Raw genomic sequence first — 128268 nt, 5'->3', positions numbered from 1 at the left:
TCAAGAGAGTATAGGTGCATGGGGAAGTATAATCCAGAGACTATCTTCTATAGAATCCTTGACTCTTCAGTGCGGTTAAACAGAACATGCATCCTGCCAATACCTGTGTCATCTATGGCAACAGTAAGAAAGAATCAGTTTAGTTACGTGCTGAATCTATCACTAATTTGCTCTGTTGCCTGAGAAAAAGAACCATCATGTCTTCAGTTATAAAAAAGCACCCAAGACTGTGCCATGGTCAGTTTTAAAACATCATCTTACCAGCTTCCAAGTGAAAAAAATAGTAGTTTGGTTATTAAAAAAAAAGGTGAAAACAAATAATTTCAGTGTTTTAATGTTGAATGTCCACATCAAGACAACCAGACCTGGCTTTTCAAATGCCACAGACTTAATTTCCTACTGACCTGAGTGGTTTTCTGCTTGACACAAACCTCAGGCATAATGTTAAAAGGGAACTGTAGATAAGCAACCATCGCACATCCAAATCTCAAAGTTTCAAATTTGTCTCACTCCCCTTTTCCTGACTTCTATTAGTCTGTACATTGCTTATTTCATTTTTGGTTAGGTAAAAATGCAAAAGGGGAAATGAAAGGGGGAGCAGATATTTAACATATTCTATTCGTTTTACATAAAGGAACACATTATGCCTCAATCTTGCTTTGCAGCCCTCAGTTTGCTATAAACAGTTTCCCTATCAGAACTGCATTTCCGATCTGTCGTTACCAGTGAGAACTGAATGTCTCCATACCAAGTGAAAAAAAACACAGAGATTTCTAACTCAGATGTGTGATTTTACATCATAAACGTTTAATCACATATATCAAAACTCCTTGGTATGAGAAACACATGACCTGGAGAGACATCACCATGACCACAACTATAACATAATATACTCCTGAATCAGCACCTTAGCTGTCTGCCTTTGACATACCACTCTTCCTACAGATTCACAGTACTCAATTCCAATTTGATTTCATTATCATTTCCAGAAACACTTCACAGGAGAATGCAGAAATAGAAGACAACAAAATGGAGACCTACTTAAAACCAGCTTATCATGCGAATGATGGCCTTATAAAATGGTATGGTATCAATGGTATTTATTCCATGGATTTGTCTTCAGGTAAAAAGGTGAATCTCCCATACTGAATGTTTTGGCTAATCTAGTTTATTTTGCTTACACTTTCATGGTATAAACAGAAGTTGTTGAAGATAAATAGGAGTTTTGTGCAAATTTTGACCAAAGGAGCACTAATAACCTATCTTAGCAAAGTCCTTAGTCTCCTCACTTCTGTTTCGTATCTTTCCGGCACCTGTAACCTTATGACCACATTCTTCCTCCATCTAGGTGAAACTCCTGCCAAATGAATCTCTTGTTCCCAAACTGACATTCCAGTTATTGTTCACTCAGCTGCTTAGAGTTTTTTTCTTGTTATCCATATCAAATTTCTTCTTAATCTATCCAATCTACTATTTATTAAGTTAAGCTCTTATTGCAAATCAGGCAAACCAAACACTGGGCTGCATTAGGAGAAAGATGGCCAGCAAACTTATGAAAGCTGTTATCCCCTCTTTGCTCAGCGCACTGACAAGGCTGCCCTGCAATACTGCATCCAGTCCTGCACCTCCCAGTTGGAAAGGGTTGCAAAGAAATGGGAAAAGGTCCTGTAGAGAAGCATGATGGACAGAAGCTCTGGGCAGGTGCCCTGTAGGGACAGGTGGAGGAAGCTGGACTGCTTAAATTTGTTGAGAGGAGACTAAGGGACATGTACAACTAGTTAAAGATTGTGGTACTAAAAACATGGGGCTAAATGCTTCCTGCTAGTTGGAGGTTTTGAAGACCTGGCTAGACATAGCCACAGCTGACTCAGAGTCAGCAGTAGTCCCGGCTTTGAGCAGGAAGTTGCTCTAGATGACCTCCAGTATATTGATTTATTAACTGTGATCTGATTAAGCTATGACAGCCTCAGATGCCAGCCTCAGCCACCACTCAGAAAGTTAATTTTCAGTTCCTAGGGAGCAGATTATGCTGTGAGGCACAAGGACCACCTATTCAGCTTTAGTGATAGACTAAAAGTCAAAAAAGAAGAGCAGAGAGAATTAAGGTAGAAAAATATTAGTGGATTTACCAATCACCTCAGCACTTCCTTTCATGTTTGTTGCAGACAGAAATTTATCTCTCTTTTTTTTTAGTTCTTTGTTCCAGTTCTTTTAAGTTTTGGTTTGTGACTCATTTGTCTTTGCCAACAAGCTGCCTACCTCAGCTCCTGCTGATGAAGACATTGGGGTGGTTAAATATTTGTAGTGATTTAAGCTCTGTTTCATTTTGAGATCAGGCAAGCAAACACATTGTAGTATAAGTTATAGACAAGAGAAAAAACATCTTTTTTAACAGCATGTGTGGCTGGATTTACTGGGAAAGGTAGCTCTGTCTCCTTTAGCACAGGCTGATACAATATATACTCTAGATTTTTTGTTGGAAATCAAGTATTACACTTCAATCCTTTCCCCTATTTTCTTCAGCTTTTAGTTGGATTTCAGCCCTGACATACAGCCTTAACCTTTGTCTCACTGAAGTCAGAGGGAATTCGGTCAGTAGCCAGAAACTGGGGACAAAAGAGGAGAATAAAAGAAACCAGATCAACACTGAGAGAGAGTTAAAACATGTTCAACACATTCTGTAGGTTAATGTACATAGTAAAACACAAAGCGACTGTCTTTGCACTTTCCTAACAGGACTGTGTTGGAGAATGCTGTGTAAGAATAAATTGTTTCCAGTAAGTAAGGGTCATTTTCAAGCCCCATGACTAGGTGCTCAGAGAATGCATTATTTGTTGAGAGATTAGCAGTGGTCTGGTCTACCATCTAACATAGAAATGCTAAAAGAGAGATACTCAACACCTTCCAAAGATAAGAAAATATGAGTAAATTTTCTAAAAGACACATGAGAAATGTGATACACCAGCATCAATCAGAAGTGTCTTTTCCACTAACATTTTTAGAGAGTAGTATTTTAAGTGTGTCTTAACCATTTTCAAAGTGCCCTCAGGCCAGAAATGAGGTTTTCTCAAAGCATCTAGAAACCTAACTCTTCCTGTGTTTTTGAAGAAAATATGCCAAGTGTACTTCCAGATAAAGATCATATTCTGGTCATTTTCAGCTTGAATTTACCTTAAGTATTAGGTCTCTAGAACACTGAGACACTACTGGAAGATACACTTCCAAGATCAAAGCCAACTGAAATAATGAAGAGACAGAATCAAATTACAAAACCACATTTTCCTCTTCTTTCATATGTGTTGTCTACCTGTTCCTGCTCTGAATACTTTGACAATTATATTGGCATTTCATGTTGTTTTTCTGTGTGAGTTGGGATTGCACTTTTCTGCTACAGTGCTTTTTCCTATTTGGCCTAAATGTGAGCCTTTGCCTGGGATCCATTTTATAGAATGAGCTCAATTCTATAGACAGCTGGTGGATTATTGTCACTTCATCATGCTACTGGAGCTAATCAGGAAATGGTTATTGGTCTGGATTTACAGGCTTGCAAAGAGTTTTATATAAGAAGAAGGTTAGCATTGTAAAAGTTATTTCCAGCTATATCAAGGGAGTTAATGACTTCTCTGCAGCTGAGTTTTCTCTCTCAAGTATGCTTCCATGGTAACATACACACAGCTACTGAAATGGGGAAGTTAATCTCAGAAATTAAGCTTTCCAGTTGCTAATGTTCTGCACTGAATCTTAGTAGAGATCCTAGTAGCATGTAATAGAAATCATATTTGGCAGTCTGTGTTACTTTTACTTTCTGATCTACTTCCAGTTATCTTCTGCTTACTTTTTAAAAAGATCACTGTACAAGAGAGACTAGTATTAAGAAAAAAATAGATTTCTAATAAGTATAAACTTAAAGGTATATACTCTAAAGGAAATAAGAATAAATCATACTTTATAGGTAACGCACCACGGAATTTTAATAAATATTCCAGGGCAGGGGCAGTAGTTGAATTACTTTAGAAGGACAATATCTTGAAGAGAAAAATCTCTTTGTATCCTCAGTGCTGTGCACAATCAAATATTAAAACATGTTCTGATATCAGCATTTGTGGAAAATTTCAGCCAACACCTTGTTCATCAGAGTCATTCCTTTTTACTGGGATGACATCCACAAGTTCTTTGTTGAATAGCTTTGATAATAAGTGAGCTATAAGATTTTACTATTGAAAACAGAATATTCTGTGAGGACACTCCTTGAGCATCTATCGTGGTTCATGTAGAACATCCAGAAATAACCAGATAGAATAATACTTATTAAAAGCATTGGAAATGTTTTATGTCAGTGAAAAATCTTATCTGTTAGACTATTTACAGATTTTATTTATTTAACAGGTCTTGTAGGTGGAGTCTACGATCAATTGCAATGGCTTTCTAGCTAAGGAACTATACTCCCAGTACTAGTATGAACACTTGTATTATGCAGAATGTGGCTGTGGTTTGCTCAAAAATTTCCTAAATCTGGAGATTCTCAGATTAGCATTAGTGTAGTTAGATCACTTTAGCCATGTAGAATAAAAGGAACACACTGTTAGTGAATATTCACAAAAACCTTATTCTTGAGGAAATTTCCCAACATCTTATAAGAACTCAGCTGCAGAACGAGAATCTACAGAGGGGTATTTTGCAGCATCTTTAACAAAAAAAATCTTTTTCCTTCTTGCCTTACTGTAGATGGATTAAAAAAAAAGGATCAGAAGAACTGCAATTGACAGATTTTTTTCACTGCAACTCCCTTTTTCCTATTCTAATCAAGTGCACAATGAGCCTGTGGTCCTGTTGAAAGTAGGATATGACCATTTCGTTTTAAGAGCTATAAATAGGGGTTAATTGGATTTGAATGGACAACCTTTTTTTTGGTTACTCTTAACTTATAAGTGCCTGATGTTATATAAATATTGTCACTTCTTAATATATAAGTATGAGAGAGAATACTGCTTGTCTGTTTTGATTACAAAAACAACCTTCCAAATGTGAACAGTTGCTATTTTGCCTGAAATGCTCAGCTTTGGGCTGCAGGAATATTTTCCATGAACATCAGTGTGGCATTAACCTCCAAGTCAAGTCATTGCTAAGGTCACATTTGCAAACAGATGAGGCATACACTTAAATGACCACTTCTGTTTGCAGGCAATCTGATTATGAATCAGACCATTGCATGTCTAGCAAGCCAAATGAGCAAATGCTAGAAAATTTCCAGCACATTTTCCCTCCCCAATCAGAGATCCTGACTGAAACACTAAGTTTACTAGTAGATGAAAATTACTACTGTCATGTCCAGCTTTCCATTGGCAGTGACAGTAATCAGCTGTGAATTAAGTTATTGGCATTCATACTGCTATTCATGTCCTTTGTTCTCCACAAATGTCTAAACTTTGGGGAGTTAGGTACTCTGCTCCCACGTTTGCAAAAGTGGAATTGTAGAGCCCTTTGAGAGTCTTCGTTTATGGTAAAATGTTGATATATTCAGCCTGAACTCATCCTTCACCAAGATGTTTGCTAGTGAAGATGCTTTGTAAATAGTCTAAACTGGTGTGATAATCTTCAGTATGGTACAGAAATTTATTAATGGTACATTATTGATACATTTTGATGAGTGAAAATAATACAATAAATCAGACTGAAACTTAAAACTTGTAGTGCCATGTAGGGTCTATTTAGATTTAGATGGTAAAAGGATTGCATAAAAAAGAAAATTTTATTCCTGACCTAGGATATAGGAATAAATAAAGGTTGTTACTCAGCTAACCTGTTTGAAACAGGTGATATTGTAGTTTATTCCTTTCTTTTTAAAATGTAACTGAAAATAAGACAGAAGATTAGTGAAGATTATGAAAGACTCCAGGCTGGTTGGCAGAAGGATCTGTAACTCTAAAAAATCTGTTATACGCAATCCAGTAAAGATGAAATGATGGTACATGGGACACTTTTCCTCGCAGTTTCAGTGAATGGGATCCATCTTTTTATCAGAAAGTGGTCTTCTTTATATTTTCATATTTCAGCATCATCACAAAAAGGCTGTAGAATAACTAGACAGCTGTACACATGATAGTAACTTTTTCTATAAACAGTAGTGACTATATGATGTTCATAGGGGCTGTAGAGTCAACAGCTTTCCTACATGTAGCCATACAAATCACTAGTAAAGGCTGAAGTCCATTATTTAAAGAATCAGTTTCTTTTCATTCCTTCACTTCAGTTCACCATATATTGCTTTCTTGGATAACCTGAGATCAAGTATTACAATTAAAGAGGTAACTAATTTCAACCATATTTAACAGCTCAGAAGAAAAGCAATTTTTTAGGCTCTAGGTACATTATACTGCTAATGGATTTTCATGATCTTAGGTAGAATTATTGAATTTCCCAGTACAATTTAGAATTATAATAACCATATCAGAGAATAACTACCTAAAAATGAACAAAAATGCATTACATACACACTCTTTTCATTTTTACAGCTTTGATTAAGCCTTGTTCCTGCCTCTCCATTTATTTGCCCACTTAAAATTGTATGCTTACGTAAAAAAAGGTTATATCCATTTACTGTAGTTAAATTTGTGTCAGCTATACAAAAGTGCTTAATATAGGAAAGAAAAATAATCCTTTTAAAGTCATTATAAATTCCAGTAAGGAAAAAAAATATATTTAATTTCTCCCCTTTGGCTTTCTTCTTTCCTTCCTCTCAACCTTTCCTCCAGCAACAACACTCCAAAACATATTTCAGGTCCAAGAGAAGATGTTGTAGTTTCCAGAACCATTTGATATAATAAGCAAAAAAGGATGAAATTAAGAAGAGGAGCAGGCAATTTAACACAGATCTGACCAGCAAAGTGTTGTGGCAGAAGGTTGGAGGCTTATCGGTAATAGGAGTTGGAAGTTCTATAATTGTCTCATAGACAGTGTCATTGTGGTAGTGCAGTGGTCCTAATTATGTCTACAGTTTTAAAAGCAAAATGAACACGTCAACAAATGACAAAAATAACATTAGTGCATACTTGTAGTCACTTCACAGAGATTCATTTTGTTCAGCCAGACTGAAGTATTACAAGCATCCATAATGCTATTTGGAAAGTCAAATTTCAATATGTTTCACTCCTTTAAGGAAGAGCTCCAGTAGATCTGCCTCTTCAAGAGTCTCTTTTAGAATTATTTTAAGAGGCTTGGGAAAAAAAAAAAATAAAAAAAAAAGATTTTCTAAATAATAATTACTGGAACATCAGAGACATGATCCATTGTTTTTCTACTTATTTGTTTTGGGAAATGATACTTGACATTCTTCTGAGGACTAAGCTTGAAAAATCAGTCTCTTAAGTGAGCCTCAAAACTTATAGGATGAAAGAAACAAGAAAACACATGAGGAATCAGTTCTCCCATGTTGATTTTTAAATCATAGCCATAAACTCCTGTGTCAGACACCTCTTCCAGATCAAGCAAATCATGTGCTTCCCATGTGGGAAGTTAGAGCAGCAGCCTAGAAATGCTGGAGGCAAGTGTTGTCCCCCATTGCCCAAGCTGTTACGGAAAGAAGTTAGACTAGCATTTTCCCCCTGATTCTAGGCTGCTTCTCTCTGATGTATAAGGACAAAGAAACCTCATTCCCACCCTGAGAAAGTGGGGAAATGAAGCAGCTGACTGCAGCCACCAGAATGTGTTTTCCAGGGTAACAACGAACAACATATTGTTGTTGCAAGTATAACCCAGGTAGGGGAAGAGGAAAGATGGTGAGCCAGGACAGTTTGGCTTGTTGCAGCTAAAGATTAGAAAGATTTACAAGGCTCCCACTGAGAGTGGTAGGCACCAGATAAAAGGAGAGCTCCTTTCTCCTTAAAATCCTTCTCAGTGTGATGCACAGTTCAGCATGTCCTCTCACACCACCCTCACATTGGCCTTTGCTACATGAAGGATGTGGGAGGACATGGGCTGGCAATCTTCAGGCGAGGTGGTGGCACAGTGGGTGCTGGAGCAGGCTGGGTGGTTGGGGAGGCCAGTGAATGGGACATGACCAGGTCTGGGGCTCCAAGGCAGCTCCCAAGCATGAGGTGAGACCCCACTGAGGCTTCTACTGCTGACTTCTTGCTTGGCTTCTGCCCGGCATCCCAGGTCCTGCCATGGTGGGGAGGCAGAGCCTGCTGCTGCCCACAGGGCCCTTCCCTACCCAGGGGAGTCCAACCCACAGTGCAGCCACCTCCGTGCTGCTGCTGGTCCTTTCTGGATGAGTGCCTGCAGGAGTTCCCAGTGCACAACTCAGCTAGGGAAATGTGACGGTATTGTGTAATTTGTAATGCCATACCTTATCTCTGGCTTGAGCTAAAGTATTAAATGACAACTGCTCTGGGGAACTGAGAAAAGGACTAACAACTTTATATTTAACTGAGAATCTAAAGAAAACAGGTGAGAAAAAGGCATTTAAAAAGTGTTGTCCTGACCTGTAGCTAGACCTGTATTTACCAGGCTGTAATAGGCACAAGACAAGGCTGCACATCCAGAGCAGTGCCAGACGGAGAAAACTGGGCCCTGTCCTGCTATGGATGTTCTGCCACCCACAGGGATGCGCTGTGGGTTTGCAGCACTGGTGTGAAGTGGCTACCCCAAAGTAAAACACCAGGTGCTTTGCCTATGGCCTCACATTTCACAGTTAGAGCTGTGGCCAGCGGTGCAACTGTGATCCCTGTGGACATAAACCACAGAGCTTGTATTCCTTTCCAAACAAGGCCTGTTAATTTAAGCTGTTAAAACAAACAAACAAACAAACCTCTATGTAAAAAAAAAAAAAACAAAAAAAAAACAAAGACAAACAACAAACCCACACACAAAAAACCCAAAACCAAACAAAAAACCGCCATCACCAAAAACCACTGAAAATCCACTGAAAATCTTAGAAAACAATACACACACATATAAAATACCCCTCCTTTTTTAAAAGCAGCCTGTATTTCTGTTTGCTGAGATGATTTGAAGATAGCCAGTTTAGGTAATGTGGGCACTTGAGCTGAAAAATTCGTTGACCAACTTGTTGCCCCAAGAACTATGGGAGATTTGGGTAGCCTGCACTGAGCCTCAGTAGCCACTGGGCGAGTGACTTGTGTGAAGGCTGTGGCAACTCCATTGATGTCTTTGGTGCAGGAAGAACAGGCAAAGGACAAGAGTCTCATGGCAATTGTATAGTTTTGTGGATTTATTTGTAGCTTCTATATGATACTTCAGAAGAATTTATCAATTCAGCTGCTGATGGATTCATTTTAATCTTGCCTCCCGCTTTTTTGACCTATGTGATGAGTAAATCATCCACCGGCCTGAGTGACAATTGACAGCTTGGAACAATTGAACATGAAATAATTAACTCTTGTGAACTGTCCTATGTTGCCATGTGAACAGGTACACAGGTTCAAACTATAATGCAGGCAAAAGGATCTAGCTGATAGAATTAAGCTCCAGCAAATGTTGGTCTCAATGAGAGTTCACAACCACCACCAGTTTGTCAACAGCAGCCAGATTAATTGTGTCTGACAGAAGGAAAAGAAGTAGGTGGAATCACTCGTGTTACAGTGTGATGAAAATGCACAGTAACAAAGCTTATAACATCTATGGTTAGTAAAGGCAGCTTCTGCTCCTAGACCATCATGTTTATTAAGAGATCTTTACAATGCACCCAAGACATAACACACTTTTATCAGATACGGAGAGGTGAACTAACTACAGGCTGGGTCTCCAGTTCTTTATTTAGACTAATTAGTAACCTGTATATACTGAGCTTCACTTGGACATCTATTCAAGGTAGATATGTGGCACTAAGTTGGAGAATCAATATAATTTTTTATCTTTGATTACCCAGATTTTAAAGGTATGCCCATCTTACTGTACATAATTTCTTTCCACCACAACAGAGCCTTTCTGGTTTTCTTTCCCAGACACAGCTGCACTTCCAGAACTGCTCTGTGATTATCCAGTTCAATCCTTATTAATCCTGAGAGAAGCTCTGTGTTTGCCTGATATGCCAAAACCCAGTTCACAGACTTGAAACTTTCCCAAACATATTCCTTGTCCATTCTGGGAGTGATGGGATACTTAGTATCACACCTCAGTGTGTTTAAACCATAGCTAGGCAATTCTTTTGAAACTCATTAGATAATTAGCTAGCCCAAATTTTGTAAATGGTTGAAGAAAATTCTCACAGCTTAGTGTTCAGAGCAGTGTTAGAAGTTTGGGTGTAAATTCTTTTCCTCTTCCTTGTGCTACCTGTCATGGTGCTTCAAAAGGAAGAACATACAGGAAAGAATAAAAATGAAAATTCTGTTTCCCAGAGATTGTATACAAAGCTTTCCTTTAACAGTGTGAAGTCTTTTAAAATGGAAATAAACCCAACCACCTAGCATTCCTAGCTGTGTCAGGCAGTTATGGCCTGCATTTATTTACATGTACATAAGTTGTAGCTCTACAAAATGGAAACAGAAAATAGGCTAAGATTAAACATTCAGATCAACAGTTGTCAGACCTTGTCAAATGCTGAGGTTTACATGGGGCAAGCTAGAGTAAATTTACTGATTTTGAATTTATAAAGGAACCCAAACATTATAACTGTGTAATACAATTATGTGATTTAGAGTGCTTAAGGATTATGATTTAGAGACTTCAAGAGATTTCAGTTCAAATCAGCTAAAGCTGTCAAACAACTGTGTCTCCTACAGAATGTTTTTCTGATCCACATGTCTGTGCCTTTGGAGCACAAGCAGACAGACAGCTAGAAGCTGATAAGGAACACTATAAATCTCTCATTTATTAATTTCTGTGGGTTTATGGTACAGATTATCTGGATTAATCTGAGAGATGTACATCTAGTGGAAGAACTCAGAGAAAGCATTTATGCAGTGGGTGTTGACACATAGCAGAGTCCTGAAAGTCATTGGCTCTCCTGTTACCATGTGAGTGAGTGCCTCTATCCTTGAGAAATAATATTTAATGAAAACCATGAATCTTCAATATACTTTAATCTAGTTTGCACTATACGTCATTGCTCACCTTCTTTTGCCAACTCTTATCCTCTGCGTTATTGCCACCACTTGCGCATTTAGCTGAAGTGGTATTAATATTAAACTAGTCCGTTCATCATTTTCCCTGTTATCATATTCTTCAGCACTCAAAATATTTCTTCATTAGAATTAACACTAACAGTTCCTTTAATTGATGTTAGGTATGCTAGGTCACTAATCTAACAGTCTTTGCATTGTCTTCACAGTATCGGTTAGCTCCATGTATTAATACAAACCCTTTTTGAGCTGAAGATGTGGGGGTTCACAGTTACACGTCACTAACTGTGTAGCATTTGCTGATTTGTTAAGATCATTATGCATTCGTCTTTTGTCAGTGAAGAAATTTTGGAAAAACCTTTAAAAATCTACCTATCACACACATATAAAAGCAAACATGTACCAAACAAACAAACACAAACACAAACAAACAAATGAAACAAACAAACAAAGCACAAAACACAAACAAAAAACCCACAAACAAACAAAAAAACCCCAACATGATAACTTGATTTTAATTCTACTAAAAACAATAAAATAGGTTCTTACGGCAGTACGGAAAGTGTATTCAAATGCTTCAGTGCACAGATTGGGCTGAATTTGAACCTATTGTGTTAATTTGCAGTTAAGAAATATGGTAGTCTATAGCTGAGAGAGGTCTTAACAGTGAAGATAAATCTTAACAGAAGCTATTTCTTGTGGTAAACCAACAGATCTGTATTCAGCTTCAATGGGCTTCTGTCTTCCTGTTACAGAGGTGTATTAAGCACTGCTTAAGAGCTTGTTACCTTTCAGCAAAGTGCTCTGAACTGTCAAGAGAGACCTGCAAAGATATCTAGATTTACAGACCAGAGCTGCCAAAAATCTCCTGGCTGCTAGGATTTGCAGAGGCACAACGCTTAACTATGAAGCACAATCAATTGATTCTTAAGTGGCCATCACTTGCAAAGTAGACAGTCTGTTCATTAGTGGAAATGATGAAGAGTGAGATGTTAACAGAGAGTATTTTACTGCCAGCTTTCTCACAGCTTCAAGGGGAATATGCAGAAGGAAAGTGAGCCTTCAGAGCCTCCTTTCCTCATCATTACAGCTACATCCTTAGAAATGCAAAGAAAGCAGAGGATGCAAAGAAAGCAGCTTTGATGACTTGCAAAAGACTGCCTTTTGTAGCAATTCATGTCTCAGATAGTTTAATGATATCATGGTACTTTTCTTCAGATATCAGTTTGAGAGAAGTCTAATCACTAGGCTCTTATGCTCTTATTTAGCCTTGATTTATCAGAAGTTTGTTATTCTTTCTCATGCAGGAGAAATCCCAGTCTTTTCAGAAGTGCAGAACCAGGAGCACAGGAAGCACTGCTGTCTCCTAGCAGTGGAAGATCAATGTCCTTCTTTCAAAGCTCTACAAAAAAGTGGACTTGATACTACTTGTGAAGAGTGGTCAGAGTATGAAAAGCAGCTGTCTTCTACTTTCAGGCTCTCAGAAGTCACCCCTTGTAGTGCAGAGACAGAACTTGCTTCCCCACTGTAGAACTCCATTGTAATCAGGTTTTGACATTGAACCTTTAGAGGTATGGGATGGGCAGCTACAGTTTAAGAAAAAGACTGGTTACTAAATTTCTTGGTTTTATTAAAAACAAATTTCTCTTTTAGTGAATTTCCCGGTTAGCTAAAGTCTTCTTACTAACTGCACTTTTCTGAAAGCTAGATACATGTTTTGGTAGACATAGCAATGGAATGCAAGGTCTCTGATAAGGATGCATCCCGCGAGAGGGCTAAACAGTGAACTGAAACAGGTGACTGAAACCGACCAAGTATTCCATCCCATTCATGTGCTACTTCATATAAAACTGGGAGATCACGAGGATCTCGTTCCTTTTTCCCTATGGTTGACATTAGGTGAGGACCTTGCAAGTCATCCCTGTGAACTGAGGCCTACAGACAGACTGAATCGAGTTCCAGTTGGCTGCAGAGTCTGGTCCAGGACTTCTGAGTGCTGGTCCTACATCTGCCAGAGCAGTTGCCAGGACTTTCAGGATTGGTTTTGTATATTTTGTATTATTTTCTCTATTTTATTAGTAGCATTAGTAAAACTTTCTTTTTTTTTTTTTTTTTTTTCCAAATCTTCCTCTCTGTCCTCCTTTTGCCTTCCAATTGCCTGTCCTCAGTGGGAAAAGGGAAGAGGGGGGCTAAAAGGGAAAAAGGGGGAGCAAGGTGGCTAATAATACCTCTGCCATGGTTTACTGTCACCCTGCAATCAAATCTTGACACCGAAGATGGTAACAGTAGGACCTAATTTTACGATGTCAATGATTAGTCTTAAAGGATTTATTTTGAAGTTGTTCATGAGAGAGAAGAAAACAGCAAGGTATGGCTTCATTTCTATCACCTCTGCTCAGAAACTGGTGAATACAAAGGACAAGACAATGGACCTTGCCATGTTTAATACGTGACAGAGTGAATTCTCAGCCATACTCTTGTTTTCCAGTCTTGGAGGTGAGTTTCATCTCAGGCAGAAGGATCACTAGGCCTAAGTGTCTGCCAAAGAGATATCAACACAGGATTTTTCTCCATTCCATGAGGCTCTAGAAATTCCTAATGATTTTGGATGTAACGGTGGCAACATGAGACAATCTATAACATTTGTTCAGTCTTTTGACAGACTGCCAGCAGTTCAGGCAGAAAGTTAGAAACAGTTGAGATCTCCTATCTCAGTAAATTTGAGACGCTTGAGGAACTGATTTTTTGGGGCGAGCTTTTGTTCCTTGCTGACCAGAGCCTACCATGTAAATACACTTAGAAAAAGTTGTAAAATTATTATTTAATATGAAGTATTTAATATTAAGTATTGAAAATATTAGGTAACTGAGCTGTTAAGCTCTCAATTGAAACAAATCTTACTTTTTCAAGCCTGATGTACCTCCCGAAAGGAGGTTGTAACGAGGTGGATGTCAGTGTCTTTTCCCAAGTAATAAGTGATAGGACAAGAGGAAATGGCCTCAAGTTGCAGCAAGGGAATTTTAGATGAGATGTTAGGAAAAAGTTCTTCACTGCAAGGGTTATCAAGCATTGGAACAAGCTACCCAAGGAAGTGGTTGAGTCACCATCCCTGGGAGGTATTTAGAAAACATTTAGATGTGGTGCTTAGGGATATGGTTTAGTGGTGAACGTGGCAGTGCTAGTGTAATGGCTGGACCTGAGGATCTTAAGAGTTTTTTCAAACCTAAACAATTCTATGGTTCCTCTTATAGATGATGAATTTTAAAGTCTGTTATGACATTTTGATGATCATAACAATTTCTTCTGGTTACATCTTCTTGTTAACGTGCCATGGGATTTGCAGAATCTACACCACTGCCACAGGACCTGTAGTTCACTTGTTTTCATTAATATTTCAGACTCTCAGAAACCAATGAGGGATACCATTAGTTCTGACTACCATATGACACTGAAAAAGAAGTTCTAATATATCTAAATATTATCTCTGGCAATCTGCATTTTACATACAGGCTGCGACTGCTGCTATGTTCTACAACTGTTCATAGTTTTGGCTTGCATCTGTTCCTTGCTGCAGTTTTCTCTGTTTTTATGCCAAGCAGGATATATTGGAATATATTTACAATTTACTATTTATTTAAGAAATCTTGGAGAGATGGGTATTTTTTTTTCAGTTCAGCAACATATCACAAGCTTCCCTCTGTTCTTGGGACAGACAGCTTGAAATGTGAGAATTTGGTTAGAACTGAACAGTTTCTTCCATTTTCTCTGAATGACACTTTCCAGTATATACCCAGAGGTAGTTGTAAAAATACATTACAAGCAGAAACAAGTGCCTTCAGAATAATTTGTTTTGTCTGAAATCAGACATGCTTTATGCATTGTAATAACACAATTTGCTCTTTGATGTAGATTGTGTGCAACATTGAAATATATATTGCAGTCAACCAATTGTCAAAGCACTGACAAATCACCACATAGCAGAACATTTAATGCAGTTGCTGGGAGCCCATATTTTCCTGCAGAAATAATAAATAGGTTGCAGATTCATCAACTCAGTAAGCCTGAGGTTTTTATTCCTAAGTGCTTTCTTTCAGTAAGAAGTCATGTCATCCATTGCCCAAACGTATTGACCTACAGTTGTTACTTCCCCATTAAAAGGAATCTATGACAATGACCTGTCTCAGTATCTTCACACTTCTGAATGAATAAATTGTACTGATGTAGATTAGAATCTTTTGCTTTAGGTTTTTGACATCTGACTCAGTAAAGACAACAGAACTCTTTGTCAAGGAAAACAGGTGAAAAATTAGGTTCCATTATGCCTGAGTAGATAAATCAATGTATTATTTTCTAAAAATTAGCTCTTGAACCTATGCCACCATCTTCTCACAAAAAATGTACAAGTTGGTACTCATCTGCCTTGGAGGATTATTGTTAATTCTTTTTCTGATGGGTATATGTGGTTCTCCCATGAATCAAGTAACAGAACTGCATGACAATTGGAGTGTGACCTCTACATTTTAAGAGAACACACTGGCTACTAAAGCATTACATCACATAGTAATTTTAATGCAAATGCCTATCTTGTGAGACAGATGCTCTGCAAATCAGGAGTCTTGTTTAATGAAATTAGATAACTGATCTCCTGCATTTAAATGTGTGCTGAAGAACCCGTACTCCAGCCTACCAAAATCACATCCATATTTGCTGTTCAAACAGCTCAGTGTTAGAGAAGATTCATGCAGTCATAGAAAAGGGGCTATGCAGTCTCTTCACTGCACATATTCTCTTGTTTAGAAAGTTTATGACATTGTCAGTCCCAGAGATGTATACACAGCGCTACTGTGGACAGAAACAGCAAATGTATGGATTACCCTTTTAGTCAATGACTTCCTATGACTTTCTCTGGAGGTGGTGTTACTGTAGCAGGATTGCAGTCTACAGCCTTCTCTTTTGAAGATACTTTCTGAAGTAAATGGACTATCCAATCTCCTCCATGTCATCACAGTCTTCCTACAGATCTCACAGAAGCTTGACTGCCTGGTCGATAGAAGCTCTGCGCTGCTCCTTGCACACACTGCTACTCACAGACTTTCTTTGAACACAAAATAATGTTTTACCCCAATGCTCCCTTCTCCAGCTTTCATACTCCCTCTCTCTGTACCTCCAGCTTATTTACATCGAAATCTCCCTCAGCTCCTCAGATCCGTGTTCCCAGCCTCTCTCTCAAGGACTTCTGGGGAGAGAATTTGTACGCTTTAGATCCTTGGACCGTTATTACCCCAGACTTGAAAACAGTCCTTTCCCCAGGTTCCTTCTTCTCTCTCCAGTCCTGTAGTTCCCTATTTTCTCATTGTAGCAGCCAGTATTTTCTCAATAACCACAGTCATTCTGTTACAGGAGCAATAAGGAGTGAGTTAGTATCATCTGCTTGCCCTTGAAGTCTCAAGTTGTTCTTGCAGTAGATTATCCACCCACCTTCTCCACCTGTGTGCAGAAGACTACTTCCCTTCCTTGGTTATGAAAATTTTGGAACTGATGGCAATCCTTGATCTAGAAGATCTCAGTTATAGGATCAGCAATTCCGTAGCAATCCTGGACATATTTGGCATGAGCGTTCTATGCAAGAGACTAACACTGCCACTTCTCCTTAATGTGCAACACGACTAGTGCTTTTCTTTCCCTTAAAATCACATACAGGCATAAAACAAGATATGGAACCTTAAAGATTTAGATGTTTTCTCAACTATTATAAACATACATGTTCACCTACAACATTCATATTTAGACAAAACCATGTATTTTTATGCTCTTAGTGATCAAGTAAATCCTCTGGCAATATTGAGAAATTCTGTTCTGTAATTTCTAGTTATGAAGCATAATTCACAGCACTCTATTTTTAAACTGAGATAAAAAAGAGTTTTTACAACTTTGATAATTCCTCTAGTTACATCAGTGCTCTTCATGCAGAGCCAGAAATATGAAATAACTTTCAGTCACAGGTACCTGTCCTAGGCAAGAGAACTTTTGAGGTGTGCTTGGACATAATTTCCTGATGCATAGAAAGAACTGGAAGTGGCAATAATCAATTCCTTCCAACACTGTTTCACATGCATATTAGCTACTCTTAGGATTAAACCCTGACTGAACATCTGCTAAGTTAAGATAACCAAAAATAAACTTTGCAGATATTTTTATTTTGTGAGAGCGATAGAAGCAAGAACATAATTTAGAATTATATCAGAAATACATTGACATTTTTTTCCCTTGCCCTTTCCAACCTAATAAAACTAGCAGCATCCCAAAGGTATGTTCCCTATTGCAAGAAGATCCTTATTCAGATGGATTCTGTAGATCATACATAACCTTTTCCAAACTGTGGTGTTTGACATGAGCCTTGCCACTCACCATGAACAATAGTCTGTTCTTAATGTCTGGCTTACAGCTTTGTTAGGACTTGCAGCATGGTGTTTTTCAGTCTTTGAAGAATCTCTGGTAAGAGGTGATCAATTTTTCCCTGTTTCACATGTTAGCATTTAGAATGTTCTGTGGTCAACTTTAGATGAGAGCATAACAAATTAAACTAGAGGAGTCCCAAGGCATTATAATGTTAACAGCTGGAGCACTGTAACAAATATTTTTCCCATTTAAAAAGTGCTAGCTCATTAAGTGTGAATGAAAGTTCATTTCAGACCTTCAAATGCAACACGCTACTAAGCAGTCAATTAAGTTTTGAGTCATGTCTTGTGCTCCAATCTGAATGTTAATAGAATTCTATTAATTGAACATTATATCTGAGAGAACAAACAATCCATTTCATATCTAGTAATTGCTTAAATGAGCCCAATTATAGGCCACCTTTAATGCCTTATGTATTACATTCCTAAATTAAGTACATGTACTGTCCACATTACTGACTTTGAGATATAAGTACTGTACAGTAAACAAAACAATTATTATGCTGCAATAGTGAGTAATGGTTAGACAGTGGAAGCTATATTTCCTTTCGCTTTCATATAAGAAATTTTACCTTTTTACCATTTTTATCCATTGTTTACTGTTTTTAATCCTGCATAATATAGTGACTATACATGTGGCTGTTTGTCTTGATTTTTATGTTCTTAAGGACACCATAACATGCACTAAGTCTACATCTTTAAAAAGAGCGCTTGGACAAAAGAAATGTAGGTTGAGCTGCAACTTGAAATACAAAATGCTTTTTATTCTGCCAAATATGCTGCACTGCAAGGAGTAACATTAGAGATGGCAGAAAAAATTTCTACAAATAACAAAAACAAATTCCCAGAATTAAGAGCAAGGAGATCATAATTTGCAAAGAAGCTTTTAAACAGAAAGGTACTGTGGGTGGAGTTTCAGCTCAGATAAACTACTACAAAGCAGGGAGTAGCTCCTTGTTGACATAAATACTTATAAAAGAAGGAATATTAACTTTAATTAACAGATATACTGAAGAGGGAATGTTCGGTGTTGGAAGGAGAAAGCTATTTGCTCCAAGGGAAGGGCAAGCACAGAAATGTTCAGATTCCTGATATATATCCATGTCATGTTATCTTTCAAGAGCAACAGCTACTGCTTAGTTTTTAATCAAAATACTGCTCATCACAGGTATTTCATGGATATGCAGCAAGGAACAGATATATTTTGAAGAAAAACTTCCTAAGCAGAAAGTAGTGGAGAAAGCTCTGTTCACCAAAGATAACCACAGCCAGCTATCATAACCCTCCTGAGAGACAGGAGACAGGCAGATGTGAGTCTGAACATGGATTCTGTTGAATGACTTTCCTCAGGCACAAGGAGACCGAGCCAACTTCAAACTTCTTGTTTTCATCCTCCCTAGTTTCAAACTTGCTGTTCTTAGAAGAGTTTCATTTGTGTGTCACTGATGTCTCGAGCCTGACAGTTTAATAAAAAAAGAAACCCCAGATGAGAAATCCCTGACCTCACTTGAGGTGCAAGGGGCCTTCACAAGGATCCAGACCAGAACAACACTGAGGTTCAAATACTCAAGCTTAGGAGATGCATCTAGCCTCGGAAAAATTCTTCAAATTCTGTTCCTAGATCTGTTCATAGCCTGTCTGTCACTCTCAGGAACCTGCTTTATCTCTCTGGGCCTGACTAACCCTGATGTTTGCTTTTCAGAAGAGCTTCAGATTGACTAATGAAAGCCAAGATACAGATGGCAGCTATGACTGGTTCTGTTCTGTCCTTTCTCTGTCCCCTGTATTTGCTTCCCACTCCTGTGGCCTGAAACCTTCACTACCAAAGCAGGTGTTCTGAGCTGACTGAGCATGTCTGTCTTCTCTACTACAGAGATCTTGCAATAGCATTTGTGAGATAAGAATAAGCAAGGCTTGCACAGAGAGGTGCTGCTCATATATAACAAAGATACTGGACAAAAGAAAACACATTTTCCCTGAAGGAACCTGCTTGCAAAAAACCTCTCTGTGAACATGTGCTTATGCCTGCTTGATCCTGCCATAACTATTTTTGTATTTTGGTTTTAATTCACAGTTCATGCACATTAACTGAGTTCATGTAAATATCATAGAATCATAGAAGAGTTCGGGTTGGAAGGGACCTTAAAAGGTCATCTAGTCCAACCTCGCTGCAATAAGCAGGGACATCTTCAACTAGATCAGGTTGCTTAGAGCCCTGTCCAGCCTGGCCTTGAATGTCTCCAGCAATGAGGCACCTACCACCTTTCTGGTAACATTGGCCAGTGTTTCACCACCCTCACTGTAAAAAATGTATTCTGCCTGACTGACCTGAATCTCCCCTCTTTTAGTTTAAAACCATGGACCCTTGTGCTGTCATAACATGCCCTGTAAAAGGTCTGTCCCCATTATTTTGTCAATTAATGCTGTGGGACTACGGACATCACTAGAATGGAGGTCTTGGCAGCAGACTTGGAAGTTGCTGTGACTTGCAAAGTACTATGTTGTTCTTTTTAAATGAAATTCCTTTATTCTTTCACATTAGGCAATGTGACATAAAATATGACAAGGATCACTTCTGGAAGAAAAACATAGGAGAGACCAAGTACAATAAATTAGCAAGACACAGTTGTTCAGATTTAGGCAGCATTTTAGCATTCTTGTTGAAAATATTTTTCTTGTTATTAGTTATTATTAGTATTTTTTTTTTAATCAGAAGAATGTATTTTCCTTCTGAAGTGTAGAAGTTGGAACTTTGGATATTTTTTCAATTAAACTTTTCATTTTTCAGATGAAATTATTTTTGTTCATACATTTCCTTAATCCTACTTAAAAATATTTCAAAGATTGCACATTGAAGCAAAAGCATTAAAAAAAAAAGTAATTTTGGCCAACACAGTATGAAAAATTTTTACAAACTAGTAAAACTACAGATAAAAATGCTGAAGCCTTGTTATCATCAATAAATTAAAAGGGAGGCTGATTTTTTTTTTAATGACCTAATAAATACTTACCAACTATGAGTTATAAAATTAGACATGAAAATTTAAGAAAAAATACAAAAGGGAGAAACGGAAATTGAGGGAGTATTTTTGGCAGGGTAGGGAACGACATAAGGCTCTGAAGATGGGACAAGATAGCACATTTACATTTGGAACTTTCTTTTAAAAATGCATTTGAGTGAGCAGCCTCTCTTCTGTATTTCAGTCAGTTTTTAAAAGGTTATTGACCTGTGTCAAGTATTTACCAAGGTTTCCTCAGAAACCTGAAAAATCACAAGCAACACCAAAAAAAAAAAACAAATTAGTGGGAAGGCATTTCCAGTTGTCCTGCTTTTCAGCTGTTGGACCTTATTATGAGGAGTTTTTGGTGAAGGGCTTAACCAGCACGATTGTGTAACTAGCTACCCTCTCTTTAATAAGATGTACAGTCGGATGATTTCAGTGTTACTTCCTCTGCATTGTGCACAGGGTAGTGACTTAAAGTAGGATATTTAATACTGTGGCATTAGAGGTGGCTAAAGTAGGATATTTCATACTATGGCATTCAAGGCTTATGGATTTCTTGTGCCTTATGTGTTTTCAAGGCTGAATTTTGGACACTGCTTGCAGACCAAGCGCACCTTTGAGCCCATGTTAACGTCATGAGGTTCAACAAGGCCAAATGCAAGGTCCTGCACCTGGATCAGGACAACCCTCACTATCAGTACAGGCTAGGGGATGAAGGGATTGAGAACAGCCTACTGAGAAGGACTTGGGGGTATTGGTAGATGAAAGATTGCACGTGAGATGGCAATGTGCACTTGCAGCCCAGAGGCCAATTGTATCCTGGGCTGCATCACAAGGAGCATGGTCAGCAGGTCAAGGGAAGTGATTCTACCCTCTCGTCTGCTCTGGTGAGACCCCACCTGGAGTCCTGCATCCAGCTCTGGAGCCCTCAGCCCTGAAAGACATGGACCTGTTGGAGAGGGGCTAGAGGAGGCCACAAAAATGATGTCAGGGCTGGAACACCTCTCCTCTGAGGACAGGATGAGAGAGCTGGGGTTGTTCAGCCTGGAGAAGAGAAGCTTCGGGGCGACCTTATTGCAGTCTTTCAATACTTAAAAGGGGCCTATAAGAAGGATGGGAGCAGACTTTTTAGAAGGTCATATTACAACAGAACAAGGTGTTAATGGTTTTAAACAAAAATAGGGGAGATTCAGGCTAGACACGAGAAATAATTTTTTTTACAATGAGAGTGATGAAACACTGGCACAGGTTGCCTCAAGAGGTGGTGGATGTTTTCCACCCTGGAAACGTTCATGGCCAGGCTGGACAGGGTTCTGAGCAACCTGATCTAGTTGAAGATGTCCCTGCTCATTGCAGGGGGAGTGCACTAGATGACCTTTGAATGTCCCTTCTAACCCAAACTTTTCTATGATTATATGATTGTCTATATGTTTTGTAAACATATTTCTATTTCTCTGGTTTTAGTTACAAGAATTTACAAAATGCCACCTTTAGCAAAAAAAAAAATTATTTTTTTCTTTTTCAGTGTTCATGGTGTGAGGAAATACTGTTATTTATCACATCAGGGTTGTTTTTTGAGAAGAATTAGCCCTGTGTACTGATTGAGGAGGACCAATGATCTCCCAGTTTAATGACTAGCCTAGAGCCAAGGTAGGGAGAGACTCAGAGTAGCAGTGGGCTGTCTGGAACAAGAGGACATTTGAGTTCAAGCAACTGGAATTACACAGATGATAGCAGAAATTCAGTGTTAATGGGAATTGGGTAGCTGGCGACCTGTACTACCCTTAAGTGGAAAAAAAAAAAACCAAACAACAAACAACAAAACAACAAATAAAGCTGAAGCAAAGAGAAGAAAGCCCAAAGGCAGGTTTTGATGCATTGAAATCAGGTATTTGAGTTAGCTTGGTGGATAATGTTCAGACATGAGTGAAATCAAGCAGTGGGGAAGGACCACCTTGTGTGGGACAGAGTGCTCCAGAAGGCTTTCATACACTTTGGAGTCTTATTAAATTAATGTTTTCCAAAATATGTTTATGGCAATAACAAGAATGTCTGGAAGAGATGTTGGGTAGCAAGCAGAGTACAAAGGACAGAAACATTAGAACAGAACATAGTATAGTGCCATTCAGTTATCTCAGCCTCATACTAATAACTCTGCTGTGAGATGTTTATTGACTGACAGACTGTACATAGAACAAACATAAGATTTAATATCACTTAGGACAGGTGAGGCACAGATGTGTTAGACCTGTTTTAGGAGTTCTAGCTCTAAGTTTGCACATAATACACTTCATTTTGTAGTGTAGTGAAAGACAAACACAAATGTAATATTATTTTTCTTTGTTTCACTAAGGGCCTTGAGTAAAATTATATGCTAAATTCTGCTGAAGGTAAACAGTCCTGTAAGAAAGCTCCCTAGAAGACAACGCAGTCCCCTGTGGTAGAAGATGTACAAAATTATTAGGACATTTATGAAAACTTCTAGCAACATGGAACTAGCATTTAGCAAGGGAAGGCTGAAATTATTTGTCTCTCTCCAGTGAGGTGGTTCCTTCCTTGATAGAGTTAAATATCCCTATTTGAAAAGATGTATGCTTAAAGTGAATTGCATCTAAACTGGGGAAAACCAAACCAAACCAAACCCAACCCAACCACAGACAATTAAAAAACCCCAAACCAACCAACAAAACAAACAACAAAATCCACCAAAACAACAACAACAACAAAACTAACCCCCCCCAAAAAAAACCAAACCAAACCAAACCAAAACCAAGAACAAACCACACACACATGCAATACCAACAAAAACCAAACAAAACCCACAAAACAAAACCAGAAAATAATTCAGAGCAGAGGAGCCATTTCTTTCAGGGATACAGTGAGCAGCACCTTTTTCTTGCAGAAGAGAGTTCCCATATCGGAGAGAGAAGGGAGGTGGGAGTCCTTGTAAGGCTACAGGGAGGTGAGCACCATGGAAATGACCCAGCACCTTCACGAGCTGTGATGTGACAGAGAAGCAGGGCAGCTAGGGGCCCACAGACTGAAAGAAACATACGGAATTTATCTCACTTTGTGGGGGTGTTAGGGTACTCCCCTGTGGTCCTTGCATACTTAGCCAGACTGCCTTTCTTCTGAGATGGGTCTATATCTGAAGCTGATGAGACTGAGGGAGGAGGTCCATGCCAAGGCAGGAGCTGAGACTGAGTTTGCTGGATGATTGTCTTCCCATCCGCATCAGGACATGGGAGCCACACCTCCAGTGTGCGTACACATAAGTTTGTCCTGCAAGAGACACTGAAAGCCGGTGGCAGAAAGGTAATGCCCTCTGTTACCACTTCTTCCCCTCATCTTCCCTCCTGAGAGTGAATGGGACATGCAAAGGGTTTGTGGCACTGATGGAGCCATTAGAAGCCACCAGGCAGGCCTAGAGGGACCCTTCTTGGTGCTGCCCACTGGAGGCATAAGGAGGCAGGACCCTTATCCTAGCTCTCCTAGAAATGGGTCTCTTCCTCCAAGACTGGCCTTGTGGGAGAATGATTTTCTTCCTCAACAGCAGCAGCAGAGGAAAAACATCAATGCAGTTGACTCTGACATCCACAGCCCAGCTCTGTCTGTGGCTCAGGATATGGACTCACAGTGCAGCCATCAGGAGAAGGGAAAGGACAGAGCTGTCAGAGAGAGAGCCTGAAATGAGGGGAAGAAATGGTAGCAGAGGGCACGGTAACCTCAGACATCTGACTCACCCAATGTCCATTTTCCCTATAAAAGCTCATTTTGTTCCACAGTAACAAGCAGGGAAAATGCAGTGCAGCTGGAGTGGAGAGCTGGTGATGCACAGGGAAGGCAGGCACTGCTCAGTATGTCTGGTTTAAGACCCTATTTTGTATTGCACACAAATTTATGATAGTTCTACTGTTTGTACCAAAATACTCAGGCTGATGGTCTGTCTTGGAAGCTGAGTCTCAATTAAGATAGAGCTATCTCTGCATACCTCTGCTGCTGAGAAGCAGTGGGGCTGGCAGAGGCATCTGTCATATAGGGCACTCTTATGCTGATATGCCAAAGTCAATTCATTTCTAACGGGCCTTCATGTCCCATCTTCACAGCACTGATCAGAGGTGTTATGGCTTACAATTTTGTTGTCTTGTTCTGCATAACAGATATTGAATTTAGCTCAGAGGAAATTGAGGCAGACACAGGTAGTGGAGGATTTGGACGTGTAGTCAATAAATAAGATATAACCAGTAGAAGCAAGAAACAGAGATATCTGTTTCTGATTTTGTTTGATTACTTTTTGCCAAAGTAGAAAACAACCTTGCACATGTCCTCTTAATTTAGAAATTAATGTCTTTTAATTATATATGACTGGCATTTTCTGGAACCTATTGCACAGTCTGTGTTAGTCATAGATTTCAGATTATATCAACTTGACATTCATGAACAAAAACTCTGCCTGAAATGAAGATTTCTTAAATAACTTGGCTAACACATAGAGAATTCATGACGTTATTTTAGTTCTGCAGAACCACGGTGAATGTGCACGCATGAGTCAGCACAGGCAGGGCACAAGAACAACAACAACACCAATGAATGCAAAGAGTAAATTTATTTTTGTAATCTTGCCAGCCAGGGGGTCCCTGAAGCAGCATCCAGGCAGAGGCACACAAGCTTTCCAACCCTAAGACCACTCTTGTAACTAACAATAGCTAATTCAGTTCTTTCAGTGTAGTTAAATGAGCAGAGCTCTAAAGGTTTGTTCACTCTTGGGGTGATTTTTGACTCCTTCTAGGGCTTTTGGTTTCCCTGGGAAAAGGGTGAATGCCAACTACATATGATGAGCTCCTACATGAACTGGGATTCCTCCATTTATGGGGTTTTAATAGACCTTTTTTCTTCAAGCAGAAATCTGATGGCTGTGTCTAGCCTAGGATGGAGTGGAATGTGGTCATATGCTGTGTTGGTGGGGTTATTTTCTGTTTTGTTTTGTTTTGTTTTAATATGCATTTCTTGTTTGTTTGTTTTTCCCCATTGTTTGAAAACAACAGAAAATTGTATGATTCCGTTTCACTTTGGTGATTCTAGGGGCATGTGTTCACCCATAAAAATAAGATCAAGAAATATGATTTTAAAAATGTGTCCTCTTGAAGATGAAGATGACAATATGGATGAAGTAGGTGCCACTTTTACTCAAGAGATACTATTTGATTCCCTTACTACCGCTGCATACTGAGAAACTTGATTTCATATTGCTTGTCATGGTTCAGTATGAATACTCAGCTACTGTAGCTTAAGCCAGTTCATCTACAGTGTCCTCCTCTTTAGAAAGTCTTCTGCATGCCTTCTGATTTTCTTAAGCATATGTAAGATATTTGTACCAGAACGAAATATCAGAAGTAAATACCCACACTTCCTAGAACATTCTTGCTTTTTGTACCCACACAAAGGAAAATAAAGCACAGGTGTTACTTTCTGCTTCTGAACTTGAACCCTCTGTTCAGTTTAGCTTTAATTCTCTGTCAGAGGAAGCCGAAGCTCTGCTTTTACAGGACTTGTTATAAAGTTTGTGTGTCTGAGAAATAATTGCCCATTTCTGGATGGCTCTGTGGCTTTCTGTGTTAGTAAATCATCCATCTGTATATACATGCAAATACAATCATTGCCTATCTCTGGTTCTTAAGGCTGCACCAAACACTGTATTTTAAAACATAAAGATCATATCCAAGTCAGGCCAGCTATTCTGTGTTTCAAAGCAGTAATGCAAAATGCAGTTTTAAAAGACTTTCCTTCTTACAACTTTTTTTTTTTTTTTTTTTTTTTTTTTTTTTTTTTTAAGACTGTATCACAAACAGGCTCATCTTAAGTGACTCCTGTGTCAGTGTCTCAGAGAAGAGAAATAAAGAAGACATCTTTTACTGCAGTGCTGGAAAATGTCAGTTTCATTCAATTTCTTGACAAAACCAGTGCTGATGGATTTAAGAATAAAAATGGAAATGAACTGTCATTATAAACAGTCATTTAAATTCTAATTGTAAGATTCTAATTGTAAGAGAAACCCCACAACATTCTCAAACTTGCACTTCATTTTAATATGTTGCTGTTGTTCCAGGCTAATTAATCCAAGTCAGTTATCTCATTACAATGAAGAAATAATATAATTGAGTGTTCAAAAGATCATGTGTAACTGGTATGAAAGTCTCAGAGAAAATACTAGGTCTAAGATTAGTGTTTCCAGGAAGACAAACATCTTGACATGCAGACATCTTGAGAACTACTGAATAAAAAAAAAATCAGGGAAGTTTTCAGTGCTGTTCCCATAGTCATCCTGGCAATATCTTGATTGGTCAAGGTCAAGTAATGGCAAAATTCGAAAAAGAAAAATCAGGTGAAAAAGCAGAAATCTGTTTTTGCAGTGATAACTAAATTGGGGGTGGGATATTCCACTCAGTTCATAGAATCACAGAATCACAGAATATCCTCAGTTGGAAGCGACCCACAAGGATCATCGAGTCTGACTCCTGTCCCTGCATATGACAACTCCACAATTCACACCATGTGTCTGAGGGCATTGTCCAGTCTCTTATTGAATATTGATAGGTTTGGAGCTGTGACTGCCTCCCTGGGGAGCCTGTTCCAGTGCTCCACCACCCTCTGGGGGAAGAACCTTTTCCTAATGTCCAACCTAAACCTCACCGGCACATCTTCCTGCCATTCCCTCAAGTTCTGTCATTGGTCACTAAAGGGGCTCTGGAGGTCCCAGAGCCCAACGTGGTTGTTAAAGACAGAGGTGAAGAAGGTATTAAACATTCCTACTTTGTCTACACCCCTATTTGTGAGGTGACTGACCTCATTTCTCACCCTGCTTTTGATGTTAACATATCTAAACAAAACTCCTTTCTTTTTATCCTTCACAGTTCTGGCCAGCTTGAACTCTAACCAAGCTTTGGCTGCACAAATTCCCTCTATACAGTGGCAAACAGGATCTCTGTAGTCTTCTCATGTCACCTCTCCTTGCTTCCAATGTCCATATACTTTCCTCTTCTGCCTAAGTTCTAGAAGATCCCTGCTCAGCCAAGCCAGTCTTCTGCACTACTTAACTTCCAACACTTTGGAACTGTCTGCTCCTGAACCCTAAAGAGATGGCTTTTAAAAAGTGACTAGCATTCAAGGAAAAGTAGATTCCCAGGAGATATTGCTGATCAGCTCCTTCATCAGTCTGGAGTCTGCTCTCCCCATGTCCAGGGTCTAAGCTTTCCTGGCAGTTTTCTTCTTTTAGCCAACAATTTGAAACTCAACTACTTTGTGGTCACTATGACCAAGGCAGCCAGCAATCACCACTTTGCCCACAAGACCCTTTCTGTTTATAAACAAAAAAATCTAAGAGGGTACTTTTCCTAGTTGGCTCCCTTAGTACCTGCACCAAGAAGTTACCTTCAATGTGCTTCAGGAATTTCCTGAATTTTCTGTTTGTGTCCACTGTATGATATTCAATATCACCATAGGGACAAGGGCAGCTGATCTACAGATATTCCTTAATTCCTTGTAGAATAATTCATCAGTATCATTGTCTTGGCTGAGTGGTTGACAGTAGACTCCCACAACAACATCCACTTTATTTGCTTTCTCCTTTGTCCTTACCCAGAGGGTCTCAAACATGCCATCACCAGGTATAAACACCAACCCTCCCTAACATACAGCACCACCCCTCTGCCTTGCTTGCCCTGCCTATCCCTCCTGAAGAGGGATAACCACCCATCACAACACACCAGTCACAGGACTCATCCCACCAGGTTTCACTTACGCCAGTGATGCCATAGCTCTGGGACTGAGTCAAAGATTCTAGCTCCTCTTGTTTATTCCTCATGCTGTGCTCATTAGTGTAGAGGCATTTCAAATGTGCTTGAGTACTCAGCACATTGTAGAGCAAACTGAAGGACCTCACTAGCGTGATGACCATTGCCTAAAGGTGTCTGCAGTCCCCTTTCCAGGTGACTATTCTTTCATCTTTCTTCTTCCAACAGAGATTTGGAATAGCTGTGAGCCCAAGATGGTATCTCAAAGTTCTTTGCAATAAGATCTTTTTCATGTTTTCTTTTGTATTTACTTGATGTTTGGAAGGTCAATTTATGTACTTCAGCACTGATGCCAGGTCCATATATATGCTCGTGACACAGTGATAATTCTGCAGTGACATACCACTGTTTATCTTGAAACTGAAATGTATGTTCTCATTGGAGTACTGTATGTACCAGAACTTCAGCAGCTCTCAGTGAGTGACCATCATGGCTAGAAGTATTTAAATTCAACATAACCCTAGATGCCTGAGTTGTTGGTGAGCAGAAATCTGCAGGCTGCACCCAATGTAATATTGTTGTTAGGACTTGACTGTCACAGGAGATGCAAATCTGTTAAAAACTAACTACTCTCCTTTTCAACAGGTAACCCAGACAAGGGAACAAAACATCCTGCTCTACCACAGTACCAAGAAATGCTGGTTTTATTTAGTTACTTGGTGATGAAAAATTTTGGAATAGTAACGAAAATGAAGTGTGACTTTAAGGCATAGCTGATGTTTTAAGTTCTAATGAAACCCCATAGTGCTATCCTCAAATGCTCACTGCATTAAGATGTGCTGTTATGCTGTGATAATTAATGCAGTTTAGAAGAACTAAGAGTGTTGTGAAGTATTCAGAAGACTATACAAATAATGAGTCCGTGAAAGTCAAAATAAAAATGCTGTGCCTGCAACTACTGTCTTCCACAGAGGCAGCCCCCTCTATTCACAGATGGCTTTAGTGCAGAAGCCTTTGTTTAATTGTGGCACTTCTTTTCCCAGCTCTCAAATTACCTCAGCCGTTTTGCTGTAGTGTTTAGTCTCCCTCATCCTTCAGACCATGGTGAATCAGACTCATACATAAGGCCAGGAAAATGAGAAGTGTGCAGAGGCAGAAATCTGAAGCAGAGGCTGCTGCAAAAATCCATACTAATGGTTGTGGGCCATGACCAAAATGGGCATCACTTTGTTTAAAAGCCTTGAAGTTGGCAAAAATCACAGATGTGGAGTCTGTGAGCAGTGGGGACCACTCTTGGGAGTTCTGGGCATAGCAAAGGAGAGGGAGGCAGACATGGGTGGGCTCACCACAGTGTGTAGTTAGGTTCTCCCCCATGTGCTGGATGCACCTTCGGGCAGCAGCAGCCAGGTCTGGCAGAAAATGCTCCAGGTCCTGTGTGGAGGTCAACCACTGAGAAGAGATATCATGGTGGTTACAGCTTCCTCACAAGGGGAGGAGGAGGGGCAGGTGTTGATCTCTTCACAATGGTGACCAGTGGTAGGACCTGAGGAAGATGTGCCAGGGGAGGTTTAGATTGGACATTAGGAAAAGGTTCTTCCCCCAGAGGGTGGTGGAGCACTGGAACAGGCTCCCCAGGGAGGCAGTCACAGCTCCAAACCTGTCAATATTCAAGAAGAGACTGGACAATGCCCTCAGACACATGGTGTGCACTGCGGGTTTGTCATATGCAGGGACAGGAGTTGGACATGATGATCCTTGTGGGTCCCTTCCAACTCAGGACATTATATGATTCTATGACCTATGGGCACCTCTGCTGACCCTAAGCCACAGTGGGCCCTAAGGACTCACTCTTCCCAACCAGCTTCTGCAGCCAATTTCATGAACTGACACTGCAGCCCAGTGGCCAGGCCCCAAAGCACCCGGATTATGGGCAGTCAAGGGGTCAGGCCCTAGCAGGGTGCAAGGACTTCACCTGGCAATAGCCCTCTCAGGACCCAGGATGCCCTGAGATGACTGTCAGGGCACAGCAATGGTGGCTGCTGCCTCCAGCCTGGGAGTGGAGAGACAAGGGGGGCCTTGGTATGGGCCAGGCTGTGCCATACTGTAGGAACTGGTCCAAAGAACAGTATCTGTCTGAACATCGCCATCAAGAACAGATGGACAATGACTTGGAGAGAGGCCTGAGGAGAAAAATTGTGTTGCACAGGTCTCTCTGACTTGGGGGCTGCTGGTAACAAAAGCTGCTGTGTGGACTTCATCTGCTGCCTCAGCCAAGCTTGCCCCCACCTCTTTAGAGGGATTGTGTTATACAGGTCTATCCAACCAGGGGACAATAGCTGCTGTCCAGAAAATGTCCAGGATTTTTACCTGCTGCTTCAGTCAAACTTGCCCCCCACCTCCTCCCTGTTACAAAGGCCAACAAAGAAGAGCATGCACAGAAGCTCGCAAAAGGTCTTCAGGTCACCCAATGGACCAGAAAGAGACCCCTGAATGTGAGGCCACGCAGATAGGTCCTGGCAAGCAAAGTGAGGACTTTTCAAGCCTGCGCAGTTAAGCCTGGGTTGCAAAACAAAGGCGGAGATTGGCCTCGACCCATGGGAGTGAGGAGGGGCGAAGAAGCATAAAAGATGGTTCCTGACTGGGCTTCGTTGAGATTTCCCCACCAAAGGATCACAGATCACAACAGAGGACCAGCAGGATGGTGTTCGGGACCTGGGACCATAGGGACGCCTTCGGACCCATGGTGGTAACCAATTCCCCCTTTTCTTTTTTTTCCCTTTTTCTCTACTTCCTCTACTGCGTGCCGCTTTACGGGCAAAATAATAAGGTAAGACTGTTTGACTGAATTATAACCCCTTGGCATTTGGTTGCCTTAATTTTGCGCTTCGAGATCAAGGTAAATGAACCATCACAAGTCCATCACCAAATGGACTGTGACACATACCCACAGGGCAGACCTGTGGCACTGCAGCCAGGTGAGCAGGGCTGGGTGGTGACAGCAGCAGATCTCATCAGCAGTCCAGTGATCGCACAGGAACAAGCCAGGTCAGCAAGGGCTGTCAGTGCCCCAGAGCCCCAACACTGGGTGAAGGAGGACATGTATTACAGACTAACAAAAACGCCATTCAACTTCCAGGGATAGCTTTGTATCTGTGAAAGGGTTAAGAGATGTACTTGGCTACTGTTGTGAATGATGGGACAGCGTAATGTTGTCACACCATTTTGCATCAAAGCAAATGGCTTATCCTTCCCCTTTCTGCCAGCACACATCCTACCTGGTGCCTCTCCCAGCTCCAAAGTGTGCCATAACAAGTCCAATCTTCTTCATCCCATTTTGATTGGGCTGATTATTGTCTTTCTGATTGTAAATCCCTTTGAAAATAATGATTGTATTATTGTGTTTTTGTTCAGTAATCAGTTCAACTTAGTAAATATGGTTGGAAGGCTTTCAGTAGTCCTGATCCTATCTTACTGGACAATAAAGCAGATATGTTTACTTAATAGATCTATGAATATGTTATGGTCTTTTTCATATGCCCCTGGAGGGTTCTTCTCAGTAAAATAAACTTATTCCTAGCCGATATTGCAGCAATCTGCAGTGAGTTTAACATCAGAAAAAAAGGATGTTTATACTTTGGCTCAAACTTCAGGCTACGTGTTCTGGTTTTGTTAAGAACAAGACAAGTTTCTCTTTTAGTAAATTTTTCTTTCAGCTAAAGTCTTATTAGTAACTGAACTTTTCTAAAGTAGCATACATGTTTTGGTAGACATAGCAGTGGAATGCAAGGTCGTTGATGCATGTCCTGTAAGTGAGAGGGGCAAGTAGGAGCGAACTGAACAGGTGACTGAAACTGACCAACTAAGTATTCCATCCCATTCACGTGATACTTTGTATAGAAGTGGGGGATGATGAGGATCTTGTCCCTTTTTTCTCTTGGACTATGGCCGACATCAGGAGAGGACCTTGCGAGTCATCCCTGAGAAATGAGGCCTAGCAACAGACTGAATCCAGTTCCAGTTTGCTGCAGAGTCCAGCCCAGGACTTCTGGGTGTCTCCTGCTGTTGCCAGAGCAGTTCTTTGCTGGGATTTTCAAGGTTGGTTTTGTAAATTTTGTATTATTTTCTCTGTTTTTATTAGTAGCATTAGTAAAATATTTTTAACTTTTTCCAATTCTCTCTGTCCTTCTTTGCCTTCCAATCGCCTGTACTTAGTGGGGGGGGGGGGCTAGGGTGGACTGCGGGGCAGAGGGGGTTAACAAAGCATCTGCAGCAGTTTATTGTCGCCCTGCAATCAAACCTTGACACTACAAAACAGCTGAATATGGACAACGAGGTATTTCCCTAAGAAAAGGCAGTAACCTTACTGGCATTGTGGTTGTGAAGGTGCTGCCTGAATGGATTCTAGCATGACAGGTTCACAGAATGACTGGCAGATTGTTATCAGTTTGGAAAGATTTCAGACCCCTGTTTTCTCTGGGTGCTAATCTGTGACTCCGTAACTGCTTTGTCTATCAAGCCAAAAGGTGCTTTGACTGATGTTTTATTTTGAAAGGGGCTTCGGGGAACAGAAAAAGAGGAAGGACAGCAGTGGGGTTTTGTGTTTGTTCTGAAGTGCAGATCAAATGTTGTTGAAATGGTGCAATGAAAACACAGCATGGTGGTGTGCCAGACAGAGGTCAAGCCATCCTTCTTCCCAGTGCAATGGGCCCACACTCTTGTCTAAACAATGTAATTAGGGCTGATTTCATTAACACCATTCCCCACCATCACCCTAACTTTAAAGGAAATGCCCCAAACATCTTGGGTAAACAGGAATTCCCTTGATCTACATGCAGCTCTACCTTCTCAGCCTGTGCTTGGAGGGGCTAAGACTTGTAGCATTTCTATGAGGAGAGATTCTTGAGGAAGAGTATTATTTCTGCAATAACTGCCTCATGGGATAGCAGTCAAGGAACAGGGCTGCAGATCCAGAATTCTGAGCCATGAAATAGATTTGATTCAATGCCATAAATAAAGTCCATACCTCTATGTGTAGCTCTAACTCTAGATCATCTAGATTGGGTGGTGCGGTTAACCCACCACACTCATGAAAGTGAGCTCATTAGAGAACTGAAAGGCATCTTCCCTTTTGCAGTCAGAAACATGGGCCAGACAACCTGCTCAGCAGCACCAACTTCTCCCCTTTGTTCCTTCCTTCCAGCTCTAAGAGCCAGTGGCTGGGCTAGGTCCCTGGGGCTGGGCTGACTTGAGAGCTTGGGCACATCCCAACAATGAGAAAAGCCAGTGCAGGACAGACCTGAGGGAGGCATAGAGAAGTCACCCTGGTTGCAGCCACGGCTCTGAGGGCTTGTGTGGCCTGGACTGGCCCCTGGGTATCTGAGCCCCCAGGAAATGCTCAGGACACTTTCAAGTACCAGGACAGGACAGGATGGGTAACAGTTTCTCCTTGCTACTCCTTCCTCCTCATACTTCTCCCCTGCTCCGTGGGCTAGTGTTCCATTGAAAAATATCCACCTCTCTGGTATGGTCCTCTCCCAGAGGCTGCAGGCAAACACCAGCGGGGTCTTTCCCGGGACCCCAGGGGAATCTCTGCGGGGGCGCCGGGAGCAGCTCCTCCCCTCCTCCTGCTCTCCCCTCGGGGCTGGCAGGGCTGTCTCTCACAGGATTTCCCTCAGCCCTGGCTGCCGGGCAATGTTTTGCCCTTTCTTCCCCAGGCTTTCCCCGAGGCGCCCGCCCGTGGCTGAGGGGCTCAGCTGTGCCCTGCGCTGGGGCCGCTGGAACCAGCTGTGTCCAGCACGGGGCAGCGCCGGCCGCTCCTCACAGGGGGCAACCCGGCAGCCCCCGGGGGCTGCTGCTGCTGCCGGCACTTGGGGACCTGCAGCCGGTGCAAGCTGATGTGCTGCAGCTACCCTGGGACATAGAGGCCGAGTATCAGCCAGGCATAACTGTGCTATCCTACCTACCCTGCACACTTCTCTTTCCAAGGCTAACATAATTCTCTACAGTACACCTGGCACCTTTAAGCCAATGTGTGTGTGTTTTGTTGTTGTTCTTTGGTTTGTTTTCTACAATCTAAGTCCAGCAAAAAATATCTTTTATTTTAAAATAAACAAAAACTTTTACACAAGCAGTACGTGATCGGAGTTTTGGGCTTTTATAAGCAAGGTACCTATGCAATGTATGGCTCTTCATTATTTATGAAGTATTAAGGATCTTGGATCCAAGGGTAGCCACATCTTTGTGACAGAAGGCATAAGCAAGAAGCAAATGGGCCCATGGTCATGGAATTTATTCTACTGGAAGAAATATTTTAAAATAATTATCTATTTACAATCTACAATATAGTCATATCAACAGCAGAAGTAGTAAACTGTGAAAGTGCATGAGGTCTCTGTAGGGCAAATAATAATGTTAACAAATGAACTATTTCAGAAGAAATTACAAGCAAAATTTGTTCACAATAAAAGATTATATTCTAGGTGGGATATAATTTTCTCCATTTCCGTTTCATTCCCAAATAAATCCTGTGTGTTTCACCCACCCCCGGAACTGGCAGTTTTCTCTAGAACAGGATTACTTTATAAATTAAATGGTTCTAAAACAGTTATTTTCCAAATAGCAACAATGAAATTAGCAAAAACCTGGTATAGAAGGTTTTTCTGATGACTTCAGTGAAATTAAATCATTGTTTCTGAAGAAAACATCCGTTCAAGTCCTTACAGGATTCAACAGATAAAAGCATGCACATACACACATACTTCTTAATATTCAACAATAGGTTAAAAATGAAAATACCAAGCCATTATCTAACAAAATGGTTGTGACAGATGTACTCTCCACCCCCCCGGAACACTACCATAAATGACCACAGCTCAGATTCAACTGGGGTATAAATGGAGCCCACTGCAGAACCCCATCGAGTTGGATCTTCCTCAGAATGGCACGTCTGCAGTCAAAGATTCTCCTCCTTAGACTGGCCATCTAAGGAAAATTCCTGGAGGACTGAGACACTTTGCCTTATTGGTAAGTGATCTTCTGGGTACCTTTGGGAGTCCTCACTTTGTATGAGTGAGAAGATGTGCATTTTGAATCATCACTCTGATCCCTTGAGTTCAAACCAGCTGTGTAATAACTGAACTCCTAACCAGTATCCAAACCTGTGCTGTATTAATATAACGTTGCTGGAGTGCTGAATAATTCTGGATAAACCCCATCTCTAGTTAGTTTTTCACTTAACAGTTCTGGTTAGAATAAAGTCTGTTTGGAGCTTATTGACTACAGAAATTGACTTTTAAGGTGACAATGACAATACTCTAAGGCAAAATAAGACAATGCAATGGAGTATAAATAAAAATGATATTCCGTGGATGGGGTAGAAGCCATAAGCTGCTCTAGAGAAATGACAGAGGGATGCCTGCTCATGTCGAGCACAGCAGTTAAGAAAGATGACTATGTAAATGTAATATCTTAATGGCATTATTGAGGTAATTTTTTAAAAGCTACAGTGCAACTCAGGAACCTCTCTGTTACTCACCAAACTCCATCAAAAAATGTTTAACCATATATACATAATTACTATTTTACAGAAACTTAGAGAAATCAGGTGAAAAAAATACATTTTAGGGACAAAAATATTTTCTCTCACAACCAATTTTAAGAAGCAATACAGTAAAAATTATAATCACAGAACTAATCTGAACAAACCCTAACAGTTAACAGTTCAGATGCAGCTGACTTGGAGAAAGACATGCAACTCAAAACTAGCTCTTGGTCAGCTTGGGTTGTAGTGCCACCTGCTGAAATAACAGTATTTTTCCCCTTGCAACCATAGCTAATATGCAATTTAAATTAATCCAGTGCATTAGAGGGCAAGACAAGAAGAAAGGTCACAAAGAAGACGAGGTGCTTGAGTAATCTAAGTGCACATCTAGTGTGCCATACACTGAACCTAGCACACTGAGAACCTTCTCTTGAATGACGTCAACCTGCTCTGAAGGGCAATAGTCATCCAAACTTGATCTGTAACAAGGAATTGAAAAAAGCATGAGTACAGATACCACCACTCTCACCACAGTTTTTTATTCTTGTAATGCTCTGTGTCTAGGCTGAAGCTACTTTCAAACCGTGCTGAGTTGTGCCTACCAGTATTAGTTCAAAGTGCATGACAGTGCTTCTCCTCACAACTTTCAATAGCAACAGTTTGCCTGAAGTTGAACAGAAAGACTGGAGCAAATGGGAACCTGACCTATGCATCCTTCTAATTAGACTCTCAACCTGACTCTGACACAGAACATGCTGCAGTCAAAGTTCAAGCACAAGAACTAATTAAAGGACTGATGGAAAGATAAGATTGAAAAATTCAAATGCTACTAGTAAAACAGGTGAGAAAATTTGAAAAACAAATCTTCATAGTCCCTGGGATATAAACATTACTTACAGGAACATTATTACTAGTATCTCTTTGCAGTTCACTGAAAAAGCAGAGTTGACACTTCTTGGATTTTCTATCTGTCAAGATTTACTTAAATGATTCTGTGTTTTCTCTGCAGCAGTGGATAGTAACCCTGCAGTTACCATGAAGTACAGCTTTCTTTTCTTGTAGGTATTTAGCCCTGCTACTTCTTATTGACAAAAACTATTTCATGTCACTTTCTATTAATGTTGCCTGCCCTTTAAGGGCACACTTAATATTTCTGAAGTGATTAAATTACAATAATTTGTTGACGGATGCACTGTGGCCTTCAAATTAGGTTCTCCCAGGACAGATCCCTGGTTCTCTCAGGTCCCTGGCCTCAAAATCCATCCTGTTGTCCCAAATAGTTTCCCTACAGTCCTGGAAGCACAACTTTTATCCCATACAAAGCTTTACTAGAGCTTTCTAGGATATAAATAATTTTCAGCCTATTAGATGAAAACCACTTCTGTCAGGAGTTGCACTGAAAACAGAAATCTTATCTGTAGTACAATGAACCCTAGAACAAGAGAGTAATGAAGTTGTGATTTCAGCCCATGAAAGCTTGTACAAGCTGGCTTTGCTCTAACTGGCACAAATAACAAAAGCAGTGGAGATGTACGAACTCCAGTGACAGCTGTCAACTGCAACACACACAAGGCCTCATCACAGGCTCTGTGTAACGTGTGCTGAAGCTCATTAAGTCACGTTTCTGCTGCTTTTGAAATCTGCGCTAGCTGCTCCAAAGCCCAGCAAAACCAGCCATCAGTGCAGAACTTTCCCTTACCTGTGTAGATACTGTCACTGCCTTATGATCAACATTTTCAGATGTCAATTTTCACTGTACTGTTAAGATGTGCCAACCAGTGCTATATTGATTGAATCATTTAGCTTCAGTCTGAACATTTTAAAGTATCTACATAGCCTTACCGAGCAACTGTCACCAGTGTGGGCTTAGGCATATCTTTTAGTAGAGTTTTAATGGATTGTATGAGGCCTTCAATCTCCTCTTCACCACTAATATGGTGGGGAAGCTCCATATAATCACAGGTCAGACCAGCTTGATGGACCTGATGTAAATTAAAGAGAGATTTAATTTCTGTTGATGAATTATTGATATAGTTTACCCGTGTAAAACGTCTCTATGATACCTTCTCTAGCCCAGTAGGTAACTTACACCACTTCAGGCAGTAAGAGGGTTTTTTGTTTGTTTGCTTTTTTTCCTCCCAACATGTTCTTTAAACAAAAATAATAAAATTCTGGAGGTTGTATGGATTGTTTTATTATCTCCAGTACATTGTTCCTCTCCTATGAATTCAGAGCATGCTGCAGCCCTTGAAGATGATAGGTCTGATCTTTTACAGAGAGGTACCTTAGGTTCTATAAGGTATATCGACAGATTCTGGTGAAGTGAAACCTTCCTTCACAGGAAGTACCCTGAGACATCACCATCCTGGAACATCAAATTAATGCTGCCTAAATATAAACAAGCAGAGTAGAATTTTAGAATCTTTAAAAAGAAAAGCTAGACTACATAATAAAAGACATATAAAAAAAGGGAAAGTACTGAAATCTCACAAAGTGCTGAATCGAGAAGCAAACCTGAAATGAAGAGTGATCTTTTCCCTCCCTGTTGAAGCAATGTTTTTGAAATATGCCTACTTCCTGTACTTTTCCCTAGCCACCTACCATTTCATAGTCTGGGCTTTCCATCCTGGCTTTCAAACTGTGAACTAGCTGGACAAGTGCCTTCATTCTGAAGCAGAAACAAAGCCAGGCTGTTACATAAATGCTTGGAAACATATTTACCATAAGTGGTTAAAAAACAAACAAACAAACAGAGAGATAAAAGAAGTAGAGGTTATCATGGTCTAGGGCTTGAAAATGAAATTTGCCCCTCTGTGTCATCTTGCACCCGAGAAAAATGGAAATTATCAGTATTATTGTACTGTTTCACTAGGTCTCTCTTAGTAAGCCCCTATACTCATACCTGTCTCTGGTAAGGGTTCTTTGCACTTATTTTAGGGCAGACCTAGAGAGAAATTGTTGTAGCTTAAAGTTGCCTGAACTTGATTGGAAATGCTTGTGATCACTGATATACTGGTCTGGCAGTAGCTGCTGCATTTGATGGCAAAAAAAGAGTGATTCTCCTATCAAGGGAAAGCTCAGACTTTTGCTGTTCCTTTTCAGCTAAAAACAGTTAGTATAAAAGCACAGAGGATGCTGCCAGGATGTTTTGTGGACACTGTCACTCAGCTACAGCCTTTCATTCATTTCCATTTTTCCACAGAAAGCAGAGCCTTTGGGAGCACCAACATCCTTCTCCATGTCCTCTGCAGTTTGTTGCTTTTTTGATAGCTCTGCTTCACAGAGATCACTACATTTTTAGTCACCAAATCTGCCTCCCTCTACAGGCAACAGAATTTGCATGAATCTGTACAAGGATGATCTTGGAAGGCTTACCACAGCACTGAAGACAGCAGACTGCCTTTTGTTTTGTCTGACTCTTTCTCCTCTAGAACTAAAGGAAAAGCAGTAGCCTTGTGTAGATCCTATTCAGCTTCTCTCTTTTTCTGTTAACAAAGTGCTAGACTAATCAGTTCCTAAACTACTGATTGCATTTTACACCATTTAGAAATTTCCTACCCAGGATATGAAGCCCATTTCTGTATGGTCTCTTCATCATCATTGTCACATAAATCTGCAAATGCTGCTTCCAGGTCTTCTAGCTGATGAACACGGTTTTCAACACAATCCAGCAAACCCTCCTTTAAATAAGCACATAAAAAACTATATTAGGAAAATAAAAGAGAGGTAAGAATGTCATGGCTTATTCTATGATTTAAATTCTGAAATGACTGAGGTACTGCAAGTGAGGATTCAGAAACAACTGATTCATTACTACAGAATATATTTTCAAGAGGATCAGAATGAATACCTGCAGAAGCTGTTATACCTTCAGAATAAATCACCTCTCTTTGTTCTGTCTTTCCCACAACAAACGAAAAAAAGTCACATCTACATTCTGGCAGAATATGCCAGGGAAAGCTAAGATACTGTATATGACTAATTATTGGATTTGTTTCCATAGCACAGAAATGCTCATATGAGTACGAGCTTTACATTTTTATAATGAAAGGAGAATTTATTTTTTAAGTTTAAAAAAAAAAGTAAAACAAATGTATTTTCAGAAAAACAAAATGGGCTATTTGATGCTTTGAGGTTGTTTCAGCTCTGTGTGCCTGAAAAAAACATGGAATTAATTTAAAGTGCCATTTACTGCTCTGATCCTGCAAAGGTTTATGCCCTTTCTTAAAAAGTTCAGAACACATAAAGAGGCAATCTTTTTGGAGTGAGGCTATATACATGAATACAGCTGTACATGCAAACATTTGCAGAAAGTTATCTTAAATAACATATCAAATGAAAAGCAATGTTTGGCATATTTGGTATTAAAAATGCTGTGATGTGTGATGGAAAATTGTTAAAAAGCATATTGGAATAGATGGGTAACAATTAAGAATGTAACGATTCCCTCTTAGGACTCTGCTGGCTGTATCACATAACAGATGCTGCTTCTTTTGGCCAGTGGTGTCAGCTTTGGGATAACTTTAAGAGGAGCTGAGGGTATCAACCATTCATGAAGTACAGCTTAATAATCCTGGGGTATGTATAAGATACTTTTCTAAGCAGCACCAGTAACTAACCTTAAAGACACATCCAATCCCCCTCTATACTACTTAAAAAATATAATCAAACAACAAAAAAACCCAAACACCACACTATTATCTGGTAGTATTGTAGAAACATGCATCTAACTGTACTCCAGAAGTAGGAAAACAGATTTTAAGAGAGTAGACATTTAGGATTTTTCTGAAACTTTGAAAAACACCAAGTTCATTATCTTTCTACCTTTGAACCCTTTACCTTTACTGTCTCACTATAAAACTATCCATTGATCTGGTTTTGCCTTGTTCAGTTCTACACCTATCTGTTACTCACTGCCTGCTAAGCATTCCAGTTGTCTCCTAGAAATTTGTTGGCTTTTGTAAACAACTTAGGCCCTGAAATCATATTGGGCACTTACATCACAAACATTTACCCCTTTTACATTTAACTACTTTTTAAATATGTACTTGTTTTTATTGTTGATTAAGAAATATGAACATCAATTTGACAATCTTTCACACAAACCAGTTTCTTTATACACACATATTGATTAGGATTCATTAATTTGTGTTAAATCTCTCTGTACTAGTGTTCAGATGAGATTACAAGAGCAAAGACAAGACCTTGTTTAGAAATCACTTGGTGTAATGACCATCAATATGGCTGTCTCCATGGTTTGGGCTCAGGGCTGAATGACTGTTTTGGCAGTTACAGCGTGATTCTGAAGCACACAATGCATAGAATGAAAAGTACATTACAGTGGTATAATACTGACCTTACCACATCTAAATAAATAGGTAAAATACTAGTTAGGCATTCAACACAGTTCTGATTATCAAGGAAGAGCAACTGGAGCAAGGAAGAGGAGCACTTGGAGGAATAAAAAAAAAAAAAAAGAGAACCACAAAAACCCAGACCAAAACAAACCACAAAGCAAAACCCTGTTAAGCCATAAAAAGAACAAGATTGTAGATGACTTATTATGTTTTAATTTCTTCCTTGTCAATTATCATTTGTTTACAGAAATTAATCTTCACACTTATGCTAAATATTTATGCAATTCATATGTTTAACCAAAATGTTTAATAGGAAAGAATTCCTAAGATGCTGCTGATTAGCATTCAGCATGCTGCACAACCTAATTGGAGATCACTTCATTTAGAACATTTCATAGGTTCCTTCCTTGCTGTAACTCATTTTAATTGGATAAATCAAAAGAATCATTCCCTCATACATCCCACAAGGAAATACCATACCTCTGTTGCATTTCTATGAGGCTTCTTGAAATTGTACAACTCTTGCAATAGTTCATATTCTGTCTTCGAAAAAGGAAAAAAAAAAGAGGCAAAAAATTAGACTCTTCAAATGAGAAACAAAATCTGCAAAGCTTCCCTGCTTCAGAAAAATAATTTGATCCCCGGGATCATTCCTGTGCTCTAGTACTGCAGGCAACTCTATAAATGCAGGTGAGGAAGGGGCTGTGAGGCTTGAGAAAGCAATACTTCATGGCCCCAGCCAAACATTTTGGAATTGCTTAACTTTAAACCTGACTTCAAGAAAAACACCTTTAAAATCTAAGTATTTACAGTCTTTAAAAAGTCTCTGAAATAAAAGGTAGATGTTACTAAATGAAGGTTCCAATGAGATGTTGAGTAAACTGAGATGGCAGATTTAGGCAGGCAAAACCAACAGGAGACTCTGATTGTAAAGGAAGACAGGACAGGTAAAGGCTTCAGGCTGGCTGGCCAAGAATTTCACAAGTGAATTATTACAGGGTCTTGTCAGCTCTACTCCTTGATAATACCCAGGTTTAGTTAACCAAGGATAAACAGATCTCATTACTTACTTAACAGCATTAAACAGGTGAACACTCATGAATTTTTCAGAGCAGAGCGAGAAAGGATGGGAAGACTATTCAATTTTTATAGAAATGCAAAGCATATTTAGGGCAATGTTTTGGATTTTAGACTTTTTTTGGTGGGAAATCAATACTCTCCTGGATTGGTGAACTATATTTGCTTTTTAGCATTTTCTTGGACTTTTATATTTCAAGTGTTAACTTGGGAAAAATTTTCTGATGGAATTATCATAATTTACTATAGAGGGACCACAGTTAAGAAATATTAATTGCAAATGAAATCATTATATCAATAAAGGTACACTGGGTGCTCTGGGCAAGTCCACTTCAAAAAGTGGCTCCTATAATTAGGAACCTATCATAGCACGAAACTCAAAAAAGAATAAGAAACAAAACAAAAAGCTGCTCCCTCCCTCAAACTGACTCATGTCCAACCCCAATCCTTTATTACTTTATTCAGAATGTATTTCAGCCTCTCAGAGGGGTATTGAATTTTATTCTTATATGGCAAGACCCTCACAGTGCTTTCCCTGTGCTGTTTGCTTCTTTTTGTGATTCAGAACAGCTGGCACTGCACATTGTCCAAAGATACTGCGATCATAAATACTGAATGTCAAAAGCTACCAGAGGTCAAGGACCCTATATTCACTTCTTTAGGGTGAACAAGGAAACCGTAGTCTAGCTGAAACTCAAAGATGTCAGATGTTCTCCAGCACAGGGTGAAGTTAAAACAGTGTTAACAAGACAGATGTAAATGCTACAAGCAGTCAGGATATTGCAGAGGAATTTGTAAACCTAAATGCCACACCGAACTTTCAGGGTATATCAATTAGTTCCTAAAATCCTGTACACATCAAGAAAAAGTCCTAACTGCTTTGCACCGTTGAGGATCTATATATTTATGACTCTACACAGGTGAACTACCTTTGCTGTGCAGCCAAGTTATAAATGGAATACAAAGCAGAGTCTCAAACTCAAAGCCATTACATCAGAGACAAGAGCTGCTTGCTCATCCTCACACACAGCACTGCAGACAAAGAAAATGAGAATAACAGCCTCTCATTGGGATAAGTCACTACTCTTTAGATGATCACCACCACCATGCCTTTTCAAAGGGCAGAGTCTCCTGATACCATTGTGGCTTTCCAGCATCATAAAAAATGATACCATCTGTCCTGCCCCCCTGATGAATCTTGCTGTAGGTATTTGCAACATCATCCCCAGAAACCCAAGTGTAGCTTTTATGTCCCAAGCAGCAAGCAGAAGTGAGTCACACAACTCTGAGCTTGGATGGGCACTAAATACCGATTTCATACATAAGGAATTTAGGTTGTTGTATTAGGCTGTAACAGCCTTATTAGGTTGTTGTAACTCTTTGGAGTGTACACTCGCTTAGAACGCTTCTCCTTCACATATTGTCATGGATCATTAATAACGATCAGCTAATTAGCTTAGATGAAAGTTTCTCCATAGATATAAATGCTAGGACTGGCACTCTTTTGTGAATGACAAGAGGCCTCTCCATTGTCATCCTTACCTTTGTGTACATTTCTTTAAATGGATTTTTAACTGAAAAAAAATCTAAGTCGATGTCTAAAACATATGCATCCCCTTTCTGCAGTGCTTGGCAGACATCTTTAACAACTTTCCTCATTGGGCATTCACCATTTCTGAGAGATCTTGAAGCTGAGCACGCTGACAACGATTCTGCCTTGTTTGGGGCACCTGCATTTTGGACTTCCTTCTTCTCCAGACTTGGGGTGCTGCGATCAGGGTCACCAGGAGCCACTGATGAGGAGGCAGAAGTGGTGCTTGCTGTGTCATCTGTATTTAGCTTCAGTCTCTTAGCAGATCCTGCTTCACCATTTTCTTCCTGGCTGTTTGATGCTTCAGTAGGATTGATGAGAATGACATATAAATTTAAAGGCTTCTGGTTTTCTAGCTGATCAGCAGGGACATAAAGACCATCACTTAAAAAGTAATGATCTGTGCCCGTAACCCTACAATTGACAATAACTCACAGTTAATATACACCTTCACAAAGAGCTTAGGAAAAAGCATGTACCCTTAATGAATCCTGAGAAGAATGAACAGATTTTTGATGGGTAATGAAAGCAATAGCATACACAAAATTATTTATTTTCATTTGCAGGTCTTTCAGTTGAAGTTTTATCTACTTTATTCCTGAATCAATCTATTAAAATTCATTCTATATTTTTTATTATAGCCCTAGGAAGTTTTGAATGGTTAAGAAAAAGATTCTACATTATGTACTACTAAGGTTAATTTGTCTTTAAAATGCAATTCAATGGCAACATTCAGAATTTAACAAGATATTGTCAATATTATGGAATGTAAGACTGCAAAGCTATGGATATTTTATCTTGGATTCCATGTTTTTTACGGAAAATTCTGTTAGTTGTGTTTGAGAAGTGCCCTAAAACGCAAGGATACTGATTTAGTAAAAGTAAAATAGTATGAATTAATAGGTAGCATTTAACTTTACCACCACCAGAGATTCCCTGTTCTAAATGGGAGAGGGCAGGTAACTCAAGGACCTCCATATCAATGGTTACAGTGAAAATTTTAATAATATTATTTTCAAGGCATATTTCAGCACATGAAGCCTTAAGCATCATAAATTCAGATTAAAAAATAGGCTTAAGAAGTGTGAATTTCTGCTCACACTTAAGGCCTCATTTGATTACAGGGTGGCATCATCAATCAACCACAAAGAAAAATGATTTCATGAGCAGCAGAAATTTGAAGCTTAGTTCCCTGGTCCCATGGCTGGATTATCCTAAGCATGCTAAGGTGAGAGTCTGGATCACAACTCCATCTTGTTGATGGGGCATTCACAGGGTCTCTTCTCAGAAATTCTCCAGGGTTCAAAACACGCTCATGCTACAGCCTTTCCCTTAGTGGGACACTAAGATATCTATTGCCTAGCCACCTGCTACCAAAAAAACTTTTAGGAAGTTCGTATTTCTTTCCCTTTCTTCCTTCATTATTTTTGTAAGCCTAGAACCTAAAGAACCTTCTTCAAAAGGCAGCTGGAAATGTTGTTTTCAAGGTTGCTGAGGTGACCAGACGATCTGTGGTAGCGATATTCAGCCATCATGAAGTGTTTCTAGATATGTGCTAGTTCTCATGGTTAAACGTTACTGAAAGCACCAGCTTTTGTCTGACTGTTTAGGTTTACTTTAGGACTCATATTCAGAATTGTAGAGCTTTTGTGTTTTATTTTAGGTGGTAAAACAAAGCATTTCTCTGCTGCCTTCTGTTTCCTCCAAAGATTTATTCTGATATGCTGACAAGAGACATGATTTGTAAATGTCCATATAAGCTGTACACAACACACTGAATATGGCAAATGTAAAACTGTCATTGACACCAGAACTCAAATCACAGAATGATTAAGATTGGAAGGAACATCTGGAAGTCTCTCATTAATCATCTAATTGAAGCAGATCTAACTTCAATGCTAGGTAGAGGCTACCAAGGGCCTCATCCAGTTGAGTTTTGACTTTATCAAATGAAGAATTTACTGTCTGTGTACCTGTCTCAGTACTTAACTAGTATATTAACTTTAAAAAACACCACCACCACTACCACATGTGAGAAAACAGAATCATCAAGGTAAGGGAAGAGATTTCTCCTCTTGTTCAGCACCAGCGAGGTCACATTTGATGTGCTCTGCCCAGGGTTGAGTCTCCAGGACAAGAGAGACAACAACAAACTGAAGAAGGGCTGCTAAGGTGATTAAAGGGCCAGAGCATACAATGGGCAAGCTGCGGGAACTGGATTTGTTTTGTCCTGGGAGGACTGAGGAGGATCTAATTGCTGCCTTCTGTTACCTAAATTCTCTGTTAAAGATCACTACTTTCTGAGATTTTGACTTTATTGAAGAGAACTGATTTAAAACTTAGGTTGCTGAAATGAAATGTGAATAGTTAGAATAGTTAGAAAATAATTTAAGGCACAATTTTAACTGGATGCACTCACACAAATAGTCAGTCACATTAGGTCCTATGGAACTCAGAAATACAAATTAAATTTTCATATTTAGCCAGGAACACACACACACACACCAAAAAAAAACAAAAAAAAACCCAAAAACCACAAACCAAAAAACAAACAACAAAAGAAAATAAAAGCATGAAAAAATATAGAGATAGCCTTTCATAAGACAGATGACAATTTACCTGATTGTTGTTGTTGATATGTCTTTCCCAATTAAAAAATGGTGTTTTCCTTCTGAGATCTGCTGCGACCAGGGTGGGTGAAGCCACACTACTTGAGAAATATGACCAGCATAAACAGCAGGCATAATCCAGTTCTCAATACTTAATTCACTGTAATGAATGGAGAAAGGCTGGAGATAATATTATTACTTTCCCTGTAAGTAAAACATGGTCAAGAACACAAAAATCATCTTCCACATCTTGAAAGCCCCCATGCAAATTATCTGAAATTAGTACTCTGTGTAAGGTTCACATCAAAGAAAGAAAAAGGGGGAAATCTTTAATCATAAGATAGACCAAAAATGTCTACAGTAGAATTTTAAAAAGCCTTACATAGTGCAATCAGCTTCACTCTTAGTATGGCACTTTGATTATAAACTACACAGACTTGTTGCCCTTTTATTCTTGATACCTCACACAGAGGAAAGTATAAGGAGCATCATCAACACCATTCTAAATAACTTCAAACTGACCTCAGGAAGTATTCTATTGTAAACTGCTCTAGGTAGCTTTTAAATATAATCTCAGTAATTAAAGTGAGTCAATCAGCACTTACAGAATAGCAACTTTCCTGATTATCAAAGCCCTACTCTTAGATGTATGTTGTAGACCACAAAAATTCTTATTCATTCAACAAAGAAAACAAAATATTGATTACAGGTAGCATGACACAATTGCTTATTGCCCTGGTTTTGTTAAAAACAAGACCGGTTCTCTTTTAGTGATTTTTCTTTCAGCTCAGTTCTTCTAGGTGGCTGTACTTTTCTGAGTTTTAGCCTGCATATTTTTCATACGATGCTGTACTCGGTGCTGATAAAAGACCAACGGAATGCTGAAGAAGCTCATGTTTAGATTTATTACTATGGTAGCTAAGAAAGACTGATAAGTTTTCCCACGTTCCATTGTGAGAGGGGCGTGTTTGAGGAGGGGTGGATAGAACAGGTGACCAGAACGGACCAAATGAGGATCAACAGAAGTATTCCATCCCATAATCTCCATAGCCCCTATAAAAGAGGGTGATCACGAGGGCCACGCTCTCTTTGACCATGGCCGGCATCTAGAGAGGACCCTGACTGTCTGCCTGTGATCTACAGGCCTCAGGCCCTGCATCCCTGCAACCAGGTTCCGGTTTTCTGTGAAGTCCCGCCCATGACTTCCGGGGACCTGAACTGCACCTGCTGGAGCCGTCAGCTCCGCACACCCAGCTCCTGCTGCTGGAGTGACGCCAACTCCACATTGAGCACTTGAGATTGGTTTTGTATATTTTGTATATATTCTCTATTTATTAATAGCATTAGTAAAACCCTTTAAAACTCTGCAACTTGAAGCCTAAGTCTTTCTTCCTTTCTCTTATCTTTTTTATCATCTTTCCGATCTAAAGGAAGGGTGGCAGGAGGTAAAGGGGATAACAGAGAGCGTCTGCCATGGTTTATTGCTGCCTTGCCTTAAACCTTGACACTTACATACCAATTACATAATTTTGTCATTGCTGTAAATTACCATAACACTGAAGCAATTTAAACTTATTTTAAAAGAGGAAAAGACAATAGCAAAGATAACTCTGTGGCTTTTTACCTTCCTAAGCAGTTGGAGGAAAATATCAGTCTTACTGCTCTTAACAGAAAATCTTGTTTGACTTCACATATTCACCACGTCAACACAGGAGCTGTTATTTCAATCTCAAAGTCAATTTTTCAGTATGAAGAAAGAAAGGCTGTTTTAAACCCACAGCTCTTGATACATAAAGCATCCTCTCAGGGAGCTGTCCTGTTACTCAGAGGAACTTATTGGCCTAATAACATGATATACTACTGAATAACTAAATGAAGTAAATTTTAAGTCTTAAATCGCTTGATATGTGATCTTAATATTTGATCACATTCGAAACTCACAAACATAACTTTTTCTCTCCAAAAAATAAAGTTTTCAGCAAAAGTGAAAAGACAGAAGATACAACTTGAGACTGACTTACATCTCTTTTGTTCATATCTTGTATGCAGTCATAGCAACATTCACTCTAAATCAAAGACAGCAGGAAGCAGACTTAAAAGTATTCTGATGCAGTACCCAGGACTTACCTAAAAAGAGCTTCTTTGTCAAATACAGTGTCTGCAGGCATATTCACAGGAATAAGAAGGTCTGGATGGGAATCAAGATGAACAAAGCTGATGTTACTGGCAGGAAGATGCTTTGAACCAATGGCACGATAGATGAAAGGCAGCACCTAAAACAACACAAATAAAAATATTTCCACCACAACCAATGAGTTGAAAAATGCAATGGCTTCAACAGCAAAAACACTAGTCCCACTCTTATTCTTTTAGAATTTGGTTCAGAGGGAGGAGGAGGCAGCAGAAAACAATACAAAGGGGGAACAACTCCAGCAGCAAGACGGCTGATGAACTGTAATCATGGGCCCAAGAGTTTCACACAAGAAGCTGCTGAAGAATAATAGCTTTACTCGCTCTTTCCTTCTTCACAAGAAGCTGCTGAAGAATAATAGCTTTACTCGCTCTTTCCTTCTTCATAGAAAGCCTTGTTTGCATAAGCAATTCTCACTAATCATTCAACTGAATTGCTACTTTTTTTCATTTACAACTGAGCCTCCTCTTCTGCAGAATATTGCCCCTGCATTGCCTTCTCCATGAGAAGCTTCCTCACCATACATGGGTGCTGTGAAGACAAAACCATCTCATTACTTGTGCTTTATAAGTCAACTAATAGAAAGTGAAAACTGACCCCACCATCATTTCACAGAATCACAGAATCGACTGGGTTGGAAAAGACCTCACAGATCATCGAGTCCAACCCTTGGTCCAACTCTAGTCCATTTACTAGATCATGGCACTAAGTGCCATGTCCAATCTCAGTTTAAAAACCTCTAGGGACGGCGAGTCCACCACCTCCCTGGGCAGGCCATTCCAATGCCTGACCACTCTCTCTGTAAAGAATTTCTTTCTAATATCCAGCCTATTTCCCCTGGTAGAGTTTAAGCCCATGCCCCCTTGTCCTGTTGCTAACTGCCTGGGAGAAGAGACCAATCCCCACCTGGCTATAACTTCCCTTCAGGTAGTTATAGAGAGTGATGAGGTCACCTCTAAGCCTCCTCTTCTCTAGACTAAACAACCCCAGCTCCCTCAGCCTCTCCTCATAGGTCTTATGTTCAAGTCCCTTCACCTTTAAACTTTAAACTTTAAACTTTCAAGTCCCTTTAAACTTTAGCTGATCTTTTAACCTATCCCCACTGAAGAAAGGCCTTAATTCCCAATCCCTACATGATTTAGTGTCTTCAATAAAGAGGCTACCTTTATTAACTGCTCGACCTTATCCCCTGCTGAAGGTCTTCACTCAAAAGTGGGAAAACCAGGAGATGAGACAACTCATCAATTTATAGTGTAGCAAACCACTGAAGTACAATAATGTAGGGTGGTGAAATGAGAAAACTGATGGCTGATTCATGATATCTCTTACACTGAACTGCAGTACAGGGAAACCCTCCCACAGTTACAGGACAGTAACTGCCTTAGCTGCCAGAACAAACCCAGCAAGGATTGTGAAGCACATTCCTAATATACAAAGAATGTAAAGGCTGCCAAAAGATTAGGCAATAAAAATTACACATGATCTCTACATTACAACAGAAATTGAGATAATTTTTTGGCACAAAACTGATTAATATGACAAATCCTGTGTACTGCATGGGCATAACCTTAAAACATGACTGACAGCTGAAATTTGGACTGGATTCCATCTGTCTAGTAATAAATTCCTCAGTTTAACCACTACGTATGTACTAACATACATACTACTGTAGCAGCAGACAAAACAAAGTTAAAAATAACAGCGGTTCCCTGATCCATAACTTTTACTTATTTGGAAAAAGGAACAGATTAGGCCTACCTGAAAAACCTACAATCTTTGCAATTAAAGTTTCCTCTCAGGTAAGCGTTACTACAAATTGTGAGACTAGGAGAGGGTGGAAGACATGAGTGACTAGGATCTCTAACCTTGCAAGTTCTCCTACTTTGGATAAAGAATAAAATTTCCTGTATACCAGCTGTTACTATTAATCAAAGTATGATGCATCTAGTGACTCCTTGCCCTAGAGGAACACCAGTGTCAGCAAAGGACTATATAAAGTTTTTCTGAAGTTCTTACACTTTGGGATGAATGGCCATATATGCTTTATGCAACACAGACCAATGCATATATACAGATGTACTGAACACCCTGCACATATATTTAGTATGAACAGACTTGGTTAACTTAATTGAAACCAGAAGTATAGAGAGCAAAACAAAGAGAATTAATAGTCATTATCTTAGTACTCCTATCACAGTGACACCCTTAGTCGTTGGTTACCATGGAAAAACAGCTGTCACAGCACCATATATTTCAGCGAGTCCTGGCAAAAATTATCTGCGTTAAACTGTGTTCTTACAAGCTCAGAACATTATTTTCCTTAATAAATTTTATTACACTAAAACAGAAAACAGAAACAGCAGTTCAACAGCAGCTCCTTTTTCACCCCCTTGTTTAACGGATTAAGTAAAACTGCAAAGTTCCAAATTCAACATTTCTCAAGCGGCAGCCAATCCCCAAGTTAGTATGTGATTATATTTATCAACTTTGTGTCAACATGCCATTTCCTGTGTAGGGTTGAGTTCCCAATACTAGCTAATTCTAAGAGCAGCATAATGTAGGTATGCAGGTAATACTTATTTTTAACTGCAACAACTAAGAGTCAAAGAAAAACAAAAAAAAAAAGACTTAGCAATAATTAAGAAGATACCAAAATCCAATCATGGCATTAATCACTGAAACGGGAAGAAAATTCAGGTCACCTGGACACTGAACTTATGTTTCCGTAGCGCAAGAGAGAGCAGGTTTAATATCCGTGCACGGCTGCGAAGGTGGGGAGCTATTCTCAAGGAAGCGCTCGGAGCGGGGAGACCCGTTACACCGTTACACCACGGGAAGCCGCATCCTGCCGGGTTCCACCATGCCCCCCTCCTTCGCTCCTACCTACATACACACCGCAGGGAGAGAAGGAAGAAAAGCACCTACTCCCCACGTCCCACCGCCCGGCCCGGCCGCTCAGCACTCACGTCCTGGTGGTCCTCCACCACCCACACCGGCAGCGCCGGGTAGGCCCGCAGGCCTCCCCCGCGGGACCGCTCCCCGCCGCCAGCCACCGCGGCCCCGCCGCTCATGCCTGGGCGGCGCCGGGCCCGGTGAGGCCTCACAGCCCAGCCCAGCCTCTCCGCGCCACTGTCTCCCCGCGGGCGGTGCTTCCGCCGGCAGCGCCCTCCCACCGTTTTCCTCTTCCGGACGCGGGGCGCTGCGGGCTGGGCTGGCCGCGGCGGCGGGGCGCCAGGTGGGCACGGCGGGCGCGGCTGCCTGCTGGGGGGCTGCGGGGCGGGCAGGGCATTCCCTTAGGCCGCTCCGCTGGCTGTGCTGCAGTTCCCCGCGTGGCGTGTGGGGTTGGCGGGCGGTGGGGGCCGGTCCCTGGGACGCTCCAGGAGCGGTCGAGGTGGCGCCGGTGCTGGCGGCTTCCTCGGTGCGGGTGGGTGTTGGGGTCGGGGTGGCGGGGCCCGGACGGCCCCTGCCGGCAGCGCCTCCTGCGGCAGCCGCCAGGCCGGCCTGCTGCTGAGGAGGCCGCTCCGTGTGGCGGGAAGGCGGCGAGGCAGACCCTGCCCGGCCCGGGTGTCGGTCTCGTCGCTGGGTTTGTTACCGCTGACCCTTCGGTGGCCGTTGGAAGCCGTTACGAACCGTTGGGAGGCAGTGGTTGGATGCGGCCTGTTGCCTTCAGATGTGTGCGTGCAGGGAGAGAAGAGTTTGTGTGTGATAGCTTCTATCAGTGCAATAAACTTTCTTTTCTAGGTGACAAGAAAAGGAGAATTTGTCCTTTTCGGTGTACTGGACCTTACTTAACTGAAAATGGGACATAACCAAAGTTTTCAGCAAAAGAAGCTGTAAAATAATTCGGGTGTTTAAAATAATTTCATTTTTTGTGTGATGTGTTTTTTTGTGTTTTGTTTTTGTTGTTGTTGTTGTTTGTTTGTTTTGTTTTTTGTTTGTTTTGTTTGGGTTTGTTTGTTTGTTTCAGCTGTGGTTCTGAGCATTCTGAAGCAGTAAAATTAAAGTGGTAGAACCAGAGTAGTTCTCTGGTGTACAGGAAGTCTTACAGCTCTGTTTAAGCTGATAAACAGGACTCGTCTTTGGAATCCCATGACACAAAAAAGAAATGTGCTTTAAGGAAAGGCACTGTGGTACAGTAGACTTTGCTTTAATTTGTTTAAGTTAATAAGAATTTCATTCAGCCTGTTTGAATAGAACGTGTATGTAAATGTCAGCAAAATATAAAACAATTTTCTGTTACAAGCCTGAGCTGTGTAATATCATGACTGGAGAACTAAAGCTAAATTGAGTCAGTATCTGATAGATTAGAATTAATGATGGCAAGAGGTTGCACTGCTGCCAGACAAAAACATAGAATTGTTCTTCCTCCCCCTGGCCCCGTTGGTTCTTTTGAGAACCGTTACGGGGTTGGATGGTGCTGAGCAGGCACAGGCTGACTGAAAGGAACAAGTGGCTTTACCGTCATGGCCACTGCCTCCTATATATGAGGGATCCTCACTTTAGCCTTTGTCCAGTTGCTCTGAAGAGGGGATGAATGCCACCACAAGCAATTCCAGTGGCTTCCATTAAGCCCTGCCTGTGTAAGGAGAGACAAAGGGTCCTCTCAGTTCTTCCTTCTTGATGTCTGTCCTTTCCTCCTTAACTTCTTTTCCTTTTTCCCCTCTGATTCACCACAAGTCGTCTGCTGTCTCTCAGCAATCTACGTCTTTTGCAGCTCTGGCACAAGAATGCAGCTGAAATCAGTGCTCTGAGCAGTCCAGGTTGGCCACGTTGCATAGTATAATAGCAGGTGGGAGAACATTCTGTGTGTGCACTTCAGCATCAGCAAAGCCTCAGTAAAGAGAGGCTTTGTTTTCGTAATCCAGTGATCTTTCTAATGATGTGTGTGTCTCTTTCTTTTTTTTTTTTTTTTCCTCCCCCTTATGGAAAACAGGATTTGAGTTCGGTGACTGCTTAACTGATTTTTTTTTTCCTCTCCCTCCATTCCAACCAAGACACCATGAATGAATTTTTAAATTTCATTTTAATTTTTTTTCTTTTTTTCCAGTTTTTGAAGCTTAATGTTGTAATTAAAGAATGAATTTTAACTTTAATGAAGTGCGGTGGTTTTCATTTACAAACATTAATACATGCTTAGTTTTGAGCAAGGTTTACACCTACTTGAGCAGTGGCCATTGCTGGAAAGGTAACAGGGCCAAGCAGACAGCTAAGGGATGTTTTGGGAAACATTTATTTCAATGAAATTAGAGTAACAGCATGGTCTACATAACTTTTTTTTCTGTAACCAGAAGATCCTCATTCCACAAAAATATACCTACCTAACCTAAAATACTTTGAAATATTTGTTGAATTTGGTCCTTTACTGAATCGGTGTCTCAATTATCTCATTTAAAATTTACGTGATTTGTTGGTCCAGTTGGCTTGCAATTAGGTGTTAGTGAAGTTGTTCTGCCTGAAGTTTAGAATCACGTTCTAGAAAGGAATTCTGGTTATGGGACTTTGAATGACAATTGCAGTTGTTAAAATTAGTGGTTTCTTTGGTGTTGGGTATCTGAAGGCTTTATATCAAAGTGTCTAGTGAGTACTTGGAGAGGCACTTGTATCCCTGGCCAGTCATATAAATCATTTGTTGAAATTAACATTACCCTAAATCAGAGGCTGTGGTCCAGTTTGGGTTCTGGATTAAAGATGGTAGGGTGCTTTTGTCGATTAGAAGCTTAAAGGAATCAAAGTTGCATAAATGACCTGTGCTAGAGGTCTGAGGAGCACAAAGCTCCCAGTGAAAGAGTGCACATCACTGATGGCTTCTATTAAAGGAAGTTGCAGAAAATATAATTTCAGCGCTTAGGGAGTAGTTCCTACAAACTCATTAAGAACTTGCTACAAAAGTTGTGTGACACTGGACTTTTATTTTCCTCATTAAAGGTGAGCCATGTCTTTCCATTCTGGCCGAGGATGTCCCCGTGGTCAAGGGGGACCAGGAACAAGAACTTCAACACAGACCTACCGCCCTCAGAACCTACGGCAGCTTCACCCACAACAGCCCTCTGTACAATACCAGTATGACCAGCAAACTGCCCCTCCAACAACCTATTCAAACCCTCCGACCACTGGTTACATGCCTCCCAGGCCAGACTTTGTGCCCTATCCTCCTCCAGTGCCCCCTTCCACACAAAATCCTATCAGCCAGTGTCCTGTGAGGCCACCATTTCCGAACCACCAGATGAGGCAGAGCTTCCCAGTGCCTCCGTGCTTCCCTCCTGCTCCTCCACCTGTGCCAAATCCGAGCAATGCTCCTGTGCCAGGAACTCCTGCTGGGCAAAGCACCTTTCCCTACATGATGCCACCTCCCACAGTACCGCATCCTCCTCCCCCACCAGTCATACCGCAGCAAGTCAACTACCAGCCCATGTACTCCACAGGGTATTCACAGCAGTCTTTCCCACCGCCCACCTTCAATAGCTATCAGCACAGCTCTGGCTCTTTTCAGAGCAGCGCTGCCAGCAGCGGTGGCGGCAGCAGCCACTTCCGGCACACAGGTCAGTACCAGGGAGAGAAGTCACAAAGTGATCGGCGGTCCCCAGAGAGAAGCAAGCACTATGATGACCACCGACATCGTGAACACAGTCACATCCACGCTGACAGGCATCGGTCCACTAACCATGGGGATCGTCGGGATCGAGGCCGGAGTCCGGATAGGAGAAGGCAGGAAAGCAGTCGGCACCGGACAGATTATGATAGAGGAAGGATATCGCCTCATCACAGAAGTTACGAGCGTAACAGGTAACTTGAGTTATCTTCTGTCTGCAGAAGGAAAGCTGTCATTGTCCCATAGTGTTTGTTTGCATCAATGTTTTTCCTTCACCCTTGTTTTTCCCTCTAGCGTGGAAGGTTGTACTTGGGTCTGATGGAAAGAGCTACTGTTGTGATGCCTTTCAGGAGCACTGTTTATACCTCACCTTTGTGATCTGGCAGACTTGTTTCCCTTGTCCATGGAGACAGTTGAAATCAAAGAAGCTCTTGTTTGAAAACTGAGTGAATGACTGAGTATTATCTACTCTCATGGGTGCTTACCATAGAAACTTGTGCATATGTGGCATGAAAGCAGAGCTGGCACAACTTTGTGTGAAGACTGTTTTCAAAGTTGAACCTTGCAAAAGGTTAAGCCCCAGCTCTTCAAATTTCAAGATTTAGGTACCAGAATCAGGGTTTTGGGTGTTATTTGAATTAGATCTTTCTTTGAATAAGTTCTGTGTTTGTAGAAAAACAGAACCTGGGGGATTTAATAGTATCACAGTATGTTTGGGATTGGAAGGGACCTCAAAAGATCATCTAGTCCAATCCCCCTGCTGGAGCAGTAACACCTAGGTGAGGTCGCACAGGAACATGTCCAGGTGGGTTTTGAATGTCTCCAGAGAAGGAGACTCCACAGCCTCCCTGGGCAGCCTGTTCCAGTGCTCTGTCACCCTCACTGAGAAGAAGTTTTTTCTCAAATTTATGTGGAGCCTCTTGTGTTCCAGCTTGATCCCATTACCCCTTGTCCTATCATTGTTTGCCACCGAGAAGAGCCTCGCTCCATCCTCGTGGCACTCACTCTTTATGTATTTATAAACATTAATAAGGTCACCCCTCAGTCTTCTCTTCTCCAAACTAAAGAGACCCAGCTCCCTCAGCCTTTCTTCATAAGGGAGGTGCTCCACTCCCTTAATCATCTTTGTTGCCCTACGCTGGACCCTCTCCAGCAGTTTCCTGTCCTTCTTGAACTGAGGAACCCAGAACTGGACACAATACTCCAGATGTGGTCTCACCAGGGCGGAGTAGAGGGGAAGGAGGACCTCTCTCGACCTACTAACCACCCCCCTTTCTAATACACCCCAGGATGCCATTGGCCTTCCTGGCCACAAGCACACAGTGCTGGCTCATGGTCATCCTGCTGTCTACCAGGACCCCCAGGTCCCTTTCCCCTACACTGCTCTCTAATATGTAATTTCCCAACGTATACTGGAACCTGGGGTTGTTCCTGCCCAGATGCAGGACTCTACACTTTCCCTTGTTAAATTTCATCAGGTTATTCCCCGCCCAACTCTCCAGCCTGTCCAGGTCCCGCTGGATGGCAGCACAGCCTTCTGGCGTGTCAGCCACACCTCCCAGCTTAGTGTCATCAGCAAACTTGCTGATAGTACACTCTATTCCCTTGTCTAAATCGTTAATGAATATATTGAATAATATTGGCCCCAGTACTGACCCCTGAGGCACTCCACTAGATACTGGCCTCCAACTAGACTCCACACCATTGACTACCACTCTCTGGCTTCTCTCCTTAAGCCAGTTTGCAACCCACCTCACTACTCTATTGTCTAGACCACACCTCCTCAACTTAGCTCTGAGGATGCTGTGGGAGACTGTGTCAAAGGCTTTACTGAAGTCAAGGTAGATCACATCCACTGCTCTGCCATCATCCATCCACCTTGTTACATTCTCATAAAAGGCTACGAGGTTGGTCAAGCATGACTTACCCTTGGTAAAGCCACACTGACTGCCCCTAATAACCCTCTTATCCTTAATATGCCTTGAGATGGCACCAAGGATAAGCTGTTCCATTACTTTCCCAGGGACAGAGGTGAGGCTGACTGGCCTATAATTACCCGAGTCCTCCTTCTTGCCCTTTTTGAAGACTGGAGTGACATTTGCTTTCCTCCAATCCTCAGGCACCTCTCCCGTTTCCCAAGACTTGGCGAAGATGATGGAGAGTGGTCCAGCAATGACTTCAGCCAGCTCCCTCAGCACCCGCGAATGCATCCCATCTAGACCCATGGATTTATGGATGTCCAGACTATTTAATTGCTCCCTAACCCAGTCCTCATCGACTAAAGCAAACTCCTCCATTGACCTGGTTTCATCCAGGGTCTCAGGGGTACAGGGCTCCCCAGGACAGCCTCCCGCAGAGTAGGCAGAGACAAAGAAGGCATTCAGTAATTCTGCCTTCGCTGTATCTTCTGCCACCAGGGCACCCATCCCATTCATCAGTGGGCCTACATTGCCTCTGGTATTAGTTTTATCTGCTATGTATTTGAAAAAGTTCTTTTTGCTGTCCTTGACCCCTCTCGCCAGCTGTAATTCTAAGGAGTCTTGGCTATTCTAGCTGCCTTCCTACATCCTCTAACAGCAGCCTTATATTCTTCCCAAGTGGCCAGCCCCTGCTTCCATGACCTGTGAACTCTCCTCTTCTGCTTGAGCATACCCAACAGATCCCTATTCAACCACGCAGGCCTCCTGGCTCCCTTCCTTGACTTCCTTCGTGTGGGGATGCTCTGATCCTGAGTGTGGAAGAAGCAATCTCTGAATGCAATCCAGCTATCTTGGGCCCCTTTTCCTTCAAGCAGTCTTGCCCATGGGATTTCCCCCAGCACTTGCTTGAAAAGGCCAAAGTTAGCCCTGCTAAAGTCCAGGGTTGCAATTCTACTTGCTATTCTGTTCCTGCCACCCAAGATGCTGAACTCCACCATCTCGTGGTCACTGCAACCCAGGCAGCCCTCAACCTTTACTGCTTTGACCAGACCCTGCTTGTTTGTTAGTCTGATAAGTGCACATATCTAATCCCTGCAGTGAGTTTTTTTTAAAGAAAAGCATGTTGCTCGGCCTTCTTCATCCTGCTCTGTCCTAATCCTTGTGGGAGACTAGCACAGATGTGTGCAGGCTTTATGGGACCTCCCAGAGGATGCTTAGACCTGCCTGTGTGATTCTGTTCAGGGTGAAGGCCTCAGCAAGCCAGTCTGTGATCTCAAAAGAGGACTACAGTGAAAATTAGAATACACCAGTTAAAAGAAATAGGCAAGTTATAGGCTACGTTGACATCTTATGATTCAGATGGATTAGTGTGGGCTGCTTATTTTTTGATGTATAATGAAGTGTGGTCTCACTAGTGCGACGTATAGGGAAACAATCACTTCTCTAGTCCTGCTGGCCACACTATTGCAGATACAAACCAGGATGCTGTTGGCCTTCTTGACCGCCTGGGCACACTGCTGGCTCATACTCAGCTGGCTGTCAGCCAACACCTCCTGATCATTTTCTGACAGGCAGCTTTCCAGACACACTTCCTGGAGCCTTAAGTTGTGTGATCAAGTTCTTTATGTGTATGCGCAAGTTGAGTTTTGTTGATGATATTCGTAGTTTCAGCATGATGCAGAATTTCTGTGTCTATCAAGGTTTTTGTGTGTGCTTGAGCTGGCTGTCAGGGAGGGCTTGTCTGAAACACTTGAATGACTGCTGGGCTTACAAAGCTATTGTGCGTGGAATAGGTTTTCTTTCCCTTCCTTGAGGCATTAAGGATGGTTAAAGATACAATAATCTTACCCTTTCCCATTTGTAGCAGGAGAAGAGCAAGAATGGCAACAATTCCTGTGATGAATGTATAGAATTTACCTCTGTGTCGTATGAATTAACCGTTGTATTGAGATAGATAGCTTTATGACAAAGGCGGAGGAAACAGGTGACTGTCTTTTACAAATTCCTTTAAGGTCAGTGTTAAGAATGCCTGGGTTTTTAGCAGCCAGCACTTGTGTGTTATTTTTGCGTAACATGATCTCAGCCTGCTTCTGTGCTCCTTTCAGGTGTGGAATGTATGAAATACCAGATTTCTCATTTAACTTATGTTTTGAACTCTCCAAGGGAGCGGGAGAGGGAAAGGCATAGGCACCGTGACAGCAGAAGATCACTGTCACCAGACAGATCCTACAAGAAAGATTACAAGAGAGCAGGAAGGTAAGGAAGGTTACATTTGGTCTCTTGTGTATTTGGGGCTCTGCACATCCATACGTGTGAGTTTTTGTGTATGCATATGTGCATACATGCATGTTTTGAAAATCAGAAGAGATGAGTATCTTAAATTTATAATCATCTACTTATACATACAAATGTCAGTTATCTCAAGACCTTGCAGAATTAGAGACAGAATTAGCCTCTAGAGAGAAGGCTTGTGTCCTAAAGACTTCCTCTTACATCTGCTTCCAGTCTGTAAAGTACCAAGATTATTTGAAGTCATTCTATGTTTAGATCTTCTTTTAGGAGCTTTTTTTATATTTGTGCTCCTCTCTTTCTGAATCTTGGACAGTTGAAATCAGTGTAACTTCATTGACTTTGTAGTTTACCCATATTCAGCTTTTGAAAGCATTGCAATATCACAAGTTGTGTGTTCAAAGGAGTGCCAGAGTTAGAGTAACATAAGCAGTGTGACTTCTGTATAATCCTTCTAATAAAACCCTAATTCTTTGTTCATGCACATTGTTTGTGGGACATGTAGTAAAACTTCTTCATATTGTAACTTGTAGTTGTGAGTGATGTGACTTAGTTTTTAGTGATAAGTTTTCAACTTCAGAACAGAATTTAAAGAAAATAATCTAGAATGCAAGGAGGTATTTTATATATATATATATATATATATATATATATATAATCTTAATTCTTGAATGAGATTTAAAGTACAAAAACACTTTCATTTTTAGGTCATTTCTGTAGGAGGTCAGAACAACAAAATGCTGTTTACATTGCAAGTTAAAAGCAGGAGGAGGCAATTGGATTTTGCTTTGATTTATATGACAGAATGATTTACTTCTCTGAAACTGTTTGTTTTTCATTAGAAAACTGTCACTATTAAAATAATAAAGGTAATTGCTTTTGTCTACTTTCTCCCACTAAGCCGTTCTCCAAGCAGAGAGAGAAAGAGACCCCGATGGGAGGAGGACAGAGAAAGGTGGTCTGAGAACCAGAGCTCCAGCAAAGAGAAAAACTATACTGCTATCAAAGACAAGGAATCAGAGGAGAATGCATCTGAAAAAAATGAAGAGGAAGATGAGGAATTACTTAAGCCAGTCTGGGTTCGCTGTACCCATTCTGAAAACTATTATTCCAATGACCCTATGGATCAAGTGGTATGTTTGTGAGAAAACTCTCAACTGTACACAGTCCTTTATGTGATTTCTTGATTAATGTGAACCTTTCAGTAGGATCATGTTTTGCGTCATTTAATCCTTCTCTCCTCCCAACCATCTCAGTCTTTTAACCCTGCTAAGAACTTTATTAGTTGGTATTCTTTTCTATTTTCATCATTCTTCTGTTTTCATTCAGATTAGTATGTGGAAGGGGGGTACCTTTTTGTCTCTAGGAGTGAAGGTTTTGTTTTGTTTTGTTTTTTCCCCATTATAACCATATTTGACAAAGATGTCTCAAGCACCATATATTGCCACAGCCTTGGAGAAATTTTGTACAAAAGGAGCAATTCAGGATTTTTTGTACTCGACAATAACACTTGCTGGTGGAGTAGTATTGGAGGGGAGGTTTCTGGTGTTTTTTTGTTTTGTTTTTTGTTTGTTTGGTTGGTTACTTTTTGTGGGTTTTTTTGTGGTTGGTTGTAGGGTTTTTTTGAGAATGACAGAGAGAGTGAATTCATGGTGATTCAAAGCAGGCAACAATATGAGTTGAGTTTTGTGTTGTTTGTATGTGGCAAAATTCTTTTAAATTTCAAAAATACCGTCACAGGTCTCTTTTTTCCTTCTAAGCCTCCTAAGAATCAATACTGAGCTGTACTAAAGATGCTTAGCCATTGTTCTGCTTTGTTAGGCCAAAGGTTTGATGATAATGCACCAGCAAATGAAGTAATTTCTCTGTTAATTCACCTGGTGAAGCAAGTAATGGTATGCTAAAGCCTTAACAAATACTTCCATGTTTTGTTGAACTACGCTGAGATCTGTCTTCTCCCTCTCTTTTCATTGTGAAACACTGGTGCATGTTGTGTTCATGTTCTATTTTAACACTTTTTTTTCTGTTTTTAATTAACAGGGTGATTCTACTGTGGTAGGAACAAGCAAGCTCCGAGATCTGTATGAAAAGTTTGATGAGGAGTTAGGAAAGCGACAGGCAAAGGCCAAAGCAGCCAGGCCACCATGGGAGCCACCAAAGACCAAGCTGGATGAAGACTTAGGTAGGCAGAAATGTTGACAAAGCTCTGCAATGGAATAATCTGTAGTTCACCTGGTTTTGGAAGTTGTGTGTATTTAATAATGTTGGTAGGTTAATCTGTGTTTCTTAAATCCTTCCTTTCTATTGCATATCCATGTTAGTTTTACTATTGCTTTTGACAGAAATAGAGCTACATTCTTTACCCAGGAAGCCTAAGGGAAAATGGAGAGTATCCAGCACTACTGTATGCTAAAGTCTCTTTCACGGCATGAAAGTGCCGTGAACAGGATCACATAGACCAAAGCATGACATGCAAGAGGCTTTGAGGAGCTCCTGGTCTTATATTTCTAAAAAGGAAGCAAGAGTAATGATGATAAACTGATATGGCTGCTCCTTATGGCACTGACTTCATCTTTCTTCTGGATTGTATTTTGCTTGTGCAACTCTGCTTACTATAATCGTGGGCAGAAGTATCAGTTTTCAAAACACAGTTTGTCTGCCTCGTCATGCATCACCCTTATGGATCTTCTTGCAGTGAAATATGTCTACTAGTCTTATCGGTTATTGGGGAGAGATACAGGTGAATTAGCAGGTCGTAGTTTTGATGGCAATTTGTTTACTCAGAGGTCAGCGGAAGCTATTTTTCCTGCTTTGTGAGAACTGTTAGCTTTTCTTTCTATACTTACAGCATTTTGGTGTTTCATAGTGTGCTTTTTTCAGTCAGTTGCATTAGTTCAATAAATTCTTGGGTATATCCAAGAACATATATATTTAGATATATTTATATATAAATATTTATATATATTTAGATACTCCAGGCTTCCTTTTTAATTGATACTTCATGTTTGCTCATTGAACTGCTTCAGACTGTCATATCTGAGCTTAGTAAGTCTTTAAAAATCATATCAAAAATTCTGAAGTTGAAATACAAGTACATAATGACATGGTCAGATGCATGCTGGTGGTATAAAAAGATAAAATAAAGATGAAAGAAAAAATAAATACAGATTACAATGTTAATTCACTATCGTAAAGGAAACACATTTTTGTTTTTTTAAACAGTGGATTTGCACAGATTCAAAATTCACTCAAGAATCATTAACAAAGTTAACTGTAGGGTTTTTCAGGAGGTACATTTTCATGTGGATGAAGCAAGGATGGAACTCCTACATTCAACATATCTGTGTAAAGCTTCTCTTCCTCAGATCTCTGCAGAAAGGGTTCCTTACTGCTCCAAGCTCAAATATGACAGAGCCAAGAGCAACTTCTCTGTGTTTCTTTTTCCACTCCTTTTGGAGGACTCAAACACTTTGCCTCTGCACTGGCCCCCTGGGCTGCCTTGGTGGCTATGCCAGCTTCTGGACTGTTGTCTTAGTACTTAAATAAATGCTGTCTCTGTTCTGCCTTGTGTTAACATAATTGTGTATTGCAGTAAGATAGCAATGAACTCCAAGAACAATTTTTGATTTTAGGCTGATTTCAGTATATGAAATCCAAAAGTTTGCATTGTTTTTTCAGAATTCTACCTTATTTTTGCAGATCCTACACTCATTTTGCACCTAAAATTAGATTTGTACAGCTGATTAATGTCTATGAGAGAACTTTTAAAACTCAAGTGTTTGTGAATATTTGTAGGGAATACGTGTACATGCTTATTTAGATATTCCTGGATTTTCTTTCTCTCCCTCATTTTCCTTTTAACTAAAGAGAATCTTGTATTCAACAAATGCATATATTTTAAACCATACTTTCACAGTATTTTGAAAGACTGTCAGTGTAGTAATAAGTTTTCTCTGAAGTCAGAAGTTAGAAATGGAAGAAATGTTGTATCTCTTCTTCCAGTAATAAACCTTACTTGCGTCATGGTATATATCTTGGTTATGAAGGCACTTTTTAAATTGGAGCTGAGGTGATCTGTGGAAATGAATGACATCACATGCATTAGAAAGGGAGTCACTTATAAGTATTATGGGAGGTTAGAGATATGTGAGATCAGGCTCTGTGTGTTTTTTTTGTTTTGTTTGTTTGTTTTAATTAAGTCCAGACACTTACTAACATTAGCTTGGCAATACCACAAAGGAGACATTTTAACAAGTTAAGAACATCTGCTGTTCCTTTTTTTTTTTTCTTTACCATTGTATTTGTCTCTGATGCATCAGAGAATTTGTTTCAGTTAATACAAAGGACAGTGTCTTAAAAAGGAGGAAAGCTCACAGAATAGGACTTCCAAAAAACTTATGACTGGATTCACTCAGCTAGTAGTTCTAGGTTTTCTTCTTGTCTGTGACTTCTAGTAGGTGGTAATGGATTTTTTAGAAAGAATTGATTTTGAAAAATTAGTCTAGCAGTACTTGTTCTATAATAATTCTATGCATATATGCTGTTTCAAAACTCTGAAATAGACAGTATTCTGCTACAGACAAGAGCCTTTTTAGGTAAAATGAAGCTAGACATAAGCACTTTGCTCATAACAAGCAGAATTAACTTCTAAACAAGAAGTTCTGTTTAGCTCATACTAGTGACCTTATGTGTATTCTTTTTATTTTCTCTCTCTTTTTTTTGGTTTGTTTTTAACTTTACAGTAATACTTGTGTTGGTATTACCTCTGTAATCTTTATTGTCAAGTAACTGATGCTGTTCTTCTACAACTGGTCAGTCGTGCTCCCGGACAGCCAAACAGCAATCTCCTGCATACAAGCAGATGTGTTGGTTGCAGGCATTTAATATCCATGGCACGTGCAGTCATTTTTAATTAAAAATGCAGTTGCTGTCTCTCTTCTCATTTGTGTGAATGTCATGCACAATTTTAATAAATTTCAGTATGCAACAGTTAGCCATGTCATGTTATATAATGCATTTATCTTGGAGAAGAGTGTGTGGAAGTGGTTTTCAGCTGACTTTATTTCCCCTGTGTGAATCAGAGAGCTCCAGTGACTCGGACTGTGACTCTGAAGATGACAGCAGCTGCTCTAGCAGTTCGGATTCAGAAGTTTTCGATGTCATCGCAGAAATTAAGCGTAAAAAAGCACACCCTGATCGTCTCCATGAAGAACTGTGGTACAATGATCCAGGACAGGTATGGTGAGAGGAAAAAGTGCCTTGTGTCTGAAAGTCATTCTTCCCTGTAGACCTGAAATGCTGCATTGTTGTCAAACACACTGACATCGTTCAGTACACATTTTTACTCCCCTTTTCCCTTTTCTCTCTCATCTTGTTGAAAGCACCTCACTTTTGATTTCAAGAGTGTGGTTCCAGCTTGTGAATCATGGGGATTATTCAGCTGGAAACATGTCTGACAATGTTAATAAAACCTGAATTGCTAACAGTGTACTAGTGCTATCCTCTTAGCCCTGAGATAAAGGTACACAGATCAATTCTGGGATGGAGAAAAGGCAGCATGTTCATTTCCATAACAAATTTTTCACCTAAAAGCTCTCAGCTCATAATGATAAATAATGTTTTAAATATGCAGTTAATGCTCCTAATTTCTTGTCTAATGGTGGTTTTGTAATTGCATGGAGATTATAGTTCTCATTAAATGTAATTGTTGAGCTCATGAAGCATTGTTTTGAATGCATACATTGCACAGAACGCTAGTTTTTATTTGCAAATATGCCGTCTTCATCTTTCTTACTTAAATGTTTTACAGTCTGTTCTAACTCATTGTCAAATGGCACCTCAGTAAATTTATTTTTCTGGCACTTTGTGTGATGCATGAGTTTAGCATGCAACAAATCATAATGCCAAGAGATACTGCAATGCTGATTGCTGCTGTGGTAATTCAAAGGTCTGTTGAATATTCTATTACAGGCTCATGTTTATGCTTCTAGTTAAAAAAAAATGACCGAGCATGGCTAGCTGTTTTTAGTTGTATGGAAAACAAAATTAGCAAACTGTTTAGATACTTAACTGAAAAAATTGTGTAGCTCTTGGGCACACTTCAAAGTAATGTAGCTGTTAAGAATGTTAGCTAAATAAAAAGAAGTGGAATAACTGTGGGAATGATAGATTCAGGAATGTGTGGTTTATGAATTTCTTGCTGAAAAACTTTAATTCCCAAGAACTTTCTTGAGACTGACCCTTCATCTTTCTTAAAGGGGTTGAAATCAGATCATGGTGAGCTTATCAATGCTGTAATACTTCTAAGCAGATTTTATTTGAAAATGCTTGAAGTTTTCCTAAGTATTTATCTGGTATGCTAGAAGGCTTTCTAATTATCACTGCATAAAACAGGAATGATTGCCATGCATGCTGGCACATACAAGTACACTGTCTGACACAGAACTAGGTTTTTAGGATGGACCTTCCCAACTTTCAGTTGGAGCAGTGCACATGTTGTTTTGGATAATCTCCAGCAGTGCTGGCTCTTGCCAGAAAATAAGTTGTAAAAGCTTATGCCACAACAGTGGTCTTTTGCTTACAAGTGTTATCTGCTTGTTTGTGTTGCCCTTTTGATCAGAGAAAGTTAGAAGCCATTGCCTTAATTTATGTAAAATTGTGATCTTTCAATATCATTTCATCATCATTTCATGGTTGCTCTTCTGACTTTTTTTTCCATGAGCTGTGTTGTTAGGGACAAGGTAGGTATGTATCTTACTTGGTTTTCAAGTCTTGGACTTTACAGGTGCTTCACATCTCCCTCGGTTTCAGTCTGCGCATTTAATGTAACAGAGGCAGCTTAAGTGCTGAATAATTCCTAAGAATTCCTAAGTGCTTAGGTAATTCCTAAGAATTAAGGATGAGATTTTCAAAAATAAGTGATGGTTATTTTAATAGCCTCAGTAGGCCCTTATTTTTGGGGAAGTGATGAGCAATTTGTTATTGACTGCATTTTTAACTCTCTTTTTTTGTGGCTGTATAACCCAGTGGGGAAGTATGATTTTACCTATAAGCATGATTCAGTTTCATTGAGCCTGTACTTTCCTCCAGGGTCTCAGAGTGTGGCAAAAAATGTGTGAACAAAAAGCTGTCATGTCACTCTGTTGTTAAGATTGCATGACTAAGTTACCAAAGGAGTCAAGAAGTGTTCTACTTCTTACGTTCCTATGTGCTGTGCCTGTTCGAAGAAATTAGCTGAGCTTAACATTCGGAGAATTAACATCAAATCTAAAAAGTTGCGTCCCTCTGCCATTTTTCTAAGGACTCCATTAACAGCAGTTTGGTGGTTCTTGCTTCCTGAGGTATCTTCACACTATTTGTTGATGATGCTCTGTAGCCCTCCCATGGGTGCTGTGTCCATTTTCAGGCTGCGTATAATGGCACGGGAAGTTCTGCTAGTTTTTGCATTGCATTATAGGGTTGTTGAGTTTTTCCTAAGTCTAAAAATAATGTTTTAGTTCTTGGATTCAAACTCTGAAAAACACCATTAAAGCCTGAGCTTGGGAACTTCATTAGTTTCTCTGGCTTGGTTCTGTGTTTTCTTTTGTTGGGTTTCTGCAATGGGCATGATGTTAGGAGTAGAAAGCTTTAGGGTGTTGCAGTAATTGATAGCCTGCATTGAACTTGGTCATAAAAGTGAAAAGCACTGGCTTTATACCATGTGCAGTGTCTTTTTGTGATATAGCTATTTGATGCACCTATACAGAATAATGCAGTGGATATTTTTTCCCCCTTCTTTTTTCTGATATGTCTGCAGGATGCATTTGAAGTGTTCTCGTTACTTCATTAAAGTAACAAGGAAAATCGTTAAATGGTCTGCTTTGCGTACTTCTTGTGGTAGCCTTATAACATTGCAGAGGGCTTGATCAGGGAAGGGATTTCAGTCAGTGAACTGAGTGAAACTGTTTGAACATGGAGATTTCAGCATGTAAATATTTGCATGTGCATATTTAGGATCTGAATCTCATTTTAGGCAATGTGCTGGTTTTTATGTATAAGAAATTGAAAAGATGTATGTGATAGCATAGTACAATTCTGCTGAGAGCGTTTTTCCATCCTGTGCTTCTGAAACAGTGATGAAGTTCTAATGCTGTTGTGCAGTTTTCTTACATTAGTCTATATTGTTTTCAGTTTTATTGGCTTAAGAACATCCACTTAATCTAAGCATGGCAGGCTTTTAGAAGCTTCAGCACCCCGGGCATTAAAACCAAAATAGTTTTCCAAAACCATTTTCAATAAAAACAGAATCCTATTTTGTTTCTGACAGATGAATGATGGACCTTTGTGCAAGTGTAGTGCTAAAGCCCGACGAACAGGCATAAGACACGGCATTTATCCTGGTGAAGAGGTAAGTAATTCTAAGAATTGCAATTATGAATACAAACTTGCTGCTGTAGACTCATACTTGGGATGATTTGAGAGGTTTTTTTCCACGATTTACAGGCTTAGTAAAAACTCCTGTGCAACTTTTTATATATATAACCTCATATTGAAAATGCAATACTGGTAATGAAATCTACCTGAAAACTATGGAAAACTTTTACTTCTATTTGTTCAGTTCAAGGTTGTTGTTTTGTTTTGTTTTGGGTTTTGTTTTGTTCGTTTTTTTTTTTTCGTTTGTTTGGTTTGGTTTGGGTTTTTTTGAGTTTCTGAAACACAAAACCACAATTACATTAATAAAAAAGAACTTGTTATTAAAGATCTGCCATCTTTAAGTGGATGAGTATGTTATGAAGGCCCTCTTTGTGAAGGGATTGCTTTAAAAGGAAAAGTAAATAAAATAGTAATTCTGCTGTGTCAGGAGCAGGAAGCCTGTCAGGAGGTGTTCTTGCTGTAGCACTAGAGCATGTCTGTACTGTACACAGTGCTCTCTGTACACTCTGAAACAGTTAATTGGTGATTAGAAAAAAATGGCTTCATCAGCATCCTGAAACATTTTTTATAATTACTGCCTTTCCTTTGAAAAATGTTGTGGAAATAGTATTTGATTATTTTTCTTTAGAAGTATTCATTTGTGCAGATCATGCTCCATGATCAGTATTGTTTCTGGAAAGAAAAACAGTGCTTGGACCACCTCAAGCTTTTTTTATTCTAAAACACTTTGTTCTTATGAAAGAGTTTGAGAATGTAAATATGTAGGTTTTACAATTTACCGTTGTAATTTTTCTTGAAGAATTTCATTTTTCGGCATGTATTTTTACATATATTTACTGAAACATTCTTTTATTTCTCTGCAGTTAAAGATTTGTGAATGTTTGTTTCTGTGAATTATTCCATTTCAGAAAAATGGCTTTAGTCTTACTATAAATTGCTTCAGTTCAGGATCAATTCCTCCCCATGTTGTCTGTAGTGCTTTTCCTGCAGAGAAAGAGGGAGAAAATTTTAGCAGGATAAAACTGGTATATAAAACTTGCTGCATGAAGACGGCTGCTTCCTGGAGCAAGGCCAACTGACAGTTTGAGGTTTTAGAAAATCTCCTAGGATATACAGTTTTCACAGTGTCCTGTAGCTAAGACTGCCTACCTTTAAACAGACCAGTTTTAACTGTCCCGTCACAGCAGTGAGAAGCTTAACTAGGGCTGAACAGCCAGAGTAATTATGCTCCTTATTGGATGGGTTTTAGCAAAGTGCACAGAACTGCGTAGTGGTGTAGCAGCTTCCATTGCCATCAGGCCAGCTTTTTGTAATGCTGTTTAGAGTACTGTCCTGTCCCAACAGATGGGATGAGGGATGAGATAACTCTAGATGTGACACGTGCCCTGGCTCAACAGATGAGACCAGGTGTGAGTTAACTCTGGGTTAATTCTGCACGGTTATGTGAAGTGAATGACGGACAATCACCTCCGGGGTCCAGTTCAATTGTGAGTTTTACTAAAAGTACTTGTTGGAATATTGGTTACAGCGAATGGTGACTTTGCAAAAGTATAACAGAACTTATCTACACATTAACAGCAAAAATCCTACTACGAGCGGTATGTTGACAACCATCAGTAGCTATAATATGAAATTTAACCAGAAATCAACAGCAGAGCTTAAAGGTGGTGTTGTCCTTATGTGTTCAAAAGGGAAAGAGAGGAAGAGAGTGGTAGAGAAGGAGGAAAACTAAGGTATAAGGGAGAGAGAAAGAGATATATGTAGAGAGGAGAGACAAAGAAATGGGGATATAGAAAAAAGGAGAGAAGGAAAGAGCAGAGAGAAAGGAAGAAAGAAAAGAGTGAGGGATCCAGTCTCTTACGGCCCCACAGTGTGGATGACAGGACTTGTACGATGATGTATGGCCTCGGTGTTCCACGGCGAGGATGTTGAGGTCAGGAGCGCAGCATCCTCTGATGTCTGGTTCAGAGTGAGGGTCTTCAGGGTGCTGGTATTCTCTTGGTGAGGCCGAGCTGGTATTTCCTTCGGTGAGGCTGGTATTTCCTTGATGGTGACTGGACAGGCCCTTAGATGAGACTGGTATTCTCCAAAGCATGCTGGTTTTGGTGGGCTTTTTATAGCTCCCAGAGTAGAGGAAAGTCTGTGGGGGGAAAGTGGTGATTGCGAAAGAGGGACAAGTCTGGACAGGTCCTGGACCAGGTTGAGGGGTCTCTTCTTTGCTCCTTGTGTCATGCAGAAATCAGGGGGGAAGTGGTGATTGCAAAAGGTGAACAAGTTTGGACAAGCTCCGGGCCACGTTAAAGGGTCTCAACTTTTCCCCTTTGTTTGCCGAGCTGGGCATATCACGAGGTGGGGCTATGTGCCCTCCAGCACATCCTCCATCTCTGGTCGGCCAGCCGGCCTGATCTGTGGCTCGTTAGCTTGTCTTTGATGTGTAGATCACAGTTCCCCCTGCTCTGAATGTGTCTTCTCCTGGCTGAACTAGTCACAATGTTTTCAGCCATGGTCCTTATCAATGCTCAACAAGTACTATTATACCTTGCTCGTTGCAGTGATTTTTGAATTATTTTTTTTACCATGCAGACAGATTAATTTTGAACAGGCTGGTGGCAGCCTCTGAGCTGCAGCAGATTGGGTGTAGGGCATGCAAGAAACTGGTTTTGTCTGACTGCTGAGGATTTTTAAGTCTTTAAACTGGACTGCTTCAGAGCAAGCTGGAAGAAAACCTGAGTCCCAGACATTTGGTGTTGCATCAGAGCACGCGGAGGGCTGCCTGCCATTGCTCCTCGCAGGCAGGCATTACAACCTGCCAGACAGAGCTGGGTTACCAGAGCTGCCTCTGGGTGATGGACTAATCCATCTAATCCGGTCTCTAGAGGCCCCAGATTTGCCCCAGGCAGATGAGCTGATACTTGTCTGTCTTGATAACATACTTTGAGATCTCCTTATGTGAGGTCCAGGTTCCTTTTCATAAGCTTTTAAAATGAGTTTCCTGAAACAAATTTTATAAAAGAGGAAGTTGGTGTGGTACCTAAACAACTAACTGCTGGGTGTTAGAAAGTTGGAGAGTCAAATGGAAGATGAAAAAATTGCAGCAGTGTTTTTCACCCTTTTTCCTTTTGAATAGCTTTAAAAATATTTCTTAAAGTGAAATTGCAGATAAGGCCTGACTTTCCCTCTTCCCGGAATGCTTTATTATGACTACCTGCTTATATTTAATTTTTCCTAGTGCATATTTCATGGCTATTAGGAATTCTTTATTCTCTCTTTTAACCTAAATTTGCCTTGACTCTACACATAATTCTACTTATCTCTTTCTTTAAGCCCATTAAACCATGTCGCCCCATGACCAACAATGCTGGAAGACTGTATCATTATCGAATTACTGTGTCACCTCCCACAAACTTCTTAGTAAGTACTTTGTAAAGAATTCTGACTGGGACTCTAATTTTGTTTTCAATGATGGAAGTAGTGCTACTTCTTGCTTATTCATGGTGGTTTTGTTTGCATTTTTTAGACAGACAGACCTACTGTTATTGAGTATGATGACCACGAATATATCTTTGAAGGGTTCTCAATGTTTGCACATGCCCCACTAACAAATGTAAGTATTTTCATTGTTATATACATGGGTTTCGTTTAGAAGGCAAGCTGTTTCTGCCCTGAGTAGAATTTCTGTAAAATAATGGTGTAGGTATGTTACAAACATTGCACCAGAACTGGGGACATGGGAAGTGCGCTTGTGCTAATGGTCTCAGGTTTTTTCTCTACTAATTGTATTAAGCATTGTCTTCAAACTGTGACTGAGACTGTGGTGTGCTTCAAAGCAATGTTTTTATATGTTTCACAATTTGGAAGTGAAACAAACCATGGAGTAAATTGTTAAAACTGTTGATTTGATTAAATTGGATGAGGAGGTTTGTTAAGTTGAAAGAGTCGAAAAAAAACAGCAAGAGAAAAAGGTTTTCCTTTAAGTGACAAATTGACTTTTTTTCAGAGATCCACTCTAAAAGGATTTCTCTCTTCTAAAAACTTACTTACACCTATCCACTACTTTCTAACATCTGTTAATCTTCTTCAGGAACTAGGCAAGTTATGATTTTTATTAAAAGTCTTAGCTATTTAAAAATCAATTAATGTTATATGACTCTCAAAACATAAAAAGAAAAGAACATGGCTGGTACCTGACTGCCCTGCTCTTCCAGTATAAGCTGTTAGCCATATCTGAATGAAAAATATACTTAGTTTCTGTACATTCCAAGATTTTTTTGTTATCTTGATATTCCAATAACTGTTTTTTAAAATATTGTAGGGTTTGTTTCCTTGATTTTATGCATATTAATAGTTACACCACCAATGCCAAAACCCAGTGTAAGCATGGTTATCAGTTCAGTACTGGGATGTAAGAATAGCGGTACTGAAAGGCACTGAGAATAAAGCATTTTTTCTTGTGACAGTTCACTTGCATAATATGTATGGCAACACTTTACTTTTGGTGATCAGGGCAAGAGACTGTTATGTTCATGAGAAGTCAGTAAGAGAGTAGAGTTCAGCCGGTGGGGTTGCAGTGTGAAGCATTCCTGCCAGATAGCGTTAACTCAGCCTTGGGGCTCAGGCAGATTTGACCCAAGGCTTTACGTTTTCACTTTGCAAATGAGCAAAAAGGAACAGTTTCGTTTTACTCCCATTAAAAGGCTAAAAAAACACCTTATCTTTATAATTTTTCTGTCTACTGCATGACAGGAAGGCAGAGTTGTGGAAATCTTTAATATATGAGAACAAGGAAAACTCTTCTTATCTGACCTGAGTAGTTAGTGAAGACATTGAGCTTACTCTTACCGTAAAGTGCACGTGTGTTTGTTTGGTTGGTTTTTTCTTTCTCATTCCAAATAGGGGAAGTGATCAGCAGCAAATTATTACTTTTTTACACGACAATACAAAGCAACACTGTTTTGTCAGTTCCTGTTTCTAACAGTTATAAAGCCCTTTAGAAGGAGTCTCTTGTTGTCTTGAGATGATTTTTGGCAACATAAAAACTGCTGTTTTGGAGACATTTTGGAACATATTTGATAAAAGGGAGGTGGCAAAGAGTAGCAAAAGTAGAGATCCAAACACCAACATCTTTGAATGAACCAAATTTCTGTAACTTGAAGTCTTAGCTTGGCACACTGTTAGAAGTCTTATTACTGTTTTTACTATTATTCAGTAATAACTGAGCAGATAAGATATTAGAGAAAATGGTTAGTAGAGTCATAAGAGAAATTCTAATTTTCTTAATATAACTTCCAAAACAATTTGATAGTACCAACCTCATGTTCCTTTGCTATGCATTTGCATGTGTACATGGAGCTCGAATTCATGAAGAATCCAAACATGCTTTCGTGGTTGAATTTACGTGTTAGAAAGTAAGCAAACACTTTCTGTATTTTTTTTTTTAAGCCCTGCTAATTTAAATGTGACAGATTTTCCTCTCCTCAGGTTCTAAGGACATTTGACTTCCAAGGTTTTTTACTTTTGCATTTGCATTTAATATTGTATCAAGGTGTAGGAAATGCACTTTTTTTGTTTGGTTGTTTGTTGTAGCTTCTTAGTTTATCATGCAGGTACCAACAGATTTCTGTAGACAAAAGAGTCAGGTGTTTGATACTGGGCTGCAAGAAAATGCAAGCAGAATACTGCGTCTCTGCTAAGTCCATTGATTTCAGCGCAGCCCCAGCACTGTTCAGATATTTATTTGTGTGCTTATCAATGCAAAATAACCTTGGCTTGCCTCACTTTCACAGACCATTGAATGGTTCTAAGATTCTTTTATGCTTGTAAGGCCAGTGAATAGTAACACTTGCTTAGACCTGTAGAAATATAGGGTAAGATTAGGCCTTTCTTTAGTCTTTTACATTTTTGCTTTCAAAAATTTCATTAAAAAAAAGACAGAAAATCACACACCTTCAGCAGTGCATGGGCTTTTCAAACCAAAGAACCTCTTTTCAGAGGTGGAAAAAAGGAATTAGATGTTTGTCTTAACCAATTATTTGAATGAAGTTCTGAGAATGTTTATTGGATGAAATTAGTATAAACCTATAAATTTATCCTGAAGTTCTTGCATTATGTTGCTATGACTTAAGGCCATATTTTAAGGCAGTGTAGCTAACAGAATTGACAATGTGCTGCAAACACCTTGCCTTCAGGTCACTGTATCAATCTGACATGTTGTGTCACCAACAATAAATTCACTTTCAAATACACAAGTGAGAAAAAAGATGGGTTTACTGAGCTTTGCTTTTTCTTCCAAAGAAAATTTCTTCTCCAGTAGATGGCATTATTTAATCTTCCTTTACCATCCCTCCTGTCAGCCCTGTGTTGTTACAGAGGTGGAGGTTAGAACTGTTACTTCTCTTGCACATGTTTCTGTTCCTGTCTTTGCATGATCCCCCAGAGCAGCTGTTTTAGTAAATGCCCTTTTCAACAGACAGTAATACCTTTGCATACAAAACTGTATTAGCTATACATGTGATACTGTATAATTTTTCATGCTAAATTTCTATTTTTCTTCCAGATTCCTCTATGTAAAGTAATCAGATTTAACATTGACTATACAATTCATTTCATTGAGGAGATGATGCCTGAGGTAAGAAGGATAATTAGTCAAAAAGTCAGAGTGGGTTATGAGTTGTTGATATGCTTAATGGATTAAACTCTTCAGAATCCCATTTTATGAAGTCTCTGAGAGACAGGCTGTGTTCTGAACAAATGGCTGAAAAGGAACTTGCACTCACACGTACTACCATAAATCCATCTACCTAGGCTATCGTATATTAAAATCAAATAGTAAGAAGTGCTTATATCCATAGCTTCTTTTCATTTTAAGTTATATACAATATATGTCAGGTACTCTTATCTGTGAGCTGAGTTAGGCATTATCCTTCTTTTATGGATGACAACAATAAGGCGTGTGGAGGTGCTGGTTTGCTAGGACTACATAAGTCAGTGGCAGAGCTGACACTTAATCGTGAGTTTGAAGCTCTGAAGATTGTTTATCAGTACTTAATATAAGCTGTTGCCAAAACAAATTTCCGGTGGATACAAACCAAGCACATTCGATTCATATTTTTTTTTTTTTTTATTACAAATTAGTCCTGGTGAAGCCAGTTTGTGATGTAAATTGCTGCAGTGGAACAGCATGTGTAGGTACAGAAACACCCCTGCATATTAACTACAAAGATAGGATCAGCATTTAATTTAGTCACATATATTTACATTTTTCTTTCTAGTTTTCTCTTTGTTGCTCAACAGCATTTAAATATATTCAAGAGCCCTGAAATTCCTCAGCAAGATTAACGTGATCAAAGCAATTCATTTCTTGTTACTGAATCTGCTGTGTTGTCTCCAGATCTTGCTCTGAAACAACAAACAGCCACCAAGCAAAATAGGGAACTTGACAATTTTTTGGGCTTTTGGTCAATTGGCCACAGCAATTGGCTACAGTGCTCTTTTAAGACCATCTTTACTAAAGGGTTCTTGGGAGAGAGGTTGTCTAGTTGGTTTTGGAATTTATGGCCAGTATCATGCACATACAATTTATATCAACCTGGCCTGATACTATTTCTTAAGGAAGGCTTTTCATGTCCCTTCATTTCTGAATGAAAGCTATTTGCTTTGGGGGAGCTGCTTCCCTGCTTGATGAGAAGAATCTGATTTTTTTTTTTTTTTTTTTTTTCCCTTTTTTTTTTTTTTTCCTCCTTTCCTGTTGGCTCTTCAGGTCAAAGTCCTCAATTTGTATTGTACTGATATGTTGCTATGGACATGATCACGATATCACAGATGGTGACTTATAAAGTTTTAATATGAACATATAGGAAGAAGTGAGTTACAAAAAAGGTCCTTCTCAGAAATATGCCATCTGCTTAGCTTATACAGGTGAAAGGATATGAGTGCACAGTTCATAATTTCTGCCTATTTGGACATTGGCTAAAGTGTCCTCATTACAATGCTTTCTTGATGGTGCTTTCTGAAGAGATCACTGTGTTATGTTACAGTAGATGATTACAAATATATCAGTACTGTTTCCAAAGCCCAGTGTCTAGTGATTGGCAAATACAAAGCCACTGTTTCTGTCATTGTTTTGTTTACATATATCTGAGTGGCATTATTTGTATTACAGTGTTATATAATTATAAGTCTGGTTTATTTTTTTTTCTTTCCCCAGAATTTTTGTGTGAGGGGTCTTGAGCTGTTCTCTTCATATCTATTCAAAGATATTTTGGAGCTCTATGACTGGAATCTTAAAGGTAACTTTTATTTAGGAAAAAAAAAAAACATACAAAATTGGAATTAGTTGCAGCTTTTGTAAATAGGACTCTATTTTGTGATGTTCTTTGTTCTAAAAAGAAAAAAATGGGGATGGGCCTCAAAAGAGCAAAGTCAAATGGTGGTTTATGCGAGAAGGATGGACTTCCAGTTTCTTCTTGAAGAAGATGAAATATATTAGAGTTCATTAGTGTGGACTGTAGCAACTGAAATGCAAACTTAGCATTGTGTTCTCTCAGGTAAACCGAATTTATTCTTTAATCCAAAACTGTTCTTTTTAATCTAATTTAGAATATTAAGGTATGTTTAATATTGCACCCTGTTGTGTGCACGGTATTCTGAAAGCCAAAGTGTCAGGTAAATTGTTCTCTCTGTTTTTACAAGGTAACAAACAGGTTCCTCATACAGGATTTCTCTACAGTCAACTTACAAAGCAGTGTCATACAATCAGCCATAGAGGGATAATGTATTATATCATTATACATGAAAGTTTTGACTTGACAAGATGAAAATCTATGTTTCTATGAAGACTGTAACAAAGGAGAGTTTCAGGGATGATCCTTCCCCTGGTCTAAAATAAAAATGAGAATATAAAAGGAGTTTCACTTCAGAATATGTTGGTGTCTTTTGGTGTCTTGGCTTTATCTATGGAGATGCTCTTCACTTATTGCAGTTCAACAGAGTAGCATACAGGTTTCATATATTTTGTGTAGCCTTCTTTGGTTTGATACTAAAGGTATTCTGATGTCAATATTGTCTTTCATATCACTGGTTCTGATAGTTCTTTCTCTTTTAACACCAGGTACTCACTGGTTTGGTTTTTATTTTCATGCAAAGCTTTGGATGATGAAATAGGAAATGAAAAAGAAAAAAACCAACCAAACAAACAAAAAAACCTCATGCAAAATAGCATCACAGAAATTTCCTTATTATCTTTGTAACTGGAAAACACCCCACTAATTGGGAGGGACTAATAAGCTAGTGTTTGTGTCTGTAAGACTTAAGTGAATTACTGATATAAAATAATATTTTCTGTATCACTGTTTTAAATGAAACTACTGTGGTTTTGTTAGCTTCTTTGTAAGTTATTGTAGCTTTCTTTGAAATTATCCATGTGAAAGCTTTCACTAGAACTTGTTACTATGTTCCTCTCTGCAATGCATTTTGTTACTTTTCTGATTAAAACTTAGGCCCTATCGAATCTGATTACCATTCATTGCTTTCATCTACGGTAGAGTTACCTTTTGTTTTCTTCTTCTACAAATACATTGCTGTTCATAATTTCCTGTATTTTTTTTTCATATTTAAGGTCCTTCACTTGAAAGTGATTCTGTTTGCTGCCCCAGATTTCACTTCATGCCACGATTTGTGAGATTTCTTCCAGGTAATGTTCGTATTATGTAGCTTTATGGAAATTAGATCTAAAAATACCCAAAGCAAAACAAAACAAAAAAACAAAACCACCTCCTCCAAAGCCCCCCAAAACAACAACAGCAAAACAAACCCAAAAAACTATGCCCCTCCCCCAACCAACAAAGAAACAAACAAATAAAAAATCAACAACAACAAGCCCAAAAAAAAGCAGCTTATTGTAAATGAAATGGTTCAGTCAGTCTAGAGTTCTGGTGCTTCCATCTGAAGTCTTTAGTGCTCACTTGCAGTGTGGCTGATTTAGTTAGCACTGGCATTCAGATGGGTAGGCCAGGTCTCACTTTTAGCTTTTGTCTCTCACGTGATTTTAGGTGGTGCTGGGTCATTCTTGTTGTGTCCTATGATGGAGCTGTGGCATTTGAGGAGCGGTATTATCTAATCCTATGTGTGAAATTGAATTTAATGTCCCCTGTGCTCTTCAGGATACTGTGTGATTACATTGAAATTCTTGATGTGCATTTTCAAGGGTCAGCATGATTGGCACACCTGAGCACATGTTGTTCTGATTGTTTCTTTCTTTCTTTATCTTAATGCAAGCTTAGACTTTGCAGCAAATGGTGAAAGACAGAAAAACACCATTCCTATGCAGTTCAACCCTAGCCTGCCAGCCAAGGACAAGCTTCAGTGTGGAGCATTACGCTTGTTTTGAGTGAACAGCTTATGCAGGCATTTAACACATCCTAAGATACTAGGACAGACTTTCAGTTGCTATAAATGTCATGGCTCCATTGAAAACATGTCCTGCTGAGGTCCTGCCAGTGATTGTACCAGAAGTGTTGTGTGGACAGGAGGACGCATTTCAGCTGCTGGACTGAGGGTGCAGATGAGACATGGAACAAGCTTCATCAAGAAGACTGTGGCCTGGAGGTGCTCTCTGCTCTGGGCTTTCAAACTTAGTTGGGTTATTAATTATAGCTGTAGCTAAATGAGGTTTATCTCATTGCTGTGGAGAGTACTGATGGCTAGATGACTATATTTCTAATTGTTGTTCCTTCCTGGATGCACAACACTGTTCAATCAGAAGCAGAGCTCTGAGGCTTGCTAGCAAACATTGATTTGGTTCTGCTGAAGCAATTTACAAAATAAGCCATCAAGCCGCATGTGGCTGATTAACTTGACCTCATCACAAAATGAAAACAAGTTTGACCTGCCTGGTTTGTGTAGCTTGAGGGTGTTTTCCTATTAGTTTGAGGTTTTTATATTCTGATTTATTTTTTTTTTTATTTCAGTTTAGAAGACAGCTCTTTCTGTGCTGTGGGATTGTTGACTGATAGGGAGAGAAGTTTCTATAACACATATTCCTATGTGCTTCCTCTTGGAGGTTCCCAGCCTTCTAACTCTTTATAAAAATGCCTTTTTCCTGGTATTTTTGCATAAATAGTTGCCTTTTAGCATCTTTATGACAGATACTTCTTTATAAAGTTTGCATTTTGTTTTGATTATTTTTTGAGATATCCTTGGAGATTTTTAATTTTCAGAAACTGGAAATTATTTCCTTCAGGTATGTTTGCAGAACTTTATCTATGTCTAATCAAAGAAGATATATTGGTGCAACAGATCTCCACACATTCATCAACTATCTCTTTTAAGGCAGAAATGAATTGGTAATTTCCCATCGCCTCTAGTTTCATATTTTTGTAATGTGGTCTAAAAATATGAGGTTTGGGATGCCATGTTTTCTATGTGAATTACTTAAAGACAGGCCTTGGGATAGTTCTAAGCTTTGAGCAGATTGTACCAGTTTCAGTGAGTGCCAGAGATACATTGCATCTAGAATAGTTGCTGTATTGTATTCATTGTCATAGATTTTTATGATGCTAAATGTATTAAGAGAGAAAAAGACTAGGATAAAACATTTGAGGTCACAAGTACCACATGTCTTGACCCTGGGAAGGTCAGGTCTCTAACTACTGTTTAGCACCCTTCCAGTACATGGTCTTTAGCAAGTAAGGCTATAGCTGTTGTTGGGTTTGAGTTTTGTTTTTTTTTTTTTGTGATTGTTGGACATAGGCTACCTCTTGCTTAACAGTATAATCTAGTTTTTGATAAAGATGAGTCTTGTGAACTGAGTCCCCATTTAATTTGAAGGAAAACTTTGCACACTAAATAATCTGCCCCTGTAGCTCTGTTTCCAGTGACATTGGGGTGTCTTTCTCTATTCAAGATTCCCTCTTGAAGTTTGAATGAGGTTGATTGTTCAAAGAGGTCAAGTGATACCACTCACTCCCTTTAATCTTTTGTGTACCACAGTGCTGTAATCCCAGCCGAAGTAAGAGAAGCACTCGTTTTTGCGTGTTGTGTAGAGGACATCATCTTATGCAGCACTGCCGTTATGCAAGGATTTTTGTGTGTCTGGGATCACATTCCTTGTGCTGTGGCATCATCCCCCAAATTGCTCTAAGGCTTCTCTTTTGTTCTCTATTCCTTCTTCTTTTTTTTTGTGTGTGTGTGTGTGTGTAGTGATAGAATGTACTCAGTGGCAGGATGAGATTGCTTCTGCTTACTGAGGAAGGCAAATCAATGTTTGTGCTCTGGGGATGAAATTGGAAGATACCTCCATACCTACAAATTAACAGGCTGTTGTTGAAGGAGAGGGTTGGAGAGATATGTGTCAAAGTTAAAGCACTGTAGTAACATGTCTATCTTTTTACTCATATGAGTGGACATACTGAATCTGAATAGTCAGTGTCTTCTGAGTGGTGGTCTGTCAGAATTGTCATTCGTTCGTCTTTCCTGTTTGCATCTTCATCTGTAATTGTCTACCTGGAGCCAGTCAGATGTTTATTATACTGTCTTCCTTTGTTACAAGCAGCCTTTGCTGTCCATTTTTCCTGGGGTAGAAGTATTTAGCAGTTTTCACATGCCATCAATTAATTGAGTGACAGCAGATGACATGAGGCTTTTAAGTCTTCATTACTGCAGGTACAGCATGTAAGCACTACAGATGAGTTTAAAATGTAAGGATAACTTGCTACAGTCATCTAGAAGTATCCTGTAAAATTTTGAGTGTTTTTCTAAAAAAGCTGCATAAATGCCTAAAGGCTTTTTAACTACCATTGTAAAAAGAATGATAGAAGAGTGAAAAGGAAGATATAACTGATTGTTCTGCCTATTCATTTTAAAGTTTTTCAGGCAAGTTAGAAACTTCAGCTTTACTGTATGATGAAACTGTTACTCTTGCTACCATTACTGTTATTGCTTCCCGTTTAGCAAAGTGTTTATACATGTGCAGTATTCATCAATAAAACATTTGCCTTTATATTTATCAAGCCCCTTAAGCATTTTGTGTTTTATTTTGCTCATCCAAATATTTTATGTTCTGCATATTTTCTCTTTTGCTCATTGTTTAGGAGGGAATATCTGAAATGTGTTTATTTATTTATGTTTTTAAGATGGAGGGAAAGAAGTACTCTCAATGCATCAGATTCTTCTCTACTTGTTGCGATGCAGTAAAGCTCTGGTGCCTGAAGAGGAGATTGCCAACATGCTTCAGTGGGAAGAACTGGAATGGCAGAAATATGCAGAAGAATGCAAAGGAATGATTGTTACCAGCCCTGGCATGGTAAAGCAAATAATTCTGATCTATGAACAACCCAGTGACACGTACGTGTCTTGTTTCAGAGGGTCTGCAACAGGCTGAATTGGAAAGGGAGGAGTTGCAGATTGCTATAGGAACAGTTCATTGGCTTGTTCCAGTCTGGGAAGAATTGCACCCTCTGCCGCTCTACTGAAGGGCAGATTTTCAGATGAGCACTATTTCAGTGTGCACAATAAAAGAAATGGCTGTATTTTATGTATGTGAAACTGTAGTTTGCTCCTCTGCTTTCCTATTTTCTTAAGACAGTCTTCACGTGCTTGATCTCATTCTTTTTGCCTGACACAGCACCAGAGAATTACTGTTTGCAGTTTTCTTTCATCTTCCCCTTTTGACCCCCTAGCTCTATTTAAAGAGCTCTATCCTGATTCTGCCCTGAATATGGAAAAGGTGTTTTCTACCTATTTTTTTTTCCACGTTGTTCTTATGTTACTGCTTCTCACACTGAGGATTTTTGCGTACATTAATGAATGCATCCATTAATTTTCAGTGCCAAGCTTGAAACCCTTACGGCCTTATTATTTTTGAAACAATTAGTATTTTGAAGCCTAGGTGCTCTGAACACAGCTCCTTTCAACTCCAGTGTTTATGTGAATTTAGCCCACTTTTCTGACTTTCACACTTGAGAAATGTGGGTCACAAGAATAGATGATGCTGCATAAAAGCTGCAGGGTTGTCTTTGTGTGGTTTGGTCAGTATTGCGAAGTGACTTCTCAGTAGTGGAGGCGTGTTTTGGAATAATATTTTAGACTGCCATGTAGCTTTTGCAGTTGTAGTACCTTTCTTTCCCTGACTTAATTTTCCTCTTTTGCTCATAACTACACTTAGCTTTTCCAGAAAAAGTGTGACTTGGTATCAAGCCTAAGTGGAAATGTAGTTTGCTAACTGAAAAACCTGTCCCCAAACTGCAGCCAAGGTGACTTCCTAAATATATTTTTTCAAGTTTATATTTTTAAGAATAGCAGTGTTACATTTACTAAACTACTTTATAAGATAATCATAACTTGGACAGGATAATTTATCTTTCCCTTGATTTCGTTCTTAGTCTTTTCGTTCAGGCTAAAATTTTCTAGACCAAAAGGAAAATAAGGTCATCTGTGGGAACATGAAATACAGAATGCATGTGAACTCTGAGTATGGAACATTCTACCTGAGCTGGTTAAAACCGAGTGCTAATCCCGAATCTCTTAATAGACATTGTTAGGCAGCCTTAACTGTTTAGCTTGATGTTGCCTGTAGTTTCTGTGATACAAGGTACATGCTAGTATACGAGTGTCAGCATCTGAGTGGTGTACACTGACATAGCATATGTGATTTTGCTGAAGCTTTGCAGATTTCAGCTAGCTGAAAATCTGCTGTTTTGTTTAGCATGAAGGAACACATGTATGCTTCTTTGTGTAAACGAACTGTAAATGTCTATGCACAGGGCAGTGCAGTTTGTGTTAGTGTTAATTTTGAGATCTTATGTGATTTTTACTGACAAACTTTTCATTCTATATGGCAAAGTTTTAGAGATGCATGTGGACATCAAAATTTGTAAGCATAAAACAAATCTGCAGCGCTTTGAGATGTTGTCATGTTGCAGTGCCATCATTAGAACATGTATTTTCTCTCAAGAAGATTGCCTTTCTTCTTAGTTTATGGATTTTTTCTGTTCATTGCAGCGTATATTACTGAATATGAAAGTAAGTGAAAAATAGAGTATGAAAGTATTTTCTATGCATTTTACAACTTTAGAACACAAAACAGTTCTGTTAGACAGTGTGAAACTGTTTCAGAAAATGACAGCTCTTCAATTCAATTCAATCCACTTGACACAACAAAGTAAAACCACTGTATTTTATTTTGCTGCTTTCCTCCACATCATCACTTCAGAAATAATAATTCATCTTGTGAGCATCTCTAGGTTTTTTATATGTGGTTTTTGTTTTTGTGGGGTCTTTTGTTTTTTTTGGGGGGGGAAGTTGTGGTTTTTTCTTGTTATTTTGGGGTTTTTTGTGGGTTTGTTGTTTTAAAGTGAAGTGCGTGTATATGCATGACGGAGAAGGGAAAAGAATTGATAGGCATGTAAATCCCATTACTTAAACATCTAACAATAGTTCAGCATTATTTAAAACCTTTTAATTTATTGATGATGTTTAATTAGTTCAGTGAAACTTTGTGTTGGAATAGAATTAAAGGTTCCCAAATTTTAATCCTCTTTAATACTTAATACTTCACTCTTTCTTTCTAAAATATTGCTGCTTTTATCACTAATACAAATATATATGTATTTTAACATACTTTAGGTGCTACTTCTGCATGCAAACTCATCGTGTCTTCTAATATCATCAAAGCCTTGATTGATGAGGTTTGTAGTAGGAAACAAAGATAACGGGCCTCTGTTCCGTTTAAATTTATTTGTTTTCAATGAGATTTTAAAAGCAAGGTTGCGATTATTAGAGGGTCTCTCACAGCACTCCGTTTAAAAGAACACAGGTATAAAAATCTGGAAGAATAACATCTAATTTGCTTGTGTCCTGTCTGCTGGTGTACACTTTATACTCTGTGCTTCTGTTTGGTGCTTTTTGTTCATTTAAATCTTCAGGATCGGCACCAGATATGAAGCTGGGGTTCACTACACAGAAGAGAAGAAGCGCAGCCTGGCTACTCCCCTCTCGTCATCCTCAGTGAAGGAACATTTGTGATTAAGTCTTAAATAAGGATTTGTTGTGTCCAGGTTGTTACCAGGCATCTGTGAACAGCTCTGTAACTGAGTGACAAAACTCAAAGGCGGTGGCATTTAAATAGAGAGTCTGGTTTTCAGTGATCCTGAGGCCACACGTTTCACAGAGACCCTGTTATAGGCATATTGAGAACTTTTCTCCCTTGCTCACTTTTGAAGATCAGATTACTTCTATTTAAGTGTCTGAAATGTGAAACATTTGAATAGGAAAACTATCTGTATTTTTTTAATTTATTGAATATAATTGGTGTATTGAATATAATTATTGTTTCATATTCTGTTAATTATGTTTTGCCATCTTGGTTCTCAGGGAATTAGTTGTGTAGCAAGGCTCCTTTTGTGAGGGGGTGGGGATGGAAGAAGTTTCTCTTTTTTAATGTCGAGAGAGGGGAGAACCAAAGAAAAACTTCTGTGAAGATGAAAACTCTTCAAATTGGCTTTCCACAAACCCCACAAAACCAGATAAACTTTCATTTCAGGACTTTAAGCTCTGGTTTGGAGTACTGCATTCTACCTGCTACAAATTCTCCCCATGTTTTTCATTAGATTTTGTTGTCCTGATCCCTTTTTATTGAAAGTGCTGTAGGGGAAAAACTTGTCTTCTTTTTTCTTGGTTTCTTTTATTTTTTGTATTCATTTAAAACCTGGCAGCATGAGCTAACTTTTGAATATTTTTCTCCTTTTTTTTTTTTTTTTTTTTTTTGGCTGCAGAGTGATGTAACTTGTGTTCAGTCACCATGTCCAAAGGGAAGCTAATAAGCATTTTTCCCTTGGAAAATGTTGCTCTATACGAAAGTCAAAGTTTTAAATAAGGTGTTTTTTTTTTTTTTTCTAGAATAGGTTGGAAATGTGGTTACCTGATGAGGCTTACCTTTATTTCTAGAATTGACTTTGCTTATCCATGCAGAAAATTATCCTTATGAACAGTTCTACCAAGGTGGTTTGAAGGGTGAAAGCTTTGTTCTTGACACAGCTTTTGTTTTATGAAGAGAATGGTGGGAGCTGTTTCTGTAACTCTGAAACTTATATTTGAGAAATGCACAATTCTAATTTAGAAGTTTTGAGATGTGGGTATCTAGAAGTAATGCCCTTTTTCTGAAACCTTAGAAAAGCAGAAAGTTTTAGTGTCATCCAGCTGACTGCAAAGTGGGGAGTAAGCAGACAGATAACAAAGCAGCTTGCCAGGTGATGGAGAAAATGTTTACTTGGAGACAAACTGTGTTCCTTGAACTCAGTTTTTAAATATGTTAGATAAGTGATTGAGAGCTCTGCAAACAGCACGTCTTCTGCAGTGACATGCAGTTACTCATTTTCTGCGTTTTTAGTGCTAAAGCAAAAGCTGCCTCCTACGCTGTCCTTTTTAACTATAAAAAGAACTTCTGTTTTGAAGTGTAAAAAGGACAAAAGTCTCCTCATTATACAAGACTGTATTCCTCGTTGTACACCTCAGCCTAGCAGCCTTTTCTAAGAGTAGTGTGACAGATTTTTTAATGCTGTTTAGTCAGTGTGATTGAATGCATTTAATAATGACTTCACTTGAGGAAATCAGGAACAGAACTAAAATTAGAGAGGTAGCCTGATCTTAGTGAACTACTCAGGCATGTGGGAGCTTGGATACCAGAATACTAATCTTGATTTTATTTCCAGTGTGAAATTCAACCAAAGAAAGTTGCTTTATCTCTTCAGAAATAATCAAACTGTGAATTTCCTGACTTGTAAAATGAAAATAAAAATACTTCCTTTTTTTGCTGTGAGGGCTAAGTTGATTAACTTTGTTTCAGTCATTGTTATTGCCAAATATTTATTATAATATTAATGATTAGTTCTATGTGTATTTTAATAAGCTTGGAATATTGCTACTTTGTGGTTCCTGGATACTGTAGGCTAGAAGCAATAAATTTTCCATGGAGATATTGTCACTTAGGTATATTTTGTTTTCTTTTTCTCCTAGAAACCCAGCTCAGTGCGTATTGATCAACTGGACCGCGAACAGTTCAATCCCGATGTAATTACTTTCCCCATTATTGTCCACTTTGGGATACGACCTGCTCAACTCAGTTATGCTGGAGATCCTCAGTAAGATGCTTTTCTTTCCATTGTTTGTTCAGAAACTCATTATTGTCATTTGTGGCTTATATAGGGCTTGCTTATATGCTTAACTGAGTCTGATATAAAGCTTAGTGCTTATGACTTTGGACGCAAGCTCCATGTTACAGACAAGGTATAACTTTTTTTCTGGCATAATTCCGTATCTGCTGAACTACATGTGCGTGCATGCATGCACAGTGTGAAATTTCTCAGTCTGAGAAGAGCTCTTCTAGGTCAGACCAAAGGTTCCTTAAGCTCCATGTTATTTCTCTGAGAGACCAGTTGCAGGGTTTTAGAGAGAGAATAGTGTAACAGGAAGGCAGAGGGGTAGGAATGCCCACGCTTCCAAAGGTCTGTAGCATATGGACTTCTAAGCTAGAAGTTGTGTTTAGATCATTTTAACACCTCTGAATGGATCTTCCTTGTCTAAATTTCTCAAATCACAGTTCAGATTTTTTTTATGCTACTTGGTAGGGAGAAGATTCCAGGTAATCACTTCCCCAGTACTATTTTGCAACCTATGAAAAGGGACTGACTTTTGTTTCAGAGTTGCTACTTAATCATTTGATTAGATGCTCTTCAAGTCTTACATCTAATAATGAAGAATATAGCCATTTGCTGTTTGCTTTCTTCATGAAATTTATGTTTCTTGCACCCTGCCATATCCTACTTAGTTTTCTCTTTCTATGCCCTGAAGGAGCAAGCCTATGTACTGTTTTCTATCTTGGAAGCTGTTGCATTCATGCTACTTTTCTCTGTATCTTTTAAATCCTTATAGAGATTGGAATTAATGTAGTGAAGAAGCAGAGAGGGAATCAGGACTTCAGGCAGAGCAAGAAATACTGTTTCCTGTGGATTCATGTAATGGCATGATAGTGATTGCTGGATTTCATTCACAATTCTTAATTTCTGACAGTTTCAGAGAACTCTTTAAACGATCTGGAGATCTGCTTTCTGCATGAAGACAGACAGTACAAAGCCCATCTCTTGCACATGTATAGTTAAGACTGTTTTTTTTTATCTTATGCAATTCTCTCCAGTGTCTTTTAAGGGTGTTGATTTTCACCTGTGGTTTTGAGGCTCAATCACTCCTATGTGCATCGAAAACAGTATAAAGATACAAAAAATATTCTTACCACACTTTTGTGTTTTACCTTTCTTTACAATTTCCATGGCTTTTGTTTGTTTGTTTTGTTTCTTTCCCAGAGCTGCTTACAGAATTTAGGCCTGCTTCTTTTTCTGAGACTAACAGTGCAGTTTTTGTGAAAGACCTCTGTGGTGCCATCATAAATCTCAGGCTTAACTCTGGTATATGTGTGAAAAAGATAAAGTCCAGAAAAGATTCTCCTCTAGTGTGTCTTTTCTTTATCAGGTTTTAATACAGATTTCTTTTTGTTTTTTTATTGTAATCTCTTTATTAATTCTCAAACTTAGCTGTAATAACAGAGCATATTTCACCCATATTAATACTGGTAGTAAGATGTATATTGTAGATCATAGTTTTGGGTTGAAACCTCATAATGGCATTTGTTTGTTTTCTGGTTGGTTGATTTGTTATTAACTCATTTTCTTATTTGAATTGGAATTTGTCAGAAATAGAATTGGCTATTCTGCAGGTTTCAGAAATGCGGAGAACAGAGCATAAGAAAAATCTATGGATTGACTATTTCAGATGTGCTTATAGACTCAAAAATGTCAGCATCTCAAGAGGCAGAGACTATACATTCAAGAATGCTGCAGAGAAATAGCTATGGAAAAAATGCCAATAAGAAAAGATCTGTTTGTGTGCCTGTGAATGTTGGATGCTGGAAAGAATATGAAATAGTAAAAGTGCTGTTGCTTCTTTTACTGCTTTGCTACTAATGTGGTAACTTCCTACTAAAACCACTGCTTTAAGTTGGTGCTGAGAAGGATCTTCTTTTATAATGTAAATATAGAAGGAGATAAATAACTTGGGTAAACTTATTTCTTGTCCTCTGATTCCCTACTTCCTATTTAAAGTCTGGATTTATGTGTTTTCTTGAAAAAACTCCACGGAGGTGATACTGTTTTGAAGATAACATTGTTTCCTAAGAACAGAAAGTCCATGTCATGATTCTCTTTGTTACTCCTGCCAGAGTAACTTTTGAACCTGTTGGTCAGTTGCAGCTGAGTGTAATAGTGGGATGTTGCTACAAATGGAGTAAATTCTTAAAAGTTTTGTGAAAACCTGTGCTAGGTCACAGAGTGGCTCCCAACCGGGGAAGTTCTGTTATTGAAGTTCATGTGTGATTAGACGCCCTCAAAACAAAAAAACAAAAAAACCCAAAAAACTAGACCGTTGGAGACAACCAGAAACTTTAAGTATATGCTAACCACGGAGAGAACTTGACTTACTCTTTCCATTCAACGCAAACCAATAGGGAATGAAACTTTTGTTTCACTCTTCACAGAATGACTTTGTGTTGCACATGACTTGCAGAGCTCTTCCTGGTGTGCTTCACTGAAATGTTTCAGCCAGGCTGAGGACATGCACTTCTCGGGAAAGGTTATTGCTGCTTTTCAGTGAGTGATGGGTAAACCCTGTGGAAAAGAGCGAGTTTTCACCTGCGTGAATTTAGATGTCATGCTGCGGGCAAGTCTTTTCAGTATGGGGAACCTGGCCCTTTGGAGAGGACGAGTGGATATCTGTAAGGCCTGGGTTCTACCCTGAGCTTTGCTGTTCAGCTCACACTGCACAGTGGTGCCTCCGCTCTGCTGCTGTGCCCACCCCACTGGATCAACTGCAGAGACACTGTCACCTGTCTTGGAAAATGCTTTGAGATCTTCCTGAAGCTAAAAGATGCTTGTAGAAAATCTGTGTGTAAATGGATGCATTATTAGCAGCTGGTGTGCTCATAAGGATAAATGGTGAGAGGCTTTTGTTGTGTCAACCAAAATATTTGTTTTCTGGTTTTGTCCTTTAGATACCAAAAGCTGTGGAAGAGTTATGTGAAGCTGCGTCACCTGCTGGCTAATAGTCCCAAAGTCAAACAGGCTGATAAACAGAAATTATCACAAAGAGAGGTATGCTGGGCCTTCCTATAACTGATAATTGAACATGCTAACTCAGGATGGAATAAATCCACATGACCATCCTATTTATGGCAACAACAGAAATCCTTCACAAAAGATTTTATTTTCTGTCTGTTAACACTGATTTTATTTTTGTCTTTGCGTGTTTATGAATGTCTGTGGTGGGTTTCTTTTACTTTTTTCAGCTTTCAAACTACTGCAATTTTTTCCCAATTATAGAAATGATCGTTGTAGAAGCATAACTTTTTATAGACATTGCCATTAGTGGTTTCAAGAATTAGCATAGAGAAGGACTTTTTACTTCAGAGTGCGCTTTTAACTGGCTCATAATTTTAAACACTTCTGTGCTGACATAAAAACAGCCACACTTGTACATGATTTTAAACTGTAATTTGTTAGGCAGTCTTAGTGACATTCCTTAAGATCTTTGAGTTAAAATCATCTGGTTGTTGTCATTTTCAGTAATCTCTAATGAAAAATTAGTTATTTGTTGAATTTTTATCTTTTCTCTCTTTCTTTTCCCCTGACATAATGAGCAATAAGCATTTCCTAAGTGCAGATGCTCAACCAATCGGGAATTAAAATCAGAAAAATAAAGTAACCTAAATATAGACTAAAGCAGCCTGCTCTTGGGTATCTATTTTTTTGCAATCTTGCACTGTAGCTTTGAATTTGTCTGGTGCATGTCTATCAGGCACCCTTAATTGAGCAAGATACTTAAAGAATATGCAGAGGAGAAAATAACTTCTTTGCTACTGGATGGAATTTAATTAAGTGGTGTTTTATATTGATTAGAAACCCTGATGATTCATAGAATCATAGAATATCTGAAGTTGGAAAGGACCCATGAGAATCATTTAGTCCAATTCCTGAGTCTTCTCCAGTTTGCTAATTGTGTAGCTTTGGTTGCAGTAAATGTTTGATAATTTGACATTGCGCCTGATTTTTATTATTACTGCAAAGCATAGTATGCTGTTGCATGAGCAAGAGTCTTAGTTTAAGATTTTGTTTATGCTGATATTAAATAAGCCCTTCGCTGCCTTTTAAGTGGGTAAAAAAAACAATGTTGTGACTTAACTGTGCCACAGTTGTAAGGGAAAAAAAATTCTCCCTATAAGAGATAATTTTTTGCTACGAGTTTTTTAGGCTCGGAGCAAGTAGAAGGGAAAACCGTTGTTTTATGGGCAACTTTTCGTTAGGAGCTAATAGATGACTTATTTCTAAAATTGTAGTGGATTGGATGTAGGAGGATAATTATGTTTTGCTTCAAAAAAGAAAATGCTGCTTTGGTATTTATCACTGTGTGGTGTGCCGATTTTTGTTGCTAGACAAATTATCTGGGATAATGAGTTTATCAAATAGTTTGCCATCAGAGAGGCATACAGGGACTGAAGCAGAAGCTTTATGTAAGGATAACCTATGTGTTTTGCCAGTGGAGGTGTCAGCAACTTTGAGAAACTGTAGGGCTGTATCTGACCAGTACCTTGGCTTTTCACGATGATGAATCATATATTATTATTAACACTGGAGCATTCTTGAGCCAGTCAGCCTGAAAGTACAGCTAGGTCTAGCAAACACTGTAACACCTGTCTCAGAAAATATCCAATGACACAGCCTCAAAATGCAAATTTTAGACAGTGCACAAGGGGTGCAGTGCTGTAAGCATCTCTGTTCCCTATGCCATCAGTCATTCACTACTTTGAGATTCTATGATGTTATTAGTTGTGACAAGGTCATGCCTGAGGGCTTTATTCCTCTAACCTAACTTTGAGTGTTTATAGTAGGTGCATAAATTGGGACCTGAAGGCTCGCTTTGAAGTCTGTGGAGAGAGAAATGCATGTTTTGAAGCCATTTATTCCCCTTCATTGAATATAAAAGGAGACAGGACTAACTAGCCTCCTACCCTAGACACCTCAGTATCAAGGTGTCTGAGGTTTGATGAATCTGTATCTGGATAGATGCGCCTCTTGGAACCACTCTGTGAGTCTCTGCAGAACAGAAGACACAGCCCATTCCTGCCCAGAGATGCTCACAGGCTTCATACTGGAAGCTGGGAAGAAACAGCTTTGAGCAAGTGCCCTGTAGTGCAAAGGAGAAGGAGAGGGAGGATGGGTTGCAGCTTTGAAAAGTTTTGTGTTCTGAAGAAGAGCACTGGGGGAGTCTTTACCGTTAGTGCAAGCTGTGTGGGGAGCTTGCAGACGCTGGAGGCTTTGTAGTTATGGAACCAGGAGATCCTGATCCAGGGGTGATTTGTTTTAGCTGTTTTTCTTTCATTCCATTTTTACAGAAAATATTCTCTTTTAATCATTCTGTCAGAATCTTTTTAATGATTCTGTCCCTTTCATAGTTTCTAGAGACAAATAAACTGTTTACAGAACACCAAACAGCCAGTTATCAGTCCAAAACCCTTTTTTTTTTTTTTCTTTTAATTTTTAAAATGAAACAATATTGGTAGATTACATCATAATAGGCTACCGGACTAGTTAATGCTGACCTCTTTCCCAGACTGGGAGTACTGATGATGTTGAACAGGAACTGTTATGAAGTAGCCAAAATCACAAAGTAAAGCCTTTCTTTTACTTAGTATGTTCTCCTACTGAATGTTTCAAAGCAGAAGTACTCATGGTGATGGACTTGAATGAAGAGGTTGTTTTGCACATGTGGGTAAAGAAGGTACTTTCTTTGCAAGGACCTTAACTTGCTTACTTATGTATCATCTTGAATGTATAAGTATGACAGACTGTCAATAAAAAAATGTAGTCGCCTCTGTTCCCTTCTCAATCTCCCAAAATCCTCTGTCTATGCTCTGCTCCAGCACATCCACCACAGTTTGTGGCTGGCAGTTACAAGATGTGGACTAGTCTTAGAAAATGCTCACCAAAAGTGAACATTAAATGGGTACTGTGAATGCACTTATGTGCATCGATGCTGCTTTGTTGTAGAAAGATGTTTACAGAGGCTGTGCTCATTCCCTGTCTAGGAAGCACTGCAGAAAATTCGTCAGAAGAACACAATGAGACGTGAAGTGACCGTCGAGTTGAGTAGCCAAGGTTTCTGGAAAACAGGGATACGCTCTGACGTCTGCCAGGTGACTAAATCACAGAGTTATCTGATGTCCTTTCTTGGTAGCTGCCATTTACGTCTTGAAAGGGTTTACTCTGATTCTAGGCTGAAGAACCAAATGGAAATGAATACTTTTGCCTCAAGTAAGATTTGTTGATTTAGGGAACTGTTCTAGTGTCTGGTCTACCCCCTCCACACACACAAAAAGTTAGTTTAAAATTTTAGTTTTCTTGCCAAGGGAGAGGGACTAGAAATGGCCAGGTTGAATCTGGGGCTTAGCTAAATGTCAAGTCTAGTGTCAAACTCCAAGGGCTTCTTCATCCTTCAGTTGGGTTGGGGTTAGATATTTTTGCTTTAATATATTTTTATATTTACATATTTAAAAATAAAATAGTTTTACAGTGAAGCATGAAGAAATATCTCTTTACTTGAAAGAAGAGATAAACAAACAAACAAATAAAAACGATACCACAACTAACTTTTGAATTAAGGCAGGTGACCCTCAGTGGGAAGATAACTTTCAGATACTGTTTCATACACATGACGTCTCCAAGGTACAGATCTCTGCCAGATCTTCTTCTCAAGCAGTTGACAGCCACTAGCTTTGTGATATGATAAAAATAAGTGCAATTTTTATATAATGTTGTATTAGTAAAATTCAAGTAGTTATAATGGCCAAATAATTATACTAGAGGTATACTTGCATGATTTTTTTAGCTGTTGTTTTGGAGATGCTTTTTAAGAATTAAATGCTTACGATTTCATATTAACTTAACAGTATGAAGTATAAAGTTTGAGAGTTGCTAGGCAAAGGTATAGGTAGAAATCCTGTTGTTATCTTAGAAGTCGGGAAGGCCAAGGGGAAATTCTAATGGGAAAGAAATGCTAATAAGTAAAATTGCTTTTCTTCTGTCTGAAATGTTTCTCGTGATTCTATTGTTGTTCCTGAAGTCAAAGAAAGAGAATAGTAGAACAGTATCTTCTCACATAGCTGAGGAAAATTACAGCCCTTTTCTAATTTTTTGTTGTGCTTTGTATGTATTTTCACAGGTGAACAGTGTAAGTTTCTAATTTAGGAGCTTTGAAACAGTTGTATTATTCATAATAACTTCTGTGATTTATCTCTAAATGTTGTCTTGGTTATTCGTGTTTCATTTTGTTGTTGAAGGACAGCAAAACACTGAAGAACAATGAAAGAAAAGCTATTTCATGTTTTTGTGCCCATCTGCAGCCATAACATCTAAATCAGTCAGTTCTTGTATGAAGATCCTTTGTTTTGATTTCTTTGAGAGGCCAAGAGTATGTCTGTAACAGGCCAACTGTATCTCTGTAAAACGAAACACTGCTGCTGTTGCTAAATGCTTTTTCCCAGATTAAAGAAGGCTAAAAATAAATACACATAAATTGACTCTGTGGACAGAGCTGAAGTGCAGTGATTTAAGATTAATGCTTTTAAAAGCATTGCCATTTAGAAATTTAAACTCTTCTAAGTCACTCTGGTACATTATAGTTGCTCTAAGTTCCACATAGCAGTAATGACACTGGTCTTCACCATCTCAGAAATTAACTACTTGGAAGGGGAGGAAAAAGGTTGAGTGAAATGTTCCAAAAATGTAAAATGGCTGTGTTCTGGCAGACTCACTTGAAATTATCCAGTAGATGAAGTGCACTGCTTGGCCACCAGGCTGTGCAGCACTTAGTACGCAGTCTGGCAGGATGGAACCACACAGAGAAGATACCACCCCACTCTCCCCTCACCCCAACACACACACACACACACACACACTCTACCATCATTGCCTGTGTTATTGTTGGTGTGCTCTCAGCAGCTGTTTGAAGTGTTCAGGCTGAGGAGAGAAATGATGCATTTCAAAATATTTCAGCTCACCTGGTTATTCTTAGTAGCTTCAGGTCAGGAGCACTTGGCAGCATGGGGGATGGTGGCACTAGCTTAGGTCACCTGAGAGAGTCCCTGCCTTGCCATGCCAGCTGCAGCAAGAGAACATGCAGCGTAGTTAAAATCATATATCTCTAAAAACAAGAAAAAAAAAAAGTTACTTATTATAAGCAAATGCAAGTACCAAAATTATGGGATAACTCCTGTGGCCATATGGTTTAAGGAGACTTGGTCACTAGCCATTCTTTAGCCTAATGCGATTTTTTAAGCATATATTTTATTTTATTATAAAGAGATACATACATAAAACATCAGAAACATCAAATAGCTGTAATCCAATATGATACACATTAATTGAATCAATCTAGTAGTTAATGCCATGAAAGCAGCACTTTGTCAATATAATTGCAACAGTCAAAGTAAAGGCCTTCTTTGTGCTCCCAGGGAGATGTCAATTCTTTGTTCACTGCACCACAGCTGATAAAAATCTAAAACTTGATATTTCAGTCCTCAAACTTAGGGCCAGTTGTATTGGTACAAACAATATTAAACCTTGCTTGAGGGACTCTTTCTGCCTAGTGCAGTGGAACATATAGACAGGGAAGCAAAGCTGTCCCATGAAACAAATTTGGGGATTTTTGATTTTGTTTTGTAATTAATTCCTTCTGTGAAAGAAGACGTAGGAAGCACACCTATGTGTTTATAAAGAGATGAGAGGGGTGTTCCCCTAGGTTGTAAATTACCCTAAGAAAACTCTGAATGAGTGACATGGTAAAAAAAATACAATTTCACTTGCTCAATTTGCTTGAAGTGGTTTGGCATTTTTTGTCATTCAATGTCTTTTTCTTAGTATTAACTAGTTACTTGCATCTGGTGGAAAAGGACCTGGGGGTGTTGATTGACAGCTGACATAACATGAGCCAGCAGTGTGCCCAGGTAGCAAAAAAGGCTGACAGCATCCTGGCTTGTACCAGAAATACTGTGGCCAGCAGGACTAGGGAAGTGATAGTCCCCCTGTATTTGGTGCTGGTGAGGCCTCACCTCAAACCCTATGTTCAGTTTTGGGCCCCTCATTACAAGAAAGACATTGAGGTGCTGGAGAGAGTTCAGAGGAGGATGACGAGACTGATGAGGGCTCTGAAGTACAAGATTGATGAGGAACAGCTGCCAGAACTGGGACTGTTTACCTTGGAGGAGGCTGAGGGGAGACCTTATCGCTCTCTCTTGGCTCTCCTGAAAGGAGGTTGTAGCATGGAGGGTGTTGGTCTATTCTCCTGAGTAGCAAGTGATAAGACGAGATCAGGGACAGTTCAGATTGGGTATTAGGAAAAATGCCTTCACAGAAAGGGTTGTTGGGCACTGGAACAGGCTGCCCAGGGAAGTGGTGGAGTCACCAACCCTGGAGGTGTTTATAAAATGTGTAGATGTGGTGCTTAGGGATGTGGTTTAGAGGTGGATCTGGCAGTGTTCACGGTTGGACTTGATCTTAAAGGTAATTTCCAACCTGAATGGCTCAATGATAACTTTCCAGCTATGTGTTCAGTTCTCAAGAATTTTGCAGTCTTTTACTTAAACAGAAAGCATTGCCATTTGTTATTCTTAACTTCTGAATCTTGTGACATTCACCAGTTTGTGTCTTCTGCTGTTCTTTTTTAATGACGTGCAGAAATCTATAGCATCATTTATTCTGTAAATTATGTATCATCTTGCCTTGCATGCTTGTTTTTCTTGCATCTCTTCACACTATACATGCATATTCTGTAATCACACACGTTCCTCTTTCTGAAATTAATAGTGATAGCCTTCAGATTTTGATTTCCTTAAAACACCTAATTATTTTGAAAATATTCATGTCGTGTTACTAATAGAAATCGTTAGAAAAAGTAAAATTTGATATCAGTGCCACAAAAATGGTCACATGCATGTATTTATTTAAATACTGACATTTCTCCTGTAGTTCTTACTATTTGCTCTTATGCAAGATTTTTTATGTCAATATCATACTTGCTGTACTGAAAAACTGTACTACTTATTTCAACCCAGATCCATTTGAAGTCAATATTAGCATAGAACTCCTGCATTACAACATTGAAAGAGGTAGACTGTTGTTGTTGCAACAGAGTTGCTTACATTTTTTATTGAAACTTTCCCCAACAGAAGAAAAGTTATCTGCTTCCTAGGTGACCAAACAGCAACCTTTCTGATAGTTTTTAGCACATTAAGACAGGAAACGCCAGACTACAGCATTTCAAGAAGCCCTTCCTCAGAAGGAAATGCAGCAAGGCACTGATAACGATGCTCGAAAATCAAATACCTGCTGTTATTTGGTAAAGCTGGTTAAAAGGTAGAAGCATATTGCATTGTATGGAATCACAGTTTATTGAAATTTGATGTAACTGGTGACAAGATTTTTCTTTTTTACCTCATTCAAAATACTTAAGTAGAAGACTGGTTTTATGTATTTATTTACTTAGTCCAGGTGAGGCTGTGTCCTCACTGTGATTATGCAGATGGACAAAATTGACTTAATTAAGTGCTCTAATGATAAAGGTTAGGAAACCATTTTTTTTTCCTTTCTCATTTAAACCAAAACACTGAAACCCAAATTTTCAGTTTGTCACAACACTGGGTTTCAGTGTTTTGGTTTGAAAGAGGAAAAAAAAAAATCAAGGTTTCCCAACGTTCAAAATTGTATTTGTAGTTTAGTCAGCTGAGTGCTCTGTATACTGAAGTTAAATGTTTTTCCTTATTGCAATTGTTTTCTAGCACGCAATGATGCTTCCTGTCCTTACCCACCATGTCCGCTACCATCAGTGTCTGATGCATTTGGACAAATTGATAGGCTACACTTTTCGAGACAGGTGTTTGCTGCAGGTAAGATATGAAAAAAATCAACTACTTGCTGGTTTGTCCTGATATCAAATATTACTGAGTTTATCCATAATCCTGTCTGCTGGACAAACTTGAGAAATGCACTGCCTTGCCACAGCTTGGATGTACTTGGTTACTTGCACTGCAGACTTCTAAATAGAGAAATCTGTTGTGCATATAGGCACGCGCCTACCTTTGCTCCAGACGTACTGGTCTGGGTTTACTTGTAATGTATAAAAAGACAAAAATATGCTTACTGAGAAGATGGTTGGGTGCATTACTCATTATTTCCATGTAAGTGCTGGTTTTAGATATTTGTGAAAAATACAATGTTAATCTGCAGATGAGCACACATGCCTTGCTTCTTCCTTTCGTGGTCTGTTTTTCCAAAAAAGAATAACTTAAGCACTGCCTTTTTATTTTGCATTTATAGCTAGTGAAAAGGAATTTGCAAATTTCTATTGAGCTCTAGATTTCTAGAAGTACCTGATGAAATTTTTGCATTTACAAATGAGGGCAAGAACTGGAGAAGATAATTTCTTGTTTGTTTTGAATGTGTATTTGGAATTGATCAGCTCCAGAAAGCTGACTCTTGGCATGGTGGCCCCTTTCCTTTTATGTTTCTTCTGAAGTTACTGGTTTCTGAAGTTACAGGATTTCCCCCTGAAATAAGCATCATCTCCCTCCACTGACTGGGGCTGAGAAAGGTGCATCTTCTCTAAGTTGAAAACATGCAGTTTCTGTATGTGTATGGAGGCTTCACTCTCAAACTACTTTAAGCAGAGGATTACGAAGAATTCTTTTCTCATAGCTTCTCTGTTTTCTGGAAGTTGGTTTCCAGGGTTTGTCCTACTGAAAGTTACAGTAAACACTGAGCATCTTGTAGGATTTGATTGTTCACGGGCTGCCTTAGTTTTAATACGAAAGATAAAAATGCAATGATGGTATGGCAAACTTATTAATAATAGTGAGGAATTAAAAAGGACTCATAGAAAGTTCTTACTGTTGATAAAATGTAATTTTACTCTCTAAAATAATTAAAATTTATCTAAATCTTGTGGTTGGAAAGCACAGACAATGTTTGAATGAACTACTGGAATGTCCTGGCTCGCAGTCCTGCAAGTGTTTCAGAAGTGATTTCTGCAGCTTGAATTTGCCGTTGTATCTCTTGTTTTATATACAAGGAGTATGTACACATATGTTTGTACATGCATAATATTTTTAGGTGTGTATGTGTAAAAGGGAAAATGGGTGAGTTTGCAGGATAAAATCATAAAAGCTAGCTACAGTTCTATTTACTGCTGCCATTTTTGTAGTGGTGCTGTCAGCAGCACAATAAGCTTTTGATAATGTGAGATGGTACAAATGGAAAACAGAAAACCAATCCTTCCATTGCTGTTCACTTCCAGTTGAAGAGTGGTCCTGTATAGTCACAAGAGAAAGAGATCTCCTGTGAATAACCATGCCAGAAATAATATACTTGTTTGTCATTGTTTGGTATTTTGAAGTAGGAAAGTTTTATAGGTTTTTAAATAACCTAAATCAAATATATGAATGGTTGAAAAGTTCTTTTAGTTGTTCATATTTTTAATATGAATATTTATGCTGGAATGTTACAGTGAATATAAGTTTAAATAAGTAAATGTATTGAAATCAGGTCAGCAAAACTGGTGACAAAACTCTTAAGGCAAGTCAACAGTTTATTCCTTTTCTCTCCTAAACTAATTTTTCTTGAAAGAAAAAAAAACAAAACACAAAACAAACAAATAAACAAACAAAAAAAGAAAACCCAAAAAAACAGTTGAATGTTAATTAGTTAAACTGGCTGATGTCTGAAATAGTACATCCTACATTTAAATTGCTGGAACCAAGGTACTATTTGACAACATCACTTTGTAGCCTTTCTTCAAACAAAAATAGAACAATTACTAGCTACAAGTCTTAAGATTTTTTTCTTACTTTTGCAAAAATACATCCAGACTTCTTTTTTTTTTCCTGCATGTGCTATATTATAGCTTGCCATGACTCATCCAAGCCATCACTTAAACTTTGGAATGAATCCAGATCATGCTAGAAATTCCTTATCCAACTGTGGGATTCGACAGCCGAAGTATGGAGATAGAAAAGTTCACCATATGCACATGAGAAAAAAAGGTATGCTGTTGCACCACTACTATTTTTCTCTCACCTCACAATTAATCAGTAAGAAAATCTTTTTTTCGTTATTATCTCATTGGCCATTGTTCTTCTGAGAGATCCCTTCAGTGGAGGTTTTCAATGGTTATACACAGATGCCAGTGATATCTTTTTAGAGGACTAGATTTTTCAAATCTGTCAACAAGTAAAGAGCTGAGAAAAAGCAAGGATTACAAATGGGAGGATGTATTTTCTTTGATTTTTGGCAAATACTGTTTTCTTAATTTGCTGCTCAACATGGTGAATAACTGGAGGATATTTTGTAAAAATGTTTTATTAATGTGAAAATATGTGGTCTGTCTGCTGCAGAATATTCCTTACCCCTTAAAAGTATATTGAGTTGTACTGAAGTAAATTTTTCATTGTTTATGTAATATTTGGAATGTCTTTTTCATGCAAAGGTGGTATTTTTATCTGGTGCTTTGAACGCAAAAGTCCAATAGTATTGTAATGGGACTGCAGTCACTTAGGCAGAGAGCATCTGTAAGGATTATACTTGCTGTAAGTAAATGCTGTAAACAATGGGATGATCTTGTGTGCAGCAATTACAAAGTAACATTTTGAATAATTATTTTCCAGCCTATTCCAACTGAATTAGTGGCCATTTATTTAATGCTGCATTGTTTATATTTCTAGGCATAAACACCCTGATAAATATCATGTCCCGTTTGGGACAGGATGATCCAGCTCCTTCCAGGTAATGGAAATAATAGTTTTCAAGTAGTGAAGCTGTTGCAGTGGGAAATGTTTGATAGAAACATCCAACGTACTGTCAGCAGCAGCTTTGGCAAATAGTTGAAATGAAAAGTCATTTTGAATTTACTTTTATATTATGAAGATGTGCTGAACCTCCATTAGCATTGACATAGTGAATGTTTGGTCTTGCCCGCAGAAAACTCCTGAGGAAGGTTTTAACAGATAATTCTATCATTTTTGTTTATCCTTGAAATAAGGAGGACTAACAGGCTACCTTTTTGCTTTCTGCAGACTGAAAAATAAGATTTGTTGTTGTTGATATCATTGCTATAAATTGGATTCTCCATCATGTTTCCTCACAGTAGTACCTTCCTGGCATGGCACCTTGTTAACATGAGTGTGATACTGAAAGTGGGCTTAGTTGATTTATTGGTTCAATTTAAAGATGTATGCAAAACCCATTAATGTTGTAATGTAATAATCCTTAAATGACCACTAAGAATTCTGTGCAAATAAATAACATTTAAGATGTGGTTTATAGCCACAAGACCTATATCTAGCCAAACTGAATAAACAAAGCTCTTAGGGCTCATGCGAGAAGCAATTGCATGTGAAATGTCCTGAATGCGTGAACTAGAGGTCAGAGTGTATTTAGTTAATTAGTGCTGTAACTCAGCCTTTTAAGAGTCATCATTTTGGAGGAAGCTCAGGAATGAGAGAAGTTGAATTCTGAATAATTTTTTGTTGCAAAGTTCCCCAAGTGCTGTTTGAGCTAGACCATGCCCTTTTCTTTTAGAATCGGCTTCAAGCTTTTTTCAGCCCTTTTAAGATAACAAGAGATAAGGCTAAGTTCCATTAATTCTCACAAAATAACATACAAATTTAAAATCCCACTTCAGAGAGATCTTTGTTTTCCACTGTGTTGCTATGCAGAGGAATTGTAGTTTTGCTTGCACTTTGATTTACACAGCAGAGGTACCTGAATTCTTTCAGTCAGTAACAAAGGTTTGCTATTTCAGAAATTAGACTAACTATATAATTGTTAGGGTGGTACAAATTACAATAAAAGCTGTCAAACACTTGAGAGAGATATCTGGATTTAAAAAAAAAAATAATAATAATAATAATCCTGTGGCAATGGACTTGATTCTGTTGCAATCATGTCTGAAGTCAAAATGGTGCTACCTATATGCTTTTATGTGTAGAGTAGAAGCTTGTGTGTATTCAAGGACAAATTCATCTTCTTTTTCAGCTGCTGTGTCCTGTTAGTCCTTTGTTGTATAAGCAGACAGAGAGAGTTTGAAGGAAATGAAACTTTTTGCAAAACAAAGGAAAATCAAGAACAGTGATAGAAGAAAAGGAAAACACAGGAAATATATGATTCTACAAGCTTAATGGCATCTTTGAATGCATCTTCTTGTACAGCCATTTTTTTTCTTTTGAGCTCAAAGGAAGTTACAGAAAACAGGGCATTTAAAGGTGCTATGAAAAATGAAAGTACTGACTCCCTTGTAGCTCTGCCATACCAACGAATCTGTTGCAGAGCCATCACACCCTGCAGGTGTTGGTCTTAATTACGTACATGTCGCCAGTTGCATATACAAGACTAAAGACCAGCTGTTTGTTTCAACACTGGTGCCCTCTGATGGACAAAGAAACCTGACCTCAGTGCCAATCAGTGGAGCTGTTTCCTTTCTGCATTCTTTAAGCTCTGACAATAGCTCAGAATGGAACACGTTGAAGTTTCAAATGTGGTAGTGTCAATCCTGAGTTTCAAGATTAATGTAGTTGTTATTCTGGTTCGGAAAGGATTTTAACTCAGAGAGGATGCAAGAATGTCTGTCATGGCTGATTAGTGATCAACTCTGGTTTCTCCTGTTTTACTTGTATTGTGTAAATAACCAGCATGTGTTACTTAGCTGATAGTAAACCTTAAAATGACTTTTTCAGGATTAACCACAACGAGCGTTTAGAATTTCTGGGAGATGCTGTCGTGGAGTTCTTAACAAGGTAAATGGGGAATTCTTCAACAGTCCTCACCTTTGTATTGTTATTGTCATACTATTGGGCTTATTAAGCTTTGTAGTGTCTCCTTTCTGACTGTGTATGTTTGCAATCCTGCACATCTGCACACAGCTCTCTTGAAAACTCCTTCAGTGCTGATGATACAACAGGGAAGACCGCAAAATGAAAAACTAGAGTTCGTGTCTCATGGAGTGCAATTTTAAGTTGGTTTGGGCTAGAGATTTTTCAGCTACAGGCAAGTCGAACCTTGCACCCTTTTTTTAAAAGAAAGATGTTTTTTCTAGCATGCCATTTTATTTCCATGGGTTGGTTTTCTCTAGTTGGAAATGAAAAGCATTTACTGGTAATATTGAATGCGTTGCAGTTTTTATATTTTCAGTTATTAGGGCTGTAGCTTCCGTTATGTCTGTATGTAAATAAAATAGCCAAGCACAAATGTAATTTATTTGGAATAACAAAAAAACATGTTTCATCAAAAATTGCTGCGGTTTTGGTCTGTTTTCAGTATTCTGAAGTCAGTGAACAACACAGAGATATTATCAGTTACCTACATTGGCCCCTCTTACCTGAGTACAAGAGGCAGGCAGTTTGCACAAAAGAAAGGTTATGATCTCTTTTCAGCTGCTTTGTTCTACTGTTTTTAATAGGGGAGTAGTCTTGTTTACTGTAAAGCTTTTCTTTAAGCACGTTTGTTATATGAATAGCAAGACTGCCCTTACATCTCCATTTTCTACTAGCCATTAGCTACTCAGTATTAAAAGCTATTAGTCTATAAAGGTCTCCACTGCCCTTAAAGCCCATGGCCTTTTCTCTCATACATCAGCACAGGCTGAGAAGATGGAAGACTTGCTGATTAAAATGTCTTGCATTTTTCATTGTCATTGTTCATCAACCATCAATTGACTTTTTGAGCTAACTTTTGTTTCAGTTCAGAAAAAAAATGAACTACATTTCTGTTCAATAGAGCATGTAAGCACCTATTTAAGTCAGATTTTTTTTCTAACTCTCTTGACTTCGGTCTCTTTTTTGTGAATTATGATGCTTGATTAAATTGCCTCTAAGTTTCACATCACTTTTTGCCCTTAAATAATCTTGCATCCATCTGCACTTTTCTCCCTGTGTACTGGGTTAATGAAATATGCTATTAATTAGTGCCATCCATGGCTTTATTTGTGGGATGCTGAAAACCCTCTCTGTATTAGCTTCTTTCCAACATGGGTTAGATAGTCAGATGAAGATATTCAGAAAAAAATATCCTTTACTCAGATCTTGGTTGGATCACTGAATTACATTTTTTGTTTCTGTTTTATGAATTATCTTACTTGCATGATTACAAACATCATTAAGGGCAGTTAAAAGCCTGTAATTTTTACTCATTATTTCTTTTTTCCGAGGTATTAATGACTTGCACATTTGATGAATACAGACTGTTTAGTTCTATTCTTTGGCTTTGCTACCATCTGTTAAAGTGCTGTAAGAAACTTATAAAACAAGTATCCTGAGTGGTGGTTCAGCCTGAACAAGTAGTATCATTACCTGCAGCACAGCCTTCCTTAAGGCCAGCCGTTCCCTTGTGCTTTATTCCTCAGCATCCTCTGGCTGTCAACCTTGCTGAACCCACTGCAGTTGCAGGGTAGAGGCCTTCAGATGAGGGAACTGCATGTCATCACAGGGATTTAGAAATTATGTGCTGCTCAGTAGAGCAACAGCACTCTTCCACCCCTGTTGCCAGTGCTATCCAGTCAAACATTACTGAGCATTGTTTTAAAGTTTGTTTCTTTACTGTACTTCCAGAAGTGACCTGTATTACCAGCTGGGAGCTGAGGGAAAGACACAGTTCCCTAGGGGCACATGTGGTTCATCTTTAACCACATGCTGACTGCATCTGATTTGGTTTTTGTTTTGCCAGTGTCCACTTGTACTACCTGTTTCCCACTCTGGAGGAAGGAGGATTAGCTACGTACCGCACTGCCATCGTGCAGAACCAACACCTGGCCATGTTGGCTAAGGTACAGATCCATGTTTACATCCATAGGTTGAATACTACCCTGTTTCTCTGAAAATAAGACTTACCCCGAAAATAAGCCGTAGCATGATTTTTGAGGATTTTTGAGGATGCTCAAAATATAAAACCTACTCCAAAAATAAGGCCTAGTTACAGTTAATAAAAAAGTCAATTAAAATAGTGTCCAGGCAGCTATACATGTAAAAAAGTAAGCACCTTTTAGAGCCAAAAATTGTGTAAGACCCTGTCGTATTTTCAGAGCAACAGGGTATTAGTGTGTGGATTACTTCTTGAGGGGTCTGTCTACTTTGAATATCGGTGTCTTTACTGTGTTTTGTGGACAAGATTTGTGATACAGGAATGCTTTTCAATTTGCAAGTAGATTTTAAAGATGAAGTAGGACCTGTTGTTTTCTCCAAAGCATGCTTTAGAAGCAGTAATTTCTGCAGGCAGAAAGGTAAGTTTTTAGGATGCTTATATTGAAGGTATGCACAGGTACTGAAGCTGATAGTAGAAATTTAGAGAAGAAAACAAAACAAACTGGTTGTTTATAAAAGGACTTCCTGATAGAACATGTAGGGAGAACATGGCAGGAGGTGGTAGAGAAAGTGGGGGGAAGAAATCATCTTGTCTGTTCCCTAACCTACACAGTCATTTTCAGATCCACTGTGAGCTGTGAAGGAGAAATATGTGAGAAAGGCTTTTGGTGAAAAGTTGTATTGTCTCATCAGAAAGAAAATAATTTTATTTCATTTAGTTCTGTGAATGACAGATCTTTTTACATTTCTACATGATACTGAGGGGCAGAAATACAATACAGAATGTAGATTAAGTCTATTCAAAGATAATTTGGTGTTCCCTTATTCATACTTCATTTTGTTAGCAAGTTTTTTATGTCAGTAAATCTCAGACTGTTTTTTAATGTATTAAGCTATGCATGCATGTGCACACACATGTCCACTGTGTACTGCTGGTAGTTTTCAAGTGCTCTTTTAGTCATCTCTGTTCATATTCACACAGTAATTTAAACAAGCATATCCAATCTTGAGATTTTGGCATGATTTCTAACATGTCATCTTTTTGCTCAGTTCTCAGGAGAGGCAGAGGGTAAGAAATGAACACAACCACTTTCCTCCAAAGCTTTCTTTAATTATTTAGATAAGCAGAATTGATTGAAATGTTTCAAATCAAGGTTCTGTTTACAAATGTAGTGTTAAACTGCCTGACATTTGAATTCATGTTACTATTTTAAAACCTGCATCAGGAAAGCTCATATATTCTTAAAGCTTCGTTCACAGCTTGTGTACATGGACAATTTTTTAATATTTTATTGCAACATTTTTAAACTATGTTTATTTATGTTAGATACAACTGTAAATAATAGATATCTGTACATTCCTAATTTCTCAACTTACCCTTTTTCCTCGGCTATATCTTATACAATGTTCGTGGTTTCGTCTGCTTTAATTAGCCCCTGCAATGTCATGTTGCATTCAGTTTACTTACTCAACATAATTCTCAGCTCCTCAACTCCTCTGTGCATGTGGAATGATGTTTTAATTGAGGATCAAACGATAAATTTATGTAGCCTCTAAAGGACATTGTAGCAGAAATTAAAAAAAATAATCTTAAACACATTGTGATCAAAAAATGAGAAGCAAAACACATGCAAAAAAAGCTGAATGCAAGCTCTGATAATTGAGATAAGTCATTGGAGGTGGGGGAGGCACACCAGTACCCAAACAACACCTGTTAACATGAACAATGATGGTAATCTGTAGGAAGTCTAAATTCGATATAAACCAATCAATGTTCCACTTTTATGTTGACTCTAATGAGCACTTTCTGCACTTCATAGAGTGCAGTGGCACATGGGAAGTGGTAATTCACTGTGTTCTGGAGCACTGAGTAGGCTGTCATTCATTGAAAATGGAAAACTCATTTTTTCCAGTTGAAATATGACTAAACAATGTACCTCAAACTACTTAGTCTCCACTTTTACCTCTAAAATATTCTCCAGGAGGATGAAGTTGAAAGTTGAAGAGAAATTAGTTAGTAGAATCTTACACCCAGTTGGGAAGAACTTATTCTCATACAAACTTTGCAGGATGCACAAATATTTTTTTAAAGGTAAAATAATGCATTTGTGTCAAAAATAAATATGTAAAGAGATTCTAGTAGCTCTTACCTGCATTTCTATAGCAGAATTATCGCCCATTATGTAATATGTCTGACTCACTACCTGAGACTCTGACTGACAAGCAGAACAATGGTTTAGGCAACAGATAAATGTTAATGATGCACGTTTTAAAGGGAAAAGAAAGCTAGGTGGCACTGTGGATTAAAGCATCAGTCTTCTCCTTGCAGTGCCCAGAGGCTTTTGTTGCTGCCACCTGTTGATGCTCTTAAAGGAAAAAGCTAGATGTTCAATGGATTATGTCTACCAGAGCTCCTGTTCCTCACTGTTCTACTTTATCTTCTTCTTGGAGGCAAAATCTTTTTCCTCAATGCTAATTCCCCTCCCTTTGAATGTCCCTTTGGTATTTCTTAAGGCAAATCACATGAGGGCAAACTACCATCAAGAAACACATGACATTGCACCATCCAGCTGATATCAGGCTATTTTTCTGTCACACCCTCAGTTCTCTTCTTGAACTCATTCCTAAATCTCACTAATAACATGGTTTTGGTCTGGCTTTCCTTGACAGTTTGGTTTGACAATTCTTAGCTTTCCCACACTATCACACTCTAGTTACTTGCCTCTGATAACAAATATGAAGTCTTCTAATTTTAGCGTGTGTCTGAGCTGAAACTGTGGAGAAAAGCTTCAAAGTTGCCTCAAACTCAGTTGCTGCATAATAACAGCGTGATTGAACTCTAGTGACTAGAACTGGTACTGTTGTACTTCTAAAGCTGTGGTTTTAACTCTTTCCACATATTCTGCAGAAGCTGGAGCTAGATCGGTTTATGCTTTATGCTCACGGTCCAGACCTTTGCAGGGAATCGGATCTCCGCCATGCAATGGCCAACTGCTTTGAAGCCCTAATAGGTAAAGCATGTGTGTTTGTGTGGGCAGACAGTTATATTTTAGAATGTCTAGGTGCCATGTTGATTGTGGAGAAAGCATGGGTCTGTTTTGAAGGTGTGTTAGTAAGGGTAGGTGATAGTAAAGCTTCTTAAACCTTCTTTGTCTCTTCCCATCTCCTGCATATATGCTGCCTGTATAGCATGATGACTATGCAGAATTTTGGGGAAAACCTCATCTTCTGTATCCTGCCTCCCATGCACTGAAGATACACTCATTTCATACCGTTGTGGCGCAGCACTTCTGTCTGTCACGGCAGAATTCCACCTCTCGTGTGCCACCAGGGCCTGCCACCCGCACCCGTCTGGAGGGAGGGAGTTCAGCCACCATGTCCTGGCAGGAAAAGTGCAGGCCCACTGCTTCCAGTAGTACTTGACAGATCTGCAAAATGTGGAGTCCCACTTCAGCCCTGCATTTTAAACTCTGCTGCTTGCTTTCCAAATGCACCAGGTGCTCCCAGCCAGGTTACCAGCCCCCTTCCACTGTGCCCAGCTAACCTTGTCCTGTGAATTAAATATGACATTTGCCAAGTAAATATTTTTTTGGTTTTTGCATTCTCCTTGCAAATAAAAAGCATGGCAATATGCTAGGGTTAGTGTAATAAAACTACCAAATCCCTCTCTAAGGGTGAAGGGAAGATGTGTCAAATTTGCTGCTGGGCATTAAGATGCTGATCAGTGTTTGGCTTGGCTACTTGATAAATTTATGTTGGAGAAGAAATCAGGACTACTTGACCACAGTTACCAAATAAGTAAACAATAAGGCGGAAATCTGATCTGTTATATCCACACAAGCTCTATTATAAAGAACATATTTTTATAAAACTTTGCTTATTTGAATACACAAAGCAAACTAAATCTCACTGTTTTGGATTCATATTCATCCAAATGTACTGTATGTGATAGTAGCTATAGGAGTTGTTTAGCCCTGATCCAGGTCTTTACGTACTACAGAAGCTCCTAAACCATTTTGTCTTGTTTCAAAAAATAGATCTTAGTTGGCTTAGCTGTCAACAGTTCTGTGCATTCTGCCTTGGGCCAAATTGCATTTCATCTTATCAAGAAATAAGATTTCTCTTTTTAACTCTATTTCACTTTCACTGAGTGCTTTGATCTTTAATTTTAAAATAAAATATCGAAAAGGAACACTAGATATGTATCTGTGGCTTTGTTCATAAACTTCAGCTTGTCTGGGATATAATGATGAAGGCTATTTGGCAAGCATTGGATTTGCTAAGAGGGCAGGCTTGCTGTTTAACCTCCAATACAAAGTTATTCACAAAGTTAATTGAACAACAAGATTCTTGTCAGGGCCATAGCTAAAATCTGGGAGCTTGTTAAGGGACTACAGAAGTATATGTGGGGTCTGGAGCTCCTACTTGAAAACCTTTGTTAAAGTCTGGCGCTTCTTTCCTGTGATGAAAATAAGAACCAAGATTATAAGCAGGCTGCCTAGGACCTGTTTGAAATTCTGTGATCTCATAATATGCCTCTGGCAAGATAGTCTTATAAACCCCCAAAACTGTTCTCCAAAGAGTCCAGAGAAAGTAGTTGACTTAGGGAGAAATTGAAAGGAAAGAGGAAGGGAAAGACTCAGCAAGGCCAACCATGTTCTCCCTGTATGTGGGAACATCGATTCCTTTTCTCTGTGTTCTTCATATAGTTACCTATTCCCTTTGCTTTCATACAGGTATGCTTACAAGAAATAGTTTGAGGTTTTCAGAAGCCCTGCTCTAAAGAGTATCAAAGGACAAAATGTTGATACTGAATGTATAAAGTACCTGTGCAGATACAGTGTATATGGCACACACAAAACATAATATACTAGCACAAATTTTGCAGAGCTTGTTACGAAGGGTCATGTGGAGGGCTAGCGACGGCTGTATATGGGGTGGGGGGGGGGTGGTTTTGTTTGAGATTGATTTGTTTGTTTTTGTTTGAGCTTGATTTGTTTGGTTTTGTTTTGTTGTGGGGGTTTTTGGTTGTTTTTGTGGAGTTTTGGTTTTGTTTTTTAAGCACTTTAATCTCTAGAAACTGAGAGGTGCAGAAGTGCTGTTTCCAGTTCAGACAATGCCTTACTGTGATACTGGGGAGACCCTGAGGTTTGGAATAGTCCTGACAGAATTTAATGTTATTCAAAGTACGGAATAAATGAAAATTATTTGCCAGCTGTTGAAATGTATTTTGTGTCTTTCACTGTCTACATATGTGGTATAGTTAGCTGATTACTGGAAACTACTTGTAGAAATAGATAGCTTCTAGCCTAATTTGTTTAATCTTTGCTCTTTGGATGTATCATTTTCTATCACTGATTTAACTATTTCATATTTTTTCTATTAATTTTATTACCATTGATTTATGTTGGTGTTTAAAACACCTTACATTTCTCAAAAAAAAATAGGTATTAGTACAAAAACATATTTTTAAAAATAGATGTATTGGAGATGAACAAGGCAGAGATCTTTGATTTGCCTGTGCTTAGTAATTTTCTAAGTACTAATGCATTATCGACCATTGACATCTTGGTCCCCTCATGCAGGAGCTGTTTATCTAGAGGGGAGCCTAGAAGAAGCAAAGCAATTATTTGGACGTTTACTCTTCAATGACAAGGTATTTATATTATTTGAATTCTATTTTAAAGATAACTGAAGGTATGCTTTCTTGTCCATTGTTTTACTTGAGAATCACAAATGAACAGGAATATACCTGCTGTATGTATTTCCTGGAAACTGAATATAGCGTGGTGTGTTTAGAATCACAAGCTGCACTGATTCAGGCAAAAAAAATTATGATGTTTCCTCAGGTGTGTATTATCTTGGTTGGATTAGGTAGGGAAGGGCAGGTGACGTGGGAAACCTGCAGACTTCCATTCAAAGTGTTGCTCTGACAAGAGAGATGGGTGTTGTGGGGAAATTATGCACATGTCAAGCAACTGTTCCTGTTTCATTAGTTAAATCCTCCCACTCCTAAAATTTTTAAACATATCTTTGAAAAAAATACAGGGGATTGCATCCATTGTTTACCCAATTGCATTATTAAAGTCTGATCTGTTCTTGCATAGTGTGTCTTAAATCACCTTTAGTTGGAATTTATTCCATATAATGGCTAAAGAAAGTAACCAGTGCTTACTGCTGGGACAATACATGTGGCGATAGTGAGGGGATGAATATACAGTGTTTTCCTTCTTGAAAGTCTCTGAGTCTGTGAAATTACAAAGCTTATTAGAAATAAAAGTATTTTGAAGCTTATTTTAACTCAGTGTTCTTTTGCTGCTCAGTGCCTGTAGTGAAGGAAGCCTATATTAAATAGAAGAAAGGGTTTTTTTTTTTCCTTTTTTAGTCTTTGCCTTTGGTGAAGTCAAACTTGCTACTGAGGAGTACTTGCAAATAAAGTTAGTCCTGAGGCTTAAACAAATCTTTTTCTTCCTTTAACCACTTTTTATTTGGTTCAAGGATTTTCCCACCTCCTTGACACAAGCTAATTGGGAGACTACAGGCAGTTTCAACAGCAAATACACGATTTTAAAAATTAGTTTGCCAGCACTATTGAATTTGCAATAAGCAGAGTCAGCATCTGAAATAGTTCTGTATTTCAAGTAATGACATTTTATTTAGTACTGTGGAATTTGTTAAATGACTCCCTTGAGCATTAAAGGCGTCTTTCAATGTTTGCAGGACCTGCGGGATGTATGGCTTAATTATCCACTACACCCACTCCAAGTAAGTGTATCCCTTTCTATAATAAATTTCCTGGCTCTGTTTTATTTTCAGAGATGCTTTTCCATAGGTTTCCATTGTAATGACATCGCAGAAATTGTGCTAAAAATAGCTAAATGAGTGTATATATGTTTGCCTTTGTGTTTGGTTTTGGATTTTTTATTTGTTGTTGTTGTTTTTATTTTGTTTTAATAATTAATGAGTGTCTGCCTCCCTGAGGATTAATCATCCACCTTTCCTTGGCTCATGTTTGATATATAACTGTGCTTATACAATAGATCTAGTGAGAGGTAACATTTTGGTGGCATCTCGTTTATCTTCTCAAAGTTAGGATAAAGCGGATAAATGCAGTCCCTTTAGAAAGAATCAACATGTAAAGGGCAAGTCCTGCCTCACAAATTACTACATTTTAGAGGAGACAGAAAAGCATATGATGATGCAGATGTTACTGTCTGCTGGGTTTCCTGAGAAGCTATTGGAAAAGCACTCACAAATAGCTTTTAGAAATGTGTTTTTTAAAAAAAAAAGGAGAAAAAATATAGGAACCCCAGTGAATAGTGTCAGCCCTTAGAAGATTTAAAGGAGTGGCCAAGACATAAGAAATGGAGAACAGGAGTGAAATGACCACATCTTACAAGGGATGGAAATCGCTGGCAGATTTCCCTGGGGGTCTTTGCTGAAGTACAGGCTGTTCACATCGACATCTTAGAGAACAGGATGAGCAGTGAAGTGGCTGTTTGTTGACAATACCAAATATTTCAGGGTAGCAGGGAAAACAGCAGACTGAAAATTGCGGTCTGATTGCGAGAATGCAAGAGTGACTAACTATGGAGTAAAAAAGCAGAAGAAATTCTGTGTAGGTAAATAAAAAGGACTGTGCATGAGGGAGCAAAAAGCAATCTCAGCTGCACATGCAGCTGAACTCCAAACTGACCGTTATCACCCAAGTGTGGGATTTTGGTGCTGGAATATGTAATTTTATGCAAATGTCAGCTGAAAGCTCAGTAGCATTTAAGGAAAAAGGCAGGTTGAGTGTAATCAATTAATAGAAAAGTGAGAGATAACAAACCAAAAGAGATTTTAATGCCACTTAAAAAAAAAAAAAAAAAAGGCTATTCTTACTTCACCTTCAGGCATCCTGATCTGGATGATTCCTCCTCAAAGGCATTGCGATATGAAAGAGATGCCTGGACTGGCTGGAGGAAATGCTTAAGCCATTTCCCAGTTCCAGAAAGCCATTTAACAGTATCACCATACTAAGGACATCAGACAAGAAACTGATAAGGAAAGATACTGAACCAAAATGATAATTTTCATTTTCTTGTGTTATTGTACCCTTTTGAATTTCATATACTAAGTATGTATTATTGAATTTTTATATATATATTTATATATTGAAGTGGGAGAAATAGTTTTGGATTTTGTCTCATCTTGACATGCTGTCAGTCTGCCAGCCCTATTCTAATAATTTTTGAATCTGTTGCTCAGTTGCAAGCAATATGATAATATTAAAAAGCTCAGACACATACAGTTGTACGTATTTTGTGAAAATAAGTAGGCCATGCTAGCCACGTGTAGAGACAAGACTATGTATGCAATATGTTATAACTGCTTCAACTGTTACTTTAGATCTCACTTCTTCTTTGAGTAATTATCTCCTGTAGTTTAGCCCTGGTCCCCCACCCCAGGTGGCAGCTAAAACCACGTTTTGCTCACTCACCCCTCCCCTGCCCCTGTTGGGATGGGGAGGAAAATCAGAAAACAAAGGCACAGCTCGTGGAGGTGGATGGATACCAGTTGTTGGAGCAAGCTTTGGTTCCATCATTGTCACGCTTCATTGAGTTTTGTTCATTCTTCTTTAACCTGCAAGACACTTACTGAATATTGTTGGTCTGATGTATAGTATTATGCAGCAATTGCCATCATACAATTCACATAATGGGAGTATTCTCATCCAGAATCAAGTCCCCCTGAGGTACACGTTGGATTCTTCCATCCTTCAGCATTACCCACCAAGTGCACCCAGGTCCCTGAGTAAAAGCAATTCCACAGATGGGTTTCTTTTGCTCATTCCTTGATCACGAGCCCATCTGTATGTTGCATCATGGGCCCACTGAGTTATTCACATTTGTGTTGCCAGTCCAAATCTACCTGAGACACTTCAATCTTGGCAGCTCGGTCCACCTGCAGGTAGTTTTGATGTTCGTCAGTGCTTTTTTGGAATAGCCAGAGCGTTTTGCTTTTAAATATTATATCACCTCATCAGGATCCTACAGTTGTTCAGGAGAGAAACTCCAAACCATCAGAGGCAAGAAATTTTCTAGATATCTGCCCATGTTTTCCCACGTGTCATTCCATCCATGACCATCCAACCTTGGATGGTATTCTTGACACATCCTTTTGTAACCCTGTGTATGACCTGGCACATATTCAGAAGACATAGCAACCAGAGCATGCTAGCTTGAATATCCTCAGGGTGTTCAAAATCCTCAAAAACTGTTGCACCTAAGCCAAAGGAGAAAATGGAGGTGAAGAAATGAGGGAAAATTCACTCCCTGCGCCCCCATAATCTCCATAGACTGGGTGCAATTGCTAATCAATTTCGAGAGATGGCACCTGAGCTATGGAAATACCAACGATATCTTATGAAAATACCAGCAGAGCCATGTAAGAAATGAAATCCACTTACAGTTTGATATTACATGGAACAGCAATACGATAAATCTAATCCTTTTCCCAGATGTAATAAACAGCATTGCAGGGAACAAATAGGGCGTGTAGGAATTCAGATGACGCAGCCATGAGAACAAACAAAGAAACATCATGACTTAACTAATGTAGTAAACTTTAACACACTCTGGTTAGCTCTGTTGTTATTCCAACCCATCATTTCTTCTACCTTGCTTTCCAAAAAGGACTGTCATAGTTTAGCCCCAGTTCCCCGTCCAGCTGGCAGCTAAAACCACGAGCTGCTGCTCACTTTGCCCCTGATGGGATGGGGAGGAGAATGAGAAAACTAAGGCAAAACTCATGGGTTGGAACAGGAACAGTTTAACAGAAGATCAAAGGGCAGAAAAAAACCCCAAACAAACAGTAACAACAACAGTAATGGAAGAACCTACAAAAGTGATGGGCACGCAGCACAAACCAATCCATGTAGCGACAACCCACCTCTTTCCAAAGTGGTAACCGGGCTCCCAACTGCAGCTCGCACTGAAAAACTGCCCCGTTGCCCCGTCCACAGCTCGCACTGTGAAACGGCCTACCCTGAGCCATGACTCTCACCAAAAATACAAGAGTACCAAACTGTATGGTCAAGAATGAGCCAACCCTGAATGTACCGGCCATGCCAGCCAGAGCCAGAGAGACTGCCCCCACAGCTCCCCTGTGTAAATGAGCATGACCTCATGTTGTATCAATACCCCCTTTGATTACTTCTGGGTCAGACATCCTGCCAGTGTAGAAATTAACCCTGTCTCAGCTGACCCAGTATATTAAACAAGACAAAAAGCCAGAGGAAACTGGGTTTTCTCAGTTCAGCTCTTTACAGAACAACTTGTTCAGTGTATTTTGTTGCCCTTAGTTTACAGGAGGCTTGCTTTTCTCTGAAAAGTTCTGAAACTGTGTCAACTTGACTTTATTTGCACTTCATTCTCTTTACAGCTGCAGGAGTCCAACACTGACAGGCAACTCATTGAGACCTCTCCAGTTCTTCAGAAGCTTACAGAGTTTGAGGAGGCAATTGGAGTAATTTTTACTCATGTTCGTCTTCTAGCACGTGCATTCACTCTGAGGACAGTAGGCTTTAACCATCTGACTCTGTGAGTACACAGCAAGTGTCCTCATATAGCTTTGTTGGTCCTTCTGTTAGTATCCCAAGTTGCTTTATTTGTAAAGAAATATGGGATGTTATTTCAGTGCAGACTGCAGAGGAGGGCGACGTAGCTGGTAAGGGGCCTGGAGCACAAGTCTGATGAGGAGAGGTTGAGGGAACTGCGGCTGTTTAGCCTTGAGAAAAGGAGGCTGAGGGGAGACCTTATTGCTGTATACAACTGCCTGAAAGGAGGTTGTAGCATGGAGGGTGTTGGTCTCTTCTCCCAAGTAGCAAGTGATAGGACAAGAGAAAATGGCCTCAAGTTTGTACCAGGGGAGGTTGAGATTGAATATTAGGAAAGGATTGTCAGGCATTGGAACAGGCTGCCCAGGGAAGTGGTGGAATCACTGTCCCTGGAGGTGTTTAAAAGTTGTTTAGATGAGGTTATTAGGGACATGGTTTAGTGCTAGAGTCAGGTTAGGTTATGGTTGGACTCAATGATCGTGAGGGTCTCTTCCAACTGAAATGATTCTATGATTCTATCTGTTCTCCAGAAGAGAGTAGAGCAGCTGTGTTTGCAAGCCCACCTGGCTCAGTATTGTGTCTGTGACCATAGCCAGTAGTGGATACCTTGGGAAAGACCATAGAAGATGTTAGAGAGCCATCGTGGTGTTTCTTCTGAGCCTCCTGCTTCATTGTTGTTTACACATGACTCCTGAGGCGGCAGCAAAACATACTTGGAGGTGCATTTGGGCAGACGAAAGAAGTAAAACCATACTCTTTGGTCAAGTGCAGCCCTTATGTTCTGTGGTGTGTGAAGCTGCCAGGCCCCATTTTGAAGCAAAAAGCAGAGCTGCACCAGTGGTCACCCAGTCCAAGACCTCATATGGGTTTAAACCATGCTTCCTTTATTTTTTGTGAATGGACAGACCTTTCTCTTTATTGAAGTTGTTGCATTCATTAATTCACTTTTTTATAAGAAGTTGCAGATAGGGACCTTTCCCCTTGATGTCAACTGCTCTTCTCATTCCATTATATATACCTACCTTGATTTGCTTTTTTTCTGAAAGTTGTTGTTACAACAGTAATGAACTATGTTTTCATTTCACCTATTTAACCCTGGAAAAGTGTCTTAAATGTGTTTGGAAATGAGCAAGGCTCACCTGCAAATCATTCTTTATTTTAATTTGTGTGTGCATGCTGGTTTTGTTTTTTCCTTCCTGAGTGCTTATTGATTTTGCTGCATTGATGTCTCATTTTTCAGAGGCCACAACCAGAGGATGGAATTCCTGGGTGACTCCATAATGCAGTTGGTAGCCACAGAGTATTTATTCATACATTTCCCTGATCATCATGAAGGGCACTTAACGGTGAGACTGCCATCAATCATGCTGTCCAGGAAAGCGAGAGTGGGATGGAGACTGAAATTATGGGAGAAGCTAGTGAATTATTCTGAATTTGATTAATAAAAGAAGCCTCAGCAACCAGTGCTCTTAATAAGGCTTTGTTAATTTTAAGTCATGAGCAATGCAATGAATAGTAAATGGTGATTTATGAGCCCACTGCAATAATTTTTGTTCTGTCTGTGAAACAGATCAGTAATTTTAAGGATGTCACTGATGAAACTGGGAGATAAGACTAGTTCTTGTTTAAAGATGGGTGTCTTGAACCATTGTTTTTAAATAGACACATCACATGACTTTTTCTTATTCATGACTTCTAATATGTTAAACCAGCAACCAGGCAGGGTTATGTTTCCAGATAAGAAGTTTTTGCATCTATTTTATTCTGATTTTCCCGTTGTCTCCAGTGTGAAGCTCCTGTGGTATCTTTTAAATTTAATATTACTTTTGTTACTCTAGTCTGCTCTTGATTACTGTAGCCTTTCAGCTTCTAGTATCTGAGCTCTGAACAACCCAGTTTGGGGATGTTTCACCAATTTACAGCACTTTAAACACAGGATGGTGGTATATGTGTGTTTTTTCCTGATTGATTCATTTAGTACTGCAGCTAGACAGCTGTGGCTTTATATGTGAGGAAGACATTTTCTTAAGCTTACTAAATTTTTCTTTGTTTTGAAGTCTTGACTAGAATGAAAGTATAATACATATATCAGGAATATGAGTTCAGTCTTTTAGTTAAAATTGGAAAGTAGCACTGTAGGTTTCTTAGCTACTCAGAGTGTTTTTCTCCAATCAATAAAGAGACAGCAATGCTAAGTCTCTAGCAGGCAGTGGGTTTTCAAGAATATTCTTGGGTATTTGAGCTAAAGCTGTTTATAAGGAAAAAAGCATATGCTCTGACTAAAAGTAATTTTTCTTCACTAGTTCTTAAGTTTCATTTATATTTGTATGGATTCCTCTGCACTAGTCAGGAGACAGAGTAGATAAAGCCTGAACTTTTGAAGTAAAAGTTAAAAGAGAAAGAGCCTTGTCTTATTAATTCTTCAGAGAAACAAAAACATAAGGCAGAAATCCAAGATTGGTGGGGCTTTTTTTGCTTTGTAGGTGACTTTTAAGAATGTAGACATCAGTGTTGTTATAGTAAGATAAATCTTTCAAGAACTATTTGGCAAGAAGAGTATGAAGTGTTGCTATTAATGGGTGTAAATACTAGATAAATGATCAGAACATCTCAGTGATGCTTAATTTAATGATTAGTGAGCTGGCAAGTATAACAAGTTGTACAGTCCAGGTTTATAGGGGAAACTAGAAAGTTAGAGTGGAATGGATACTGAAAACACAGTTGGATGTAAGGAAGTAGGCAATGCCCAGAATAAAATTTCAACTCCGTGGATGTGTGTGAAGTGAAAAAGAAAGTTGTCTTAGAATGTTTTTAAATTTGAGGACAAATTAAATAAGGTGTGTGAGAAATGAAACTGATGATGTGGGATCTGAAGAGACAGTGCAAACACTGACCTCTTTCTTCTGTTGTCTGGGAACATACTTGTATTTGAAGTAATAATGGAACATAAGCTGAATGGTCTTTGTAGTGTTGAGGACACTTTTGGTCAAGGATAGGAAGATTCGATTTCACTGGCAATGCAGTGGATTCCCAGTGTGTAGTGATTACTTGTCTGTAAATTAACCATGTTTAAGAAAAAGAAAGGAGAATGTAGTCATTTCTATATAGCCAAGTGATTGGCCAAAAAAGAGGTCAAAATTTTGTTCACAATTGGAAGATACAGATTCTCCAGTACTGGCTCATGCTGCTGTCATGGGTGGTAGTATGCTGTGTGAAGATGGAAGAATAAAAAAAAATTGCTTTGTAATTAGAGTTAAGCTGCAGTTGAACATCTGTCACGTGTTACAGCATCTGCAGTGATGCAGGCTGTGTGTTGACGGAGCAGAGGAGGGCTCTAGAAAAGGTGCTAGGAAGGCACAGGTACCATGTCTTACCCATATCATTAAGAGAAATGGAATTTCTTGCTAGATCACATGTGTAGCGGAGACAAATTCTGATACAGAGCAAGTTGGTAACCACAGTGCTAGAAGGATAACTGTTTTTTTCCATCTCTAATTCGCTGTGTAGTGTATATATTGCTCTTTGTTTTATGATACTCCTAATCATGATTATGGGTGCCATCAGAAGAAATACTCTGCAAACACACCAAAAGAGATTCTTCTTTTCCCATTACAAGAAACAGATCTTTGTCACATGATACTGCACTTCTGTCGTGTAGGTTCCATATCGTACTTAGGATTTTGTTGGGGAAAGTATTGTTTATGTATCTTAAGGACCTAACAGGGAAAAAATTTGGAAAGGAACAAGTAGAAGACAATTTTAAGCAGATATTAAGGAGGTAGGTAGTAATCCTGTCTGCTGTCTGCCTAGTTTATGAAGATCAAGGTGTGAATATCTGCTTCATACATCATTGCCAAACAAATTACGAACATACAGTTCTTTATTTATCTGTTGTCAGAGATGAACTATCAAGTGCAGGAAATAAATCTTTATTTTCATAAGCTCACTTGGCATGCTGGAGCCAGGTAGCATATAACTTGGATCTAATAAACTGAGCAAATGTGAAATGGAAGACAAAGAGAAAAAAAGTATGTATGCAGATACTGAACTCTACATTACATATAAACAATGGAAAAGAGAGACATTCTTTCGCTCCTACCCCCACCTCCCATAATATCCCTAACTTCTTAAATTAATGCTGCTTAATTTAAAGGAAAAAAGCAAAGAAACAGAAAAAAAAAGCTCACCTTAACCAGGGGTTCAAAAACTTGTATGAAACCTTAAAAATCAAAAATATTCCCTTAAGCTGTATTGGATTGTATCTTTCCCAGAGCTCTATGTTTGTTTAAGTGATCTGCCTGGAGCCAGGGTTAAGCACTTCAGGGAACTCTGCTGGAGAACCAGATGTCCTGAACATCGTCTTATACTGAAAATGTTAGAGCTGGATCTTTGTCAGGGATGCACCAGCTCAGCTGAACTGCTTTCAGAAAAGCAAACCGTACATACAGGCTCTCCAGCTGTGCGTTTTTGTCTCCGGCCAAATGAATAGAGCATCTTCCTTGTCTACTTGTTCAGAAACACCAGAGTATCTTGCTTTAATGTGTATTTGTTTTAATTGCTACCTATTTATTTCTTATTTGGTGGACACTGGAACCTACTCTATAGACTCCAGAATATTGTGTGTTTATACTTAATGTGGAAAAAAGTATTTAACTGTGTATTGCTTAAACTGGAGAAATGCAAATTATCTGAAAAAGTACAGGACTGTTGAAGAGATGGTATATGACTGCAAACTCACAACCAAGCATTTGAAATGCAAGATGTATCAGCAGAAATAATGTGTCCATAGAATAAATAAAATTTGGTGAGAAGAATTGAAACAGAAGGAAAAATTAGCAATAGAAATAATGTGTGTGTATGTAAATCATTTGAGGTGTGCTGAAACAAAACATAAATAAACTGAGATGCTACAAGGATAGAACTTTTTTTCCCTAGCTCTCCCTCCCTGCCTTTTATAGTTTAACATTGCTTGTTGTTACTATTGAGTGGACCTGTTTTCTGTTGCAGCTGTTGAGAAGTTCTTTGGTAAACAACAGGACTCAGGCCAAGGTGGCAGAAGAGCTGGGTATGCAAGAATTTGCCATCACTAATGACAAGACAAAAAGACCTGTAGCTCTTCGAACTAAGACTTTGGCCGATCTCTTGGAATGTGAGTTAACTTGGTTATGACAGCTTAGTACTTACGCAATTTCTTTTTCCTTGGGGCTTGTTTAAGAAAGCCATTAGAAATCCCACAAATCACTATTAAAAATGTATGGTCAGGTTTTCAAATGAATTATGCCTATACCTCTGAGAGCCAAATTTTTGAACACCAGCCTAGATTTTTAAAAACTGTATGAATGCAAGAAGTAGCTGTAATTGCAGATACGAAGTTGTAGGCTTTGAAGTTGAGGGGTCATGATGACCAGGTCAAAAGCATGTCTAGAAAGTTAAAGCGTGTAATCTGAGTGGAGCTATTTAACAGCACTTTCAATGTTTCGTTAATATGTTATTGTTACTGTTAGAAGATAAGTAGTTCCTCAGCAGGTGAGTATATCTGTGGTTCATTTGACTGAATTTCAGGAGGCTTAAAAATGGTCATTCCACAAGAGGGAAACCTACATGGAAATTAAATTATTTTTAGCCCATATATGCAAGTTTGTGCTAACTTCTTTCCAAAGAAAGTGGAAACAGTGATAAATATTCTGCAAAGAAAGTAAATCTGTATCTTGTATATTTTGATATATTTTGTGAGCCATTCAGACCCCTTGGCTTTTGCCAAATCCTCTAAGCCAGTGGAAATAATGCAAACAGGACTGACTTATATCTAAAACTTTTTTATATTGTGCCCAGTAGTGGTTTATTTGTAAGTATCCATGGCCTCCTCGTTAAAAAGTGAGATTAGGAGCTGAGTGTTGTTTCTAGCCCTTTAAATGACTGAGTGGATTTGGGCAAATCACTTAATCTCTTGGTCAACTTTATTTTCTTTTTGGATGTGTGACAGCATGATTTTATGTTGTTGTTTTTTTTTCCCAGCCTTTATTGCTGCCTTGTACATTGATAAAGATTTGGAATATGTTCACACTTTCATGAATGTATGCTTTTTCCCACGTCTAAAGGTAAGATCAGTCAGGTTCCTACTTTCCTGCCACTATGTTTTAACACATTATTGTATTTGGGACTTACCACAATCTCTCAATCTTAAAAGCATCTTTGCGAACTTCTTACAGGAATTTATTTTAAATCAAGATTGGAATGATCCTAAATCTCAGCTTCAACAGTGCTGCTTGACTCTCAGGACAGAAGGAAAAGAGCCAGACATTCCTCTTTACAAGTAAGAACTGATATCTGATGGATACAAGCCAATTATCAGTCTGTCTTGTATGTGGATGAAGATGTGATCAGTCACCCTATGTTTTTCCCCTAGTTTGGTTTTATTGTAGTTATCCAAGCCCTCCAGTCTCTCTTTGTCTGAAGATGGAAAATGTTGAACCAATGTTTTCCAAGCTTTAGGTGTTTTAAGACATTACAAGGAAGAATTAGTAAGCATTTTACTGTGTACAGTTGCAACGGGAAATATGATTTCTGTGTTTTAATGGAGTATTTCATTGGCATCAGTCTATGTTTGTTCTTCTTTTAATGTAAGGAATGGCAATGTTTTAAATGAAGGAAATGGAACAGTGACAGGGTGTAAAGTCAAGATACGTCCATTCAATTTTCAGTAACAGTATGAAGTTTCTCTCCACTCTGCATTTTAAGCAAACATAATAAATGCCTTGTGTTACACATCCTGATTATAGGCTCTTTCTAATCCACAGTGTCAGGCACTGTGGGGCAACACACGTTTTGGACATTTTTGCTGTGCAATTTAGCCCATTAACGTCCTCCTGTTTAGTGATAGAAGAGGTTCAGAGTAATGAATGTTTTAACATGTACCCCTCAGTTAGATACCTGAAGCTGGATGGGACGGATCACTATTCTCTCTTTCAGTTGTAAAAGAGCATAATAGCTACTTCAAAGATGTAATAATAAATCTAAGATTGCATACTGCATCCATATCCATTCAATTAATGTAAGAATGGATCTAGTTTTAGCCCTCAAAAGAAGAGAGAAAGGCTATGAAAGTTCAAGGCTTGTGGTGTTGTAATTACTAAATCAAAAATGAAGAAGAATGGAAGTCTAAGTGCATTCGTCACATTTAGCATAATAAAGTTTTCAATGAAATGTAGCAGTTCAGTTATAGTGGCAAACAGTGCACTTCAGAAATATGATCGCTTTAACATTGCAACTGATGCTCTGCAGATCTGACTTTTCAGTGTCTCTGTATGGGGGCTCACAGCTTTGTCTTCAGTGAGGCAGATGAATACAAAAGAAACAATTCCTGATTCTTCTAAAATCCACTCGGTATCAAGTACCAAATGTTTGTTTTGTTTTGCTGTGATGAGAAATTGATTTTTATAGTACAGCTTAGAGTTAGTAATTTGCTGTTATCTTCCTGTTATCTTGTTAATTTCCTTTTCTTGGGGTTATATGTTTCACTGCAGTCAGTACTATTGCTTTTAAGTTTGGGGTGGGCTTTATTTGCTCTTGTCGCAGCACATGGAGACAAAGTACTGTAGTTAGATACTTTAAAAATTGATGTGAAATTGATGCTTCTTTCAAAAAGAAACAAGATAGTGGGCAGAATTTGAGCTGACAGTGGGGAGAGATTTGGGACAGCAGGAAGAAACAGCAGAAGCATCAATTCATTGGATGTCTGTGGAATTATTCTTTTTTCACTTTAGATGGTTGTTGATGCATGTCCTAGACTTCAGCTCAGATGGAAAGTTTGTTTTGTGACGAACTGTAACTTTTCAAAGTTGATGGAAAATTTCTTTGCAGTATGATAATTCACAGCAGAGAGCTACCATGTCCAATATTAAGTCCTTTTAAAACCTAAATAACTGCACAACTCCCAGGGACTAAAATTTTAATTTGCACAGTGATCATATTGACTTGATTTATAATTGCACAGCTACACGCAGTTTATATGACTTTATTACAAGTGTTTTTACAGTGTTTAAGCACTTCGTGTTACATTTTGCATTTTTGTTTATAGGCTAAAGTTTTAATTTTCATATGGTACTCCTGAGTGAACCTGAAGGAATAAATATAAACAATATAAACAAGGTGCATTTTATAAACATGAAGTAGCTGACACGCCAGAAGGCTGTGCTGCCATCCAGCAAGACCTGGACAGGCTGGAGAGTTGGGTGGGGAAAAATTTAATGAAATATAACAAGGGCAAGTGTAGAGTCCTGCATCTGGGCAGGAACAACCCCAGGTTCCAGTATAGGTTGGGAAATTACATATTAGAGAGCAGTGTAGAGGAAAGGGACCTGGGGGTCCTGGTGGACAACAGGATGACCATGAGCCAGCACTGTGCCCTTGTGGCCAGGAAGGCCAATGGCATCCTGGGGTGTATTAGAAGGGGGGTGGTTAGTAGGTCGAGGGAGGTTCTCCTTCCCCTCTACTCCGCCCTGGTGAGACCGCACCTGGAATATTGTGTCCAGTTCTGGGCCCCTCAGTTCCAGAAGGACAGGGAACTGCTGGAGAAAGTCCAGTGCAGGGCAACAAAGATGATGAACGGAGTGGAGCATCTCCCTTATGAGGAAAGGCTGAGGGAGCTGGGTCTCTTTAGCTTGGAGGAGACTGAGGGGTAACGTTATTAATGTTTATAAATATATAAAGGGTGAGTGTCACAAGGATGGAGCCACGTTCTTCTCTGTGACAGCCAGTGATAGGATAAGGGGTAATGGATTCAAACTGGAACACAAGAGGTTCCACTTAAATTTGAGAAGAAACTTCTTCTCAGTGAGAGTGACAGAGCACTGGAACAGGCTGCCCAGGGAGGTTGTGGAGTCTCCTTCTCTGGAGACATTCAAAACCCACCTGGATACATTCCTGTGTAACCTCATCTAGGTGTTCCTGCTCTGGCAGGGGGATTGGACTAGATGATCTTTTGAGGACCCTTCCAATCCCTAATATTCTGTGATTCTGTAATTTTATGTAAATTTCTTCTTTTTATTGTGTGCCATGCTGGTAATCTCTGGGTTAATGTAATTTGTAGAGGCGTCTTTCAACCCTTGTTCCATGCTTCGTATTAATTCCACTGTATGTATTGATAAGACTGAAAGCTCAGTCATGTATGCACCACAGACAAATTTTGTTTTTTAATACTTGCTGTGTGAATAAATTATATCTTTCTCATTTCAGGACTTTGCAGACAGTGGGACCATCTCATGCCAGAACATACACAGTAGCTGTTTACTTCAAAGGGGAAAGAATAGGATGCGGTAAAGGCCCAAGGTATAATAAAAAATTAATCATGGGATGTTAAAGTTGGAGTGTAGCAATGTCCAAAATGACTAGCCATGGAAATGGACAAGTGTGTGGTTGGCCTTAGAAAAGGAAAGCTATAGGTCTGCTTTCAAGCTATTCTGAAATTCCAACTCAGGAATACCTGAGGGGTTCAATGTCTGTGTAGTTTTGTATCTTAGGCTTTTTTGGTGTACTTGCCTGCCAGGCGGGTAGCAATGCTAACTGATCTGTGGCTCTGACACTTGAAACTGCAGAACAGCTTCCAGGAAACAGTGACATTATCTTTGGCTTTGCTACTGGATTGCTGTCCGACTTAAGGGAGCAAGGCTCTCGGGTTTTTTTATCTCATGTTGTTACTTCTAGGCATTTTAGAATGTTTTCCAAAGTTGCGAAGACTTCAACCATGAACCTTAAAGACCTCATCTTATTTTCTACTACCAAATCTGGTGGTGGTTATAAAAATACCATTGGTTTTGTAGCGTTCACACCTCTGTGATTTTGTTATTTTTTTCTTTTCTCTCAAGTGAAAGCAAATGCTTCAGTGAAGAATGGACTAGAATATTCTGCTAGTGTTATTGATCTAAGTTTAAAAATATTCTGCTGGAGCTGTACTGCTATTGCTCACATATTTATGGAAAGGCTCATATATCATACACTGTGGGAATTACTACCTGCTGATTATCTAGAGAGTTTTATTACCAAAGAGTAGCTAGTGTTCCACTTTGTCAGAAACCTTAGTTTATTCTGTACAACTTAGATTTCATGTAACATATTTTTGTTTGGCTTTCACAGTATTCAGCAAGCAGAAATGGGAGCTGCAATGGACGCACTTGAAAAATGTAAGATATTTGGGCAACAAAGAAAATAATTTAGTGTACATCCTTGGTCTTTGGGGAGGTGTAGGTTTTTTGGGGGATAAGATTTGAACAGAACATATATGTTGAATACCATCAGCTTCTGAGCAGCAGGTTTTCCATTCAGTACTTTGAAGACAATTTTATAACAGATGAGGTTAATATGATATCAACAAGTATTTTTTAAAGGAAGTTTCAGCAACAGACGTTGCAACTAGGTAACTCTGTGCAGTGAAGTCTCATTGAGATTTTCCATGCAGTGAGATAAGACTACTTAGTCTCTGATGATGTGGTTTAGGGGAGGAGGAAAATTCTCAGTTGCCAATATAGAAAATTAAATTTGATATCAGATTATACAGTAGACTAGATTAAAATCTAACAGACAGATCCCCAGTCAATGTAACTTCCCTCCTCCCCTGAATACCTGCAAAATGAAGTTTTCTTTGAGTGTTTTTCTTGTGACAGCATCACTGCCCAGAAACTGTAAGCTTCATCTCCTGTCAGTCCAAGGACTTCACAGCTCTTTTCCAACATACATATTTGTTTGAATACCCTAGACCTCTAGAGGTCTGTACTCCAACTACCTCTCAAAACAAAGCCAACTTTCAGTTTAGGTCATGTTACTTAGTGCCTTGCCGGTCAGTTTTTGACTGTCTTTAGGGATGGAAGCTCCACAGCCCCTATGGGCACTTGTTCTAGTTTGTGTCTATTTGTGGAGTGAAGTTGTTTTTTTGTTTTTAATGCATAAGTAGTTAAATTCAAGTAAAAGTAATTTTCATGTATTGTTTATATATATGATAACCAAAATGAGTTTATTTAGTAGATTTCCTTCTCAACATCGTAAATGGATTATAAACAAACAGGTTGCTACCAAGCTGAGTTCTTCAGAGTTTTTAAAGAATCACATTACAGGCACAGTGCTGAAAATCCGATTTTCATTTTATGGTGCACATGAGCAACAAGATATCCCAGAACTCCATTAAACAAAGCACTAGTGTTTTAAAAAACAGCAGCAATTTAAAAACTATTTGCTTTTGTTTAGATTGCTTTTTGTTTTAAATAAATGTACTTTCCTATGCCTGAGTTGTAAATAACTGATGAATAAACCTTTTATTTCTGTAGTATATAATAAGAGGCATGAATTTCACCAGTCAGTAAAACAAAGCTGCAGAAAGTAATTCTGCCCTAGCACAAACTCCTGCAGATTATGTGACTTCTGCACCATGTTCTTTAGCTGAACAAATCTGTGCTGTCTGGGACCCAGAAAGAGGAGGATGACACTTGATGTCAAGGGACTCCTGCCGGAGGAGCCTCAGCTGAATTCCCTTCTGATAGCCAAGTAGATAGAGAGCAATCCTTTGCTGAGACATCTCCCAGATTTGTTTATGGCTTTAAAGGTCAGTGTAGTGACCTTTTGCGTTCATCTCAGACACAGACAGGTAGCCAGTGCTGATCCCAGAGCTCTATGTCATCCCGACAGGATTTACCATCTGCAGGCTGCCATGTACTCTACCATCTCTTTGTTTTCTGGTGGGCTAGAGGGAGCAAGTCTCTGCAGCACAGACACACAGATGAATGTCAGCACCCTAGTCGTGCAGAAAACATCATATTCTGTCAGCTGTGCACTAAACTGAGAGCAGTTCTGATCAATTATATAAGCTGGTTTTACAACCTCAGTTCTAACTAGTGTACAAATGTACCAGCCAGTGGACAAATGTCTGAAATTGGAAGCATCCATCCTCACAGCTATTTCTCCATCACCTCAGCCTTGTCTAGTCTGTTTTACCCAGTCTTCACTCATCCATGCTCTTAAGACTCTGCTAAGGCTGTATTCTGGTACATAGCCAAGCACTGACTTTTTCAGGAATTGCTACTTTCCATTTTGCTACACTATTACTTTCCCATTAGGAACCCTGCTGACATGTGGGACATCTAGTGAATTCTTCATGGTCTAAAATAATAATAATATGGGAACATCTATACAATGCTTGGAACCAGTGGCTTATACTTTTTGGAGTGAGGACAAGACAAAAAACCCTGACAGCACTGGCAGTAGTTGCACATTCATTTTTCAGTATCGGCCACCTGTTGCTAAGGGAACAGAATGTAAAATCTAGGCAATACCTGGCCAAGTTGCTATACCAGGATTTTATATTTTTTGAGTGTATTAGATTTGGCAGTGCTTTGTAGCAGGAGAAAGAGATGTGGAAATCATAAAGAAACCGAAGTCTTATCACACATAGCCCTGGTTTACTATGGATTATTAGAAATAAGTGGGTAAAAATGGTAATAACATTATTCCCCCCTACCCTTAATCTCATCAAAGTTTAAAAAAAAAAAAAAAGAGCTGAGACTTTCTGTGTTACCAGTTTGTTTATTAATATAAAATATTTCTCCTTGTGTCAGATAACTTTCCCCAGATGGCCCATCAGAAACGCTTCATTGAACGGAAGTACAGACAAGAGTTGAAAGAAATGAGGTGGGAAAGAGAGCACCAGGAGAGAGAGCCAGATGAGACTGAAGAAGCAAGGAAATAAAAGGAGGGCACAGAAGCAGTGGTGTATTTACTTACTTAATAACTCTGACTGTGGCCTATAGAGACCTAACCTAGTTTCTTGCAGATGATGAATGAGGAATGCCTGTTGATATCAAATAGAGAATCATAATCTCCTCTTTAAAAAGTTTGTGTATATATATTATTTCTCTAGTTTGGTTTAAAGTGCAAAGTTTGTTTGGCTTTTTAATAAGATTTGGTTTTAAATCCTTTTAAGTTTTATGAAAAGTTGTGGGATTATTTTTATTATTTTTACTGTCTTGTATGAAGTAATAAAGTATTAATTTCAAAAACCTGTAGGAGGAAAAACTGTTTAACAATTGTCTCCTACGTCCAAATGATGTTTTGTCAGTGACGAGCCAAGTTATCGCATGAACTCCACTGTGGAGGAGGAAAGTATTATGAGAAATTAATTCAGCAGAGCACTTAAGCATGTACCTAACTTAAGTTTTGCAGCTAAATGTACTTCTTGACTCTGCTAAACCAGAGCCATAAACTTCAGGTCCTTTTACAGAAACTGGTACAGTAATTTAATCAAAGGAGATATTCAGTTTTAAGCAGTGTGTTCCACATCTGGAATGTGACACACACATGTGTGGGAGGTTGTGGGGTTTTGTCTTTAAATCAATGATATAAAACTATAAGAAAACAGAAAAAAAGGTAATTATAAAGTCAGAGAATGACAACCTGTGTTGCAGAGAATGAAGCAAGTTTACATTTGCAAGTTTAATTTCATTCTCAACTTCTTGCTCTCTCAGACTGGTGTCTAATGTATTTCTTTGTCCAGAAGATACCAGTGTGATGATAATAGTCAAATGGTGTATTAGAAACTCCATACAGATGCCATTCCAGGTAGGTTCATTGAAAACTGGCAGCATTTGTCCACAAGGTGTAGTTCAAAGGTGACACATAGTTTGCAGTCACCCAGTTGCCTTGATTTGTTGGTGTCTGCAGCTTCTATTAGACAGAAAGCTCTGAACGGTACCAAAAGTGGAACATCCACTGTGTCTGGTGGTGTGTTTTCCCA

The 128268-nt window shown here is 39.1% G+C and overlaps 2 protein-coding genes across 7 annotated transcripts; one reads left to right on the top strand and one right to left on the bottom strand.

Annotated features, from left to right (window-relative positions):
• Positions 1–34462: 34462 nt before the first annotated feature.
• Positions 34463–51814, bottom strand: C2H5orf22 (chromosome 2 C5orf22 homolog). Of its 4 annotated transcripts, none has more exons than XM_065052607.1 (9): positions 51663–51814; positions 48633–48778; positions 46516–46665; positions 43848–44310; positions 41709–41771; positions 39430–39551; positions 38473–38539; positions 37714–37853; positions 34463–36350 (listed from the first exon to the last, which is right to left on the bottom strand). In XM_065052607.1, the coding sequence occupies exons 1-9, from the start codon at positions 51765–51767 to the stop codon at positions 36218–36220; spliced, it is 1389 nt and encodes a 462-aa protein (XP_064908679.1). In that variant the 5' UTR covers positions 51768–51814; the 3' UTR covers positions 34463–36217. The 4 variants fall into 4 exon arrangements, with proteins under 4 accessions (XP_064908679.1, XP_064908680.1, XP_064908681.1 ...); XM_065052608.1 differs by having other exon boundaries at positions 51622–51748; XM_065052609.1 differs by lacking the exon at positions 51663–51814 and having other exon boundaries at positions 46516–46709.
• Positions 51803–127534, top strand: DROSHA (drosha ribonuclease III). Of its 3 annotated transcripts, none has more exons than XM_065052600.1 (32): positions 51803–51931; positions 54622–55479; positions 59368–59460; positions 60395–60626; positions 61534–61675; positions 64575–64729; positions 67799–67879; positions 71230–71316; positions 71423–71509; positions 74459–74530; positions 76109–76190; positions 77519–77593; positions 81033–81202; positions 85912–86036; positions 88994–89093; positions 92084–92191; positions 96830–96937; positions 98950–99088; positions 99767–99827; positions 101777–101836; positions 103761–103860; positions 106803–106905; positions 109480–109550; positions 110615–110659; positions 114320–114477; positions 115735–115840; positions 119502–119643; positions 120510–120592; positions 120704–120807; positions 123729–123821; positions 124626–124672; positions 127094–127534. In XM_065052600.1, the coding sequence occupies exons 2-32, from the start codon at positions 54629–54631 to the stop codon at positions 127222–127224; spliced, it is 4011 nt and encodes a 1336-aa protein (XP_064908672.1). In that variant the 5' UTR covers positions 51803–51931; positions 54622–54628; the 3' UTR covers positions 127225–127534. The 3 variants fall into 3 exon arrangements, with proteins under 3 accessions (XP_064908672.1, XP_064908673.1, XP_021153688.2); XM_065052601.1 differs by having other exon boundaries at positions 51876–51931; positions 59310–59460; XM_021298013.2 differs by lacking the exon at positions 51803–51931 and adding an exon at positions 51971–53485.
• Positions 127535–128268: the final 734 nt, after the last annotated feature.

This window comes from Columba livia, chromosome 2, assembly GCF_036013475.1.
Source record: "Columba livia isolate bColLiv1 breed racing homer chromosome 2, bColLiv1.pat.W.v2, whole genome shotgun sequence".
In the NCBI taxonomy this organism is placed as follows: Eukaryota; Metazoa; Chordata; class Aves; order Columbiformes; family Columbidae; genus Columba; species Columba livia.
The sequence above is the reverse complement of the archived record's forward strand: the minus strand, read 5'-3'. Positions and strand labels throughout refer to the sequence as shown.

Excerpts from the sequence above, each read along its gene's own strand:
- C2H5orf22 (XM_065052607.1), bottom strand. The coding sequence starts at position 51,767 with ATGAGCGGCGGGGCCGCGGTGGCTGGCGGCGGGGAGCGGTCCCGCGGG. Across the intron at positions 39,552-41,708 it reads CTCATAGAAATGCAACAGAG|GAGGGTTTGCTGGATTGTGT; the intron begins GTATGGTATTTC and ends GCTTATTTAAAG. Across the intron at positions 38,540-39,429 it reads AAATGGGCTTCATATCCTGG|AATGAAGGCACTTGTCCAGC; the intron begins GTAGGAAATTTC and ends TTTCTGCTTCAG.
- DROSHA (XM_065052600.1), top strand. The coding sequence starts at position 54,629 with ATGTCTTTCCATTCTGGCCGAGGATGTCCCCGTGGTCAAGGGGGACCA. Across the intron at positions 115,841-119,501 it reads ATCATGAAGGGCACTTAACG|CTGTTGAGAAGTTCTTTGGT; the intron begins GTGAGACTGCCA and ends TTTCTGTTGCAG. Across the intron at positions 124,673-127,093 it reads AATGGACGCACTTGAAAAAT|ATAACTTTCCCCAGATGGCC; the intron begins GTAAGATATTTG and ends TCCTTGTGTCAG.